This window comes from Zosterops lateralis (genome assembly GCF_965231275.1).
Source record: "Zosterops lateralis genome assembly, chromosome: 3".
Lineage (NCBI taxonomy): Eukaryota > Metazoa > Chordata > Aves > Passeriformes > Zosteropidae > Zosterops > Zosterops lateralis.
Genome location: NC_139764.1, coordinates 13,372,227 through 13,516,405, shown reverse-complemented (window position 1 = coordinate 13,516,405; position 144,179 = coordinate 13,372,227). Strand labels below are relative to the sequence as shown.

The window sequence follows — 144,179 nt, the reverse complement described above, 5'->3', positions numbered from 1 at the left end:
TCTGCAGCTCAGTTATTGAGCTGCACAAAGAACAAAATCCCATTTCCAAAGCTTCCAGTCCTATTTTTTTTTTTTTCATTTTTCACAATTCAGAGTTATTTTTCATTTCTTTTGGTGACCAGCTTCATTAGGTCCCTTGGGTGCTACTTGGGCTCAGAATCTAAAGTTTCTAGCTCAGCTATAAATAGGAAATTTCAATTAAGCATATTTTAGAATTATTTTAATGATGCCAGCAAAGAGGTTTTTGTCTTTTGGAAAGTGTTTTCCCCTCATTCTCGATTTATTTATATGATATCTAAACCTTTGCTTAGTATTCCCACTTCTTTTGTACTGAAGATTTGTTACACTTTTCAAAAGGGTTTCCATCTGCCACAAGGCTCCACTTAATGCCGTAGTGAGTAATGGCACACATTTCACATAACTATTAATTGGTGGAAAGATCATGTAAGCTTGGATTTTCCAAGATTTCTGCAACAGAATCTGCAGTGTAGCTTTAATGTTTTATCCACCCTCTAAATTCACAGAGATTTGTGTGGAATAAAGAAAAACACAAAAGGGCCAATCCACATGACTTTTTCTTTCTCTCCCCCTTTTCTCCCACTGGAGTCATGCATCCACCAGAGGGCAATACTGCCGCTGAGAAGCAGCTGATCCTTAAAAATTCAGAACTTCACTTCATCGAGCACTTAGAGAAATTGCATGAGTAACCAGAGACAGAGAAATCCTGATCTAGCAGTACATTAGACTGATTTTTGAATGGGGCAAAGGGAAATGATGGACAGGATCTTACCCAGAATAAAGGGATAAATCTGTGAGACAGAGTGGAAGTTGGAGAGAAGAAAGCACATCTTACCTTTGTTGAGAATAGAGACTAACATATTTGAGAGAAGAGCTCTAATTATAATTCTGGCAGTTTACCATGATATCAGTGGGATGTGAAGTTTCCCCATCTTGCTCAGCTTTAGTGGTTTCACTCTACTTCCTATCAACAACGTCCAAAAAAGTCATTGCTGCCTGCCAGAGCAGCTACAAATTGGTTGATAGTCTTAATATGGATTTTATTTAGTCAGAGTGATAAAACTTTGCAGCCTCAAGCTGGCACTCCCTTGGCAGCTGTGAATGCACCTGATAAATACAGAAAGCAACTCACCTCCATAAATACAGAAATGGTTCAAGCTTGCAGGAATTGTGGTGAAAGATGAAGCACTCAAGCTACACCAGCTACAGCAGCACGAGAAATCTTTCAGTAAACCCCAGGAAACTCGAAAAAGAATCAGTGGCTCTCATTTAACTTCTCCACACTTCCAGGGCAGCAGCTTTGAAAGGCCAGAGTTAAATCCCAACCTGACAGGCTGACACTGCTTTGTCAGTAGAACAGTATTGACTGCAGTGGTTTGCAATCAGGTGTGAAAGTGCTAATGGCAGTTTTCATCACAGCCCAGCTCCTCAGACTTTAAAAACCTTACAGTTATCTTCTCTTATAAAAAAAGAAGAAACATTCACAGATTTATATTTATTATTTTTCTTTCATGGAGAAGTGGCTGGTTAGCAATGAGGATTCCAAAACAGATTTATGCAAATTTTTGGCTTACTCTCTAATTAGGGTACCTTAGAACCACAAGCATTTTAACTTTTAGCTAACTACAAATTTCCCAGATCCAAACATGCCTCTTTTTATCCTTCAGTTGGTCTAACAGGGCAGGAACCCACTGAAATTTTAGAAGTTTTACAGATTTATTTTAAATTTTTCTATGTGTATCACAGGAAAATTGCTACCAAGCAATAGAACATACCTGTTCCTGTAAAACTAATCAGAAAATCTTTAAATTAGTCTCTGGACAAATACACATTCTGAGGTACAACAGAATGGCCCTGGAAACCAGCCAGCTGAAGGAGAGACCATGGTTTGCTTGTAAGGTTTGTATTCAAGATTTATTAAGCTGAGAGAAGTGTGCTATGAATAAGGAATTGTGGCATTCTCAATACTCACATCCCTGCCACTGTGCAGTGGTTAATCCTGCAACAAACTTTTATCCTTTTCAGATCAGTCTGTCTTCCAGGTGACACAGAAAACTTTGGGGATCAATGCATTGCCCTGGTCTTGGAGGGTAGGCCAGGTCACACAATTCAAAGATTCAGTGCAGTTAGGCTGCTACTTGTTATAGCAGACTTAACATCTCATTTTGGGGCTGCCAAATTATATCCTAGTTAACAGCAAAACAAAACAAAAAACACCCACTCACACCTTCTTTACAGATGCTTGTTTTCCAGCGTCCTAAAAACCTATTTAATTCCACTGAATATGCAGTCTGATGGAAACCTCTCTGGAAAATGTAAGTAAACTCCATGAAAAAGGAAAAAAAAAATAGCTAGCTGTAATTAACGGAACATGAGGGGACCAGTACTTTAACAGAACTGAAGAAGAAAAAACTGGTAAACAAACCCAGCACGTGAAATGCAACTGAAATGAGCCTCTTGGCCTGGAATTTTTTAATTGGTCATTCTAATCCTTCTCTGTTAGAGTACAGCTCTCTTTTCATCAGCACTTTTGTTGGTTTTCTACAGCTAAGCATTTGCAGATAAATAAATCACAAGTCTCCATGAAGTTTTTAGGATTTCAAGTCACTTGGTATGAATCGCGCTTAGTTCCATAAAATTAAAACAATTATTTGGTTACTCCACTCCGTTGCAAAATACCACAACACAACACCCAGTCTTAGTTCCAGTTCATTAGACCTCTTCAGAGCATCACCAGTTTTGAAGTTCAGGGGTTTGATGGCTGGATTAAAGGCTGTGTAATTAATGAAAATAATATCTGAAGTCTGTTTGGTGCCAGAAAGATAAGTTTAATTTACAGTTCTGGTTCCACTCTTTACCTCTTCTCTTTGATTGGCTGTATTTCTCAGGTGAACTTCTCCATATTTATCTGGCCAGCCAAATCATTCACCTTTCATTCATTCATTTCTTCTGTTCTTTTGATTGTCTACTTCAAAATAGAGTGAGATTTTATGTATTAATTGAGGTTGCATGAAAGTGTAGCTTCCTGCTATCACCTAGTGTAGAAGCAGATTAAAAGTCACCTCTCTATGTTTACCACATGTTTAAAACCTTTTAGGACAATCCTGTGCTGGCCGTATTTAAAGAATCTAAGGCTATGGAGTGGAGAAAAGAATACAGGATCTCATTCGATTTTTGCAAAAGTAACAAACACACAGAGAACATCACCTGAAAAATAAACATTGTGGTTAAAATTTACAGTTCTATATAGAGGTACTCGTTTCTTGCCTAATCTCCTGTTGGTCTGATAAGTACCTGCAGTATGTTCCTGAAAAGTGGGGTTAAGTTAGATCAGATGAGGCACCCACAAACAATCAGGAAATGATTCTGAATTGTAGCTCAACGCAGTTATTAAACATAGAATGTGGCCAGCAATAGGTCATTTGTGGTTTAAACTACCTAAGTATGTTTCTGTGGTTAATAAATATACCCTTAGGGCTAAAGGGGTTGAAGCTGCTGATATTTGTTTTACATTCTGTACCTGTGTAGCAGTGTCCAATAGGCCTGTTTTATGGAATAAAACATTGCAACCACTCATCCCATTACGCTGATTTTGTTACCTCCTATATCTGCACTACAGCTGCACCTGCTCTATAAAACTACTGATGCTCATCTGACATACAGCCAGTATAAAGATTTATAAAGTGCAGCACAATTCTGCTATCCTAAAAGCAAACCAATTAAAAAAACCAAGCAAATGTACATATGTATGTAATTTTTTTTATTTGAAATGCAAATTTAACAACACGATTGATGATCAATATTCTCCTATTTTCCCTAGATTAAATTTTTTTTTTAAAAAAGCTACTTATATAGCATTATTCTGCACAGGGGAAACTTATGAACTAAATAGCTGTCATCAGATACTTGTCACGTAATAAAAACTATGAATATTTTGGTATCAAAATCAAAACTGCAATTATACTTTTAACTATGACTCATTGCTGATTTAGATTATTGTGATTAAGGATGTTTCTTTATGCATACAAATTATACATTGAGTTTGCAGACTGTGTGAGAATTAGGAGAGCCCAGCTAGACATCGCTCCTAAGTGCTTGGACTTTGTGAGTGATGTTCCTGGAAAACACAATGGCTCCTTCTTGAAATATTTTCTTATTTCTGAAAGAAATCTGGGGCTTTGGAAGTCTTTATATAAAGAGATGTATAAGCAATGTCTGTATATTCTCATTTACTTTATTTTTTTTTTTTTTTTTTAAGAAAAACTCGGTAATCACAGTGAATTCTTTCCCTGGGCAAAGAGTTCCATTGGTGGTTGAATGAGTGGAAAGCAATTTTTGTTGAGGAAATAAATTGAGAATAAGTGGTTTTACAGCAATATTCCAACTTGTACTATCCATCACACTCAAAGGAAACACCATTGGAATAAACACTGCAAAGCAATGCAAATGTAGTAACTTACATAAACAAATCAATACCAGCAGACTGCTATTGCAAGGCTGAATTCAAACAGCTCTTTTTTATTAAAAAAAAAAAGGTCACTGCTCCCCAGTTGACCACTACCTATATTTAACAAAAATGGACAAAGTTACAAAGATACTCAATACATTTCTATACATTTAGTATTTAGGCACATTGAAAGGAATGATATTTTCTGAAACTTTCCTGTTTGAGAATTCAGGAGCCACTCTGGCTGCCATATTCCCACCACCAGAGATTTTCACTGCTGGGACCAAAGCCCTTTCCCCATGGGCAGCCCCAGAGAAGCCCCAGGTGCCCCACGTTGCTCCCCACACACCCCACTCTCACACTTACGCAAGGTTTCCTATACCAGTCCCACAACAGATCCTGAAAGAACTTTAATCGTGGCACAGTAACACAGAAACAGCGCAAACTGGAGCCTTTTGGGGACACCCCGGGCATTTGTACCCTCACAGTGTGTGTGAGCCATAGTCAGGGCCTTCCTACAGAGCTCCTGCTGTGTCTGAGTGTCCTGTCACCTGGTGGCTGTCACAGGTCCCCGTGCCCTTGCTGTGTGCAAAGGGTCAGTGACAATCCACAGCCCCCTGCCAGGGGCTCCAGCATTGATCACCCATCACCCCACCTGCAGCTCCCCCTGCTCCCACCCAGCTGCCTGCACTAGGTGTGTTCCTCAACACCCAGGAGGATTTAACACCTTAAAAGCCTCCTAGTAAGTCATCAAACTGTCTCACCCCAGGCACACCTTGAGTTCTTGCACATGTAGTAACTGAGCCACATTGTCCTCTCACAACTCTCCTTACAGCCAAAGCCCAAAAATCAGTGACCATTTCCAGTAGTAAAGCAACGCAAGGATACAACTTCATTCCTCACTACAGCACTCTGAGACCAGCAATACCCAGGTATCTTAGCCAGAGAGAGCATTTTTTGTTCAGACTCTCTTCGAGAAGAAATGAAGTGTTTTTCATCCTCACCTCTAACAAAGAGGGCTCAATTATTTTCTTCTTCAAGTTCTTTCTGCCAGGGCTTCAGTTCTCAAGTGCTCATCCATACAAACATGCATCCTAATCTGCATTTGTCACTGTTATTTTTAATACGCAAGCCAATTATAGTTAGCTTTAAATAGAGAAGCCTAATGAGAAAATGTATCCCATAATTAAAAGAAAAATGAATCAAGAACTTCCTGCCAACATTAACTGCTGATTTTACAGCAAGGTTGCCTACTCTTTTCTTCCATCTCTATATTTGATTTTTTGGGTTTTTTTTTTCCCTTCCTAATTAAAAAAAAAGGTTAAAATATTTGCTAAGGATTTCTTGAGATAAAGTTTTCCATGTAGAAACTTTTGCAACTTTTTTTTATTGGTAATTTAACTCATATATTCTTTTCAAAAACCTCAGCCTTGTAAAAAGGGAAAATTCCTTTTTACACTAGCAAGGGCTCAATTACACATTCTAAAAATCTGTACAGAATTAAAGTATAGCAGACCATCTAAAATTCACTGGCTGTCCATTTATTAAGATTATACATATATTTAAAGGAGAAAATTGTTTCTTCTTTGGCTATCTAAGAAGATCTATTTCACACACTTCTCTGTTCCAGACACAAAACTGTAATTAACTTGAGACTTCTATTTTGTATTAATATAGCCCTGTCAGCAAGCTACGATGTTTAATATGCACTGCTCCTCTGTAGGCATATTAATGAAGAATTGCCTGCCACTGCAAAACATGTTAAATTCCAACATTTCCATATGGTCAGATACCACGTCAAAGAAGTTTCAGTGCAGCGATTTTTAAGCTCAATGTCACCCCCATCCCAAGCTCTCTGCACTTAAAAATCGAGGTCAAAAATGTCATTCACAATAATTTTGTAGATATTCAAAATTTCTCACCACATTTTCAGTTGAACTTCTTCTTGATTATTTTAAAGAAAACCAACAAATAAATAAAAAATGAGTGGAGATTAGAATTGGCAAAACCCCAAATTTCAAGTCTCCACCTCAAAGTAGATTTTTAAAATAGAGTTTAGAGTTAAATATATATATATATATATATATAATTCCATATTAATAATGAATGGCTAAGGCATGAAATGGATTTGTAAGCGAAAGTTTATGATGCTCCTTTTCAGAAGTACTGAAATGCACCCAATCAATCCTTCAGCAAAAAGCAGCCACTGGGTTTCCCAGAGGATTGTAAAGTATAGTAGCTCTGATACACACAAGATTTATTCTACACTCTACATGAAGAGGTTGATTTTCAAGTCCCTGGCTTTACTGAGGCACAATGAGAAATTTACCCCAAATCTCAGCTGGCTCCTACTTTCAGAGCTCACAAGTATCAAAAGAATGCCGTAACAATTATTATCTACTTAATAGTGAACAAAACTGTTTTTTTCTTGGACTAGTCAAAGGTTGCCATACAGATTTCAATTATTGACAAATAAATATTGACAAATAGGTGGCTTTTGCACACCTAATGCCTTTAATGCAAAACTGAGGCATTTCACTGTCCCTATGGTTACCAGCTTTAGAGTAATGAATTCTTAACAGTTAAGACCATTCTTAAGAATGGTGATACAATTGTTACCACAGATTTAACGGCTCAAATTATTTTTGTTGAAAAAAAAAAAATGGCTGAGATGGAGGACAGAAAATGGGGAGAGTAAAATGCAAATGTTCACTTTATAGAAAAGCAGTCTGATCTGGATTTTTTAATGGAAGAATTCTAACATGATTTCTCCAGTTCAGAAAACATCTTTTAACACCTTTAAAAACTTTTAGTGCATGTTACATGACTACAAATTTTTGCTGTAGTAAGAAAAGTCACTCAAACTCATGTCAAAGATTATTATTTCAAAATAGCATTTTTCAGTCAAGATAAATCCTCTTTAAAAACAAAAGTGAGAAAAAACTCAAAACAACAACGAATAAATCAAATTATAAACACAGTTTTAGATTAATTTTGCTTTGACACTCATTAAAAATAGATGATTTTGACTGATATAACAACATTGCAAAAAAGAATTGCTTAATTATGTCAGATATGAACTAAAGTTAATAAGATTCAATTACAGAAAGCATGTTTACAGCACTTCCTTGAGCTTGCTACCACACAAGCTGTTCTACTTCTTAACTATTATGAAAAATATAACATCAAGACAGCCACATTAGCAGAAACCATCCTGTTATGGTCTCAACTTTGTGTCTTCCACTGAACTGAATGAACTGGAGTCACAGTTTTGAGTAAAGACAGACAAGGAAAGTCTGTCATTTTAATGAGGCAAAATATTGTATGCCTAATGGCTCTGGCCAGCCCTACAAAGATCTTTCTTCTTCTGAACTTTAGATATCTAAATCACCGCCTCTTATTTTTCAACGCTAGTCTGTTTTTCTGGTTATGTTTTCCCTTAGTTGGAGACACCAACTCTGGAGAAGATTTTTAGGGAAAAAACCCTCAGATCATTAAGGGAACATGCAGGTTTTGTTCTAGATATCACAAAAAATTCCTCCCAGGTCTGAAAAAAATCACACCTGTTTTGAGGACAGCTTGCTTGCACACATGAATCTTGAAGATCATCCTCTGATTTTTACCTATGACAATAATTGACTATAAATCCACAATGCTAATATAGTTATTTGTGACCCAAAATATGAATAAGTACTTAGAGAGACCATCTTAATTTAAGCTTGAAAACCCCATTGGTTGCATTTTCTTAAAAAAACTTCTGGAAATGCATGTTCCTGATGCAATAGTTGTCACTACTGTAAGTTAAACTGCAGTCTACAACTTCTCAGAAAAACATGTATTGGGCAAAGGCTGAATGAGAGAATTAAGAACATATTTTCAGCAGAGTTATGCTGTGCCATCTGTCCTTTAAGTTCTTGTTCTAGCTGGTTTTCAGTCTCCCAGGAGGAGACCAGTAAGATGGATATCAAGATATTGAGAAATAAGCTTTCCTTCCCTCTGTCCTTATATACATCTCTCCCTTACCTTCCTTCACTCTCTCTTACCCCCCCCCCCCCCCCCTCTTTTTCTCCACTCTTCCACAGCTGTACAACCATCATAGCAGCAACTGGAAAGCAATAAAAATACGCCTGAGGTGGCTTTAAGTAAGAGACACCCAGCCTCAGGTGCATCAATACATCACAGAAATCAGTGCAGACACCTGACTCTGTAAAGCTGAGATGCAACACCTGCATTTTCACTGGGAACGGTGCTAGGACACTTGTCATGCCCAGCTGTCCCCTCACCTGATGCACAGAAACCTGTCTGCTGTTGTGGCTCCTTGCAGGCACCTGCCACTCCTCCATGCCTTGTACCAGATGTGTTTTCCCCTGAGAACAGAGGCGAGGGCTTGTCAAGGTCTCTGTTGTTCTGACCCAACTGCTGATTTCTAACCACAGAACTGAGCTTTTTCAGCAAAAACTGTGGTTAATCAGGAGCAGATTTTCCTAACAGTCTGCACCTATTTAAACATTTAATCTGTTTGCAAATTTTTCTAAGACAGCTTATTTGTTCCTAATCTGAGGAGCCTGCTTGCACCCACTAATGGTAATTACACAATGTGAAAAAAGCATGCACCAAATATATGCATGGAGAGGACATTTTTAAATTTTTTAAACATCCTGATCAATTATAGTAATTAGCATTAGCTGGTCAACATCACCTAAATGATAGTGCTTCATTCAGAGAAATAAATGAAACCAACAATTATATCAAGGCTATATTTGCTTCCAGATGATGTGCTGTTACCACGTGAAAAATCTGCCTATTTTCTGTGACTCCTTAAATGCCTTTCTCCAATAGTATGCAATATGTGAACTCTCTTTTAAAAACACAAAACAAACTGAAGATCTCATTGATTTGTTTAGCGAGTGTGTGTATTGAATGCTGGACAGGAATTAAAGTCACTTCTAGCAAAAAGCTGCAAACATGGAGCAGTGTGGAATTCCTCAAAGAGACTGAAAACAAGGAGAAAAAACCAGATTTCTGAAACATCCTGAGCACCTCATTACAGCATAGAAGGAGTAAAAGACAGAAAATAAAAGGCTAAGGAGTTCAGGTAGTACTATCATAGAAACATAAAATTGTTTAGATTGGAAAAATTTAATCACATAGATTGTTTCCTTTCTGCTGTATTGTATTTCCTGCTAAGCTGAAGTCCCCCAGGAGAATGTGGGTTAGGAGTTGTGAAACTCCTCTCAGCTGCTAATGAGAGTATTTCATCTGCCTCTTGAGCCTTGTTGGGTGTTCTGTAACAGGCCAGGATTCTCTGCCTTGTTGACCTTCCGCTGGATTCTTACCCATAAACACTCTTCCTTATCATCGCTGTCATTAAACATCTTGAGACAATTGAGACACTCTCCAACATTCAGCACTACCCCACTGCCTCCCCTTTCCTCCCTGCTGATCCTTTCTGAAGAGTTTACAAGCATCCATTGCAGCTCTCCAGTGGTGTGACCCATCCCACCATGTTTGCACCATGCCCACACATGTCACAGTTTTCCTGCAGCACCGTGGCTTCCAGCTCCCCCTGTTTTCTGCCCACATTGTGAGCATTGGTGGAGACACACTTCACTGGGGCTATTGATTCCACCACCTTTTAGGAGGCAGAAGCCTTAATCCCCATGTCTGTTCTCAGGCATTTCCATGGTTTCTAGCACATCAATGATCCTTGTGTCTTTGCTGCCACTTGGATCTCCATCCCCTCACGTTACTGAGTCAGCAGACCAAGGGACCTCCATAGCACACCAGCACTCAAAGCATGCTGTCCCCGTGCTTATCTCTCTTGATCCTGGCTTTAACCCTTTCCTCCTTCTAATTTCTAGTTCAAAACTCTTACAATGAATCCTGCTAATTCCTGTGCAAAGATCCTTTCTCCCTTTGGGTCAGGTGGGCCAGTCTGTCATGGGAAGACTTGCTCTTGTATAGAGACGTCATTGCATGATAAAAAAATCCAAAATTCTTCTGGTGACACCAGGCTCAAAGCCACATCTTGATCTGTTGGCTCTTGCTGGTTTTTCCATCATCATTCCTTCTAAAAGGAAAAACAGAGGGGAATGCTCCTTGCACTCCTCCTTTTTTAACTACTTCCCCACGGCCCTAATCTCACTATTGATTACTCTTGGACTTTTTGTTGGAACTTCATCACAAAATACCTGAAAAATCAGTAATGGATGATAATCAGGGCTGTACCAGGATAGAAACTATTCCAGGTATGTAGGTGGGTATTATTTTAGCATTAGACTTACCAGTTTGTGGCTATGTCAGCATTAGTTTTAAAAGTGCCATGGTACCTGCTAAATATTTACTTTGTTTCAATCTGTCTGCAGGAGCTGTTCAGTCTTTCTTCCACTAAGCTTCTGTCTGACTCGGTTATTCTGTATGACATCTAAAATAGGAGAACTGACTGACTGCTAAGCATCTAAAATTTGTCTCCAGGTAAAGATACAGGGTATCAGACCATGGTTTGAAACAGGGTTGAAGAAGGCAGTAGGGAAAATTCTGTATTTCCTATGCTGTAATTCTATATTTGCTATTCTGTTTGCCAACATTGTTGTGCTCTTTTTTCAATATATATAATTTACTTACTGTATTATGCTGAAGATGAAATAAAATCAACTGATATCATCATCCTGATGAAATAAAATCAACTACACAGGACAGGAACTATCTGTAATGTTTTATCCTGCTTTTTTCAACAGCTGTTTTCTTATAGTAACAGAAATATTGAAGAAAATTAGTAGTACAACCACAGGATAATCATAAAATCAATCATGACCTTTTTTGTTAATAGCTTCAGCTTTTCTATGTGGTCTCTATAATCTTACCTCCATAAAGTGATGCAATCTGATGCAAACATCACAGGATTTAATTTTCCAGCAGAGGATGCAAACTGACTGTTGATGAGATGTATGTAACTCATGTTCATGTTTCCTCAATTAGGAAAAGCTAATGCACTACTTGCCTTGTACTCAAATATCACCTTAAATCTACACAAAACATTTTTTCAATCAAGAAAATAATTTACCTGATTACAGATGTTAAAACATCACATAATGTTGTTACCTCAACATGTAAATGTTGATTTGCATTTCTGTACAATGACAGAGCAGTGAAAGTCCAAATGTTTCTTAAGCAGCAAAAGGCTTGGGGCATTTAGCACCTCTCTAGAAGGCCTGTTCCAGTGTTTGACCACCCTCTCCACAAAGAAATGTCCACTCTAAACCTACCCTGACACAGCTTTGAACTATTCCCACACACCTGGTCACTGGATACCAGGGAGAAGAGCTCAGCTCCTCCCTCCTCCCTTTCCCACCACAGGAAGATGCAGAGAACTATGAGGTTGTCCCTCAGCCCCCTTTTTTCCAAACTGGGCAAGTCCAAAGTCTTTACCCACTGCTCACAGGACATTACTTGGAGCCCATTAACCTACGTGGCCTTTATTGACCCCCTCTGGATGCATTCAAGGACCTCCAGGTCCTTCTTAAACTGTGGGGTCCAAAACTGCCCACAGTGCTGGGGATGAGTCTGCACCAACACTGAACACCGTGGGATAATCATCTCTTTAGACTCAGAGTCACTTCTTTAGGCTGGTTTGTAATTCTTCATGTTCTGATCAAGAGCAGATGATCAGAGTACAAAAAATCACAAGCAAACTTCAACAACATTTTTACCCAGTATTGAGTATTATTTTTTCACACCTTCAGGTGAGACAGGTAATACCTGCACTGATACCTGTTTAATTTACCTTCAAAAGCATACCAGTATTTATTTCCTTAGTAAGAAATTTAAGGAATTAATTCCTTTAATTTCATCAGTAAGCTGAATCACAAGACAAAAATGCAGTTTTTACTTTGCAGAATTGTCCAATGAGCATGACACTGGAGAGGAATATACATCTCTAGCTAGAAGCTATATCCTCTAACATGAACATCATCTAGTAAAAAAATAGCGTTTTACAAAATACCTTGCTCTACCTAAAATGATTTTCTTGCATTTCTTTCTGGAAAAATCATTTATTACCCATTTTTCTTCAAAAAAAGGAGTTTTCAACCCGCTACTTAATATCTTATTTCAAAATCTCAAATTAAAGATGTTCTGAGAGTATTGTCAAATGTATGAAAAAAGCATAATATCTTGTCTCCAGAGATGAACACAATCAGATTCCTGTCCTATGGGAAATTTTGGTTTCACTCAGAGCCATCCTCAGTTGACATGACAATGTGCATTTATTTGATACATTATGGAAAATAATTTCTAAAAAGCCCAGTTGATGATAATATTTTCTCCAAGATACAGCTTTAAAATTATCTAATACTCAAAATAATAATATACCCATTAAAAAATCCTATTTATTTTCATATTTTATATTGCATTTCAGACTATACAATTTATATAAATAATAATCTAAAGAGAAAAAAAATCAGTTTTTCTACTAAAATTACTAGCATTTCTGGCGTGTTTAGTTTTGCCTTTTTCTATAAAATATTTCCCATGTATGCTTATCAATGTTGATTTTGGTATTTCATGAATTTTAAAAAAAGTCAGTTTTGAAATTTATTGCTTCACACATATTTTTAAATGAACCTTTGTATTTTTATATTTAATTGCACAAAAGACCAACAAATTTATATAAACACTGAATATTAGAGAAAAACTTCTTTTTCTTGACTGGGTAATTTATTGTTTAAGGTTGATGAACGTTAAACTTTCCAACTGCCTGACTCAGGTACACTATAGAGTAACAGTAATTCCCAAAGATATGATGGACAACTGGACAGGTTACAGAAAGGAAAGAACCTCCCTGGATATAGGCATTACCTCCCAGACTTTGTTGATCCAAGTATTATCCTGGAATAATTACTACTTGGATTAAAACCAGTGACATTTCAAAGTGACAATGCAGCAACCTGAGGAGTGTATTTAATTGAGAAATCACATCCCCAGAGTATTCAAGTCACTAAGCCATTATAATAATTAACCACATCCCCTGTAATTTTTTACTATTTATGATACAACTGAGATTTCTTCCGTGCATGGCCATATTGATTGGCAAGTCTGTCCCTGGAACACATCAGTCCTTCCCTAGAGTTTGCTTTGGCAACATCCATTTTATCATGCATCTCTATTCCTCTTAAAAGAAATTATTTCACTTATAAGTATTTTTAATTTGTGTGACATTATTATCATGATACTAACTAAAAGGATGGCATTTAAAGAAAGTGGCATAATGCACACACACCCTTTGAGGATCATTGCAGTACCCCATTATGAAAAATTGTTTATAATGATTACAGAGTTTATTTGTGTATTTTCAAATTCCAGCTTCAAGAACAGATTCAACTCAGTTTTCAGACAGCCTCTAGATATATTATAGGTGGAAATTACTCAGATGAAGAAAGAGAAGATTACAGGCATTTAGATCCTACTCCTTTAAAAACGGATGAAAAAAAGCCTGATGCTGCAATGCTACATCAGTAGGGAAAGGAACAGGTTGCTTTTGTCCTTCCATTGCCTCTTCCGAGCTGTGCTGTTTTCCCAGTGGGACTGTAGAGCAGATTGGCTCAGGTGCTCAGAACATTAAAGAAAATTAATTAAAATTCAGCATGTAGAAATATAATAATGTATTTTTTTGGACCAGCAAGATAGAACGTCTCATGTGACAACACTGTTATCAAGATTTTTTTGCTTTAAAAGAAATTGTTATTTTCCTGATTTTACTAAGTGACCTCTTTGCACTTACTGTTATCTACTCAATTTGGGTGACTTGCTGAGGCCAATTTTGCTAGGTAGTGATGCAAATGTTTTTAACACAGAAAAAAAAATGCACTAGAATAGCCACATTCACATGATAATAACAGTAATAAGAACAACAATAACAATTATAAATACTTTCAGTACTTTGTCTGCTTTATGTGGGAGAATCCAGTAAGGTCCACTTTGACAGAACTCCTCCCTCAGTCAGTGAGTGCACAGGGTGCTCATGGAAATGTCTTTTTGGATGTACATTTCCTCTCATCTTGAAATGCCAATTTTCTTAAGTAAAAATGTGTACTGGGGTTTGCAAAGATGAGCCAGTTTTGCTTGCAGGACTTCAGGTAATCTTGGCATAATATAAAAATATTATTAAATTTCTGATATATTTACCTAATTGGCTAATTAAGGACTTGGGGATTTCCTCATATATGATTATATATATATAAGAAAATTCTTTAGAAATGAGGATCTAGCACAAAAATTAATCAGGTTAGGACAATCTGGTATGTTTTTATCTGTCTCAGTAGGACATTTAACCTATGGTTATTATTCCAGTACTGTAACAGTAAAGAAGTTTTTTATATAAAATTTTGGCACAATTTTATAAAGGTTATAAACAAATCCATCATCCACCAGAGTCAACATAATATAGGTCACCAACTTGCTAAATACCAAATATAAGATTTAAGGCAAATAACGTTGACTAAGACATAAGATTTAACAGACATTTGCACTTTTCATTTGCAGTTTGAAAATTAATTTAATCAACTTTGCCTATTTAAAAGAGTCATTTAATATCTACCTAACAGCTTGTGTAGAGATTTCTAGTTCCCATGTTTTGCAAGAAAAGGTTAAGGTTACATTATTTTCTAAAACACAAATCCTCTTCTTTTTTTTTTTTTCTAACTTGTAATTTTAGACTAAAAGGAAATACAGGAGAGACAGAGAAGAGAATCCCTGAGAGTTTCTGAGGTAGAATGTTGATTAGTAAGAGGGAAAATTTAGTGATGAAATGGTGAAACTTGCTGACAAAAATTTACATGAAGATCTCATTCTAAGGAAAAAAATCCCAACATTATAATCCAATTAAATCTTGTTTTTAGAACCAAGTGAAGCTAGTTATTGATGTTTGTGTACTTTTTACTACAGGTTTTCTTTTGTACATCTAATTAATATCAACAACCAATGAATTGGTCTCTATGAAGACATAATTGACCACTATGGCTTATTTGCTTTCACTTGGGGAAGAGAGAGATACTACATTTTATGAAGGTTGATGTCGCCTGTCAAGAGTCATCTCTAGTTAACATTTCTTTAAACTGAATATTTATTTCCATTTGTGCAGGGAGAGTTTTGAGCTGCTTTTGTTCTAAAAGAAATTAAAAACTTACTTGCAGTGCCACAGACACACATCAAGGGAAAACTGACAAACGTATCTAATTGAAAAGTAGAAAAGAGCCTTCGTCAAAAAAAGGATTTTTTGTTGAGTTAAAGGTCAATGAAGTTGTAATGGAAGCCAACAAAGCTGTAATATATTTATGACTTGGCAGTTTGCTGGAGTGAATTGGTGCAGACCCAGCGACTCCAGCTGAACCCGTAATTATCAAAAAATGGTACCAAGGCTGCTCTGCAGCTGAAGTCTTTGTCCTTACAGTATTTATACTCCTCTCTCAATCTGAATATTACAGCCCTTTCAAGAAACAAAGCAATCTTTTTTTTCTTCCCTAAAGACAACAAGTATAATTCTGTTTAAAAATATATAAAAATTTTCGTTCCCATTGTTGTTTTGTAGCTTTTGCTCAGTTTACAAAAAAAAAAAAAGAGAACATACTTTCATCTTTGTTTTTAAGTAACATGAAGCCTTACTCTTTGACTAATATTTAGCCTTTTCTCAATGAACCATGTCCTCAGAGTTTAAAGAAAGAGACCATCAATAAAAGCCCAAAGCTAGTTATATATTGTCACACCTTCCTGTCCAAAGAAGATAATTTATAATATTTATTTTCTACTCCAAGGTTAAAACCTGAAATTATGGTCTGAGGGATGAAAAAAGAAGACATAGGTAATATCTTATAATAGAGAGAGTAATTTGTGTAATCATTTCTCACACCAACTCAACTAAAAAAACAACATTGATCTACCACATCCGTAAACAAACTTGAGAAAGCACACAATATTTTTATTATACAGAGAGTATTGGAAATAAAAGCTGTTTGATAAACTAATTTTCATTATTGTAATATGGGAATTTAACATCTTTTCAAGCCATTCTGGCCACTGTAAAAAGACAATATGAAGATAATTCCTATTGAAATTGTAATAGACAAATTATTGAAGAGGTTAGCAAGTTGTATGCTGTTCAGGAAAGCTGCATTTCATGAGTTTATGTGGAAACACTGAGGATTTGCTGCAGCTGGAATTTACAATTGGAAGATTTCTGAGGTAGTAAAAATGCATCTCTATGGATGGAGGAAGATATATTATTGTTCAAGAGGTGACCAGGGCATCTGTACAGAATAATTAACTTCAGTAAAGAGATGAAAAACAAGCAGTTTCTATGTTTCATCTCAAAAATGGGGACCAGAACCTTTGCTAAGCTCTGGTTTTGCTATCTGACACCCTACAGCTACTCCCTGACCTCAGCAGAGACGCATGTTAACACTGACTTCAGTAATTGTCTTTTCCCACAGTCAGAACTTCTGAAGATTTTGAAAGCACACATGAAGAGTTTGCATCAATAAATAATTCCAATTCAGCAATAACTTCATAGATGATATACAGATTTTACTGTTAGCAGGCTATGTCCAGTACTGGTAGGATGCCAGATTCAATACTAATTCTGTCCCAGTTTTATACTTTTTTTAATATTTCTTCTTCACTCTCACATCTCAGAGTTATGTGCTGTGAGTCTTGACTAATGATTGATCAGAACAAATTTTGTGCTTTAGAACTGTTGCAGTGGTATAAACATTTCATCTTCATTGTCAATGTGAAATTGTTCACATAAAGCATGGGTGTTTTTTAAGATTTATTTTTGAATTACTTGGTGGATACACAATGCAAACTCAGGAGTTAATAATCAAAATTTATTAACCTGGAGAAAAAAACAGATTTTAAACTACCAGAAAAGTCTGCATGTGACCTGAAAGAGGATTAAAGGTATCAACTTTTGAGCATACATTAAATCCTCACAATGAGAAGTAAAATAAATGGGAATCGGAAATTCTAGTCTTGAAAAATGTAGCTGACAACATCCCAGTATAATTTTTTAAAAAAATCTTTCAAAACTGTGCTACATGTAGGATATATATGTATCTCCCATCTGCTCCTTGAGATGAAAGTGAATTATCTAGTCAAGAATGGGAAGGAACTATCTGCATCAGTGATTCCTTGTGTTTAAACTAGCTAAGCTTTTCTCTAGAAAAGCAGGGGGGATTGGATTTTTTTTCTTTAGTCTGGGCCTGTTGTTTCTGGGAAATGTGCCAGTACCTCTATATGATATTTTGCTTACCATCCTGATATAATAGTTGGGAAGTTTCTGATCTTTTTTTCACAATGTAGAACTACCCAGACAATTTTTAAGCAGAGCCAAATGATCCCTTGCTAAAATCTTCAGGAGGTATTTAGGCATGGATCTCTGTTGGAAATGCCAATGAGCAAAAGGACACTTACAGCTTTGTGTCATGGTTACTTGAACTTACTTTGCAATCCAAATTTCTGTTTAAATGCTTGTATTATAGGTCATTTAATTATATGAGGAAAGGAGATGAATTATTAAAAGTCACTTTATCAGGTAAGTTTTAGAAAGGAATAAATAATCTCCCCAAGAAGCCCTTAAATCAGAGGGGAAAGCCATTCAAAATGAACAGACAGGACTCTTGAAGCAAAGAATTTTTTTTTTTTACATTCCTCTTCCCCAGAAATCCCTTATTTGTTTCTGCTCACAATATTTTCAGTGAAGGATAAAGTATTAGAATTCTATAAAGCCATCATGAGTCAAGTTTACTGTCAGTGATAACAATTTGGATATCTCTCTGAATATTTATAGGAAAAGGCATACAAATGGGAACAGATTTAATTGGTCAACAGTATTAAATCTATCTTTCAGCATTTTATATGACCTTTAACAGTCATTTTATTATTGAAATATAAGCCTATAATTTACATCAACACATTGGACTCACTGGATTTAAGAAATCTTTCTGTAACAGGGAGTAGCAATATCCTAATTTTGGGCATACAATTTCAGTTGCAATCAACAATGGTTTAACTAGTAGTGCTCCCAAGTATTTAATGTCCTGTAGAGGACAATTGTCTTTACATTACAAATTCCATTTGGAAAAATATTTCTTATAAGAAGCTAGATAGTTTCAGGTTTTGTTGTTTTGGTTTTTTTACACGACACCTGTATATTGTAGAAGAGTGGAAAATGAAGCTGAGGAAATAGTTCCCATTTAGGAGATGTGGTGTATAACAATCTCAACTTCCACTACTCTAATGAACAAAGCTGCAAACCCAGACCTCAGAAGACAAAGGACTAAAATGAAGAGCCCAGAAATCATTTTGAAATCTCTTGGGTTTCAGTGTCACCTAGAATCCAAACTGAATTCTATTTTCCAAGCATAGAGACAGGTCTTAGAACTACTGGGGTTAGATAATGAATTTAAAAAAAAAAAAAAATACAACACCCAAATAGAGAGGTCTTTGTGCATTTAATACACTGGTAGGCTTATCTGAAGCAAAAAGCGGTAGGAATAAACTTGGAGAAATTGCAGAAGATGGCCAAATTCACATTTTGGAATGCACTAAGAGAGCTTCCCCAATGTTCTAAAGGCCTAAAAATAAACAGCTCCTTAACTGTATAATCTCAACAATATCTAATTTACACAATGAGCAATTTTCCTTTAATGCATCAACTGTACCGTAGGGGTCATATCTCCTGTGTTGTTTGAATTCTGCTTTTGCACAAGCCAGTCTGTTTGAAGAATACAACACAGTATGTAGTTTTAAATGATTTCCATTTTTTCTCTGCCTCCAGAACTGGACATCAAAGATTTATAACAGGCTATGAAAAAATGATGGTGAACTGGCAGTACTTTTCCTGAAAGACAGTGGCTCTAAATGACCCCAAAGTTTTGCAAAAGAGGTAAATATTAACCCTCACGTACAAGCTTTTCTTCAAAATACACCATTTTCTTTAGTAAAAAAAGGCTGAGGAATGCATTAATTTTCCACAAATCTTTGAAGCAAATAAAGACAATCATACATGCAGTCCTAGAGGGGAAAGCCTTACATTAAGACAGAACCAAATTTGACAGAAACTGCCTGGTTTATGTCTACAGCAGCCATCTTTGCCAAAGGATGACAAATGCAGAGGGGTAGTACTTGACTACACTGTCCTAACAGCTGAACAGGGACAATGACATCCTAAAGAATTTTTTTTTTTACAATCTAATTTTTATTTAGAGTGATCCTGAATGAGATTTCAGCTTTCTGTCTGGCTCTGGAGTTTTCCATACACTTCTGCACTAGAGGCAGGCACATCTACTCCTGCCTCCCCTCTTTAGCCAAATCCTAGTCTGATGTCCTTAGGTATCCTAGCTGAGGGGCCAATAGAGCACTAATGCTTATTTATGTGGTTCCAATAAGCTCCACCCTTCTCCTTTCACAATAATAATAATTGTGATACCAACTCACACTACTGTTCTGGGTACAGTTTTACAGTTAAGATTCAGCCACATAGCGCTGAAATGATTTAGACTGTAATTGACATCTGAATGACTGTGTGAGACAAAAACCTGTAGCTCCAGCTTACCACTGGACCACTCCAGCTTATGCCTGGACCACTGCATTATTTCTAAAATGCTTTTTTAAAATGTAGTTTCATATCTATTGGATGAGATTTGTTGTCATCCTGCTAGCTCACAAAGAAAGAAGATGGACAAATTCTGTGCATGAGGAAGGGTGTGGCCAGCAGGTCAAGGGAAATGATCTTGACCTTACTCTGAGCTGGTAACACCACATCTGGAGCACTGCGTCCAATGCTGGGCTCCCCAGTTCAAGAAAGACAAGGAATTAGTGGGGATGGTCCAGCAGAGGGCTGTGAAATTGGTGAGGTGAGTCAAGGAAAGGATGAGGGATCTGGGTCTGTTTAGGTTGGAGAAGACTGAGACAGGACTTTATCAGTGCTCACAGATCTCTGAAGGGTAGGTGCCAGTAGGATGGGGCCAGAGTATTTTTCAGTGGTTCCCAGTGACAGAAGAGAGGGCAATGGGCACAAACGGAAACACAGAAAGTTCCATCTGACTATGAGGAAAAAATTTCTTTAGTTTGAGGGTGGCAGAGCACTGGAACAGGCTGCCCAGAGAGGTTGTGAAGTCTTCTTTTCAGATATTCCAAACCTGGCTGGGAGTGATCCCAGCAAGCTGCTGCAGGTGAACCGGCTTTGGCAGGGGAGGTTAGACTAGATCTCCACAGATCCCTTTGAGCACCAACTGTGCTGTGATTCTGTGAATTTGGATTTGAAAAGGGTTTTATCACTTGCAGCTTCCCCTGAAACTACTTCATCTTAGTAGAGACCAGATGCTCAGCCCTGCTGATATATGGCTGAAACATATGGCTGTGGATCTTGAAGTTAGGAAAGATATAAATAAAATATGCATGACTTGAAATAATATCATACAACACTATATATAGAGCTGTCTTAGCAAAAGTTCAAATTAGGATGGCTATATATTTATATATATATAAAAAAAGAATATTGTAATATTGAATTGCCACAGGGAAAGAAAGAAGATAGTTTAGTATTGGGTGAAAATCCACACCAACACCTTGTCTGCCTGCAACAGCCTGATCCTAAAAAGACCTCAAAAGATGTAAAATCTTGAGTAGCAGTACACATTTCTTAAGAACTGTCAGTAGGGAATATGCCAAAAATCCCAGCTGTTCTATAAAAGTATTTGTGAATTGCTTCATCAAAATAGTAATTTAGTCCATAGACTAGAAATGAAAAATTATCTTTTAAAATCCAAAATGTACATTAAGAAATAAAGTAAAACCTATGATTTTTTTTCCCCTAAGGTAGATGTTAATGCAAACAGTACTTTAGATATAGTTGAAAATGCACTCAGATGTCATGGTCAATTCAAATCCTTTTTATTAGAAGTCGCTTTGCAGCTGTCTATAACATCTGTTGGCTGTTGGCTCAGGTAACAGGAAGAGTCTGTAATTTGGTTCATCACTTTAAGATATAATGTAAAAGAACTATGATGCCAACACAATTTTTTCAAATCATAGGAATTTTTTTTTAAGAGGAATCAATTAAAATACCTGCCAAGAAGTCCAAGAAAATGCCAAGAAAAAAAAAAAGGTTTAGATTAGAAATTAGGAAGAAATTTTTCACTGTGAGGCTGGCAAGGCACTGGAACAGGTTACCCAGATAAGCTGTGGATACTTGAAGTCTGGAAGCATTCAAGGCCAGGCTGGATGGGCCCCTCAGCAACCTGGTCTAGTGGAATGTGTCCCTGCCCATGGCAGGAGGGCAGAACTAATTCATCTTTAAGTTCCCTTCTAATCCAAACATCCTATGATTCCATGAAATCATCACAATTATCTTCCATGCAGTGAAAGAGTAACATAGACCTTTCCTTGAAAGAATGTTTAGTGACCTCAATGCATTTTCAAAACTAGCAAAAAATAGCACTGAATTACTTTCTATTTTTGTACCGAGACATAATTATGACATACATTAGATTAATTATTTTGGGCCATAAAGATCCTGGAAAACTGGCTGCTTTTTATTAATTTCCTGGCCTTTCATGCTTGAGTTTGATTCAATATGGAGGGAAGGAGCAAGATAAGGCCTTTGCTCTGGTTCTCAGTGTGAACAAGGTGGGAAATAAGGAGAAACTGGAAAACAAGTTCAGTGCATCTGCAATTGCAAGCAGTCAGAGGACACCTGAATACTGGTTGTAGTTATCTAGAAACTCTTCATTATCATAAAATGAGAAGCAGGGTCACATTTACCTACAGCATTTGTCTTTGTTTTCTACCAATACAAACTCAGTCCAACAGTATCCTAAATATATTACAGCACACACATCTATTTAAAGCCTAGAAAGAAGATTTCTTACTCTGGAAATAAGACTGTTCTCACATCATCTCTCACATTTTCAGATAACTGTCAGAAGGTTCATACACTTTTTTTCACTGTGAAAAGGAAGGTATATAGCTTCAAATATTCACAAAGAGAGAGATTAGGTATTTATAATGTTTACATTCTCCTGGTTATTATGAATAGTAATAGAAATAAAAATGCAGTAATATAATTAAGTATTAAAGTTCTTCAAATCACAGAAACATTTAGGCTGGAAAAGACTTTTAAGATCATCCTGTCCAACTGTTAACTCACTACTAAACCCTTCCCTAAGTGCCCCTCCTACATGACTCCTAAATACCTTCAGTGATGGTGACTCAATCCCTCCCTGGGCAGCCTATTCCAGTGCTTCACAATCCGTTCCATAAAGAGGTTTTTCCTCATAGCCAACCTAAAACTCCCCTGGCACAACTTGAGGCCATTTCCTCTTGTCCCATTGCTTTTTTTTTACTTGGGAGAAGGGACCAAACCCCACCTCTCTACAACCTCATTTTAGGTACTTGTAGAGAGCTTAAATAGTTATATAATTATATAAATTGTGTTAATTTTTAAAATTAATAGAAATCATTCAGAAAACAACACAAATAAATTGTCATAACAAAAGTAAATAAATGTATTTTGAGGAGAAGGAATGGATATGGAGTTAGAAAGTTGTGTTTCTTCTCTAGAAGGCTAAATTAATGAAACAGTTTAAGAATCATCTATCCTTTCATTTGTCACTGCCACTGAATGTGGATCAGTGCTAAACTAGGTTAGAGCATAACCCTCTGTTTCCACCTGCACTGGTTTATGATCTCATAAGCTCTCAAAAGAAGCCCAAATTGAGTATGAGTAAGGTTTGCACACACTTTCAAGGACTTCTCAAGAGTCCCTTTTCTTCCTACCCATATTTAGGTGATTCTCTAGAGAACACTTGACTTTCTTCTAAAGTCCAATCAGAGCCTCCAAGAAAAAAAATGCCATACACTTCTGGAAAACGTCTAACATGCACGATACTATACTGCATTTAGAAGTGTGCTAGCAACTTCCTCTGGCCAGGGTGCGTTTTACAAACGCAGAAGCCAATTCTCTAAGGCAGAGGGATGAGGTAAGTCCCTGCAGCACATGTGATGCTCAGGCTGAGCATGTGGCCCAAGAAGGCTCCAGATTGCATCCAGATTTGTAGCCGTGTATCCTTTTTTGATTATGATTCAATGAGTCTCACATCAACACTATTTCGGTAATAGCCAACATCGGCAAAATGTGTCACTTCACAGAAAGTTCTGAAAACCCAGTTTGGACGGGATTGGAAAAAAAAAGTTTTTAAACTCTAGCTTTTCCTATAGAGGAGGAATTATATTTTGATCAGAAAGGCCTAAAGCAAATATAAAGATTTTTAAATTTTATTGCTTTGTTATGGACTTACGATATGCTGATTCATAAAGGTAAAAAAATCACTTCTGAAGTCAATATATTATCTATTAAACAACTTTTCAGTTGCTTTCCTTGGCCTACTTATCACCTTTAAAACAACTCAGAAATTTCCTAATTTAAATAAAGCTCAAGGCTATAACGTTTACAGGGTTCTCCCCAACATTGCTAGAGCATCATATCTTTGTTAAAACACTCATTAACAAGGAATCAAGCAAATAAAAATGCATACTTAGACGACAGAAACTAAAGAAATATCTATGTCTTGTCTACACAAACTTCTGCCTGAGAGTGCTTCTATGAGGTTGTTTGTTCCACTGTAAGTGTTACATTTAAATAAATAAATACAACAACAACAAAAATGACAAAGTTCTTATAATGCAATTTGCAGCAGAAGCTGAGAATGCTCACTCTTAGTCTGGCTGTCCTCAGTGTGGAGTAGAGATGTTAACTATGGAACTGGTGAAAAAAGATCAGATCCTTAACTAGTAGACACTGTTGAGATGGAAAGATTTTCTATAACTAACAGATTTTTTTAAAAAAAAAACCCAAACCATCAATGTAAAAATCTGGTTCATTAAGCTTTTTTAATTACTATTAAGATGACTATTTTTAAAGGGTTGTTATTTTTTACTCCTTTTTGTACAGGATATATAAGTACCCAAAGTACCCGTTCCCATTAAAAAAAATAGAAATACTGTGAGCAGTACCTTATTTGCTTTTCTAATGTATTTATTAAGATAGAATCACAGTTCAGAGCACCTTAACAATATATCTCAAACATAATTTGAAATCAAAACTGAGAAATGTACTATAAAATAAATGTATTTCAGACAAATTTGCTATAAAATAAATACCTCTCCTCTCTAACTCAGCTTGATTGTTTAGGTCCTATTTTAAGGTGAAATGAGAGAGAAGACACAATTCTTTCTCCTGTGAGATGTTGGTTTCCTTTAGTACTGACCCCTGCTCAGACACGTGCAGGCAGATAATATTAATTTATGGAAGAAATTATCCAAATCTTATTCTTGATTCTGGCCTTTTTCCTTCCCTACAAGCTTCAGCCATGATGCGGCTCACATGAGTTTCTGAAGCTACATTGAGGCAAATTGTATTTATTTTATTGCCTCTATTTATTCAAATTGTATTTGAATAAATAAATGCCACAGTAGTACAGAGTTCTTGAAAAGCACTCAAGTTGTCCTACAATTTATTCTTGCTTATGAGAAATATCCAGCAACATCCTACTACATTACTGTAACATGATAGCTGTCATATGTTCAAAGTGAAAAATCCGCTTGTAAAAAAAAAAAATTGTTAGCTTTTTGAAAGAAATTGGTATGCACCTCATCAGGCAGAGGGTGAAGAAATTAATCTTTTTTTGCAGAGTATGACTTCCTTATTACAGGGAGGGATGCAAGAGGGAGGTTGCACAGAAGAAGTGAGTCAGCACAGTAAACATACACAAATGTGAGTGTTATCAGAGTGTTTCACCTTTTGCATACTAGGGGTCATTACATTTTTCTTGCAATGATAATACTGCAGGATGCCTGGATACAGCTTGCATATGAAGTGAAAGTTATTTTTCTACTATTTATGTATGTGAAAAAAAGTGCTTCTGCTAAAACAATCAATTGGGAATAATTTATGACAGTAAGAATTGCTGGTTATTAAAAAGAATTTTTGTCTTCTCTCTCTGTTTTGCAGTACTGTACATTTCCCTATAAAAGATTATTTATCAGAGAGAAGCGAGGTGCTAATAGCAACAGAAGATTTTCTGATCACAATGTATGTCTTGCTATCACAAATATTGCATGAAATATTATGATGGAGACAAAGGCTCAGAATGTTCAGATCTTTTGTCTACTGCAGTAGATTTAAAAAGTTACATGCATTGTGCACATTGAACATATAGAACAGGGGAACATTCCCTCTTTAACAGAAAAACATGTTAACAACATTTTAGGAGATGTCAGAGGGACTAAGATCTCTCTTGAACAGGAATTTGAGAACATGAGGTTCTCTATGGATAATTCTCTACATAGAGTGGGGAAATATCATGATCATCTAGAATGAGCACAGTAATAGGAGTGGTAGAGTTTTCTTGAAGCCTTCCTTACCAGCTTGGTCCCCTACCTACTATTGAGAATGCAGTGATTTTAATTATAGTAATGGAATCTACTATTAATTACACATTTTATAGAAAAATCTACTGAAATCATATTACATTTTTAAAGACAGTGATAGTCTGGAGAAAAATGTTGAAGCTTAAGTTATTTACAAAATATGAAAACAGAAGTATTACTAGTTTCATGCACTCCATAAAAAACACTTCTAAAATTTTAGTTTAAAATTGGTTCCTAAAAATTATGAAGAACAATTCCTATTATTTGTGGAACAGAATAATCATTTGAATCTGTGGTGATCTCAGAGCCCTTCTGACATCTAGTAGCTTTTAAGAAAAAAAACAAAACCAGAAGTTTCACACTCAAGCAAAGAAACATTTTTAAAAGTTCTTGCTCTTCGTAGGCAAATTGTACTCAGTGATAAAAAGATTACACCAAAAAAAAAAAAAAAATAGACTATTGCTGAGCAGCTTTCAGTTCTTCATGTAAGCAACATGATGCAAACATTGGAAATGTAGTTTGAGGGGGAAAGACATCAAGCACAAGAGTTCAAGCAGAAGATGTAAATCTTATCATTGTCAAGTTTAGGAAAATGAGGACAGCATGCAACTTTACAGGGAATAACTGATTTTACTAGCAGCAGAAGTTTGTAGATGGGTTTAAACAGTAATATTGGATGTAAGAGATTTAAAATTTTGGAAGTATGGGAGAAAAAAAGGTCTTTCCTTATTTCATAACATTCCCCCTGAGGCTTCCCTTTTTTGGCCTTTCAAAATCTTTTGTTCCAAGACTGCTTCAAATGGGAGCAAGAGGGAAAGGGAAGCCTGTTTAATTAGCAGAGAGCACGGTGCCATCTTTCCCCACGCAGGAAGAGGCTCACATCTTCCAGCACCCCTTCTCAGTTGGCTCAGTCATTTGTGAGATGTTTGCCAGGCTCTCCCCTAGGTCCTCTGAACAAATGCTGCAGCACTCCAGGGGAACATTCAGTATGAATGGGGCTGGAGAACGTGCAGAACAATTTCTAACACTTTCCTCAGGAAAGCACTTTATTTTATCTGTTTTCATTTGAAAACAGCAAGAGATCCTTCCACTAGAAAAATATTCCTGTTGCATGAATTTCATTAGCTTAGCTAGGGAGCTCCAACTGGGTACCAAATGGCACGACTTATATCCACGTATACATTTTCTGCCATATGTCAAGGAGTTGGCTGTATCTTGAGAACATTATAGTTCTGGCTGATTCAGCACAGTGAACCATACACAGCCAAGCACTCAGAAATAGGGGGTTAGGGCAGGGAATAAGGATTTCTATGTCAGTCATTTTTATTTGTAAAGGTAAAGAAAATGACTGGCTTATGAATGTCAGATCAACTGAAGTTTCCATATGATTTCTTACACATACAGGATGATAAAAATACATCACCTGTTACAGGGAAATATACAATTACTCCCCCCAAAAATGTGGCTTTATTTGCAGACCTTAAAAACCAATTTTGTAACCATTTTCCATATATATAAATTTAAATTCACTTTGCTAACAAAATAATTATAAAAACCACAAAGATAGGGTTTATCTGTCTACAGCATACTATCTGTAATATTTTCCCATGATAGAAATATTTCCAAAGCTAAAGGCCTGAGATCTTTCTTTTTATAGTTCAGAGAAAATGTGGAATTGCAAAACATATCCTAAATATTTATAAAATGGAGCAATGGCATGGAACATAAAACCCCAAAATCTTTTGAGTGTCTACTATGCTCACCATTTGGTAAGTCAACGTTTAGTACTCTACCTATGACAGCATTATAGGAGATATTTTTGAGGAAATAAAGACACAAAAGATGAATTATAAGCCTCTACAAAACAATATCATATTAGAAGTGAGATTTAAGAACAATCTAAAGAAGCAGCTTTGGGTTCAGTATCTAACATTACCAGAAAAGTGAAATTCCCATGAAGCAGTGCTCTGTCACCATGGCAACCTTGCAAGGTAGCACAAAAGGGTTCATCTTTATGCAACGCAGTTTTATAAAATCTATCATCTTAAATGTGACAGCATGTAGGATCTTGTGGGTCTGCTGTGACACCACAATGCATAGGAGTTATTAAATATAACCAATGCCTCATTTATTACCAGTCAAAGGAGCTACCTTTTAAATGCAAATGTTGAAAATTAAAATGAAGGGTTTAATCAGTAAAGCTCCCCAACCTTAAATTACCATGGGGAGAGTAACAATATGGGCTGGCCGACATTGTGTTTTAAAATATTAATACCAAGATCTGTGCTTATTTTTGACAACTGTAACATGACCTTTAGAAGTAAAAGTAAGAAAAACAGTATGACCACCATTTTTTGAAATAAAACCCTGTAATCTCAAAGCATAAAAGATATACTAACGGGTGATTACAAAGGGGATTACAGTGCAACCTAGTGAGTATATCTTTAACAATTCACAAGGTACTGCTTTTTACCACATAAATATAATTTATTATACTTAAAACCTGCTTGAGAGCAAGGTTACCTGGCAAAACTGCAGCAGGTGCTCCAGGTTAATTTGATTCAAGTTATTTTCTGCAGAATGTCTAATTGTGAATGGCTCTGCCTATTGATCTCTTGCTAAGATCAATAAATTTTTGTCATCTCTGTGAACCACACAGGGAGAAGAAAGAAAGAAAGAAAGAAGAAGGTTTAAAACAGATTTCTTTCATAGAGGATGGTATCTCTCTTTTTCCTTTTCCCCAAATGTCATTCTTACTGTAAAAAATCATACAAAACAAAATCTAGAACAGAATTAAACTAAAGTATGCAAACTGCAATGAATCATAAACTTTCAAATACTGTGATGAGGTCTTATTTTTCCTAATGTTTGTTTGCTGGTTTTTTTTAAAACAGTATGTAAAAATCTAAAGAAAGATATTTAAGTGACCTTTAGGATGTTAGAACAAGCACGATATTGGCTTAGTGAATGTAAAGAAAATTCACAAGTAACCTTCTTCTTATGAAATTGTACCACAAAATTAACATTTTTTTCCCTTATTAGGGTATAAGCCCATGAACTCAGGCATGGAGTCAGTTATAGATATATATGCCTAGATGCAGCTTGGTTTCAAAGGTTTTGTTTGTAGATTAGTGTGACTAACAGTCACGTCTCTTAAGCAAATATCTTTGTATGTCACCACTACAATTCATATTCTTCAGAAATAACCGAAGTTCAGAGAATAATTCAACTGTAGAAGACATAAATGTGCTTTTCAAATAGGTATAGAGTAGTATAGCCTTGATAAAGACAGAAACTACAGTTGGGGTTATCTGCAGAACCATCTTCTCATGTAAGTGCTTTTTGAATTCCAAGTGAACTCATAAGGGAGAAAAAAAATGATACAAATGCTTGCCATGTGTCAAAAGGACAAGACAGCACTTTTCCAGCTTTGCCACATATTTTCACCAGAGTCTGATGACAGCAAAGAGACTATTAACACAGGTTAGCCAGCTGTCTGGGACTTACCCCAGGAGGAAAGAAAGCCCTGCATTGCACAGAGTTGGCAAATTGGCTCCCTAGCACCACTTCATGTGACTGTGCTTCCTCAAGAAGCATCTTTTCCCATTTATCTTTGATGGGGTTATGGGACATTTGAAGTCACATCGTTTTTCACAAGTACTTCTGAGGTGGCCCAAAATTCGACAGTGGCTGAATTAGATCCTGGCTGCTAGTAGGATTTATGAAACAGCATAAGTTCTCATAAAATATACCCATTGGCTTTTTTGCCCTTTTCTTGCTCTCTAATTGCTCATATGAACATAGAGTTTTATAAACATGCAGCTAGGACCTCATTCCTCTATGTAATTATGAGCAATGGAAAAAAATCTTCAACAGAATGTAGAGAAAAGTTACATTAAAAAAACCTGTAAGTGACATCCAGAGCCTTCCAGCCTGTCAAAGACAGCACCTTGAAAGGGATATTGCCGCTGACCTGCCATCATAATGCCATGACTAAGATTTCATATTGAAGCAGTTATAAATTAATCAGAGAGTTGCTGGTCCTCCCCAGAGCAAAATTGAATGGGGAGCAGATAAATGTCAAATATAGCAACTTGGCTTCAGATTGCAAGCCCCAAACCATATTTTGCTATTCCTACGCCTTAAGATCAAACTATCCACCAAACCCACAAATTTCTTCTTATAAAGATAATGTCTCTTTAAAAGTAAAAATTATTCTTTCAAAGTAATAGTTAAAGATTTATAGTTTACAGCAATCAAAACCAGCACAATGTTTAAAATCTACTTAGCACATCTATGCCTTTCCTTGCGTCATACAACAGAGTCATGTTTGATTGACTACAACTTTTTTCAGTAAGAGAACATGATGAAAAACAGAATCAATGGTCAGATGGGTCTGAACAGTTTTATCTTACAGCCTATTCCCAGCTCTGAAAGACATTTTTCCTTAGTATTGCTCATATTAAAACTGCATCTTAAGTAACACAGTATACTGTATTCTAATTTTAATCTGTGTTCTAATTTTAATACAATAATTAACATTATCTGCTTACCAGCTTTGATTAAGAAATTATTTATAATACTTGCTGAACTCAATATCTTCACAATACCATCTAATTTATTCTCGGCCATTCATTTATGACCTAGTCTATTTTTGTGACTGGGGTAGTTTCTGCATGCTTGTGCAAATACAGTTGAATATTAAATAGTAATTTCCTTCCTATATATTTCCTATATTAAAAAAAATAGAGAAAATTTAGAATCATTCTTTAAAATTTTCTGTAAGATGTATGGCTTTAAATCGTCAAAAATAGAAAGGCTGAACTGCAAACCTCATTTTATTCAAGAAGAATTTTGCTATAGACTTAGGTAAGAATGAGACATTGCCTTTCCAGAGCTTAACTAATAAACACGTTCACAGCCAAATTATTGATTAAAAGTAGAGTTAAGTTTACTCCTAAAGTTCCGAGTGAAAAAATGTCAATATATTTAAAGTTTTTATATGTGTCTGAGTAATCTGATTTTAAATCGATTAATTCAATTAAAGCTTCAAAGAGGAATTTATATAAACACAGAATTAGTGACTGAATTTTATACTATCCAATCTAGCGCTTTTTCACACATATATATAACAATATATCCATTTATTACAAACATTTAAATCCCCTACGCTTTCATAAATTATGCCACAAATTAAAATGTATTTTAATGACATAATCTGCCATAGCTCAAAGACTTAAAGACTTCCATTAAAGCCCGAAGTTAAAAATATTCCTTCAGCAGCTATTGACTACTTCAGGACATAGATTGAGGGATGTCTATTTTCATTTCTTGGAAGTGGAGAACAAAGAATGTACAAGAGAGATGGATCATCACAAAGCGGTACTGCAAGTAAAAAAAAAAAAAAAAAAAAAAAATTGAATCAATAGTAATATTAGCTATATTGATGACCCTTTTCATTACTATAATTCTGAACACAAAACAAATTTCTACCACATCAGCCTGCCAATAATATCTGTGGGCTGCATGAAGGTGAGCAGGTGGGGCCTTTTACCATTTTCCTCTGAGTAATTCAATTGTAAGAGCAGCACTCTCAATTTACCACATAAGTAAATCAGTAGCTTGTTTCATGGAAGAATATTGGCTTTTCTAGAGTTATATCCAATTTCTTTACAGTAAATAATACTAGTGTCTACTCTCTTATATATTTAGAGCAATTAGTTGTTAATACCAAAGGATGGACTATGAAAACTTTTCTCTCTGTGAAGAAACCACCGCTCGGAATTCGCCACAAAGGAATTCACCACTAATGTTCTCAAGCACCTTCTGCCTATTGAGGTCTCCTTCTTAGCAGAAAGGTGCCTTTTGAAATTTTCATTCTTGAAAGTCTCCTTCATCACTTGACTACATTGGACTTACCTGCCACAATGGACCTATCTTCTCCTGCACTTCCAGCCTCCCCCTCTTGGACTTCAGGCTCGTCCTACTCAGCAACTGGCAGTAGCTACAGAAATATCTGGCTCCATAGTTAATAAAGCATTACATTTAATATCCCTATAAAATTTCATTCTGTGCCATGCTTGCAGGTTGAAACTTTACTTATCAGAGTGGGAGCATTCCCTGCAGCTGAAGAATAAGACTTGGATATAGGGCCTCAAGTGTTTTGTCCTTCCCTCCAAAGAAAACACAGAACAGTTGAACCTCCACAGAAGACTCCAAAGAAGTAAAATTGAGAAGAAAAATATTGGTTTTGAAATCTCTTGTTGCAGCAGCCCTCTTGTTAGAGGGTAGAAATGAGACACAGACTTCTTGTTTATCACAGTATGAAAAGGGTCCTGGTTTATTCCTCTTCACAGCTCAGCCATCCTGACTCCAACCATTCACTGACTCTGGCTGCAGCAGCTTCTACTGTAGGTTTCCCTTGCAGCCTCTGACTGCTGGTTATTTCCTGCTGAACTCTGACTGCATATATTAGTTTGCAGACTATGACTGCAGGCTTTTACCCAGCTAGACTGTGACTGCAGATTCCAACAACAGGCTCTGACTGCACACCCAGACTGACCTCACAGCAGTGATTCTCCCTCCCCAGGATCCTCCTTCTTCGTGATTCTCTCATTCATGTTCCTGAAGGTTCCTCCTCTGTGACATGACAATACTTCCTCACCAGCTAACTCACTCCCTTTTATCACACTTATTGGCTATAGTTATGACTCACTCATCAGGGGCCAAGCTGAATTGGGTAATTATCACAGCTGTTAATCGGAGGCATGGTCACCCATATTCCCTTCTACATCTCTGCCCTTATTTTGATCTATGAAACCCATTGAAAAAACACTGAATTGTTCAGGTTGGAAAAGACTTCTAAGGTCATTGTCCAGCTGTTGACACCATCACACGCATATATCTACATTTGTGCTCTAAGACAACTGAAAACTAGATGATAACACAAATAATTTCATAATAAGTGCTAGAATTATCATACAAAAAAGTAGTTATCAGCTGACATTTCATAATATAATTCCTTAATTCCTATGCAAATTCGCAATGGAGTTGTAAGGCATTTTCCCTCAATCCTATCTTGTAAACTAATATTTGTTTTTATTAAGGAAGTTATTAAATCATTGAAAGTTGATCTGTAAATCTAGAAACTCACCTAACATTTGCAGAAGGCTGCATTTGAGCTAAAAGGGAACCTCAGACTGCATTAGAAGATGATACACCAAGCTCAATGAATTGGATAGCACCTCATTTAGCACACACCAACTTTCACACTTCCACTGACTTTTATAACAGCAGATGAGTCCTGAGCCTCTGAGTTCTGGAAAGGAAATCATTATATCCCCACATAGTCTAGGCTGACCAGAATCTTAAATCTTTTCTGAGTGTGTCTCAGTCAGTAGTAATAAAAGATTTGTGCATGCGAGACTGCACCATCCTGGTGATTCTGCTGTCTGTGCTGGACCAACCTGTTTCATGGGAGTGACTCTGCTCTCTAAGCTTAAGGAAGGCTCCAGACTATAGCTCAGCCCTATTCCCAGCTTTGGGATTAGGTATGATGCAAAGATTCCACATATTGCTGTAATCTTTATCTGTTTATACCTTCTTTCCAGACCTTCAATAGGCATGAAAACAGAGACCAAAAGCCTTATAAAGACCTTGCCCATACTTGCAGACTAATCAAATGGTAATATATCTCACATTTTAATGAGCTACTTAAATTAGGTAAAGAGTCTATAAGTGTCATTACAATTAGAAAAGCTTTTTTTTTTAGCTACTTTAAAATGAAATGGTTTGAGATAATAGAAATCAAAGCACCAAATAAAAGCTACAAGTCGCCAAAAAATGCCATATAAGCTTGGACACACGTGGACATGGGTGTGCCTCCGTAATGTTGTCATGTTGGAACACCAAAACTGAGGCTTAAGCAAAGTCCTAATGTAGATTTTGATAAGCACTGTTTAGATCTCACAACCTGTACTCGGCAACCTCACAGTTTTCACTTTCAGAGTACTAAATTTCCCACAGAACCCAAAGGCACTTCCTATTTTCCCCTCCTACTGCAGAACAAGCCTGTGTGCTGAGGCAAGGGTTGTGCACTCTGGTGGGCAGGATTTCTCCAGCCCTTTGGTCAGATCCCTGTCAGCATTGCAAGGCTTAGGTCCCCTTTGTAGAGCTGGCCTTCAATATGAAAGATTTTTTTTTTCCTGCAAAATTAATGGTAAGAAAGATTGACTGCCTCTGGATGTATAATTCAATTTGAAGTATCTGAAAAATGTTACTGAAAATCACCTCTATTTGCCAAAAGCTGACAAGCTATTTGCACAAAACCATGGAAAGAATTCTGGGAGATGTCAGTAATGAATAGGATAAATGTTCTCAAGCTTGATAACTAAAGGGAGTTTGCTGATAAATTTTAAATGCCTTCAGCATGCTCTAGAGTCACTTTATACTGATATTGCTCCTGGATTTTTAAAAAAACCCCAGTAGTTCTGAAAAAGTGCTAATTTTGATTTGGATCATTTGACATTTTAATGCACATGAGTAAAGACTGATTGTATGTAATGTCTGTTATGTATACAGTGTAATGTATGTAATGTATGTTATTTTCTCATAAAACAGTGAGGGTTTTAGAGCTTCTTTCCTTTTTCCATGTTTAGATTTTAAAAAAACCAAAACCACATTTCTTTAGGGCAAATACAAATGTTTGGGCACCAGATTCAGGCACATTACTAAATAATAACATACATTCTACCTGTCTGATTCTCTTCACTCTATTTTCTTATACATTTATATTTCACATTAGACTTGAAGCATTTTTGCTTCAAGGTCTTTTAAACTATAATAATAATGTGATTATGGAATAGGCATCTAGAATACCTAATAGCACACGTAAGAGGTATTTTTCCTACTTTTAAAAAGCTATAACTAAATGCTCATATTTTGGAGAATCAGAGGTTATTTCATCTATTTAGCTTTATTTAAGGCTTAGAGACACAAAATATAATGGAAATTTTAGTGGAAATGGACAGAAGATCTATTTACATGTCCTTGGTAAAAAAGGTATAAAACAAAACTGGGTTCATTTCCACTTGCTGATTTCAAAGGCAAAATTCTCCTCTCTTATGCCTTCTTTTGCTTATTTCTTTCTTCTATTGCCATCACTTTCACATTCTTGATTATGTGGGAGCACTCTGCTACTTAGTCTTGCCCCTGGACTTAATCTGACTAGGCAAATATTATAGACCTCTGTTAAGACCTCGAGGTCTCAGGGTTTTGTTTTTATTAACCTTCCTCTCAATACAGATTTACTTCATAATATCCTTTTCTTCAACTTGTCTTAAATCATCCATGCTAAAGCATATACAGCTCTTTTTAATTCACTGTATTTGCAAAGATTCTTTGCTGATGTACAGGTAATGATCAAATCAAGTCTATAGCCTAAATATTTAATATTACTTTCAGAGATAGGAATTAAAATACAGTAATGAGGGGAGGAGAATGGTTGAAGGAAGCCTTTCTCTCTTGAAAAATATTGTCATGAACTTAATATTAAGTAATTTTGTTATCAAATCAATTATGAAAATTGAAGATATGGAAGCGTTGGAGTTGAAGAGCCTTTGACAGAAATGTAGCATTGTTGAATTCTGATCACACATCAAAAGTGACAGAAATGCCTAAGCAGAGTTCTTATTTTTAAAGAATAAATGAACAACCAGAGAGCTTGAACAAGGCACATATTTTAGGTTTCTCAGGCAGTTTTCTGTAGACTATCAGCCCAAACCAAGACCAAGGGCTGCCAGGTCTGGGTTTTCCACTTCTAAACTGCGATCCACTCCCACAGCAACATCTCTTTCACTGTCCCATTCTAAACTTCTCCCTTTCCTGACCCTTGGAATATAAGAAAAAAAGTGGATGAGTGGTTTGCTTTATTAAAGGGGTTTTCTGGGGCCTACTGAGTATTGGAACACTCAGTCCTAGGAGAAAACACTTGGCAGGAAATAGCCACGGTGTCTTAAAAATTTGGGAGCAGTTACCTTACCTTTCTCCTAGCAACAGGGAGACACAGTCAGTAGGAGAAAAGAATAGAATAATAAAATCTTTTTATGCCTGTACTTCTATGGCTCTTCAGAACCTTCCTGCCTTCTTTGAGACTTCACAGACACAGATAGTTTTCAAATCTATCTAGAACCAGGTTTAAATGTCAAGACACTGAAGTTTCCCTATGTAGTTTTCTATTTAATACTTAGTTTTTCTGGGAAAAATTTTGAATACAATAACCCAGAACAGGATGCTCTGACTAGCTTGTGCCAGAAGTCATTGTCCTCCCACGCTGCAAGCATTTCAGAGGTGCTACAGGTATTTAATTAGCAAAGTACTTCACAAAAGAATGCTAAATGTTCACACTCTAAGGCAAAACACTGTCCTTCAGGAAAAAAGGAGAGACAAGAGACGCATAAAGTTTTAGTAAAGTTCCTGTCAGCTTTACTCACCCTTTTTGTATTCTCTCAGCTTTCTACTCAGCATAAGAAAAAAACCCTCTTTCTTGCAGTGCATACTCACACTACTGCCTTGATCATAGGAAAACTGAACACCTTCAGTGCACGATAATTAAGAGCACCTGTAATCCAATTAGTATTTCACTGCTCTCCACACATGCAGTGGCTTTGTTCTTAGACCACAGAAACCCTGTTTTTTACTCAGTTTGAAAAAAATCAAAACAACAAACAGCAACAAAAGCTAAAAAACAACCCCAAAACCAAAACAAAGCAAGAAAAAACAGCTCAAATGCCACTTGCACACCTTATTTTTAAAAAGTATACACCATTCAAAGTTTCTCCTCCTTCTTTCTTGCTCTGTGTTACTGCTGATAAATTTCTCTTCCCAAACCATCCCAGACTGGTACTAATATCTGCTTGGTTTCGTTCCTAATGCCTGTTTACAGACAAACTCACTACAATAAGCTCAAATACTGAAACAGTCCAAATGTGTTCCATGTAGAGTTACTAAAACCAAATTAATTCAGATTTTGAATCAGACACATTCTGGAGTATTGGAAAGATGTTTTTTCAAATGACATCCCTGACTGCATCAACATCAACAATAACTTCACAGATACTCAAACATCTGCTGAAACTGTCAGCAGATGCACCACAGGCAAAATAGGTATTGAGAACCATATTTTGAGGTACAGAAAGTTCATGTTTTAACTGCCAATTAGGTTTTCCTCAGTCCTTCATAATGACAGACACTGTGAAACCATGAACACATCAGGGCATCATCAGTTTTCCTGCTAAACAATGTCTCTTGTAAACAGACTCAACACAAGATAAGAAAGAATATAAAATGTATTGTAAATGTAAATGAAAAAGAGATTGTCTTCTCTCCAATGCATTAATTTATGTGAATTTGAATATTATAATCCAATATAAATTATACAAAATGACCTAATTATAACTGCTGGAGGGTATAGGGTTGTTTCTTGAATGGATTTTTTTTTTTTAATGTTTTGTTTTGCTTTTTGCTGTCAATTCCTCTGTATCAGCCCTCAAACATACAATAGCATCCTCAAAGTGACAGTTTAATATGCCCTGTTCTCAAACACTTGCCAGAAATTAATTCTCTGAGAATACCAGATGCTGCCAGTTCTGAGAGATGACACTGAGACCAAGCAGGAAGCGGCTCAGAGAATTTCTGAAGCGCCCACACTCACCGTGCAGCAGCCCAGGAGGAACCAGGGGCAGGGATTTGCCACATTATTGAAGCCTGTTCCTCTGTAACACACCAGTACAGCTTGAACACAATCCAAAGACATGGAAAAATAGCATTCAGCTTTTCCTTATCTGAATGCCATTTCTCAATCTGAATCAGAATTCCTTATCCCACTTCCCTATGGCTTTTCCCCAGAGTAAGTTCACTGATGGCTGTATTAAATTTCATTAAGGTTAGAAAGGTAGATTAGAAAACAAGGACAGATGTTCCAAAATAGAGGTCTTCTCTGAGCTACACATAGAGATATTTCCATAATATATTAATAATTAGTGCATTAAAGAATGAGGAAAAAATAGTAGGAGAAATATTTTTTTCCATCCAAGTGAATATGATTTTTTATTTTTCCCAATGACACATATTCATATATTTGGCCCATTGTACTAATTATCAAGCAATAGGATGTAATAATCCAGAGGCTGTTAAGTCTACAAGGTGTGAAACTGAACAGCAGTAAGGAGGTATAGAAGATATACTTCAAAAATTGGCTTTCCCCCTCCTCCCTGATAGTCAACATGTATTACCAGGGAAAGGTCTGGAATTTCTTTAAACTAAAAATATCCAAATTCCATGGAATTAAATAACTCCTTATTTTTTTTTCATATGTTCTGAGAGAAACTACATTGTCCCATTTGTCTTTTTCAATTTTAGCAAATAACAGGATCTTTTCCTGGCTACAGTAAAAGTGAACATTAAGAAAGTGTTCGAAGTCTTCACGAATAAAGATAATTCTGATGTAGAATAATAAGTCCTTCAATAAAGTAGCCTATGATTCCATCCTCTTCTTTTGTGTAAGCATATTGCAACTAAAGAAGACTATTTAACTCTCAGTGAATATACATTTGAATGGTGAGGTTCAAAGAGAAAATAAATATTAGAATGCTGGCTTGTCTTTAAATTAAAAGACTCTGGTTTTTATAAGTTTGAATCCTTCTTCTCTCTAATTCAGAGCACTCCATGGTTGCACACTTATAGTTGCCCTTGATTTATAGCACTTCCTAGATTAGATCACAATTTCTATTCCTCATTTAATTTGCCAGTTATGTTTAAGCATTTTTCCCTATGTAAAAGAGCAGATATGAACAGCTCCAGCTTTGCTGCACAAATAATCCACAAGGATGTTTTCCCCAGGGTTTATCTGGTCAGTCACTGCATGACAAGGTAAGCTCATTTCTTATAGTATAACTTGAAGACCTCCAAAACCTGTTGCAAATGTGTTTTGAGAACCTGTATAAAATAAAAATACTGACTAGGATAACACTATTGAATATGAGATTAACTGCAGTATTCAATTCAAAGTATTCAAAATAAATAACCACCCCAAAATACTGAAGTTTGAGGAGGATTAACCTCCCTTTGATTCACACTTCCATACATGTTTGAGGTTTTCCAAAGAAGATGTTTCAGTTTTCATGTTACATCCTGGCTTAAGGGGAATGCTTTGAATGTTTTTTCCAGTTAGTCCATAAAGGCTTGACTTGGGGGAGCTCATTGACACATAATTAGATCTACACAAGAAACATGATAAAAGTGTCACTAATAAAGCAAAACTGGTGTTACTCTTTTAATGTCTGACAATTTTCTTACATGTTACCACAGTAATTTTTCTGTTCTGTGTGATTCATAAGCTTCAAGGCCAGGAAGGTTGTTTTTTGATTATCTAGTCTCATTTCCCACATAATACAAATTACAGGCTGTCAGCTAGTACATGAGAGACCTCCTCTTCAAGCAGTTTAATGGGTAAGAACCTAGTAAATGTATTTTTAGACTTTCTGAAGCCTGCTCTTCTGACTTGGGTCTCAAGAGTATGCCAACTAGGTAGAGGAGTATAGGCGCATTCTTGTCTCCCAAGGTGAATAATTAGCATGACCTAGATATATGTACATTTCTGAGAGTTATATGTACTTATTAAAAGCTATAGGGCTGATATACAGATCTTTTAGGTGGTTTGAAAAGGAAAATATTAATTAAACTTTCATTTTGCTTTTATAACAGCTTGATAAATGCAGAACTCTCAAAAACCTGTTTCTTTAACAAGCCTATTCATTTCAGGGACAACTAAAATGAATAGTCTTGTTAGCAAGGTGTAACTATCAGCTATTTTAGAACACTGGATAAATATCAAATGCATGTGTTTTCCTGGAAGAGAGAATAAATGACACATAATGACACATGAGTAATTTTTATTATATATTTGTCATTATATAAAGTATTATAAAACCTGAGACAGAGTCATTCCTGAGAGGTAAAGTGATGAAGTACACCAGGTTCTATTTACCTGCTAATGTGACTATATCCTGAATGTGTCTCCATGTGTGTATGGTAAATGAGTATCTGTTAATAGAAACTGTTCAGGAATTTGTCCTTTAGAATTGTCAATGACTTACTGTGTTTTTTGCTCCAGATGTTCAGCGCTTCCCAATATTTTCAAAAGGAACACAGGAATTTATCCTATTCACAGCAGCCTGAAAAGCCTCATCTTTGCTCTGGAGAAGTATGTGGCAGTAGACTAACAGTGACACTCAGGAAGCTTTGTGTAATGCTCAGAATATAGATTTGCCATAGATATTTTCCTGTCTCATATAGGTTGTATAAAAGTTCCATAAATATGTTGCATGAGAGTCGTTGGTCAAATCTTGCTCTTAGATACTTCTACATTATTCTTTTCTGAAATATAAATTTTCTTCCAGTATTATAACACAATAACAGTCATAGACAGTATTCTTATTTGAATAATTCACTGCAGAGAAGTATAGAGAAAAAAACGTCTGCTAAGGACATTAAAAAATATCAGTGCATGACTGACACAGTCGCAGCTGCAATTTTGTGTTTGAAGGTGCATAATGATGTAAGAACTTAAGAACTTAGAGAGATAACTCCAAATTTATGGTTTCCATAGGCATTTGCATGAAATGAAAGCACCAGTTCACTACTTGCACCCCAATGATGTAGGGGTGTTTGAGTAAATGAAGATTAAATTAAAATAAAACACTTTGACTCCTAATACTTTTGTGATGATGTACACATACAGTAGTGCTACAGTTCAATATAACTACAGCCAAATTACTCTTCTAAAATTGAAAATTTTGTAACTAGTCAGTGGTTGCAGTTCATACAAATAATAATATCAAATATCCATTTAAATAAACATCCACTGATAGCGCAAATAGCATTGTCAAACAGGCATTTGGCTTTAAAACTAATTTATGTGTTTTATTGCACAGCTTCAATAGTAAAATCACAGCTTGCAAACATAGTTTTCAATGGCGATTTGCAGGTAAAATACTTTGGTGAGGTTTTTAAAAATATTTCTTAGGGACTTGCGGAAATACTAAATACATCTTGTAAGTACCTTGTAAGACCAAGTGGTTAAGCAGAGATATTAGCTGAAAAAATCAAAAGACCAGCTTATATTACAAAGTATTGCAAAATACCTGCAATATCCTTTTCCTGAGATCAAAAGATAGTGCCACCTTTTGATATAACTCAGGTTCTTCCTAACAGAGACACTTAAGTTCAACAAAGTAGGAAATCAAGTAAATTCTGCCTGACTTCTAGTCTTAGAGAGAGATGTTGCTGTTGGTTGCGAGTGGGGTCATTTAAGTACCAATGCAGCTATTATCAGGAACCTCTCAGGTTTTTGTCAGCTAAAAGATGCTTCAGAAGCAGAGTATTAATGGTCACAGAAAGATATTTAGCTTCCTTTCATTTGGGTGAATACTCCTGAAAATGGAACAAACATGGCTCATGATACTGAATTCAGGACAGACCTGTTAGCTAAGGGTAACCCCAATGAACACTTTCCAGACTTATACTCACTTAATGCTGAATTTTGCTTTCCTGGCAGACTCCCCTCTGTCTGAAGAATATGCAAAGGCAGATGAAAGGAATTAGACTCAACTGCTTTTTTTTCCCTCCCACCCCCAATACAGAGAAGCTACTGAAGTCAATGCTGTGATGCCAGCAGCGCCAGGTGTTCTGTGGTAGCCTCTTGTTATCCAAGGTTGCTTCTATACAGCTTTATTAGTTGCCAGTGAATCAGTCCAGATGCTTCCTTTCTTTAAAGAATAAATGTCTACTTTGAGTGGGGGAAAAAAAATGTACCAGAACCTCTAAGTCATAGCAGCAAATTACAAAAACTGCCTTCAAATGAAAAGCAGTGTTGATCAGAAAATTGTTCTAAGTGGGTGCCAACAGAAAAAAAACTCTCGCCCTGAATATAGATTTAATGAGGAAGAAAGGACTCCTTTCACTAGAATAAATTCATTCAATAATAAGATTCAGTCACTTTTGTTTCTCCCAAGTCTGAAAAAATCCATATCTGGATAACAGGTTGGTATCTACGAAAACCATTAAAAGAATGATAAGGACAGAATTTCATAGCAAAATCCACATTCTGTGCTCCATGCTCATTTCCTATGAGAATTGTCCTTTATGTTCCTGAACTTCCCAGTTCATTGCACTGTTTCACTGTTCTGCTTAATTGCTCTAGGTGGACCCTGAAGTAAATACAGAACGCTGCCTTCGAGCAATTAAGAACATCAGGGTTATAGAAGTCTTTGAAAATCAGAAAAGAGGGGTATTAGTAGCATCAGTTCAAATTATATTGTTTAATTAAAAGCATTTAAAGATGACTTAGTAATTCAAATTTCTGTCTTTTCTAAGTACCATAGCATGTTATTACCACCAAAGAAAATTCCTGTAAAGACCAGGTTAAGAAATTTGTATGCAACATTCTTATTTCTACAAGAACAATCGATTCTGAGCTGACTATTTAAATATGGTTTGATTCCTTTGCAGGGAGTTCTTCTTGGTAGGAAAATATCATTATAATGTGCATTTAAAGAGCATAGAGCATAGTCCCCATTTTTTGTTAAACCAGTACAATTTGATAAAGTTTAGCTCAGAATTTTGTAATCCTGAATGTAGACAGATCTTAGAGATGTTTGAAAATACTCTTCCTTGGGGCCCTAATTTCTTTCCACTTAGCTGGTGAAACTCCACTGAGCGTGATTGATTGGATTAATGTTAAAATCAGCTGAGACTTCTGCTCCGAGTGAGATGTACAATAATTTCCAATTACTTTTGATTTTCACTGAAATAATAGAAATTAGATTCTGTTGGGCTCATTTGTTTAGTTGCTATTGACTATTTCAAGGACTGAATTTTATCCTAGGAAGATACAGTGCAATCTTAGGGTGAAACTGAAATCTTTAGTGTCACTCTGCTGATGCATTTGGCTCACAAGGAGGTTCAAGGATATTCCAATACACCTCTCTCAAATACCTGTTTCATTGGAAATGTTTGTGAAATGTGTATAAAACTCTCATGGAGTTCCACTGTGTAAAAAAGATACAGCCTGCTGCAGCTTTAAATTCTCATTTTCTATGTAGATTTACACATACACTAAATGAAAAGTTTGCTTTAAGGAAGAAATTCTAAGTTTACCTATTTCTTTATTGCTTACCTGCTGATTTTAATTTTATTTTTTACCTCTTCAGAGTGACAGCTTAACTGCTTTCCAGCCTCAATAAATTCTCTCATACTTTTTGGCCTGAAATACACATCCTTCATCTTGAAAGAGCTTTAATATTATTTTGAAAGGTTCTCTGTCAGCATGCCCATTCTGGATAAACCTATGCTCAAAGTGGAACCTTATGCTGAGGAAGCCAAAGTCTTACATATGTACTATCTCCTACCACAATGTTTATTGGACCCAGCAGAAATCTACACATTTGCAAATATAACATATTTTTACATTAAATCCTTCAGAGTTACCCATTTATTGTCTTTCCTCTGAATCCATAGGAAGTCTATGAAAAACACACACGTTACATGATAATTTTGAGTGACATCAGAATAATTCAGAACATGATGAATTCTTTATTTTCATGGTGGTAAGGCACTAAAACTCTTGGTGTGGATTGGACATTACCATGTGGTGGGTTTTTTTTAAAGATAAATGTGTTCCCCTTTTGTCAGAAAGTTTTCTTGGTATTTGTGACAGGTCCTTACAATTTCTTTTCATATTGCTGATGAGGAATCAGCCATCTCAGACAGAATTTTGAGCATGTGTGTCTCAAGGAAGAATTCGCATTTCTGTTTCTGATGTTGGTTGGTTTCTTCTGAGCCATGTACTTCAGATAGAAAACATCTTCAGTAGCCATGTTCTGCTGCAATATTTTTCTCCTTGAGGACCATTAATTGATCATATTTCAACATAAATTTGAATTTGCAGCTTCAAATGTCAATAGTCCAGGGTTGCAGGGTATCACTCACTGAAGTATTACTTGCTTCAATGCCTTATAATAAACAGTTAGTGTTCAGTTCATTATGACATTCAACCAAAATTTGAACATATTGATCATAAAAATATAAGGATAAGTACAAATATTTATTGAAATATATATTTGTAGGTATGGGGATATGGGTTAAACACAAAATCTTAACGGTAATAGTTTAGGTGAACAGCAGCCTCTCTAACTATACTGACGAGATTCTTTAGAAAAAAAAATAAGTCATTCTAGAAGAGATATGATGCGTACTTTGAAGTACTTTGAGGAATTTTAAAGATAAAGTTCATTAATTTATTAAAAATATTAATGCTCATTATAAATAATGGCAATTTTACAGAGAATGTTTTTAAATTATTATGCTATTTAATTTTGTTAGTTTTCCAAGACTTTCAAAATCTTTGGGACTTGTTAAATGGAGATTAAATTTACAAACCCTGTTGATTTGTTCCTTTTTATCAGTAGAAGCAACTACAAGATTGAGTGGGGAAGATCAAGTTACCCATTCTTCTCCTGTTACCCAGAAACAATTTCAGTTACCAGACCCTGGCAACCCCATTGGGTGTCAAACCCCTACACTACCCTCAGTTCAGTTCTAGCAGGGAGTCTTTCCAACCAGCTGCTATCACAGAGGATATATAACTATGTGAACAAGTCCAGAGAGTCAGGAATGCCCTCCATCCATGTTTTGTGCTTGCCAAGCAAAAGCCAGCTGCAGTTGAGAAGGCATAAACTGAATCCATGTCAACAGGGCACTGAGACAAAAATAAGGAGCTGAGCTTGAGTCCAGGGCTGTACCAAAATATTTACAAGGTTTCTGGACTGTTGGGGGCTTGGATCAGGAAGGCTGGGCTATGGGTGTCTCTCAGCCCCATTCTGAAGCAGCACACACAAAAGCAGATGAGGAGAGGACAGGCATTTCAACAATCCACAAGAGATCTGAGAGTGCAAGAAGCCAAGACCTTTTTAGTTCTTCGAAACCAGAGCAAAGATGAAAGTCATTACAGTAAGACGAACTTGTGGTTGCAGGAAGGTTAATGACAGAATTCCACAGAGATTGATGTTAGGGGAGATTATTGGCACAAGGTGAGATTTGTGTGGCATGACACAAGCACTATATAATTACTTAGCTATAACATACCACTTTTATGCCTATGATTGTTTAAGGATTTATTTAAATTGCTTTTATTTTTCAGTGCTCTATTTTTCCAGCTGTCAAATGAATTGAGTGATTGATAATTAAAAAATTAGTGGTTTCACTTTGGTGTTACAGATATTGTACGAGTGTGTGCAACAAAATCTTGCCCTCCCTTTTCAAGGATGTTGACACATACATAAATTGCCATTCTAAAGTCTTTCTTCAGCATTTATACACAGCATAATAAAATACCAGCACACCAAAAGTCTGCAATCTAATACCATAAATTGTAGTTGTACTATCAATCTTTTGGTAGAAACACTTATTGCTCAGCTAGCCAGCATTTTATAGTTTTTTACGAACTTGAGTGACTCGTATAATTTAAAGCTGCACATAATCTCTAAAATAATAGAACACGAGTATGAACATAGTATTTAGGTACAGAACGAGTAATATATATAGTCAAAAGTATGATAATTACATATAAATAAACTATAGGTAAAAAATATATAGGCTTAAGAGAACTGCAGTATAAAAAGGAAGTAATACATGTCGCTCTTAGAGTTTCTGAATTATAAATTCCTTTCATTACTCACCAAAAGAATATGAAAAGGACAGGATGGGATTTTTTTTTTTTTTTTTCTTTTTTTTTTTTTTTTTTTTTTAATTTAATAAAGAAATTGAGTGTTTTGAATTAGTTGCCATGTAGGTTTAGTTTTCTTACTATTCACCAAAAAATAATCCTGCATGACTTTGATGAGGTAAGGTCTATAGGTGGAAATGGTTTTTAGACCACTTCCACTGGTTGGAGAAAACAGAAAAAAATCTGTTTGGGCACAAATTTGTTTGTGGCAAACAAATCTACCTGTTATGAACAGCAGATTTAAGGTTTGCTTCAAATTTAAACAATTCCTCTGAATAGCATTTTCAAGTGGTCTAATGAAAACATCAACACCATTTACAAGCCTTACCTTGCCTATGTGTTTTCACAATCAGAGCTGTGACAACCCTGCTGCTAAAGTTCTATTCAGGTAGGTTTTTTCCAGGGGATGAAAAAGGAATTTCTAAATATTTCTTAATATATGGTACTTGTCAGAAAAAATACAAACGCCAGTATAATTAAAAGAGTGGAGATCTTCCTAGAATTAGACATAGCATCTACAAGGAGTAATTTGTGGAGAGATTATCCAGAGTATCCTAATTTAGATTTACTACTAAATGACAAACATCAGGGGCCATATGAGATGGCATTGAACTTAGTTTTGCTTGCCCAGTTGGAGAGGCTGCCTCATCTTCTCCTTCCCTTTGTCAGTACCAGGTCCATACCTTGTTAACAACCTGCCCTAATTCGGAAGATTCACTGATTATTTTTTTTCCTTCTCCAGTATCCCAGCGAATATCTACACAATTAAAGGAGATGATGATACTTCAGCCATTTATACTCTTCAGGACAAATCACATTGTAAAGCTTCTTAAAAGTGTTTTATTGCTTATATTTCCAAAATAAGATTAATTCATGATATAATTACCCATAACTTCACAATTACTGCCCTTGCATATCCCTCGCCAAATGGAACTTATAACAAAGGTGTTTCCTCTTTTTTCTGTTCATTCCTTTCCATCACCCTCCTAATTTTTTGTATTGTCATGTGTTACAAATATGTGTTATCTCAACTGTTCCAAGGCCACATGTTTCAATACCTGATATTAGTAAAGTTTCAGGAGAGTTAATGAAATGAGGTTGTTTTTCACTGGTTGAGGACATGGCTCAATGCTGAGGAATATTTTCTGTTACAAGCAACTTTTTATACATGTTGGTACACATATAAACCCTTTCCATCAATTTGAACAAATAAACACCATTATATGTGCAGCAGTATTGGGATTTGCAAAACACAGTAATGATTATTTTTATATTAACTGGATCAATCTAACAAAAAGCAAAATATGAATGGAAAAATGTAGTCAAATGTTTAGATGATTGGTGACTGGTGTTTATGTTACATAGCACATTACTGAACATTAAGTGTAGCTAATACATACAAGTATTTTTTTAAATAGAGTTAAACATTTTTAAAAATACAGAAGTCTAAATGTTGCAAAATACTTGAAAAATTTGCTAAAAATCTGCTCTCCAGATCAGCTACTATTCATAATAAACATTCATAATATTTTTATTTTAATCCTTTCATACAAAAAACCCTTCAGTGTTGTGCAGAATACATAATTTATTCTATGTACAGAACAATCTAGAAAAATAATTCTGCATTACTAATAAAAATTATCTATAGTGTCAAGGTTCACTTAATGAAAAATGTCATTTTAAGGTAACTGCAACCAGGATATCTACGGATTAGGAATATGACAGCAATAAGTAATAATGAATTCATGCATACTAGGTACTGTTAAGAAACAAAAGGATCTGTCATACAGCAAACAAGACAAAATGATCCCATAAAACAAAGAAATCAGCAGATTGTTTTTCGTATTGCTTAAAATTTTTCTTAAGTAAGAAGACTTAGAGCTCCAGAACACACACAACCCTTTAAATTGTATCCCACCTATACAGGTACAGAGTCTTTCAATGGGGGTCTGACATGAAGAGGAATGGGACACTACAGATTTGTATTTACAGTCTTTGCATCACATGGACTTTCTAGGTATGGAAACACTAGATCAGCCAAGACACCAACAAACCTGGAAGTTTGTTTCTAATTTAATTAGTTAGGAAAGTACGACCATGCAGACTGGATTTCTGTTTTCTACAAATAGGCACTCCCTGACAAATGCTTAAAATTAATAGAAGTGTATTATTCATCATATGTAACAGAGCTTAAATGGCTTTTAATGATCAGCTTATCATAAAAATATATTTACACAATGCCTGTTAACAAGTGCCCTTGTAGCAAAACCTCATGTTTAGTTATGGAGGAAAAAACATCTTGCCCTACTGCACTGTTTCCTCTGGGAGAAGGGAAGTAAACATGGCTGGCATTCTTTACATAAAGAAACAAAAAGAATAAAGAAATCTGAAAGAAACCCCACACTTCTCTTTGCCTTTTATTTTTCCTCATTCCTTTGTCCAATTCTTATCTCAGATATGCTCCAAGTGATTAATATGAAAGGCAACTCTCAGGGCAAAGACTTGCTAAAGTTAGTGCTATTCCCATGTAAAACGTACATCAAGCTGTGGACTGACCCTGCACAGATTATCTCCAGAGAGCCTCTACTGAACAACATCACACTTTTTTTTCCTGTGTCTGGTGGTTTAGACTACAGCTCTTTGAGAACAGAAAAAGGCATACCTCAAAATGTGGCTGTTATTTCATCCTGAACACATCCTACAGCTGTAGCCTCTTTTATCACTGCCAAATCTTTACATCTCTCACAAAACCAGGAAAGAAACTTAGAAAATGGTCAGCCTGTACTTTAGGATAATTCTCCTTACCTTGATATCCATGAAATATTTACTGTAAAATATACCTACCTTATGTTATCAGTGAAAAAAATATTTACATTTACTTGCATTATTTATACATACATTAAAGTATACTGATGGCATTCAAAATAAAGAAAATCATGTAATACCTTTACTTTTACCTATGGATTTGGTGAAATGGTTCCATGAAGAAAGCATTTCCAGACAAAAAGAGAATAAAGAAGAGGAGAGAAACAACAGTAAGAGTCATGAGTACATGTAAATGCAATAGTACCTGAACATGAAGAGACAAAGTATAAGGTAAGTGTCTGAAGACAAATGGAGATGCAATCAGTGTCATATTAGGGATTTAGTTTATTTCTTCCCAATCATGTACATGCAGAGAAACACAGAAATAACTCATGCTAAGATAAGAAAGACTGTCACAAAGGTAACATGGACAATGGTTAGGAGGAAAAAAAATCACTAGTTTTGTTAGGTAGCAAAATTGTACTCTCAGCATTCCAGAAGCCAGGAGCAGGTGCTTTCTGCACATTTCCAATCAGCCATGCATTAATGCAAATGGACTCTTCAACGTGTACAATGTTACAAGAGGAGCATCTTCTTTCAGGAACTATCTGTAGAGTGGTCTTGCACTTTGTTTATCTTTAATAGGAACACCCATGATTGTATTTTTTGATAAATACACAAAATTTTCTTAATCACTTCTTATTTCTCTCATCTCTTTTTAGTTATTGCATTACAAGAGGGGGAGTTGAGGAAGCAGGAAGGACAAAAAGCTTACAGAGCAAACAAAAAAAAAAAAACCCAAAAAAACCCAAAAAATGAAATAAGAAAAGATGTGACCAAAACCATGTGTTTCTTTGCAGCCAAAGACAGCTTTCAAGCATTTGCCCATCGGTTGCAGTGATGGATTCAAAGCAGCTACAGAACAAGAAGAAACAATGAAAGCAGAGTGGAAAAGGAACAGAGCCCATACCTTGGTCGCCCATCATCAGGTGCGCCAGACCTTGAAGGGAAACAAGAGCACAGTCAGCAATGAACAAGGGAGCACGGGAAGGTGGTGTTGTCACACTGACAAAAATGTTTTGTGACAGGCATCTGTTTCCTACAAGATGTCTGTATCACAGAGGGAAATCAAAGAGCATTTTTCAACCACTGGTTGGAATGCTTTGGGCTACGAGTAACAGAACTGAAATTCAAACACTGGGTGCTGTTTTATTGTGTATTTTTTTCTGTGCAGTATTTGCAATGACAGAAAATAATAAAATGCTTTCAAATCAAACAAATTCCTTAAATAATCCATCTGTCTTTATCATATTTTGATTATATTTCTTTGAACACTTTGCTGAGAGGACTTCCTGTCCTCTACATGTGAAATGATTTTTAAACCCTGGAGAAGTTTAAACCTGAAAAATGGGCTGGGTCTGATCTTTTTCCCCTCATAAAAATGAGCATTTCAGGTAATTAAATAAAATTTCTTCATCACATTGAAATGATAATGCAAAGAATGTCTCCTTATTTGTGTGAAATGTGACAGTAGAATGATTCTTTTCCAGAGAAGGCAATTTATTACATATGCAATATAAAATACATAGTAATAAAGAAAATTTAAGTGACAGCTTCTTCAACTGCTTCATAAATCAGTGAGAAATAGATTTTGCTTTATACTTGTATTGTGAGATGAAATCCCATCACACCAGAATTGGTCTGGTGACATTTCAAAGCAGATGTCCATAATGATAATCACTCATCCAGAGCCAAATTTTGTTACTCTTCAAGGAAAAATATTCATCTTTTTTAATTCATGATAATAAAATGATACTTAAATCTCACTAAATAGAATGTGATGTTGAGAGAATATTTTTCTTAGATATATGATGGGTTTTCATTTTATATGTCTGTTTTAAAAAACAGGCTTATTCTTTTTTAATTTAGCTGGTTTAGGATCCATTTCAGAAGTTATTGGTTGTCATATGCTAAATGTGCTCCTCTTCTCAAAAAGCCATACATTATTTTCTTAATTGCAATTAATTGAAATTAATTCACACAAAGAAGGTGAGCAATAAAATAATCTGCTCTTTATTGGAAAGCAGACTTCCTAGAGAGAAAGTTTCTGTGATTTCTAATTCACAAGGAAAATTAGGTGCACAAATGACTCACACTACTTGGGGTTAGTGCAAAGAAGATACTCCTGCAATCAGTCTAAACGATTCGTCTCTTATCAATTCCAAATCTCAAGTGATGTTCCAAGTAGATGAACAATGGTTCTGTTGAGTTATTGCTTTTTAATGTCACCAATTTTAGATGAGTAGTTAAAGTGAAAGGTCTGATGTGCCTCATCTCTTGTGCAATAAATTCTGTTTCCAAATACAGAGCTCTGCAGCTGGTGGGATTACCTGGGGCTCACAGCAATGTAAACGAAAGCTGACTGCAATCCTGAAGGGATGCCTGCATCAGCATTGCTTGGGAAACATCACACAGCTGTACTGGCAGTTTACAGCTTGTGAAAGAGGATAGAAATGTTTTCATGGGTGTTCTTGTTCTGTAAGTGTTGCTGCAAGAGAGGCTTGCTGAATACATAGAGTATAAACAGCAAATGATATTTTCGAATTAATTTTTTTACTGCTGGGTGTCCTTGCTTGGATCTCCCACCACGCGGCCTTTTGGAAGTATCAGTTTCTTCTTGTGATTGATTAATTTGTCTTTTGGATTTTAACTCTTAGTGTTGGCAACTAGAGTAAGAAATCTCAGACTTTTGACTTGATTCTAACTGTATTTGATAAAGGAAAATTGAAACCAGTTGAACACTGCAACATATTTTTCTCTAATGAAGCAGTGACTTTTGAGCCACTACTTTATATAGATCTTTTTTAAAAAAATCACTGTCTTGTCTCCTAGGGACATGCAAAGAAGGCGATCTCTTACTAGCTCACATTAACATATGAACTTCATAGCTATACGAATCTAAACAAAAGTCTAGCTTCAGATTATCACTGCTTGATAGCTGGTATTTTTTGTTGAAATGATATGTGAAAATGGTCAGTTTCAAGTAGATGACTCTTATATAATTAAAAAAAATAAAAAGTAAATACCAGAAGTACCTCTTGAAAACATCATAAAAACTACTTGAATTTTAAGAGTCACTCGCTCAAACCAATCATCTACCAATTCAAAAATTCAGTACTACTCAAGACACTGTACTTTGTTTCACTCTGTGTTACTTTATTTGCAAGCAGTAAGGTAATCTATACTTCCTTGCTAAAGGCACATGATGATACTTACCTTATTTTATATTTTTGCAATCTATGGATGAAGGATATTGAAGAGTGAAGAATTACTAGCACTGTACCTGTTCATTCCTCAGAGTGGTTTAAAATTATACAGCTAAATTTGCCACGATAGCAATCACTGCTAGATTTGTAAAATAAAAGTCTGCTTATAATAGACCTGGGAAATTTTATCCTTAAGTAGCCACATATAGGCATCCCATACATTGAAAATACTCATTTGTGCACCATTACTTCAATTTCTTTGTGAATTAGGAATTCAAGATTTAGAAGGAATCCCTCATGTGTGATCTACTCCAACTCTCTCCTGAACTTTGCTTTGAGAGGAGAGAGTTAAGGAGCACAGGGTGGGATAGAGGAAGGTGATATGAAGATAGGATATTGTCATAGTTTGGTGTGTGAGTTCCATGCAGAGCACAGGCCAAAACAAAATTTAAATGTGATAAACCTGCAGTGAAGGTATTAAAGTGTAGTACAACCTCAGTAAAATGAAAACACAGTAGCCTTTCTTACCAGCAGCATATACAAAATTGAAAAGTACATATTTCTGTTTGCTTATGTTGCCTAATTTACAGAGATGCTCAGATAACCACAGAGATCAAAGATGAAAAATTTTAGCTCAGATTTCAAGGTGTGCTTTGGATACACAATTCTATGCTTCCATTTTTTACATATTCATGCTTCGTAACTTTAATGTATGCCTAAGTATCCAGACCTGCATTGGAATAAATTTAAGGTTGCAGTTTTAAGAAGTAGGTTCAGGTAAAGTCTGGATTAACTGTTATCCAGGTTTCATCTTGTACTGCTGTGCATAAATGAATATGTGAAATGCAATTGAACCTCCTTATCTAGTCATACTGAACCTAATTCAAATTTTGAGACTCACGTTGACACCAGTAAGAGTTTTATGCACAGATCAAATACAAGATTAGGTAGTTATTTCTAGGCTTTTACATTTTTCAGCTAGAATTTCTATCCCAGTGTTGTTGAATACATTTTTATCTTACATGAAAATGAAATTTTATTGACTTGTATGAACATGACGGTGCCCACAAGTAAAGCACAAGAATTGTTTGAATTTTTCTTCTCCTTGGGAAAAAACATATATATTAATAAAATTGCAGAGCATCATCTGTGTGCTAAATCTGAGCACCTGTCTTCACCCTTGAATGCAGCAGCACAGAGAAATGAAGCACCAGAGCTTCAAGGGTTCTTGAGAAAACCACCCCTGATCAGGCCCCAGAGTGGCTCACATGAGCACCCTGGGTCAGAGTCATTCCAGGATAGTCAATTTGCATATGAGTCAGTTTACAATATCTTTGCTTTTAAAATAGCTTTTAAAATATTTGAATTAAATAAAATGAAAGCAATTTCTCAGTTCAGATAGGTAAACTAATTTTTTCAAATAGATAATGGTTTATTCGGTATGCGAAGATTCAACCCCAGAGAGACTCTTCAAGATATTTGCACATAAAAAGCACCTGCACTTTTTGGCTTATACGCAAAACAACGTTAAAACTATCATATATTTGCATGTTTTACCAGCTAGTAAACTTACTTACCAATATTCAGGATAGATGGCATTGTGCCTTAGTTTCCACTGCCCTATGCCATACTTTCTTTAAAGGCTCTTAATTACATACCAACAAAATTATTAAAATCACATGCTGCTTCTTTCACAATGTCCAAAAGGCAAGTGCATTATGCTGAAAAGTTAGAGAAAAAACCTTTTTTCCTAAAGCATTGTGCTGCAATGGATATTAGAATAAGCAAGGTTTGTGGTATTAGAGAGAAAAGCGCTTTCCATTTTCCTAAGCAATTAAAAGATGGGAATTTAACATGCATTACTATCTTATTGGGAGGGTTTAGGCTCCACATTGATGAGACAAATAGTTTATTGAAGGGTTTTTCATACAGAACATGAGAAGAAATCGGTCCTGTAAATATCCAGAAAGATTTTGGATATGGTGTCAGTCAAACAAGTACAAATCCTGTTGTTTCAGTGGGGATATTCTGGAATTACAGCAATAAAGCCAAGGAGCTTTGCTTGCGTTCTGTATGAAAAAAATAAATCACGCTTATTTAATAATCTTTTATGCCTTTATGGGGGAAAAAATACAACTTACCGTACTGAATGATATGTGTACTTTTATAACATTAAGCAGAAGGAAAATAAACCCCACTGAACAGAGGGGAAAAACAAGAGCTTAGGAAAATAAGGTAGAAAGCACCCACCTTCCACATAGTTGTCTTCTGTAAGCACATAACAGGGAAGGAGAGAAAAGGAAAACATTCATTAAGCAGCATGCAGACTGGAACTTGCCATTGCATGTCTTTATCATGCAAGGCATCAAACACAACATGCAAGTGCTCCATTGCTATAATCCAGAGGGAAAAACAAAAGCACCAGGGAAGCAGTGTTTCCTCTACTTAACAAAAATGTATGTGATATAAAACAAAATACTCTCGCCAAAGTGCAAATATTATACAAGATTTAGTGCAGCTCTTTGTACATGCATCTATTATTAGTTAGTTATTGATCAGTTATTAATCTTCCTGTAAGACTTTTATAATCATATATTTTAAAACCACCAGTCATTTGTGATAGGAATTCCAAATTCATTTGGTTCTACTTTCCCATTCTGAATTTTCCTAGATGATGAAGCAGATGATTTTAAACTTCAGATAACTTAAATTCTTGAATATGCTGTGAATATGTTACCACAGGCAGCATGGCTGATCCTGCGGTCATTAAAGAGGCACTCTGGTCAAATCTCCAAATCCAGCAGGGAAAAATTGGAACTTAAACGGGGTGGAATAACTCAGAATTGTTGGATCACGTCCTACAGAATTAGTCAGCATCAGAATTTTGCACATTGTAAAAAAATCAATCAATTCTCTGCCTGGTACAACCAGCAAAGGCCACAGCAGTGCCAAGGATGGGTTCTGCCCCCTGATTAGATCAAAGGGCATTTTGGCTAAGGAAAGGCTGCTATCAACAAGCAATGACGTTTAACATTGTTTATACCCAGCCCAACATCAATATAGGGCACAAGAAAGGAGGTTCTCCCAAAGCTTACAAAGCAAAAGGGTACTAAGAACTGAGCCTCAGTTAATAAAGTGGACAGAATTGAAACCTGAGAAACAGGCTCAGTGTCCTAAAACTCATTTTAGTATTTATAGCCCTCTGCTACTCCACTGGGGAGGTGAATTTGAGGGAGTATTTCTGTGCTACCCATTACGATCATGACTGAGGAGGGGATAGGATAGAGAAAATGGGAAAGGTAAAATAACGAAGGAAAACCATCACAGAAGTTAAGGAGATGGATGGTGTGGAACCAACAAAGAGACAGGGAAGGGTGACAACACAGCAGTCTGACTGTCTGGGAGATTTCTTGCTGCAGTTTATGTCTCCACCAGCTCATCCTGGGGAGGGAGCACGCAGAAGCCGGTGCAAATTGAAGGCCAGTTATGCCCCTATTGGTGATATCTCATACATAGTAATTTCATAGGAACAATGCCTTTTTATGTGACCATGAAACTAAACTAATTTTGACATATTGTAACCCAATAAAAAAATAAGAAAACAAGTTACACAGAACTGGGCTTAATGATATTTTTTAAGCACAGCCATTTCCTCCCAGAATTTGTCACTTATCATCGTGAAAAGCCTTTATATGTTAATGTCAGAAAGCAATGAAAAATGTCATCAAAACTTGACACTTTTCCAACAAATAATTGAAAAGTTTACTTTAAAATAATAACTTCTATGAAAGATGATTAATAAGGGTTTAAGGTTTAGTTATACAGTTAGATATTACTATTCGCCTTTTTCATTCACACACACTAAATCAAGAAATAGAATAAAATTCAGTGAGATGATCAGGAACACCCAGTTTCACAAGATAAAGATATTATGTTCTATACACAATGTAAATGGGAGTGATACTTGGAGTGGCTCTTAGCAAAACTTTTCTGTAGAGACTTCTACCTTTACCGGCATACAGTAATTTTCTCTCTTTAAGTAAAAAAAACCCATCCAAACTCAATGAAAAATAAATTAGTTATTTTAATTGTTGTATAACTTCAGGCTCTTTCATCTAATTCTGGTTATCACAGTGTTGGTATATTGCAATACCAACAGTGCTATGGAGTTCTTTTTGATTTTCGTGTTTAGCTTAACACAATCTTTAAAAACCAGCATATGAACTTGCTGACAGGCCAGTTCAGTTCCTCATGATGCCAGTCTCAAAAAAAAGGGTTCTGAAAATGACATCATAGGCAGGATCAGATGGTTAAACTCATCTGGCTACAGGGTTTTAACATATTTCATTTGATATCATGAGTCCTCCTCTTAGCAATAATCAGTATGCCTTTTTTGATGACTTTCACCAGAAAGATTTATACTAGCTGAGCAGCTTCTCCTAAATGTCTGATTGATTAAACTTTTAGTGATAACAAGTTAAGCTGTCAAAACATTTTGAATTAAATAAAATGGAAAAAGTCAAATTCCCACTCTGTGAATTAAACAGTGTATACTGCCAACCCCCTATGCGCTAATAAACAGCAATGAAAATTCATTCCTCCACAGGCTTTTGTCATGGTAAGTTAAGCCATCTTAAACAGTTTTGCAATCTAAGAAAAAAATTAGTTCAGCTTCTTTACGGTACTTTACAAGGCTTTTACGTTAGATTAGCATTGAGCACTTTAATTAAGGTAGTTTGGTTTTGATGGCTGATATATTTCCGTATCACTAACACTTCACCTTGGCTTTCCTGGTTCCCATTTTCTAGGCATGGCCTATTCTTCTAAGCAGAATCTAAGAAGCAAGAAGGCCCAAATTCTAGCCTTGCTTTTTATTAATTTTGCTTACTCCAGCCATTCTTAAAACAAAATAAAACAAAGGAAAAAAAAAAAAGAAAAAAAAAGGAAGATCATTGAAAGCCATGTATACAACCAAGTTGCAGTTTAAAGGGAGCAATTTTTTCCTCATTTAAATCAGGAGTAACTGCATTTAGGTCATTAGATTTGCATTGGTGTAAAATATCTGTACCTGGAGGAGAGTGGAGCCATACTACACATTTCTGTGGCTGCTGATGATTCAGCCATGCACAGAATTTATCCACATTTCTATCCATCCACTCTGAGGGACCTCATTGTCTGTTGAGTAGCTCTATTGACAGCAGTGCAACCCAAGGTTTTCAGGACCAAAAATGCCAACTCCAAATGCTGCAGGCAGTGGCACAGAGCAGCTCTTTCCTTTTTTGCACCACCTGATTGTACCAAGGACTTTTCACCCTGAAAACAGGTGACCTTCTCTTCAGCATTCTGACTTCAAAGAGAAGTGGGGATTTTTCTATTTTTCACATTGCACCAAGCTCCTCACTTGAAGAACTAGAGAGTTCTTATCCACTGAAAATGCTTATTTCCAAGATCTTTCCCTATGCCCACCACCAAAAAAATTAATTGCCCTGCTACTTTTTGTGTTTGTAACCTAATTCCTCCAGCCAAAGTCTGCTCTCAGCGCTATGTGTATAATCTGTTGACTGTGCATATCGAGCCAAATACCAAGTTGATTTAAATCTGGTGTGACACAGTTGAAATCAGAGGAACTGTACAACTTACCCAGGCTGTGAATCTGGCTTATTATCTCCAGATGAATTGTCTCAGGCTGTCCCTACTGAACTGAGAGCAGATTCTGCTCCATATTTTTTTTTTTCAGCAAAAGCACAACCAATTCTAATTATTTTAGTGTATCACTGTGATTTAGTGATGTGAAAATGGGAATCACATTTTCACTAATTAAAGAATTGTTTTAATATTTGATGATTTTTCACAGAAAAGTTGATTTAAAAAAACAAACAACAAAACACAAAACCTGACTCCTTCTTTGTTTAGTGGTTATTTCTGCTATTACATTTTTTTCATATGCTAGAGAATTTACATCTTAGCCACACAATTATATAAGAACTGTATTTTCATGACAAACAGAAGAAACAGTAATTAGTATTTTGAAATTACAAAACCAGAAACAACACTATAAAAAGTAGCATATTAGCAGAGGCATTCTTTATAGCACTTTTTCTTTTTCTCATGACAATTTAGGTCACAATCACATTCCAGCAAGGAAGGATATAACATAGTGAAGACATCTTTTATGACATTTCAAAAGGGAATCAAAAGTATGGCAAGTGGTGAAATAGCACGAAATAAATCTATATTATAAGATGTCTTGCAACAAAATTGATTGCTAGAAGTTTAAGATAAAATATTTTGTTTTTCTCAAATAATAAAGCATAATTTTACATCTCTCTAAATTTATCTACGGAACAAAACTGTACCCAGAAGTATCATTTCAGGAGGCAGCTTTATCTGTCCAACATTTCTTGGACAATGTAATTTAGCCTGTCCTATCTGTTTCTCAGATTGGTAGGGAAATTGTTTTTATTGACATGGGGTTTGAAACAAAATATTTGGGAAGTATATGAAAATAAGGAGTATGTTATAAAGCACGAACAGTCATATAGCCAATAATGATGGACTAAAGCAATATCTTGAATATCCATGGTCATTAGCATTGATCTTCTCGAGTGCAGTGTATCTCACAAATTCCATTAGGATTATCTGCATTTTTTAGAAATGTATTTTTGAGAACTGTACTGCACCTATTGATTGCCATTATTGACTGTAATTATGAATAATCAGAAATGGATTATAAAGATAACTACAGTATCTATTATAGTACTCTGATTTTGTTGCAGCCTTCTTGAGTATTGAGTAAACAGGGAAACAGAATTTCCCAATCCTGTTGGGATTCTTACACAAAATCTAGAAATCTACCAGAATCTAGTCAAGAGGGCTCAGGAGTTCCTACACTTCCACATGGCTCCATGAGGTCTGAAATCAATGTGCAGCCTCTCTTCATCTCCACACAGCTTTAGATATACCCATTCAGAGGACTTTCCAGTGCAGTTGGTAGAAATATGACAGGGACTTCATTGATCTTTTTGGGGGTGTAAAGGAGAAATTTCAGAATAACAGTAGTATGGCCCCATTTTAGTTTCTTTTCCTATCTACATCACTTTGAGGATGTCTTCTTTTCTGGATTACCCTGTTCAGGACGTGGGATGAAGGGGAGATCCTGTCAGGAGAACTAATGGACTGCCTTGACTGAGAATAAGGACAAGGCTTTCTGCCAAATGAAGATCATTAGGGCACAGTTAGATGTTTTCACCAGCTTTTTACAAGACAAAGCCATCAGCACAAATTCAGCACATTTCTGTAAATCCTAGTAACATCCATGAATTTATTCTAAGTGAGGTCATCTTTTTTGGACAGTATCCCAAGTGTTTTGAAAATGAAATAATGACAAGATCATTTAAGTTAAGCTACTGTAGATGAGCTCCTAGTGTGAAGCAGCAAGTAAGGGTCACATGCAAGTTCTGAGTGCACAAGCAAAGAAATAATGAACAGAAACAGAAAATGGCATTAATTTTGTGGCATAACTAAAACCATTGCCATGTTTTGTTTCAGTGGTCGTATATTTAAAATGAAGTAAAAAATGAGGGAGGTTTCAGAAAAAAACGTTTCCCCACAGTCACTCATGTCATTAAAGCCCTAAGAAAACCCAGCAATCATGTCTTACAAAGGAAGCCCTTGGATGCTCAATCTGTTGAATATATTCAAGATAAAGACGTGTCTGAACCCAGTCTATGACTATCAAAAGTTCTTGATAGCTTAAGATAGAAGTCCTTTCAACCAGACAAAGAGAGTCATCAAGAGTCAGAAAAGATCAAACTGAAAAGAAGATGAAAATATTCAATAAAGATAAAATAAGCATTGGCGATTCTAGGAAATTCTTCCCTGAAGTCTTAAGACAAAGCTTTTCTCTAACAGAGACTATATATCAATCATTGCTTTTGGGCTGCCTTGTAGGAATCACTGGAAGACATTCTGCCTTTTACCATTTAGGAGGTCAGGCTAATATTTTCATAGTGGTACATTCTGGACAGAACTCCTATAAATCTATGAATTTTCTCTAGTTAAATGAGAACAGAAACCAAGCATAAGCAGCACCAAATACTTTGACACCCTGTTAAAGAGAAAAGTCTTCCAATAAATTGTTTTCTCAGAATCAATCTCTGCATCATTTACAAAAAGATTTCACTGAGAAATATTTCCCATGAAGAATTCAAATATAATGGGTGAGAAAAACCACATTCAGACAAATACCTGTTTTCCCTATGGTTCCCAAAAGGACAATATGTCCAACCACAATTTACTTCTATCACCTCTTTTATTTTTTAATACCTTCTCCAAGTATCTGAGCAACAGAATCAAAATCAAGACATAATTAAATCACTACTCTTTCTGAGGCAACACTTTTTTTGTGCTGTTTCATTCCTGTGCAGATTTATCACTTTTCTAACACTTATTATCACAAGTGTATCAAACATGAAGACATTCAACATTGCTTTATTTTTATGCTATTAGTCCTTGATTTTATTGTTACATGTTTTCAGATACTGCACATCTGAATGGGATTTTGCGTCCTTGGAGCCACAGGAGTGGACAAATAAGCACATATTTGATATTTTCATCTCCTTTTTTTCAACTGCTTGCTGAAACTGACAGTTTTGGAGTGTTACATGTTCTCTTCTGTTAGTAGTTTTTACCATACAAACTTCTACACTCTCAGTGAAGAGATCACATCTATGTAAAAATGCCTGCTTTTTAATTGTATTACAATCCCAAGCAATTTTACTTTGGCCATATGTCCTCACCTCGTTATTTTTTTTTTTTTTTTTCCCCTCCAAAATGGGTTTTGGTATTCTCATATTTACTATACTTCTGACCTGCCTTCAATACATCAATTCTTTTAAGAAATTTTTATCAGTCACTGGGACAAGCAGTCCTGAATCTCTGTCCTGGCTGTAGTAACCACAACCAGGAAGCATTTTTTTTTAATGACTGAATTTAGTAATAGCAATAAAAGTAATCAAAAAAAAGAAATAAATCATTTGCATATATGAGGTTGAATAAAATAACCACATTCCCTCCTCAGTATTTTAACTTTCATGTATAAGTAGGAAATTAAACACAACATAAATCAATGTATTTTACTCAGTAATCAGAGATTCTTTAAGAACTGCTGCTCTTTTTCCATTTATCTTCTCGGACTATCTCTCTGGATTTGAAAAATTCAATTTCCACTGAAAATCTCTGGGATTTACACATTTTACCTTGCTTTTTGCATTAGGACCTTCTCCCTTGGTCTTATTTCTTGTCATGGAGAATGGATAGAATGACTAGAACTACAATTGACTGTATATGGTTCACTTTACCACTCCTCTTTTCTTCCTGGCATTATTTTTATTCCTTTGGATTTTCCTCAGTTTCGCCCTGCTGGGTACATGGCATGAAAATATATTTTCAGGCTATTCCTATCAAAACCTTTCATACAGAATTAACTCTTCTGGTTGGCAGAGAGCAATGTCAAGTACAGATTATATTCTGTGAAAGTGATGTGGGCTGACACAGATATTCCTATTGCAAGAATTCTCATTTTAAAATTAATTTGAGAATTCATAATGCAACTTATTTCAACACATTATTTAATAAACTGTTGTGAAATGAGGACTAAAGATTTTTTTGGGATTACTCATGCTTGTTTTGATGTATGTGAGAGTAGAAACATGTCCAACATTTCCTTCTTGCACTGCGCTTTGTCAATTTGCAGACTCTTGGATAGTCAATTATGGCTATCCAAGAGGCTGCAAATTCAGGTCCAGTTACTATCAGAAGAAATCAAATCCCTCTCCAATCATCCTTTCAGGAAAACTGGTCTCTTAGACCCATTAATAGAATAGGATTAGCTGAGCTGACAGAGAGTAAAAATGCTGCTCAGTGATTGAATGGCAGAAGCAATTTTCCAACTGGATGGCAGCTTTACGGAGGCGATGATCCAGTGGATAACATGAGCAGGACACTCAAAGGAGGAGAGGTCGTGGGTTTTGTCCATGAAAAGGATATTATTTTTACACAATACTTTCTAAAACTTTTCTACTTTTTTTTTTCCTATTGTATGCTGTACTAGAAGCTAACTATGCTTACACAATCTCAACTGTGCAAATATAGCATTTGCCCTTTATAGAACTAACTAAAGAGTGGAGACATATGACTGCACATTTTGCCTGAGATATTCACTCAGGCCCTGACTTTGTAGTTGGATATTTGTGCCTTCCCAGACTGGTACAACACCAAAATTAACAGGACAGCATGCAAAACCAGCCATATTTTTGTATTCACACACTGTCTTTAGAAAAAAAAGAGAGGAATGTTTATGTGCTATCCTGAAGCCATGACTTTGACACAGGCGGCTGAAGACGATTTTGTATGAAGTGTTCTTGAGAGTTAGCAGCTAAAAATGTAGAAGACACACTGTACATAATTAAAAATAGAGTACCAATATTCAAAATCATTTTGCTGTATAGCTCTTTAGCTTGCCACCATGAAATTTTCTTGGCTACTACTGAGATTCATTTTGTGAATGTGAACTGAGCTGAAGCTGCTTTTGGAAGATATTAAAATGATATACAATGAACCTTCTCCTCACTGAAATGGGAGTTTCCTCTGAAGTGAGTAGAGCTGTACTCTGGAAATCAGCATACTGTAACCAAATTCTTAATTTGACATCAAATTAAAAATTAATCATAGCTATCTGCGACTGCAAGTGAACAAAATAGATATCTTTATTTTTTTTTTAAATGAACTTAATTTTCTCCTTTACTGGTCTACAACCATTTCAATCCTAATGCTGAATGTTATTCTGATTAATTAGTTGTTACAGATAATGACAATCTAATTACAAGAAATTTTACAATTAGAAGAAAAAAAAAATCAACATTTCTTCACTTAAAACCTGGTCATCATTAGCTAAAATAAGAACTTGTATATTTCCTCTTTCCTCCACAGATTTTACAGAAACTGCAAAAGAATTTTTTTTTGGTAGCCATGTGAATGCCTGGATTGAGCTTCCCTGCGTCCCGAGTACTTACATACATTGCAAGCAATGAAGTGTTTTAGAGCTATTCTTGATTTTCTTAAATCACTCTGATATGAATTGGTCAAGCTATCATTTTCTTGTCATGAGGTTATATATTGTAACTTTTATAACACTCCTAAAGTGATGCAGCAAACATTCAGGCATTAGTTTAGTATAGGTGAAAAAGGTGGCTCTGAGAAGGAAAAACTACCAGATGTGCTTTTGCAAACCCATGGCGTTAGGGTGAGCTACACTGGTTTATCATCTATGACTATTCCAATCTCAGAACTGCACAAAAAAAAAATTCTATGGGTAGTAGATAGTAGTAAATATTTCAAATTTCAATAGTCCCATATTTGGGGTTTACAGAAATTAACGTAAGACAGATAGTTCTTCTCTTCCTAAGAGTTAATCAGCAGCACAGAATTATGGAATGATTAAGGTAGAAAAGGCCTCTGGAGGTCATGCAGCCCAATCTCCATGTGCTGGGTCACCTAGAGCTGATAGCCCAGGAACATATCCTGTTTTGGAAATTCCACCACCTCTCTGGGTAAGCTATGCTGTTCGTAAGGGAATCTTATGGCAGACAGTGTTGAAGTCTTTGCTGAAGTCCAGGTAGACAACACTCAGTGTTCTGCTCTCATCTACCACCATCAGTCAACTTTTCACAGAAGTTTATGAAGGTGGTCAAGCATGACTTACCCTTGGTGAAGCCATGCTGACTACTCCTGATGATCTCTCATCCTTAGTGCACCTGGAAATGGTTTCCAGGATTAGCTGCTCCATCTTGTTCCCAGAGAATGCAGTGATTCTTATCAGCATGTAGCTCCCTGGTCCTTCTTCTTGCCCTTCTTGAAGATGGAAATGACAATTGCACTCTTCCATCTTTGGGAACTTCTCCCAGTTGCCATGATTAATCAAAGACTATCTTGAGTGGCCTCACAACAACAGGTTACCATTCCCTCAGCATAGATGGTTGTATCCCATCAGGTGCCATGGACTTACATATGGGCAGTTTGCATAAGTATTCTCTGACATGCACCAAGGGTACATCTCTCTTGGTCTACGCTTTCCTCTTTTGCTCAGGGCCATGGGATTCCTGAAGGTTAATTCTGCTAGTAAAGGCTGAGGCAAAAAAGGCATTCAAAACTTCATTCTTTTTTGTGTCCTGTATCACCATGTCCCCTATCTTGTGGCCAATGGGTCCACATTTTCCCTGTTTTGTCAGTAATGTTCTTATAGTAGCCCTTCTTGTTGTCTTTGATATCCCTGGACATCTGAAATGCAGTTTGGGCTTTGGCTTTCCTCACTTCACTCTTGAATGCTCAGAGTGCTTCTGTATTCCTCCCAGCCCTACCTGTCCTTGCTTCCACCCTTTGTAGGCTTTTTTTTTTTTTTTTTCTTTTTTTCCCTCTTTTGGATTGTGTGTGGAGGTGATCCATAACTTGTTTTCTTGGAACATTTTTTCTCTGGGGCCTTGTCCCATGGGACTCTTCTGAGCAAATCTTTGAAGAGGCCAAGGTCAGCTCTTCTGAAGGCAACGGAGCTTTCTTCTCACTCTTCTCTGTGTCTTCAGAATCCTGAACTACCCCACAGTCACTGCAGATAAAGTTACCTAATATTGCCTAATTTTGAATGAGCCTCTCCTTTTCGGCATATGCAGTCCAGGAGATTATCCCTCCTTATTGGCTCTGCTCTTATTTGGAGGTGGAAGTTACCATCAATACACTCCAGAAGCCTCCCTGACTGCTTATATCCTGTCGTGTTGGCCCCCCAGCAGACATCACGGTGGCTGATGTTCCCCATCAGGACCAGGGCCTGTGAGTGTGAAGCTCCTTCTATCTGTCCACAGGCCTCATCTACTTGTTCTTCCTGGTCAAGTGGAATATAGCTGTCACCTTCCATAATGCCATTTTTGCCAGATCTTGAAGGCATTCTTATTACTTTTGTTCCTTTCTGAAAAAAATTGCTCAGATCTATATCCTGATGCTCATCTTCTATCACGTCACATTTTTTCCTAAGCCCACATTCCCTTTGGTATAGGCCACGTGAAGTTATCTTTTGTTTAGTCACGCTGCAATGTAATTCATGTATCATAGTACATCAGCATGTAGCACGCTGCCAATGAAAATGTGGGAAAGCATCTTTTCCACTTTTAGCTCCCTCACAGGTGGGAAATTGGTTGCAACAATAAAGACGGCATCAAGAAAAATAAATATAGGATTCTTTAGTGAAGAACTGTTTCTGGTATAAAACTTTATCAGAACCAATTCTAATAACTTCCCATGAAAACTCTTCCGCACAAAAAGTTGTCTTTGTGTTGTGCTGCAGGGGACAGTAGGAAACACTGTAATGACCTTTCTTGGGACTGAGTCGAAAAGGATCTTAGAAATTAATGAGAACATCTAAATGTGGAGCTATAGGGGAGAGATAAATATTACTGGTTCAGTAATATGAATAAATATATCTATTAAAATATGTTCTGAATTTATTTCTTAGATCGCATTCTTCTGAGGTTGCTTCTCAAGCATGATACAAAATGGTATTTCTTCTATATTTAAAGCAAAATAATAAAGGAATTAAGCAAACTTCCAACAAGAAAAATCCTGCTCTGTAAGGTAAATGCTGGCAAATAATAGAAATCTTGTTTGATTGTTAGCCCATCATTGAAATGAACACAAAAATCATCTGCTTCCTAGTTTTAATTCATGAAGGGGAGGAATAATTCTGAGGTTCCCAAAGTGGAAAAACTCCTACATCTAAACCAAAATTAAAATTTCTTTCCAGCAGAGTATTTATGCCATTAGGCAACTCACAGAATTACAATGATGAAAGCAAGTATCCTGTATCATATAACTTACGTACTTAATCAAGTTAACAAACCTCCCAAACAAATCACAAACATTTCTTGGATATTTTTTTAAATCACGTTTTCAGAACAAAGAATCTTTCCATATACTAAGAGAGAAAGTCATATTAGAAGAAGGTAGAATTTTTAGGAGTATATCCTAAATATGTAGATCATATCAGAAAACGAACATTCATGTAATAATAATACCTTATGCAATGTAAAGGATGTATAGATGTAATGAACGTAGCCAACAGAGTGAAGAATAAATTATGTGGTATAGTCCAATTATTCATACCAAAACAGAAAAAAACTTCACATTGAACACAGGAAAATGATTTTACTCCACTAACACAAAACTCCAAAATGTCACATCGAGCCAAGGGACAGAAATAGATCACACTAAACTGCAGGACAAATCTCTTTAAAATTCAACAAAACAAAAACTAATGCATATGAAGGTGTGGAATTTGAGAATGGAGTATCAATAAATACAATTTTGATTTTTTTTTTTTGTAGGTTCTTTTGTTTAAAGGAAGTAGTTCAAGGAACTGTGATTCTATAATTATAGCTTGCTCCAAAATAAAACTATAAAAACTGTACAAAAGCCACTAACAAAATTTAAATTACTTTCAACTGTAAAGCCTCTATATATAGCAGGTTAAAAAGTGCAGGATCTATTTTCTTATTCTGCTTTCTGCAGCTTACAGCAAGTGCCTTCTTGCTTTATGAAATGCATACTTATTCCGAAAGTGTCTACTGTGAAGAACATCTAATGCTTGTAAATAAATTGTTTCTTAAAAAGCAAAGAATTAAAAAATAAAAAATAAATTTAAGAATCAAAGCACATTTCCCAAAACATGCTTATAATATATGGAGAGCAGTCACTTCATTTTACTTTCATCAAAACAAACCAACTCACCCTCCCCAAGACCTCATTCCTCTCCAAAAAGTACTTCAGAATATAAGGGTCTCAAGTGTTTTTCTTTTACCACTTTGAATGTGCTTCAATATCCAGTATTGACAACTATAATTTTTTATTTGTAGTTGTCAATTCATTTTTAGTGAGTTCCCACTGTTTTCTGTAGTGGGTGAAATTCTTAAAATACATGACCTTCTGGTTAGGACATTGGCACAACCCTTAAACAACACTGATGTTATTGCTCTCTCACATCCTGCATCAAATTACACTGGTATGGATTTAAGAGACATGAAAAAGAGGTGTCCTAACAAACACTACAAATAAATGATATAAAAAGGACACATAATTTATATTATGTTCTACATTACATAGCTTTCCTGTCCTCAGTAACAAGTAGTCTGATGAAAAGTGCAAAATTGAAATACTCAAAACATGTAAAGAACTAGTGAAAAATAAATGGAATAGAAAAATTGGGCAGGAATCATTCTTATGACATACAATGGGGTCCTCTTTAGAATCCATTCAGGTGGACAGAAATGTTTTCATTAATTTACACAGCTGGGCTAAGACCTGAATTGCTCCATGAATTTCATAGTTTACCTGCTGTGCTGCTACTCATCATCTGCAACTCCCATTGAGACCTCACGGTGAATCACTGGAACACAATGAGTTCACCAGTCCCCTCTCTCTGCCAGGGAAGCATTTCTAATCAATAGCTTTTAGTGCAATGGAAGTTACCACAAAGCTTTCAAGATCTGGGTTTATGTTGTAGTTAAAATGAGCTTAGTGCCATCTCTAGTGTGTAGTTACTTCACCAAGCTGCACATTATAAGTTAGGTCAAGGCTGTTTGTGCAAACTGGTATTTTAGAAGATGAAACAAAAGCAACACAGAAGGTGTTGATACTATCACAGGGAAACCATCTTCATATATTTTATTTGTGGGTGCCTACATACACACATATTCAGATACATATTTAGATGTGATTGGAGACAGTAAAAATAGGTCAAATAAATTTTTCATCTAAATTGATTTCAGTGAGTATGCAATGGGAAAGTGTAGATTCTGATGGAAGATACGGTTATGTAAATCTCCACTGAGACAAGAGAGCTACTTCAAATATATAGAGGCTGGTTTAAGTCCCTTATAACACAAGTTCAAATCTCTGGTTGAAACCCCCCTAAACTCATTTAAAATTTGAATTCTTCTCTTAGAGCGGCATCATTCAACTGCATAAACTTTGGAGTTTAAGAAGAGGACAAAGGCATTTAGAAAACAAGATCACATGCAACTGTTAATTGTTTTTTTCTTATTTGTCAAACCTTTTTTAAAAATAGCTAGAGTAACAAACAAATAATGCGAGCTAAATCCAGTGAAGAGTGAAGTACCGATTTGATTTGTGTAGGAACAACACACATCTTCTAAGTCCCAATTTCTCTAGGACTGAAGGGTAGTGTTTCACATGTGCTGGAAAAACACAGTGGTACAAAGCAAAACAGAAGTTCACTCTGTAGCACTAACAGCAGCCATTCTTCTCTGCAGTGAGATAAATGCCTCACTGGAAATTGGGTATTCCCTCCTAGAATTTTGCAGTTTTCTTAGCATATAGAAAGATGACATGCACATTATAAAGAGGAACAACAATAACAACAATAGGAGAAAAATCAAAAACAAAAAAGGGGGGAAATAAGGAAAATAATAGCAATTTCTTTTGGGGAAACAAAATGTGTAAGAATTAGTGTAACTTACTCAGCGCAAAATCCCATGAATCTCACTGTCCTTGGGAGGCTTCTCAGGAATCAGTCCTTACACAAATATTTTCTGAACAATTATTAAGCATTGAAGACACCTCTTCTCATTTTCCTCCTCATAAGCAGTGACTTTTTCCTTTTTGTATTATTTTTTTCTTTAACATATATGTTTATTGAGGCCAATTAAATAGAAACAGTACTGATATTTCAGATCTGTTTCTGTATATCTCTCTGAGAAATTCCCATGGTCATGTGAAATAAACTACACTAAGGTTGGTTGTTTTGTGCTTGGGGTTATTTTTAAATATTTTATTTTAAAAAATGAGCTGTAATTCCAGGCTTAGCTAGGAAAAAATATATAAAGATAACTGCTTTTTTCCACCTTTAAAGAATAGGTTAAATATAATCATGACAAACTATGAATATGATTGTGATTCCCTAGACCATTTGAAGACTTTGCCCATTGTGCAATGCATGGGAAATTATTGATAGCTGTAAGATGAAGCTGAAGGTGAGTCTACCACTCAGGGCTAGACTAAGACTAGTTGAGTTTGATATCCAGGGATTAAAACCAAAAATTACACTCATTCATCAGTGTGAAATACCACCCCATATGCAATTGTTCAGAAAGCATTTGGCTGAACATTCTTAAGTTATAGAGTCTCACTAGCAATACCTCAAACAAAAGAATTCCTAGGCAATAGATTTTCTGGCAGCCTTCTCTGGCATGGAGAGCAAAGTAAAAAGTGTGTATCATTGTCCCCAGTCTCTACCAGCATCTCCCACTGACTTTGAGAGATGTTCACATGAATCAAGGCTGATGTAAAACAGCAGCTTAGGCAAGTAGACAGTTTTTCAGTAAGAAATTTGCAAACTTATACACCCAAACTTGACTTCTAGTGCAGTATCAACAAATCCCATCACTGTTATATATTGGTTTGTGAAGAAAACATTACAGGGCTAATATAAAGGTGATTTGAATGGAAAACAAAATATTTGTAAAGAAACCAAACAACAGAAATGTGTGAACTGTGGGGTAAAACAGGACACATTACCTTGCTGAACAGCACCCTCTCTAGAAGAGATAATGTGAATATCAATTTACATACAATACGCAATATCATATATTGTGCTACAGAGATCCAAAATATAATTCAGTAGACTCTGAAACTCCAGCACACTCACTCTTCACATGTATGGAAAACCCCTTCCCCATACAGCCCTCAAAAAAACCCATGCAGGAGTTACACAGTACCTTGAAAAATCAGATTCTGAGAAAGCATTTTCATCCCTTAGGACATGAGCATCGCTCCTCATAGAAAATAAACACATAGCTCTGACATTATGAAAAAGATGGAAATGACAGTTCACAAGACTACTAGTAAATAAATATCAAGAGAAAAAATGGAACTTGGTCTCTACAGGCAGCTACAGATATACTGTGACTCCAGTGTGGAATCAAACCAAAGCATTTAATCTTGTTCTAAGGCTATATTTTATAGGTAAACCTACTACTTTGGTTTTGGGGCAAAAAAACTCTCCTAAATTGGTTCTTAGAGTTAATTTTTGCTCAATCTACATTTTTTTTTTTTTAAATTTTTGAAGCTTGATGCCTAAAAATATCTCTCCATTTTCAGGTGATTCTATACACTTGGACTTTGGGCACTGAGCTCATAACTTTGAAGGGAGAAATCTTTTTAGTGCACTGATGAAGTATTCACACTTCATTAAGCAATGAAACCTCTCCATGGTTCTACAGCATGTTTCATGAAAGGATCTCAGCAGTTCATGCTTATAAATGTCTCCACGCATCAGACAGAAAATTTGGTAGTTAATATTTCTGTGCAAGCAGAAGTGGTGCTTGAGACGTGTGTGAGAGGCATTCAATTGAAGGGAATGTGTGCATCTAAGACTTCTTCCTCTCACAGCTGAGCAGAAGAAAACACAATAGGGGAATTTTAAACTGATTCAGGAAAAATGAAGAATAAAAACCATGGTAGAGGAGGCTAGGCTTAAATATATAGCTCAGGTAGGTGTTGTCCAGATCTAGGAAAGATCAGGTAGGAATCATACAAGACATACTATATTTTATTGAAACAGGAGAATTGTTTAAATTGTGTTTAGTAGTGCTTCTTTAGTCTACAATATCTGTGAAAGTTATTGCTATCTTTTATGTGGTGGATTTAATTCTAAAACTCTCTTTTGCTAAGTAGGTGACAATATGATGCATGTAAATGTGATGAGAATTTGTGACCTCCTCATTTTATTCAGCTAGGAAAATACGGAGGGAAAGTTCCCATGGAAGCTGGTTATTGTCTAAAATTACGGAATATTCTGAGTTGGAAGGTCACAAAGATCGTTGACTCTTAAATGAATGGCCCTTATGAGGATTGAACCTTGACCTTATTAGCACCATGCTCTAAATGTTTGTTTTTCCTAAGGATCCTGGTTGTTCCTCCATTTAGACTACCTCTGTTTTTAGCTATAGTACTATTTGAACTACGATTTTTGCAATTATTATCATAAAATAAAGCAGTTCTCCTACTATTAGTAAGTGGGCAAGAAACAGATCAGAGTCTTCTGCACCCCAGATACATATACTTATTTTTACCAAATACCTCCCAAGTTCAAATTTAATTTCTTGTAGACTTTCCCTTTTAGCTTTATGTCTCCTGTAGAAAGAATTGTAGATTTAATATGAAGAACAAAATGTCAAACAGAAGAAAATAAAGAAGACTTACTTTTTTTTCCACCAAGAGGAAAGTTAAAAAATCTCTTCTTATCAAGCGTAATAGAGAAGGAATGTTGTTATATATGCAGAAAAACTTTCTCAGGAGAGAAATATGGAAGAGAAATATTCAGTTCAGTTGGGTCCAAAACTACAGGGTCTTCAAAAAGCAACCAGAACAACAAAAGCACCACATATTATTCATTGCAATAACATTACGTGCCAAAACATCAAGCCACTTCAGGAAAGAGGTAAATACAAACAATTCTCTTAGACTTCCTCATCTACCTCTACACTACAGGATCGAAAAACACAGAGACATGAGAAGCACCAAGTTTCACCAAAGGTTTATGTTCTTCCAGACTTAATTCTGTCATTTCTTGGGCTACTCATGACCCTGTAAATTTCAAACCAAGCAAACTGAAATAATGTTTGTGTTGCTAGATCCTTTTCCTATTTTCTAATCATTCTAGAAAAAAAGTTTTCTACCACCATCCTCCTCTGTCTTGCCCCTTCTCTTTTTCCAGTAACAAACTCCTGCTGAAACCATCTTCTAGTCAACATAGTAACAAATAGGATTTCTCCAAAACTTGACTACTGGGAGTAAGTAAGGGGAAAAAAACAAAATCAGAATTTCTAACCTAAAGGCAAAAATATTTCATTTTAAAATCAAATAATCACATACTGAATTATTACAGCTACTAGCAGTTTTTGTCTTTGGCCTCTAGTGTATTGGAATATTTCATTTTCTGGCCACCAGCTGTTAAGCACAATATTTTACCAAGGATGTATCGATGTAATTAACTGTGATAAAATCCAGAACCATCCAGCATGTTTTTCTGTCTTAGTGTAGGATAAACTCTATGTATGTCAGTCCTTTATAATATTTATCTAACATCTTCTCATCTCCCAGTTCCATTACATGTATTTTAGTGTATCACTATTTGCATCATTAAAAAAAGAACTTCCTACAGTTTAAATGTATAAATAGTTGCTGCAATTTACCCCATTACTCCTTCTCCTATTCACCACTGATAAAAACCCAAGGTTATTTATTTCCTTTTTATACCACCCTTTGTAAACCTGATCTTTGCCATCAGGTCCTCCCTCAGTCATTTCTTCTTTACAGCACATAACTCAGACTCTAGTTTTTTATTTCATAGTTCCGCTTTGTTTCTGACATGCAATGGTTAAAACTGTATGCAGAATTCCAGCCTCGAGTACTGCCCTGAGCAGAATTGGATAATTACTTCACCATGTCTTACAAGCTGTATTTCCATTTACAAGAGATAAAATGTTCCCTAGATTTTTTTACAACTTCATGGCTTTGCTAACCCCTGTACAGAATGTGATACATGCAGACTCACAGATTCTTTTCCAAAGAAACAGTATTTCACCAACTTTTTTCTACACCATATTTTTGCTGTCCATAATTTCTTCCTACGCCTAGCACCTTCCACTTGCTTCCACAGAGTTTTAACATATCTTTTGGTCCTTTTCTCTAATTTGTCAAAGCTGATTTTGAATTCAAAGCTTGCTCTTGAATATGCGGTTTCTCTTCCCCAGCTCTGCATTATCACGGATTTAATAAACTTGATCTGTGCTCTACCATCCAGGCTGATTAAAGGAAAATAGCAAAGAATTAATTCCAGGAGGAACGCCTTGTGGTTGGTTTGTCCTTTCATTTTGACAGGCAATTACTGGCAACTCACACAGTTATCCAGTCAACTTTGAATGCAATTTACTACTAATTTAGAGACTTAATCTAGCCCAAGATTCCCTAGCTTGCTTAAGAGAGTCATGCTAGACAGTGCCTAAAAACTTGTTTAGGATTACATGACATCTGCTACTTCTTGACAATGTCTAACAATTGTTGAAAAATGGTTTATTGTAAATTGTTGCTGACCTACTGATACTCATCTCTTTCTTGCCTCACTAACAAATAGTTTTCTGGATTATTTGTTCCAAAGTCTTCCAGGAACTGAAGTCAGCCTGGCAAGCTAGACTCCATTGCAAATTTAAAATTTGGCACTGACATCCCTCTCTTACAGTCTTTGAAAACATTATATGCCTTTAGGAACATTCTTACAGGAAACCTCCAACAGAGGTTAGATTGCTCCTGGCCAGTATTCCATTAAAAATCAAGGTGCATTTCAACACACCATGCTCATTCATGTACTGCATGGGCATCAAGGTCTTGGACAAGCTGAAATGCAAAGAATTGACCCTTTTCACAATGAATGCTTCTGAAGGTACTTATGAAGGATGCTCATGCACCTGATAAAGAAGCTAAGAACAAAGTAGCAATAAAGAGCGAGTATATTTTGCTATTTATTTCAGAAGTATTTTAATCTGCATTGAGACATTAAAGTTTGTAGCAGTCAAAGCACATATTTTATGTCACGCAATTGCTCTGAATACCTGCAAAAATAAATATGTACCTGACCCACCAAAGAATAACCACAGTTGTGTGTTGGGTCTGGCTGACATGGAATTAACTTCCTTAGCAGCAGCCTATGGTGCTAAGTGCTGTGGTTTGAATTTGTGACTAAAACAGCAGCAAATCTTTGTCTGGTCCTTATTCTGCCAACCAGTGAGAAGGCTGGTAGTGGAGAAGAAGCTGGGACTAGACATGGTCAGGACAGCTGATCTGAGCTTGCCAAAATGATGCTCTGTACCACATAATACCATACTAAGCAATAAACTGGGAGGTTTTTCCTTCAAATGTAGCCTTTGTTGGCGTCTGGCTGGGTATCAGTCTCCTGAATGAGAAAGTGGCTACCTCTCCATTACTTGGTTTTTGTTTTGTTTGGTTGGTTTTTTTTTTCATCTTTTCTTCACTTATTGAACTGTCCTTATCTTGACCCATAAGATTTTACCTTTCATATTTTGTTTTTCCTATTCTGTTTCTTCCCTGCTGATGAAAAGTGAGGGAGTAGGTGGATGAGTGCGTAGCTTCTGGGTGAGGTGAACAGACAACAGGTGTGCTAGATGAAACACAATCATCCCCAAAAAACTCAGGTCATGTTTTTACTACATGTAAAAACATTCAGAGAAATATCTCTAGCAAAGTTAGTAACACAGGCAGCTTAGCCAGCTGGAAAAGATTGTTTAGCTATTCAAAAAGATACTGAATCCTATTCAGACAATAATCACTATATTGCATGCAGCAAGGATAATTTTCTTTGCACAAAGTAATTATACTGTAATTTTTGATTGATTCAGGACCATTAAAATAATTTAACAATATATAAGAAGCACAGTATGGATTTCACTTTGTCTACAGATTTCTATAGACTTTCTAAAATACAGTGTTTTGATTAAAATTATAGGTGTGACTGAAGCACCCACTTAGCTTTCATATCTATATTTTAGTTCTTTACTTCATCCTGTAAAAAACTATTTTCTAGCTTTCCATGGGAAAAAATGGAAGCTCACCAGACAAACCAACTCTTTGTTCATGTTCACTGTAGAAGTGAGAACTAGCAAATGTTGCTGGAGTTAGTGTTGCTTTTACAATCCAAGCTCTAGTTTGAGGAGCTCATACTTTCCCTGCAGAGTGCACTTCGAGAAGCCACAGTTTTTGTGCATGGCAGTGACAAGAGTTCATATATATTCTATATCAAAAACCTACTTATTTCTCAAAAGAAAATGTGAATACTGAAAGCTTTTCTCATGCATTTAATGCTGGCAATATTTGTGGCTTATGGCACTTTTACAGGCTTTGAACCAAGAATTTTACTCATAATTATAAGTTCAGACAAAAGGAATTCATCATCTATAGTCGAAGCTTTACATATTTTGCCAAAGTTAGGTCTGAAATCCTACTGTTTTTAGTACTTAGGTTGCAATGCAATCTCTGCCACAGGTTTGCATGAATGTACAGATCAGCATTTGCTAAATGATGTGTGAAAATAGTTACACACCTAGGCTGTTTAGATTTTGAAGTTTTATGCTACTTTAAATAAGTACCAGACTACTGCTGATGTTTTCGTAACTTTTGTGGTGCACTGAATCCAGTACTGACAGGCATGCATTACCCTGCAAAAACAGTGTAGGAGGAGAAAAATGACAGATCTCAGCTTCTCAGCCATCCTAAGTGGATAGTATACCTTGGGACTCTATAGAGAAGCAAGTTAGCCAGCTGTTGTTACTGATGAATTTTTTTAATATGTTGCTGTTTAAATTGTCATTACTTATTTCCTTTAATATCGATTTTATTGACAGTATCCTGGGTGTCATGTGGAACAGTTAAGTTGATGACCCCATAAAATATTTTTTTCTGAGTTTAGGAATAAAAAACAAAAACAACTTGTAATTTTGACTATTTTTCTTGCTATTTTCTTCAGAGCTCAGCAATCAAATTCACCTGGGCCTAATGCTTTGCAGACTTGCACTGCAGTAGCTTCTTTATTGTCTTTTCCAGCATAACAGCAAGGTTTTTAACATTTTTCTTTCCCTCAGGAAAATCTACCTGTCTGAGATGATATCTTCTCTATTATCTATCAGTAACAAGACAAACACCTCTTTTAGTCCCTTGGCAGAATCAAACTCATTAGTTGCTATCTTTTTGTGGTTTATTTTTTTCCCCTCAATGATCCTAGTTCTTGCTTTTTCTCTTCTATTGTAAATTTAAGTTACCTCAAACACCATTAAATTTAGTACAGGTCCCAAAGTGTACTCTGAAAATTACACTTTAAAAAAAAGTAATGTGTTTACTACATTTACCTCTCACATCCTCCTTTATCTGTATCATGATATTTCTCCCTATGAATCAGGCATCCCATTCTACACCATTGACCACTAATCATTTATAGATTGCAACCAAGGAAGGCCCAGCATTAGTCAGGTCAGCTCCTCCGCAGTGGATGAAGCTATATGAACTTACACCATTTCAGGACATGGTGTGTATTTTTCTGATCTGATCCATAGGAGTGGCACTGTTGTGTATTATTCATCTGCCACTGCATCACAAAATAACTTTCTATTTACAAAAAGCATTTCCCCTATTAGCTGAGCTAATGGAGACTCACATGTCTGGAGGTTTGAATTCAGCAATTAATACATAATGCCTGTGACTGTAAGAAGCATCAGAAAGTCCAGGAATACACCCCAGAGCAAGCAAAAAAGTGTGACAGCCTTCATTCTAACAATGTTCACATTGACGTGCATCCAGACAAAGCAATCATCAGAATATATTAGAGAAAAAAAAAAAAAAAAAAAAAAAAATCTGATATTGTCTTTAAGTAATGAAATGGTCAACAGTGAAGGAATTAAATGGTCAACAGTGAAAAGGAGGGGAAGATGAGGGGATTTTTTCATCACCATCCGCATCTTTCAGAAGTGGCCTTCTTGCTTTATGGGAGCATTTTTTAATTTAAAATATTAAATGTAGACACATTAAGCACTTAGAAGACAATAGGATTTATGGCTTGAGCGAATATACTAAATTTCATGGTCTTCTAAAACCACTCTGTATACAGCCATGGATTACCTAATACTTCAAGCCACATATTGTTTCTCTAAATCTGAATTCTCTAAGTTTTATTTGTCATATATACACTGGCAGCAGTACAAACAGTAAAATACTTTTTTTGTTATTAATACAATTTTTCAACCATCTGCACTCTAAACAACAAAGATTAAACGCCTTTCATTTCTTAGCCTAAGTAAAATGTCAAAGGCTAATTTTGTTCTGTGAACATCTGAAAAGTATTAGCAAAAGCTTTTACGCTCTTTTCAACATATTTATGGTTTCAGAACAAAATTGGTAGAGAAATAAATAAGGTTTCTGGCCTCTAGCTTGAGACACAGTTTCTACAAAACAAAAACAACAATCCTTTAGAAGTAGTACAAAGGAAAATGTGTTTTTTCTCATCAGGTCAAAGCTGGAGTTTCAAATGTTTGCAGGCATATATTTTCCTGATTGCAATTTTTAACTAGAACAGTTGCTTTATTGTCTTTTTCATCATAACAGAAAGACCTTTATGATTTTCCATGAGTGAAAACAACTTTTGCTTAGGGTTCGTTATAGGTTGGGCATTAAAATATCTTTCAGGAGCGATACCAAGCAGAAATCCATCCACATATCTGGCCCACTTTACAAAAGAAGGAATTAAGACCCAAAGGGTAAGATAATTTCCCATAATGAAAAGAAAACAAGGAAAACCTGTAGTTTCAACTAGTTCTTTACCAATTTTTTAACAGATTTATGTGAATAAGAACTGCAGGGTTAATTTGAATTACTTATTTGAATAGTATTATAGATAGTTAGACCTAATTTCAGAGGATATGGATTGATACAAAGCTGTCGTATAACCAAAATAAAGTGAAATTTTAATATTTCCTAAACATACCTAACCCTATCCAATAGATAAATGATTCTGATGTTGTGAGCCACTTCTAGATTGCTTTCTTTAAATCTTTTTGGGTTTTTTGTGATTTTGTTCAGTAACACTACAAAAAAGATAATTATCGCAAAACCTTTTCCACCATTAAAATATATTGAGAGATGGAAAGAGATTTTGAACAAATTTAAAATATGAACAACCACTAAAAAGAGCTGCAGTCTATGATCATATGGGTGAACAGTGAGAAAAGTAGCTTTTATCTTTCCTGTCTCTCTCAGATGACTGAATTTGGGGAGTAATTAATTCAGAGAGGAGGCTGGATTGAAAGTGAGTCTCAGATAATCGTTGTTCCCATGAAACAGTGTTTTCCGTAGACACAAAACCTGCTGAGTCTCAGAAGCATTTGCTGTTTTATAAAACTACTACTCCTTCCCATCAGCTTCCAATTATGAGTGACAGAACCTGGAGTTCCTCACAAAGCCCAGAAGTTTCACTTCTGCTTCCATTCAAATCTGATCTAGCTACAGCTGTAGCTAAATTTCCAGGAACACACAGAAGATTAGCAAAGCTTAGCTGAGGTGATGGCATTTTATACCATGTGAAAGAACATACAGTGTTGCATTGTAAAGGAAATTCACACTGCACAGTATTCCTTTATATATACATCTATTTATCTCTATATATATGTATGACATCTCTCTTATTCTGTTACATAAGGTACTATGAAAAACCTAGGAATAATAAACCAAAGAAAAACAAATTGCGTCTTATGGACTTACTAATTTATTATTAATTTTTTGCGCTTAATAATAGATTTTTAACAACAAATAATTACTTTTAAATATGATCAGAATTATTTAGTGCTCACAGTAATATGAATATAGAAATTCTATAAGCTGCAATAGGATCATTTCACATTTAGATGGCTACTTAAGCTTATACATCAAAACCTAGAAGCAAAGGGAGATTTCCTCCATTTTTCTCTTTTTTTTTTTTTATCTTTTAAAACATACATCTTGAACCATATATTTAAAAATAATAAAAAGTTTCCATTTCATCTGTGCAAACTCATTAAGGAACTATGGACTCTCGCTGCCTTCCTTGATTACTTCCAACATGATTTTTACTTCTGGTTATATAGAAGTACAGAATCCATATCTCTCCTGCTGGCTTAAACCCAAAATACTTACCACTTACTGCCATTACTAAGGAGAATAAAGATAACTGAAAATACTTATAAACAAATAAACTTTAGGTATTATTTGACAAAAATACATTTCAAGGCACGAATAATCTCACATAAGGAGCACTGAATTCAAAGGGCATTTTTCATTGACCTTAGTGGGGGTTGCACCTGGCTTTAAATATGAAACTTGAAGCATTGACAGCAATGGAAATGACTCCTTAAAGTGTGCCACTGCATATCATAAGGAAAAGTTAAAGCTGGTAATGGAAAAAGATGATGCCAGACAAAGCTTCCTATGATGCAGAGAGAGTTCACAGCTCCCTATTGAGATGCATCACACAGACAGGAATCATGTGAAGGCCATTATGTTAATTCCTGAACTGTTGCTCAGTAGTGGTTATTTTGAGAATCTCAGCACAGAATAAACAAAACAAAACAAACAAAATCCACAAAACAAACAAACAAAAGTAGTGAACACAGAGGAAACACTGAAGTGTGGATAAAATGTTCACTTGCCAGTAAATGGCTACAGGTTACCAGAGAGAACATGATATCATGAATATCTAAGGAAATACAGTAACTCAGATCATGACCCTTGAAAGGCTTTTTATAATATTCACTTTCTGAAAAATAAAGGAAAAAAAAGAAAATGTAATATAAATCCCCACAATTAGAAAAGTAGTTTAAATATTTCATTTTTACCTGCACAAAAGAATTAAACTTTTTCTAGCCTGGTTTCTTGAAAGCAGATCCCCGAATTTTAAGATGAATCTCTGACATCCACTTCCACTTAACCCAGTGACCTTATTAATGAAAAATGCCTTGTTAAAAAGTAACTAATAAGCTCGGCCCCTTTCAAGTCAATGAAACTACACCAAGAGGATCAAGTCTTCTACAAATGCCACATTTAGCTGTACACAGGTTTACTTTTTTGCCATGGTAATTCATCAGTCCAATTAGTACAAGCATTTTCCAAATAAATAACGCTTGCTTCCCTAAAGACCTGTTGAAAACATTCTTATACTGGAGAGATTTTGAAGTGTGTACACCAGAATTGCCAAGTGTAGCCTCTTCCATTTACTTATGAAGAAAATTTATCTTTTTCCAGGCTTCTATACTTTAATATTATCCAAAGATTCGAGGAGAGAACTGAGATCAACAAAGAAAGTTGATGAACTGGAGTATACTTTCATACATCATCTTAAATATAATTTTGCATTTTTCAGGCAACTCACTGTATCCTGTTTACTTCTTATATCACCATTTATATAATGTAGGTCATCTTTTAAAATTAAAACCCCCACCAAGTAACTGCTGCTATATTCTAATGTTATCTGAAGGTAATTTTTTTTTTTGTTTGTAGTTTTTTTGTCTGTGAAAGTGCTCTCAAAGATGAGCTAAAGATTCTTTTGAATGGATGACATCCACCATAGATATTTTGACTTGTAAAATAATAGAAGAAAGAAAATAAAATATAAGAGTGCAAAGAAATATCATTTAGCTAGTTACTAGAAATTCCCAAAAATAAATTCGGTAACTAAAATACAGGACTTTCTTTTTCTGTTCAAGTTTCTACAGTTTGGGAATCCTGAGTCATTCACTTATTAACATGCTCACATGAAAATAAGAATTAAAAATTGGTGCACTTTGTGCTTGATAAAAGAAATGGAGACGTTTAGCTGCAGAAGTAATTAAGATGTAGGCATTCACCTGCCTACATTTCCTCTGGATTTATATTCAGCATACACCAAAGACACTATTTTTTGCTTAAATCATCACAATACAACTGTGCCCCCACAGGAAATACACAAATATAACACAGATATCAAAGACTAATGCAAGAAGGTTTGCCTGCACAACTCAGATTACTGTCTATGCTGCTGTGCAGTTGGGAACAGTCTAGATAACATCAGAAAATTTGCCAGACTACACTGACAGGTGTCAGAATTGCTATTTTTACTCTTTTTAAAAACCTAGCAGACCCTTTTGTGACAATAAAACAGAACAGTAAATATTACTTTTTTTTAAACTTAATGGTTAAATAATAAAACATTTTGGATTTTACTATATTATGTGATCATACCAGACATTAGTAGTGAAAAGGATCTTATCCCTTCAACTGGCCTATAATTCACAACAAGGCATCATCATCTCCCTATTTCAACATCCATGATGTGCTTTGTTTTCCGCTTTGTCCTCCTGGTTTAATTGCTGAGGTAATTTCACAGTTCATAATTAAATTATTATTTCAATATTGACAGATCCAACTCTTATAAATTATTATATATTATATAAATATTTCAACTACTCTCCAAGAGACCAGGCCACTTTTTTTGGTGAGAAAACTAAGAATGTTTTAGTCCAGTTACAGCATAATAGAGGCATTTCCATACCACAAGAAGATATGTTGCATTATTTTTTCAAAAAAAAAAAAAATCATAAAGTGCCTTTATTTCTATCACTAATTTATGAACGGGTGTGGTATTTAAGAAAAGCTCCTTCACACAGAGCATTTCCAATAGAATAAGCCTTCTACTTTTGAACCAGTGCTTAAGAAATTTCAGTGACTTTCCTAAACAGATCAGATTTAAAAATTAGATAATTGATTAATTTTCTTTTCTTGAAGAATGAACAGAACTCTGTCAATTTAGTAGGAAACAAAACAAAACAACTTTCAATTGCTTTTGCCGATTAATGCTGGTCATGTCATACGTCTATCAATTGTTATGCTTTCAGCTTTCCCTTTTTTACAGAGAATCTCTTATTTGATCACAGTGTCACCTTGGAATACAGCTAGTATGCAGCAGAAGTTAAGGGGTTTATTTTTATTCCATCCCATGATTTTCTAAAAACCCACGCTAATAGATTCTAATGCAACTCTCCTCATACTCACTTGTGAAAAGCAATTTTACCAGGAGGCACAACTGCCAGACTCTCCTGAGATATAGAGCATTCCCTTCCTAACAGCTGTTCCACATGTTGATCAACAATCTTTCTGCTTGAACACTGGTGGATGTGTCCAACCAATTTTTGATTTCACATTACACTGTGCAATGTGTCTGTATTGACAGCTGATTGCTCCACTTCACTGAGGGCAAAATGTGACTCAGCAGCCTTTAAAAATCACAAGTTTCTCTTTATATAACTCTATTAGCATTGTAAACACTTCTGGAAGGTGTGCTGTAAAACTGACAAACTTGTCACCCTTGAATAATTTCAAGCTCAGTAGGACTGCATTTATTTCTGCTTCTATTGCCACTTCTGCACTCCCAGGTTTCATACCAGTGAAGAAATGTGATTGAAATGCATAAATTTGGGTCCTCATTTCCTGCTGAGGTATATCACAGTCTTAACTTAAACCTTCTTTCATAGACTTCTAGGTCAGAAATATTATTCCATGGTACCTTCTGACACGGAATTATCTGTAATGGCTAAAATCTGATCAAGCTCATCTATAGCTTTTCTTAGCCAAGTGATTATAAATCTGCCTTAGGTAATTTACCATGCTTAACAGCCTGTATTCTCAGGCTTTTCCTGTGACTGCTTGGGCAGTAAGATAAACAAAAATCAGACCTCCTTCAGCTACCTCACTAATATAGCAGAGAAACAGTCTGGCAATGGCCTAATTTGACTTTTTTTCCATCAGCAAACAATTGCAGATACCCTAATAAAGCTTCATATATACCATTCTTGAGTTTCCATATGCCAGAGAACATTCTACCTGGCCAGTTACTCCTTAATCCTCCAGCCTCCAAAACTTTCGTTAGTCAAATAGTGTAACCAAGACTTTCCATACATCTTCAACAAAGTAAAATCCAACAATGGAAAAGTGTTTTTCCAGCTATTCAAATACTGTATCTCATTTATAATATCCAGTCTTTCTCAAAACTTTACCTCCTCAAACACATTGTACCTCTGCAGCATGCATTGAGATTTTCAAAATTCTGATAAAGACATAAAAAGGCTATTTCACTCTTCACAGTATTCCCCTAAAAGTACAGGTTCTATCACTATTTCATTTACAATTCTTAATTACACAAATTATTATTTTAGGTATATCTTTACATACAAAGAAGAAATTACCACATTTCATAACCTGCTTCAATATTCAGCCCATTTTGCCTACAATAACAAATCTATGAGGTTTAACATTTTTAAACATTTCTGTTTGTTCTGTGTGATTTTATTACTAAATTGATAGTGCATGAAGTAAAATCTACGTGCAACAGTGAAGGCATTGTAAATATGGAACAAAAAAGAAGAAGAGATGGGTATGGTCTACCTGTTACATGTGTTATATGGCTGTAAAAATTAGGGGCTTGGACCTTTCTATGGTTTTGGCTCCTTCTCATGCCAGGTTTCTGCCAGCATGAATGTATTGGCTCAGGGAAATGTTGGTGTTCAGTTGAAGGCAGCTCTGCAATTCACAAAGTAATATAACCAGATAGTCAAGCCAGATAAACACTTAAACTTTTTGAAGACACTGGAAAGGCTGAATGAAGTTGGATTTTACAGCCTGGAGAAGAGGAGGTTGTAAGGTAATTCTACTGAAACCTAGCAGTACCTAAAGGGGTACTACAAGAGGGATTTTCTATAAGGGGGAAAGGCTTTAAACTGAGTAGGTTTAGATTAGATATTAGGAAGAAATTCTTTACCATGAGGGTGGTGAGGCAATGGAACTGGTTTCCCAGATAAGTCATGGCTGCCCCATCCCTGGAAGTGTTCTGGGCCAGGCTGGATGGGGCTCTGACCAAGCCACATGAGTGGAAGTTGTCCACAGCAGGGGTGGTTGGACCTGGGTGATTTTAAGGTCTCTTCTGACTCAAACCAGTCTATAATTCTATGACTTTTTCACCTATAGAACCAAGTGCCACCATAAAAGGAGGATATAAAGCTCTTGGAGAGCATCTAAAGGAGGGCCATGGAGCTAGTGAAGGGCCTTGAGGGGAAACTGCATGAGGATCAGCTGAGATCACTTGGTCTGTTCAGCCTGGAGAGGAGGAGCCTGAGGGAAAAAACCTTATCATAGTCCTAAAGCTTTTCTCATGAGAGGAAGCAGAGGGGCAGATACGGATCTCTTCTCTGTGGTGACCAGTGACAGGACCTGAGGGAATGGCCTGAAGTTGTGTCAGGGGAAGTTTAGGTTGGAGATTAGCAAATTTTTTTCACCCAGAGGGTGGTTGGGCACTGGAATGGGCTCCCCAGGGCAGTGTCACAGCACCAAGCCTGACAGAGTCCAATAACTGTTTGGACAGTGCCCTCAGGCACACAGTGGGACTTCTGGGTTGTCCTGTGCAAGGCCAGGAGCTGGACTCAATGATCCTTGTGCATCTCCTCCAGCTTAGGCTATTCTATGATTCTATGATATACATGATAACTAACATGATGCATCTGGGAAAAACTCCATCTTCCTGTAGACATGGCATTTATCAGAACTCATTTAAAAGGAATTGTATCACCATCTGTTAAAGACAGTGTTTTGTTGTTAATTTTAAACTAGCACAATAACTGTATTAAACAGTTGAGATTTTCTTGTAGTCAAAGACCATATCTCATTTAATATTGCATTGCTTCACTAAAATCAATGATTTTAGATCCATGAAAATTGATATGAGATGCATTAAGGATGCATTCATTTTAATTTATATTATACTGGAGAGATATAAATTTATTGGGTTTTAAGTATTATTTCAAGTATGTAAGTATATAAAATTATTTTGAGACCAGAATCAGGATCCTTCTATATTTTGGGTTATTCTGTGGAGAGGATATTTATTTTTTTGAAAACCTATAGCAAGTACCATCAGAAGTTCTATTACAAATTCATTCCACTTATTTGGTTAAAAAAGTCCAAATTTGACTTGCAGTGAACAAAATGTGAATATTTACATCAGATTTACTGTTAGGTTAACATCAGACAAACTTTGGTCTTATGCATGTTATTGTGAAATAATTAATATTGTCTGGTAAAAATTAATTATGTCAATTTTATGAGGTTTTCAATGAGCTATACAACTGAAATAAAGAGTTAGATTCATCATCATTATGATACCTGTGTCAGCTTCCCAATTGTGCCTTTTTCACTTTTAATGTTAGCTAGCAAAACTATATTTTCTTCAAAAATAATCCATACAATTCTTGAACTTACATCACAGAAGTTAAAATTTTTGTGAGTAAATCCATACCTGACAACTCAGGGTATCTTAAAAGCAATGATTCACAGACCTTATAATCCTCAGTGATTTGGACATAAAGTTAGAGACAACCTTAATAGCCAAGAGTCTCTATGATCAAGAGCGAACATTTATTTGTACATGTTCCAGCTCTCGTTGCTAGGAAGATGTTAACATTTTTATTTAATAGTCTAGATCATCCCAGGATGTAATTAAAATAGTCTATTTTATTACATGCAGTAATACCAGTCAGCATGACATTCACAAATTAATTTCTTTCAAAACTTTCTTGTTCTACAGCAGAAGAAGAACATTCTGACCAATTTAATGTTTGTAGAAAGCCACTGGGGATCTGATAAGACACAACACAAGTTGCGGAAATGACATCCACTTCACCTTTTTGCCACTTGACAACTGCACCATTCCCACTGCTCTGTTTCCAAGAGCAGCCTGTGCATAGATATCAATTGGCTAAAGCTTGGTAAAACACAGAAGGAAAGATGGATGCATAATTAAGATTTTTTCCTCTTAAGCGTTTCATCCGTTCACCAATACATGATGGTGGCATTCACCAATTAAAACCAGAATTAAACCAATTTAACCAAAATTAAAAACTACTTAACATAACCATGCCTCATTTTTCAGTTAAGGTGAAAGCAGCATTCTATGAGAAACCAGAAAAGTAAAATGCAAACCTTCAACATTTTCCTGATTTTGACATAGTTTGGTAAGTTCATAAAACTCTTTGGACATTGTCTTAACCATTAAGGTACAGCTGGGGTTTGGGTCTTTTTCTTGCTTTCTATGCGTTTTTTTTAATACCATCACTGCAAATAAAAGAATAAGCTTCAAAATTCAGTGATAAAAACTGAATAAGAGAGGTGGACCTGCAGTTGCAACAATTATCTCTGTTCTTTGTCTATGGCAATAATGAGACGAGATCATAGGGTAATCAATGAAAACTTAAACATAGCTTATGAACTACAGGGGAGAAAAAAAATTCAAATTATGCAGTAGAACATCCACAGTAGTCTAGGATATACAATTAAATATACAATTGCAAAAACCACAATACTGAAAACTTTTAGAATTTGTGACATATGGTAAAAACTCTTTTTAATGACTCCAAACTTTAAATGGAGACTAAGAAGACAGAAAAGAGGTGCAAGTGTAGTATATTCAGAACACTTGAAAGTTTTGCTTTACTATTTGTCATACAAAGTAATACCAAGGATCCATTAAATGATATAAAATGAGCAGTAAAGTGCTACATATAATATGTATGTTTTTAGTTTATATATAAGAGTTGTTCACATTTTTACCTTCACATAAGGTAAGCATGAATTTATGACCCAGTTATACACACTATTTAACACCTACAAAGTTATAGGGTTAGTTACCACTCTATCTGGTACATAGGGAAGTAGTCTGATCCAGCTGTTACCTTTAAAAATCAAGTCCCACAGATGAAAAAAAAATAATAATTTTAAGTGTTTTTACCTGATATTCAAGAAGTCTTATAAAAATGGTAAGTAGTTACTAAATCTTTGATTATCAGTCATGCATTTTTGGAAATTTTCAAAAATGCCTTGTCCCTGTATTTGTAGAAAAAATTGCTAGATCTCCAATCAATTAAACTGCCACATTGCATTTTGACAATTCATCTGCATGAGGCAGCAAAATGCATGCCCACAGTCTTTGGATCCACTTCCAAAAAACCTAACCCATGGATAGAAAAAAGGCCTGTGCTATTTCTATATTTTACGTGTCTGAGCTTAAGCCACAGTTTTTATCTTATGCTTTTATTTTTCCCTTTGTTTTCTAGCAAATTTATTCGCATTTGATTTGTAGGAAAATGCAGGAAAAAAGTCTGTCTCAGTTCTTCCATGATGTTATAGCCAGATGTCCTTTAAGCTATTTTGGATAAGAACTTTTGTACATTTAATATTACTTTATGATTATAGAAACAATTTTTAGATAGGCAAAGACTTATTTTCTCCATTGGTGTAATGACTCCACAGTGCTGACCTAGTATGCAATGTTGCAATGGAACAAGAAGAATTTAGAAAGAGAAAAGAAAAAATTGCCTCTACTTTCAAGTGCCATTCAAGTATACGATTTCCTAAAAAGCAGACTAAATTGCAGAAGTTGTTATAACTTCAAGAAATATCACAACACTGATGAAGTGAAAGAGAATAACTGACAGATGCTTTGTGTGAAGTTAATCTGAATGAGAAGCAAGGCTGATCTGACAGAAGCAACAAATGCAAAGCAGAAAATACACCATTCATCCTTAATATTCTCCTTGAAGGATGGATACATAAAGAATGGTTGCCTGACCAGAAATGCAGATCTTTTTCTGTGCTTTTTCCTTTTTTGCAAAAAAAAAGGAAACCAAAACTAAAAATGAATCTTAAACCACCTTTCTGCAAAATGTTAGCTGTGTAGCTACAGACAAAAGTATTGACGAAATACTGTATTGATCAGCTGCACTCTATGCTTGTACAAATATTCACTTACTTACAGTGAGTTGATAGTTGTAATTTTAACAAAATTGGACAGTAGTTTTTTTTTTCACCCCCTGAACTCTGCTTTAGAAGGTATTATGTTTGAATGTGAGAACTATATACATTTCTGAACACAAAAAAAAAAAAAAAAGCCCCAGGCATAGAAATAGTATAACTGGACATGGGAAAATTTTTCTATGTGTCATGATAACAACCCCATTTCCACCAATTCATTTACACAATATATTGAAAATATGAAAAATTATGTAGAACCTTGTTGCAGTTTGTGCATCTTCAGAGAGGAAAGTATCTATGTTCTGATGAAAATGTTTGAACTGCTCTGCAAAACCATGCAGAGCTCCTTAAATGTCATTTCACCAAACTACAGATATATTGTAAACATACAAATATAAGCTAAATACCAAATTCATATGTAAGAGAGATGCTGCTAAGATCATCTTCCACTTTTGGCTTCTACAAACCCCAAACCAAAATGGCATCAAGGTGATATCTAAATTCTATTGCAACACTGAGACTAAGACTTACAAATATATATATTTTAAAGACATTGACATTCTGTGAATTTAAATTTTTGATATCTGACAGAACAAAGAATCTAACAGTACTGCTCTGAAAATTTAGCAATTGCTAAAGCAGAAATAAGATTCTCTTCAATACTCTGTGCAGACAACAAGCTGAAACAACATGATTAGGAGACAATTCACCACAGCTGCAAACTGACTTAAGTAAACCATTATCTATTTGCTCAGCTGCATCTATATTCCCTTACTAAATAGGCCCATATTACTTACTAATTAGGTGTGTATTTATGCACATATACATCACTTCACTATCTTAAAGATAATATATTTATTTTCTTTATATGACTTGAAAACCTGCAGGTAGTGTCACCAAGGCCAGGGGACCTATTTAACTAACAAAGCTTCTCCAGTCTCTATAGCACAATTTATTCAGTTACAAAAAAGATAGCACAGCAGTTCACACAGAGATCGGAGAAGAGATGATTTTGTCTATCATGTGAACCCCATTTAAGGCTGCAAATCTATTTAAGATTCTAGAACTTTGCTTCTAACTGCAAAAGAGTTTTGCTTAGAGACACAAACCAGAAAACTAACAAGCACGAGCACATAATAACCATAAATTTCTGCTCTACTGACAAGATTATCTTTCTGCATCTAATTGTTGTTTTAATACCAGCTGTTCATTTCTTCTGCATTTCAAGCTCCTGTCTTGACTACATTAATGTAGTCAAGGAGAATTGCAGAGAAGGCATTGTATTGCTAGTTGCTCTTTCCATGAGTGCTTACAAGACAAAATTCTCTGAATGGAACATTACTCTTTTGAATGGATACTGGCACTGTTTGCCAAGTATTTAAAGGAAACACTTATTCCCATGGCATTCATAGAGTATGGTAAATTATGAAAGCATTTTTGTCACATATTCTCCTGTAAATGCTACAGGGTTTCATTATCTTATAAGTTTCTCTAATGTTTGTTGGTCTGGACCAAAACTAGATATCTGTCTCCTCAGCTCTGAGATGAATTTGATTTTGCTAGCTTTCTTTTTAAGTTAGCACAAGTTTTATCTAGGCTTAAGAATAGGCTCAGTTTTTAGTAACATTTATATTGAGTATTTTTGGTAGTTCTTTAGTTAAAGTAAACAAAACTTTTTTAAACCTGTAAATAAGTAGATAAGTCAAAGCAAAACAGATTTTGAAAGCCAATTAGCAATACAAGTCCCCAAGTTCAACTTAGCTGAATATCTTATCCACAGTTTGAACTAAAACAAATTATGCACAGCTATTAAATGGCTCAGTACATGCTTAGGGCAACACTTGCTCCCACTTTAGGAGACACGGTTTTTCTATTACTACCATGCAGGAATAAAGCTGGACAAACATATAATATCTCTATGTATTTAAAATTTCCAGAAACTCACAAAATCCAGTAGTGCAGCTAAAATGAGCTTGTTAAGATTTCTATTTGTTCTGCTCCCATTTTTTTCAGCTACTACAAGCAGATGGGCATTGGCACTAGTGTCTGTGGATTAGATCAGTCGGACTTTCAATGGTATTACAGAGTAAAGTAGAACAGCTGAGCTGCCATTTGACAAGTCAAAAAAATGTGTGAAAAATTATTACAGAAACAGGACTCAAACTCTACATATGCTGAGCCATCCATATTATGGAGTTTCTCCAGCTGTAACCCAACTAATCTAATTTTCTCTTTGAAAAGAGCATCCATAACTATTATATTTGCAAAATTATCTGTATGAATCTCAGCCCTTGTGTGTTACTGGACCAATTTCCATTGACTTCAATAGTCTGAGTTATACTGATGATGAACACTTACTATAAGTAGTTTTAGACAAAAAACCAAACTAGTCAAGGTCATATTTGTAGAATGTTCCCTACTCTTTCACATGGAAAAGTATCAAATGAGTTGCAATTTTACCTCCAAGGAACATGAAATTTTTAGAAAATGAAAACTGACATATTAACAAAACATTCATATTTGTATTCTACATTCAACAAATAAATAATTTCTCTATTTTTCTATCAATTCCATTGCAAGGATGCAAGTCTACTTTCAAGTTTTAAAAGTTCCTTTGTCAGTGTGCTGTGTTATCTCTACATTATATTCCAGAGGTGTGGAAATTCTGGAACTCCAGGAGTGTGCAACACTCCAGTGTGGGGTAAGTACTACACATGCACTCAGAAGAGTTAATTACTGTTACAAGGGATCACAATCAAAATATGCAATTTGAAAGTAGGCAAAGGATGGGAAAAGAAAACAAAGCACAAAGAGGAGAAGTGAACGGCCAAGGGTGCAGAGAACAGATTCTCATGACCCAGGAATTAAGCAAAAATGCATGTTAATGGTGTAGGAATGTGCTCTGGGTTTGTTTTTGTGCATTCACATAGACTGCAGTGATTAAAGCCATGGCTAACCACTGACAGGCTGGAAATATAATGGCAGCATTGATTAGAAGTGTGGAACACTAAACTTTGTGAGGAATAAGGCAAACACAGACTTTCTCCTTTTAAATTTTAGGCTACTGGTTAGTCACTGATTTAAACTAATGCCATCTCAGAAATCTAAGCAAACACATTTGTCAACCATCATAACAGCAGAATGCTATTTTAGTGGCATAACCCATGTTATTTGAGTATATATATGAACTTCCCATGCTTTGTTTCACTTGCACCATATCTGCCTATGGCATAGCTCAAACGTTCAGAGAAAATGACTGTTGCTGTGTACATTGCTATTTCAGGTCATATGGCACTTGCTTCGATAGAAGAGGTTGCTAATTAAGCAATAACAATTAAGGCACAGAGCATTTCCTGCAGACTAATGACCAGCTAGGAGGAGCTGTGCCAAGGGCCATTAACCCCAGCCAGTCACTCACTGTGATCGGACAGATTTCTTTGAAGAATACTAATGCTTGAAAATAACAAGGACGATTCAGGATCTAATATAAATGTAAACAGGAACGACTCAAATTAAATACATTATGATGGCTTGTGTAGTGAATTCCAGGCCTCTTCTGTATTCTGGGTAAGAGAGGAAAATGGATAGCAAGAAAGTGGTACATCAAAGAATGTTAAATGCCATTAAAAGCTCAAGCTTCTGTAAACTGCTCTCTTCACAGCTGCCTCCTTGTATGTTTCTCTTTTGATGACAATTTGTAACTTTGGTCAACATCAAAAATTTTGATAATTTAGCAAAAGCAGGTATTTACCAGTGCTCTTGGTAAAAGGTCTACACTCAGGAGAATACAAGGACACACTTCACGGCTTTCTTTGTACTCTATGGTCCATGGTGGGCAGATCTGTGAGACCTGACTGAATTTCTTTCCAGAGATACAGAAGAGGGTTCAGGCCTGGACTGTGTGGCTTGTCACCTTTTTTTCATAACATTGACAGTGAAATATTTCTGATAGGGCCTTTCTGAAAACAGTGCTAGCGAACACCAGCCTCCTTGCCAATTATTGTTTTCTCAAATTAGAACAGTTTACCTTTTTATTTTCTCTGCAAGAGATTCTTTGCTTTTCTCCACACAGCCAATTCTTCTCTGCAACAACCATCAACATCTCCTAATTTAAATTTTATCCACAAATAACGTTCAGTGACATAAGAGGGAGAAACCCAGACGGCAAGGAGGAAACAAGCAGACAGGTCTAAATCATCAATTACTTTCTCCCTTCACAAGTAACTTCTTGATAAGGCTTTTATTCACAGCCACCTTTTTCTCGACCCTGCTTCCCTCATCCGCTGGTGGTTTTCACCTCTTTAAATACATTGATTCAAAGAACTGGGTTAGCTATGAAGCAACCATTGCACTTTTCTGTCTCCAAGGTGAAATAAGCAGCTGTATTAAGACTATTTTTAACTAAACACATTTCTCTAAGGAAAGAGAATATGACTGCAGAAACCCTTTTTGAAACTTTTATGACTGTTCAAGATTCCTTTTCTCTATTACATTTCTCCCAATAGCTCAAAAACCTGATTATCACCTACATTTTACTCACAGTAAAGGAGCATACATAAAAACTTCAGGAAAAAAAGTAAAAGATATTAATCAGCTATAATACATGAAGAAACAGTGTTTATTGGAAAAAATATCTGGAAATGCATTCTTTATTTCTGATTTTCTACATTTTCTGTCCTTTTGCTTTAATAATGTGTCAGAAAATTCCTACAATTATTCTAAAGCTTCTGAATTTGCTTATAGAAGTGAAACACTCCCATGTCAGCATGAATCCCCATAACATGGGTGTACGGCAAAACCCCAAATTTTGGTTTCATAGGCACACCTGCATTACACTTGTACTGCCTAAATTATTACATAACAGGTTTAGGCCCATCTGAAATTACTAAGAGCAATCAAAGCAATAAAGAATAAATGTTACATAATTTCAAGGAATTTCATCAGAAGGAACTAGCACCCAGAGAGCTCTCCTTGTCTTTCTCTTGTTTTTTCTTTGTAATGCCTCTTTTTTTTTCATTGGTTTTCCATTAGTCTTTTGCATCATTTAAAATGATGGGAACAACATTTAAGCCCAACATCTTGAGCTTAAAGACAGATCATATTTTCTCTCTAAGATGATATTTGTCTGCTGTCCTAGGACTTCTCTTTATCACTGTTGTTCATCAAATGTGTTTTTCAACGTGGTGAGAATAGAGAAAGTGACTACAGAAATTCTAGAGTCCACTTTTAAATACTGTAGAACAGCAGTTGAGGTTTCCACAGAGATCAGGGCTTTATCATGCTTGGTAAAACTAGTTAGAAAAGTGCTTTTCCAAACCTAAAGATATTTTTTTTTTTAAGGCCATGGGAAACAAGCAAAACTGAAAATAAAATAAGAATTTTAAAAAAGAATACTATGGAAAATTGGAAATTACTGCAAGAATAACGAAAACCTGTATTAAGCTCCCAGGAACTTCTGTAAAGCATTACAGAAGAAAAGGGGAATTATGTTTGAGTTATTACTGGGTGCTAAATATTCAGATCCTTCTGTCTAGAGGATTAAAGAGGAAGAAAATGAAATAACTAGAAAAAAGTTTCTGAACAAGGCAATAGAGCTTCTGACATCTATTTTGGACAGGAACATTTGTGAAAAATCCACTGACAGCACATTAAGTATGCTATATGATATCCCAGTTGAATAAAATGAGGAACTATTTAAATAGCTCTTGCTGATTCACCTGAATTTTTCAAGCTCTTCTCAGAAAGAGACAGTTGAGGACTTTTGTTTTATTGTTTAAACTCCTCTGTCATTTTAACCATGTAACACAGGCAAAAACCAGGAAAAGAAAGAAGGAAGAAAATGGAAGAATAGACAAGATGAAGCCCTGCTTGAAGAGCAGTCTCCAAACTAGGTATTCACCACTGCACAAACACAAAACTACACCACACACCAACTCTTTGGGCCTGATCCTACAGTCTTATGCGCCAGCAAAAATCCTAGAAAACTACACCAGGAAAGAGACTCTTTTAGAGCCAAACAAATTCTCATCTCCTTTGGATGAATTTTGTTTTGCCAATTATAGTTGTGTCGGTGAGAAGAAAACAGCCACTGAATTTCCTGTGTACAATTTCACTGTTATTTATGGCTGATTATTCAACCTAGCTCTGTCAGTTTTCTAAAATCTTTCCACAATCACACTAAAGACAAGAAACTAACCAGCTGAATGCTAATTATTTTTGGGGAAAAGAAGGTTCAGAATAATTTTTTTTTTTTCCTCAGAAAGTACTGGTTCACCTAGATGAAAATTTCCAAGAAAACCGAAATAGTTTTAAAATAGTGTCTTAATCTAAACTTGGTTTTCCTTTATTTTATATTGCTTTGCATGACATTTTAGATTCTTGAGAATTTTAAGGTTATTGAGAGGAATCAATTTGCTACTGTCAAAATCAAGTATTTCAATGTTTCTACCTCTGAATTGTATTTCTACAGAGTATTTTCCTCCAGACACAGATACTAAATACCACAGAGAAACTGAAATCAATTTACCACTGATACTGAGCTATCAGTTAATCCAATATCAAACATTCAAATACCCAGGCCACAGATACTAAGGAAACTACATCAATTTCTTCAAGCTTAGTTATATTTGGCTGCCCTGAGGTTCACGGTTGTATTAAAGTCTTTCTTTTCTTACTTTCAGCTCCATATTCTCTAAATCAAGAGGTAGTTTCTGGCTGGTATTTTAGGCTCCTTTACAACATAAGTTATATAAGAAGCCTCACAGACCTTGCTCATCTTTACATTTTCAATTTTGGGGATTACTTTGTTTAGCCACTTATGCTGCAGTGATCTGTGGCAGCTCTGTGGATTTTCAGAGTTGGCCATAGAGCACTGATGGTACTGGTCTCAATATTTTTCAAAGAAATAATAAAAAAAAATAAGAATTTTACTGTCACACACTGTTTCAAGCAGTATTTCCAGACCCTCATTTAGAGAGAAGGATGGTGACTTGGCACATAACTATTTCAATTTAACACTGGTTAGATAGAAGAAGTTACTAATTATACAGTAGCAATTAAGACATAGGGCTTTTCCTGGAGATTAATGACCAGCTAGCAGGAATTGCATGCAAGGCTTTTAACCCCAGCCAGTCACTGCATTGCAGCAGAATCAGATAGCATTTTCTGAAGGATTTTGCTTTTCAGAATAGCAAACACAGGTCGGTATGTAAGTGCAGTGCTTTTTTGTTTACTTACAGAGTACATCTAGTAGCAGATAATGAAGCCATAAAGTAATTAAAGGCAGATGCACACAGAAAAAAAACAACACAAACCATAACACTCCCCCCCCCCTCAAAACAGCTAAGTAGAGATAAACAGTTGAATGTTCCATCACGCACTTTAACTTTTCATTCCTTTTAGAGATAGGATCAAATATTTCACTGATTTAAATCAGGCAACACTGACACCTAAATTAGCATTTTAAATCAGAACTAGCTTGAGTATTTGCAGGGAGTCCCCCACACTAACCATTCATTATGTGCTGGCTTAGCTCTTGAATACATCATGACGTAAGAAACTATTTCATCCTTTCTGGATGAAGTTGAAGCAGAAACCTCTCATTAGTTCATATCCCACCTCACTGGATTGCTTTTTTCTTTATATTCAAAATAGATATCTCTCTTCCCAGCAGCATTTCTATGGCAGTTTGACCTGTGTCTCCAAAATAAATAATCTACACTTGTTGCAGCAGCCCTCTTATTAGAGGGTAGAGATGAGACTGAGACACAGACTCCTTGTTTATCACAGTATGAAAAGGGTCCTGGTTTGTTCCTCTTTACAGCTCAGCCATCCTGACTCCAACCGTTCACTGACTCTGGCTGCAGCAGCTCCTACTGTAGGTTTTCCCTTGCAGCCCCTGACTGCTGGTTATTTCCTGCTAAACTCTGACTGCAGGCTTTTACCTGGCTAGAATGTGACTGCAGGTTCAAACACCAGGGTCTAACTGCAGTCCCAGACTGACCTCACAGCAGTGATTCTCTCTCTCCCCAGGATCCTGCTTCGTCACCATTCCTCCTTCATAATCCTCAAGGTTCCTCCTCCATGATAATCCTCCCTCACCAGCTAACTCACTCCCTTTTATCACACTTATCTTTATTGGATATAATTGTGACTCATCAGGGATAAGGCTGAATTGGTTAATTAACACAGCTGTTACTTATCAGGGGCAAGGTTACCTGTATTCCCTTCTACATAAACTCATCTGGCTGTGGAGGGAAGAGTTTTGGGTTTTAGTGGCAGATGGACTACATTGAGGGAGTACTAAGGAATTGTCCAGGTGATTTGCTGCTGTTAGACATGAGAGGAAAATGGAGTGGTGCTTCTTCAACATTAAAATAGATATGTGTATATATATGTGTATATATATATATATGATGAAGTTTCTGAAGGTCTGAGGTATTAACTGCTAGACCAGTCCAGACACCTTTATTTGTATTTTGATGTCACTTTTGGAAGCGGGGACCTGAGTGAGCTGCCAGCCAGGGAGAACTCCTGGTTCCTTCATCCCAGGGTGTGCCTGGGGCAGCAGAGGAAGGACAGAAGCTGTGCAAGGCTGCTGCCATCATCAGAGCTTCTGTTAGGACGTCCCTGAACACAGAGGTACAGTTCTCTCACCCAGCCAGTACCCTGATCACACCATCCTTTTTCACAGCTTATGCTGGTAAAATAACATGACATGGCTCTCTAGGTAAACAAGTGAGTCAGAAATAGAGACTGATCCTTTAAATGTCAACTTGGTCATGGGAGCTGCTGGAAGTCCATTCTGCAAGGCACCCCTCTCACAGTCCAGTCCCGTGGCCTGTAATGAGCAGTTTGCTTAGAGACAGAATGTTAAAGCATCCACACCTGTGCACACACATCCACTCCACTCTCCACCCACCATAGGCATCCCAGCAGCACAGGCAGCTGCTGCAAGCCTCCTTCCTGCCCAAAACTAGGACAGCAATTTGTGTTTCCCACGTCTCCATTTATACACCGTGAGAAGGTCCTGCCTGGTGAGGAACAATTGCAGGGAGCCCTGACTTATCCCACAGCTGTCCTGGCTGCTCTTTTCACCGTGCAGGCACTGTGCCTCTGTTTCTACTGATCCCAAGGGTCAGGGTGCCCACAGCATATTAGGGATTTTCTTGTGGGTTTCACAGGTCTCCCCTTCAGCAGCACTTCCTACATTCCTACATGGCCCATGTTGTCCCTCTGCTCACCATCCAGTGTGATGAAGTGTAATGTGAGGAATTCAGTCAACACCAAGTCCCAGCTCCAGCACTCCGGCTGGCAGCACCAGAAAGGAAAGGTGGGGAGAGAGGCCAGGAGCTGGAGCTGGAGAAAGGGAACAACAACAGCTGCTGCGGTCTCAGAGAGGGGGAACAGGGCTCAGAGCGGCGCCGGGCAGGTGCCTGGGAACAGCTGCTGAAAGCTGGCTGGGAAAGCTGCTGGGGTTTGGGAACGGGGATGAGGACCCAGCAGGGGCTGGCCAGGGTGGGGAGAGGGTCTGGAGCCAAACTCATAGAGGAGTGAAGGCAACAGCTGGTGAGGATGAGGCGAGACCAGGGAAGGAGCCGAAGGCAGAGGGGGAGCGGCAAAGGAGGAAGCATCCCGGCTACGAGCCAGGGATCTGCTGCGGCCGAAGGAGAGGCACCAGGAACCATAACAGAGCCCTGGGAACACGGGCAAACAGCTGCAGTGGGGTGGACAGGATGGCAAAGCTGCAAACAGGCTTTGGTGGATGAAGAAGGGCACAGCTGCTGAGGGACAGACGGGGAGAGGAGCAGAACAATCAAAAGCCATAACCAAAGGGGAAAGGAGATAAGTGTTCATCCCAGTAGAAGAGAAAAAGGACTGAGAAACAAAGACTTGAGAACATTCCTATTTTAAGAATAAAATACATTTTTTCTTTGTATAAAGCAGTTAAATATTTTTATCTTCTTAAGCACTACCCAAACATCCCGCCTTGGGGAGCAGCACACGCTGAGAGCATCCCGGACAGGCTGCGGGTGCTGGAGGGCCCCGCGATGTGCAGCGGCTGCAGCACCCAGCCCTCCTGGCTGCTCTCCAGATGAAAAGGCTCCCGTGTGCTCCTGGAAAGGCTCTGAAATGTACTGCAGCCTCAGTCAGCCATCTTCTGGTGCAGGACTGGTCAAAATGCACCTGGAGATTGCATCCCCACCCTGCAGTGCAGTTGCATCCCCAAAACGCCGCTGTTGGCCGTGGTAAAGATGGTGCACTGTCACTCCTGACTTTCTTATTTTCAAGTGTTTAAACTTTGCAGCAGCTTTCTCACGCTGCTTCATGTAAACAATATTGTATTCTTAGAATTTATCTGTATGTTTTGCATACTTGTTCTCTGAGAGAGAACTTGACTGATGGTCATATTGACCAATGGAGTCAGGAGGTTGTAATGTCCTTGGGCCAATCTTGGCCCTCTGTACAAAATGTATATAAGTTGTTGGAGTCAGATAATAAAGAGCCTTCCATGTTTGAACCTGCTGCTGCATGCTGAGCTCTGTGAGGGTCCACACCATGTCAGAATGTGTTGCCCCTCTAAGGGCAGGGGTAACAAAGGGGTTCTTCCCCTTCGACAGCACTGCACCCAGGTTAATCCACATTCAGGCTATAATGTGATGTTGCCATTTGGTCCCCGAGAACTTCAGCTGGGGGCAGTGAGCTCTGTGCCTGCCACCAAGCCCTTCCCAGGGCTGACCTGAGAACCCTGAGGGACCCTTCGCAGAGGGAAGCGCCGCCGTCAGACCGTCTCTTCTGTGCGTCTGTCCCTGCCCCGACTGCAGCTTGTGAATGAGGCTGATGGCAGGCGGCGTGATCGTAGTGACATAAAAAACTGTGAAAGGGAGAAGAGCTTCCACATTTAGACTCGTACGTGGTAGATACTGCCGTGGATACCAGTGTTGCTAAGCATGCTGCTTCCTAGGGAAGTCTGTGCTCGTGGAAGCACAGGCTTGTGGGACTACTTTAATTTAGGAATTATATTAATGCATCTTGTGGGGAGACGTACAGCATGGAGCCAGGCCCGTCCTAGATACTGCAGAGATGCAAAGAGCTCAGTTATAACTACTTCAGGTCAACGATTTTTGTTTTAATTACCACAGGGAAATTGCTACTGTAGACCAGGCTGTCAGTAATAAGTGTAGCTGAAACTGAACTTAATAGAGGAAGTTCTATTCATTCAGGAGATAATCTTGTATCTGTAATGTTATTTATTACTTTCCCCTATTTTACATGGTTTTGCTTTAGTACTCTTCTATTACATTCTTTTTGTAGTTTCTTTAGCACACAAGTACATACCTTTTTTTTTTCATCATCTTACAATTCTCTTTTCACGCTCTTGCTCTCTGGGCATATGGAACTCCTTTTTTTCCTCTTTCCTGGTATTACTTTTTTGAATATTTCTGCTGTGTTCTTAAACTCATTCTGTTCTCCCACTTTTGTTCTCAGCCACATTTGCATCCTTATGCCTCTTTTTCCACATACAGTATGAAACCACGATGAAATAAGATAAACAGAAATATGCTTGTGCTCAAAGTGAAGGGCATAGAATTTTCATGTGAATAGTGGAGCTATTCTCTTCTCTTGCTTTGGGTGCCATTTAACATCACTGAAAAAAATAACTTTATTAAGTGAACTTTTTTTTTCCCCTTACAGATGTCAGGGAATTTATTTTCTCATAAAATAGTTCTCCATGAGAATGACATCCCTAATCTCTCCATAAATAATTCATTATTTTGTTCAGTTTTCAAAGGATATTATCAGTAATAAAAAGGAGGTGTTGAAATTAGCGGTTGCTTTATAAAGAAATGCCATTTTGTCTGCCTTTCTGTTAAGGCACTGTAGCCACTTGCCCCTCTCCTTCTAATACTTCTGGGCTGTCAAAGTATTAAGGTGTGAGAATATGCCTTGGCACTTATTCCTTTATTGGTTATACAACTTCTGCTGGCATCTAGAAAAATTAATATTGAGGACAGAGTGCTTGAATCATTTCTCATCCTTGCATTTATTAATTCACTTAGCACCATTTAGGAGGTCTAGACAGAGAACTAAAGATAACCATTAACATTAGAATATGGAGATTTCACATGCTTATTGATATGCTGTTGATGTTTTTTGACCAAGAAACAATTTAATATCAATTCCTTCAGTAGACCCCTACAACCTTATTATTTTCCTAAGTGGCATCTTCATTCAAGGCATGCTGATATTGAATATATGCATTAATATTTCTGTAGCATAACAATAGCAGTGATCATTCACTATACTCTCCTTTTTATTACTTTGGCATCTTTTCAGGTATTTGTCTAAACAAAATTATCTCAATAAATGTTCCGCTACAACAGAAAGAATTCTGTATTAATTTAAAGGAAAATTAACCGAGTATATGACATATCCTTTTTGGGGAGACTTCTTTCTCAAGTTCTTCAGTTGGAAAATGTTATAGAACAAAAATTGTTAGAACCTAAGCCAATGTGGCTATAAAAATATATATTAAAATGCCATAAATATACCAAATTCTTTTTAACATAACAAGATTAACCATTAACTTATTCAGGTGCTGTAGACATCTGAGTGTCCCTTTAACTATACTACATAAATCAAAAATGAAAACCTGCCTATGTAATACTTTTGAAAGCAGGGAATAACCAGTTCTCCTTTGCAGGTGACTAAGCAGCAGTCCCAAAGTGGTCAGAAAAACTAATGAATGCAATGATATACTAATGGCTGTGTCATCTTTAGGTAATATAAGTTAGAGCTCCAGGCTTTTGTTAAATGGTCAGTAAGGTTCTTATTTCTTTAACACCTGCTGGCTCCCAGAGCAATTGTGAAGGACCAAGTCATTTGGGCACTATATCCCAAATTCAAGTAACTCAACTGAAACAAGGCAGCCATTTCATATCTTAGTATCAGTATAGGTGTCCTGAAGAAGGGAAGGAAGTTCCTTTTCTGCTTTCTGACAGATACATGAAGAAGGTTACCCTTTTACTTGCAAGAAGCTTTCATACATTTCAATTAAAAATGATGTGGCCAGGATTTGGCTACAGACGTCATATAATTTTAAAAAAAACCCCAAAACTGGCACAAAGATCTATTTAGGATCAATTGATTTTGAAACTTTAGTAATTTCATGTCAAAATGTTCACAAATTTATGTCTGATTTCTTCAAATCTTGCCTTTCAGTGTGAATCAAAAAGGGTAAATGACAATCACTATTTGATAGTTAATAGGACTTAGGCCATATCCCTTGTGGAACTTTCCCATCAACACAAGTGATCTGTAAAACATCCTGACATTAATTTATAAAGACATTGGCTTAAGCATACTTATTGCATAAGGCTAAGACATATGTAAACTATTTTCAAAACAAACTTATACATGAGGCTACCAATTCTTTGATGTTTGTTTTCTTTTTGGGTTTGTTTGCTTGTTTTCTTTTTCTTTCTTTATGACTACTTGGAAAAAGGGAATTAAAGCATTACTGTGAATTAATCTGTAAGGACTTCTAGGAATGGAGACATGGCTTTGCAGCCAATATACACATGATCTGGTGTTGTCTGCTCATTGAAAAATCATCATCTTTGAGAGAGGCAGGTCACCTCAGGCACCTTGATAGGTCTAGTTCTGGAAAAAGACATCCTCACAAATACCAATAATAGGGTTATTATAGGGTTCTTTGTCAGAACATGTCCAATAATATACTGTTTTAAAGGATCTTGTCTCCAATATTCTGTAACTGAAGCTAAAGCTTCAACTTGACTTCAAGCAAAAAAACATAGAGGCTTTTACAGCCTGCTTTCACCCAGAAGAAAAATAGATCCTTTTCATTTTTGTACATGTTTATGTTTTTATGTGTTGATAGGAGATGCACTTGCCCACTTAGGTAAAATTTATCCTAAAGAGAATTTATATGTATATACACATATATATTTCATTTATTAAAAAAAAAAAAAAAAAAAAAAAAAAAACCAACAACAAACAGGCATTGGAGATAAATTCCCTAGCCACTAAACTATTGATGATGCAGGGATACAGCTCTCCATTTCCAAACTAAGATGTAGATTATCTTTGATGACATATTTCTTGCAACTGACACGTTTCTGTGGGAGTACTTCATTAAAATTCTTAATAATATTCTAATGATGAATCACTTCATTAAAAAAAAGTTCAGCTTAGCTATATGTAAGCATATTTTAATCAGTAGGCATATTGTAATAAGTTTGTGCTTCAAAATTAAAGAAAACCTAATGCTATTTGAAGTGGATTTTTTATTAGTATAGTACAGTTGTAGGGACCATCTAGAGATAGTGTAAAAGATGTGAATGGTAAAAATGGTTTTCTGCATCTCCAGTTCACATTTTCCTGCAGCTGATTCCTGTTTCACTTTTAATCTCTTGGACTTATATGTTAGTTAATTTCCTTTGAATTTCCTTTCCTTAAGAAATTATTATATAAAATGGTTTGGCCTGTATTTTATAGGATCCAGCATTAGATAAACACAGACTAAACAAATTGTTGGTGGCTCCAGACTTTCATAGCAGTCCAACAGTAATTTAACTACTCTGAAGACAATCATCACAGCATTACCATTTTTTAAAATTCAAGTGAGATCTCAGAAGCTGCACACAACTTCTGCCTGTTTTCACCCCAGATATTTTTTTTACTGAATAGCTCTGCAGTCGCTGAGAAGAGCTACAAATTTGTTTTCATGCATAAGGGCTCATTAAATTGCTGGATTGCAAGAATGTATAAATTATTTATCCCTATAGAGAAACAGGTTTTAGAATTCACAGCTCAGAATAGATTCCAATTCCCCTCTCATATAGAGAGCCACTGATGTAATTAAAGGTTAAAATCAAGGAGATCAAATGTTAAAAGGATAAACGTGTTCCCTCTCTCCTGAGCTCAGGCATGCAATGCACTGCCATGCTTCCTCTCTTCCTCAGCTGATGCTGGAAGACCCTGACTACCTCCCTCCGTAATTATCTCAGGTTAGGAACAGAGTTTAGCCCATGTTTTCATGATGTTTTCAGTGCTAGGGGACAGATCATTCTCTTCATTCTTTCTTTGGCAATGATAAAAGTGAAAACAAAAGGAAATACTCTGCTTCCATGGGAAATATCAGGTGAAGTGCTGCTACAGGCAATGGAAGTTCTGCCAGTAGAAGCTCCTCAGCTTCCTTGAGCTCCACCTCATGTTGAAATTGCTTACAGGCTGAGCTAAGCTACCTGGCCTCCACATTGTCAAATGGTGAGCATAAAATCTTTACTGAGGGAAAGGCTAATATATCCCCTCATGAATTCTAATGACAGACAGTGTTTCCAAACCTTCAGTGAGACCATTACAATCTTTATAGACTATAATCGATTTTTATGTCTCACAAACAGGCCATCTGCAATTTATATGCTGCATCATTAGACATTTTCTCATTGCTTCTATTTTGTTCTTGGTGATGCATAATGTGTTATTAGTCAGGAAAATTGATTAATTCCTTACTTTTGGCCCTTGGTTTTTTGACTAATTTTGCTTGACTTCCTCAGATATTTTGATTCTAAAGAGGGAAAAAAATCACCTCAGATGAAGCCTTAGCTTCTTATTTATTTATTTATTGTATTTTTTTTTTTTTATTAATAGCTTACTTGGACCTCTCTATGACTGACAGAGTGTAAGACAAAAGCAATGTTAGCTTTTTAACCACAGGTCCGACATGAATGGCCTTCAGAATCAGTGGGAATGAAATTGCATTCTCTGTATCTGCTGATCGTCCCAGACAATTGCATTTCACAGAAATCCCAAGCAGCTGTCTTTCTTGGAGCATTTTCTCTCCTCTGCAAGGCTGGTGAGGCCTCTCTGCCTGCACATTGGAACCCAGGGGAGAAGAAACAACAACAGCTGCATTACAGAGCCTGCACTGAAAAACACACAAGTGCTGCTCCAGCTGTATCAAACCCAAACGTGGGCACCCAAAGGAACTTCTGTAGGCAGTTTGATTTAAACTCATCCAGTATAACAAGTGTTCAGTTTCGTTTTCAGCATGATTTTCAAGGCATGAGAGCTCTGTAGTACTGCATATGGATTTCTTTTATGAACGGTATTAACAACTTTGAGCAGGAGGTCCTGGTGCTCTGCTGTTCCATTTGTGTCACTTTCTAGGTACAGTCATAAGAAAATGTATCATATATATTTAATAAAGTGTATTATGTATTACAATAGACAGCATTATAACACACCACTGTGTTAAAGTTCTCTAAATCCCACCTTTGGAGGCAGCAGTAAAAAGAAGTTGAATGAAATTACACCTTAAGGTAGAAAGAGTTTACTTTTCCACACACAACTTCAAAGGTTTCACTGTGGGTGAGAAAAAAGTCATTACAGGGAATGACCAAATAGTAGAGAGAGTGGTTCAACGGAGAGAAATATGCAAAAGAATAAATATACTGAATAAAGAACTGTGAGCCCCTTGAGAACAGTTAGCCCCTTAGCCAGGTCTTTATAGAAAAAGGGGCTGGGGGTAGAACAGGGAAGGTTGAAAGAGGCCAGCATCACTGAAAATTGGAAAAGATCACCACACAGGAAATAGAGAAATGGTAAAGGAACAGATTTTAAGGAAAAGAAATGGGAAGACATAGCAATAAGGGGTACTCAAGGAGATTGTAAAGGAATAAAATATTTCCTGTGAGCCCTTCAAACCTGCAGAGGCCATTTGCAGTAACACAGGCCATCTAAAACCAATTATGATTGCTACATGCATTTCCTTATCTTTATTACTGTATTTAATATCATTCAGTAAGGAATATGAGTAATTCTGACTTGGTATAAGAATCAAATATGTGAAGGAGGAAATTTTAGTGGAATGTGGTTCAACATCAAGGAAGAATCAGCAATGCAAATTAGGAGATGTGAAAACTGGGGAATGCTAAAAGGAAAGTTCATGAGAATGTCAGACAACCTGTCATTTCAGCGAAATGTGATCAACACAAGATGAGTATTATATTCATTAAAAAAAAGAAAACAAAAAGAAGAATGGATAGTAACAGGTGTATCTTCTTAAATTGAAATGGCATGTGAAGTAAAAAAGGAGCATGGCAATGAAATGAGTGCAGCTGACAGAGATACCAACAGCAGATTGCAGGAGTGCTGAACCGAAGATTATATGGCATTTTTTGGCACACAATCATGAGCAGAATCAATAGGAAGCACATAGTCACAGTCAAGTAGCAAAGTTAGCATGAAATTCCAACAGATGTTTACACTGACCTGAAGGCTCTTGGTGATATTCTAAAGGAACCTGGGCCAATTCAACTGGTATCTTCCTAGAGCAGGAGATTTGCAGCAGATAAAATCCAAGTTGTATCATTAGATTAACACAAGGTGGAATGTTTAGAGACTCTGGTCTTGTAGTATGTGTACACACTACTGGCTTAAAAAATGTTCAATTCAGGCCAAATAATCATCTTTACAATCTATTTGACAGAAGTTTAGATGAAAATGAGGACAAATCCATTCTATTATGATGGACTTCTATCCTGATAGAAGACTGGTCACTCTGATCAACAAATTCAGAATCTGAACCAGCCTGGTTGGAAAAGCAAGGCACAAAACCATGGAATGTTATGGGACTTGTCCCTTTTTGGTTGATTTATTTAATACCTAAAGCCAAAGAGACTCCAAAACTAAGGAAAAAGAGCACAAACAAGAGGAAAGAGAAAATAAACAGAATGGTAGAATAGGGGAGTGAAAAGAGGAATGTAAATTGGGGAGAGGGGTTTTTTGGTTGAGAGAGAGATAATTAAACACAAAGTAGAACAATCTTCACATAATCAGAGATTAAGCTCCAGGATATCCTCTAGGAAAATGTCACCCTATGGGCTTGGCTTTCTAAGATAAGACACGTTCAGTGCTACTATCAAATTCTGAGCTTAGCACTGCTGTTCAATTATTAGTTCTTGGACAGGTCCTGAATCTAATGTGAAAGCATCTGCTCTGGGTCAAACAATATATAGTCCAACTGCATCCTGCTGCTTTACTACTATTTTTTCCCATGGCCCAGACTGGCCATATGGTTAGTTCCTTGGATAATTTCCTCAGGAATGGCTACTCTTTGAAATGGCCAGCGTGAAGGTCTTATCCCTTGGAGAGCCCTTGTACTGCATTTACAGCAATCTCATCTCTTACAAAAGCAAGAATCCTACTTTGCTGCTTTCAAGAGCACACCTGAGTGGTAGATTTCCTTCATTTTCCTTAGCTTCTACACTGGCCTTTAATCAATGAGCTTAAAATACCTCCTTCACTTTGTCACTTAGTTCTTTTTATGGAGCTGGACCAGACTTCTAAGTACTTCGTTCTTTTTTTATATACAACTGGTTATATCAGTTTATAGCTTTTCTATCCTATCACATTAGTTAAGAAATGTTCCACAATTAAACATCCTGTTTCAATTTCAGATATATTGTGTATGAATTCTCCTTTCAGTATATCTTTATTATCTATAATTTGGAATTCTTTCATATGTCATTATACTTCTGAATACACCTTTTTCTCTATAAGTGGCACATAAATTCAAATTAAAATATTCTGTCTTGTCAAAAAGGGAAGTGCAGGAAAATAATGATTCTTCATGAAAGAGCCAAATCAACAAGGTCCTTGAGGAAATAATCTAAAAAAAAAAAAAAAAAAATTGATCTTATCTCTAAATCTAAGTTGGATATTAAATAAAAAATACGTCTACATTCCCTCAGCAAACTAGGTAACTCCTTTGTTATCTCTTTCTTTCACAGGCACATATCAGAAGGAGTAATGCAAATGCAAAGAACATCTAAGACAATTTTCAAGCATTTGAGATCACGAGGGGCACAAATGTTACCAAATTGTTTTTGTCATTCTTGGACCTTAGAGAACTCTCCTGCAGCAGAACTGGTGCAACCATGCCCCTAATTCCACAAACAAACTATGGGAATGGCAAAACTCTCATGGATTTAAGTGCAATGAAAATTTTATACTAAAAAGGCATTTAGCAAGAATCCACTAACCCATTAAGTCTTATGTTTTGAAAGCACTGCAAACACAGTATAGACCACTGGCTGAAAGTCCTTCAGGTTCACTTCAGGCACAGAGAGAATGCAATCTCTCAAGAGGACTTACATATATTAAAAAAACCTGTTCCTGAGCATACTTAGAAAATTTTAAGTCATGCTGTTTAAATCAGGTAGCTCATTAAAGATTTTATATAATAAAATTTCTAAAAATACAAAAAAATAATATTTCACCCAAGAATAACCTAATCCTCCTCAACATCTTTGCATAGAGATTAGAGGAAATAAAGCCAAGTCTTTTAGTATTTTTATAAGAGAAAATAGTTCCAGGCAGTATCACACTCATATCCACTGACATTTAAAGAAGGCTGAATTTAAAAAATCACAGTCCCCAAACATAAGCACTACTGATATATCTGAAACTTAGCACGCTATCATCAACTACTAGGTGATTATAAAACCTTTTGTATTTTATTCTCTCTCTAGTTGGTTCTTGAATGAAATTGCAATGTGCAATTTATTACTCAGTGGATCTGAGTAGAGGATACAGAGTTTTTGCAAGAAAAAACAGAGATTTATGTCTTTCATTGCTGACATGTATGACTTAAACACCACTCAACAATTTGGTATTATCCTTAAAGAAATTTTAAAAACCCACTATATCAGAATTCAAAGTCCCAAATCTAATGACCATGCAACTCTCTTTCTCACACCTTGAAATCTATGTATGTTTTAAGGGCTTTTTAAAGGAGGCACATGGGAATCCAAAATAAACATATAATCTTATCTTTCTCACTGCCATTTTTTCCTTAAACATCTCCAAATTTCTTCTGATTAATAGTGGGTGCTAAAAACTGGTTTATGAAAAGGGTACAGAGACAACTTGATATATTCCTCCAAACTCCCGACATTTTCAGTGCAAGTAAGCAATTTCAGTAGGATAAAAATGCATGTCTTTCCCTACCCCCCACAAATAAAAAGTGCTCTGTCATCATTTGCTGAAATAGAATTGTCCTATAGTGTACCTTGATGAATAGATTAAACAGAGAGGAAAAAATTACTTTCATATATTTCCACTAAAGGAAATATAAATTTTATACTAAGGAAATAGAACATGCAATTTCTTGTCCAAAACCATCAGCAAAAACAGCTGATCAAAAGTAGCAACTGGTTTTGGGCACATCCAAATCTTACCAGCAATTGAAAAAATATATTATTCAGATTTTTGGAATGCAACAATTTGCCAGAGATTAGTAGATGGTTCAAAGAGTAGTTTATTTTTTTTTTCCTAGGAATGGTGTATTAGATACATTCCATGGAGTGTGTGTGCTACTTCCAACAATCCCATAGTGGCAGCATCCACAGCTATGACAAGGAAAGAGAAAGGAATGAGATGCACTCATTATTTGTCAGCAAACTCCTACAGACATCATGGGAGGTGAGTAAGTTCCCTCTATGCCTAGAAAAACTCATAAAATCTTGTTATGGTTATGGCTACTTCCATTTAAAAGGATGTTTGAGTACATCTGTAAATTACTACAAAGATTTATTTCTTCCAAAGGAGGGAATAAAGCAATATTATGATCTTCAAAGGTACAGATTCTGTATTACCTCACTACTTAGTGAAATTAAAATATCAGACTAAAAAGATTTTGAAGATAAAATAAACATATCAATATTATTCTACTCAATATCATATTATTTCAAACCCCAGTAATCTGTTCAGCAGTACAGAGTAACTGGCTCTTTTATTATTGTTTTTCTTTTTGTATTCCATTGATAATTAAACGCATAAGACATAGATAATGCTTTAGTTCTCCTTTGATTAGGAGTTTACATGTTCAGTACACTTGCTCACAGATTTCAGGGACTGAATTCTCCATGCTCCCTTCTGCAATCACAGACTTGCTGACTTTTCATTCAGCCAAAGTGCTTTGCTTTTTCCAACCCCCTTGTCAATCTGCTTAAAATCAAACTGAAATTGAGAACATTGGGTCAGCACTGTGGATTGCTCACTCTGGGATTCTGTCTCTGTCACTAGACAGAGCTTCTCCTATCACCATTTCCTTGTGATCCCGTTTACAAGCCTTGCCTGGCTGTTCAGTTCAGCTGAATGTATCATGCAGATGTCCCCATGGAAAGGAGCTGGCACATCAGTGGCTCTTCAAGGCTCTCTAATACCCGATGTTATCTAACAATACAGGAAGTGGAATGCAACCTAGGATTCCCTTTTTCATATGTTTAACCAGTTGAGTTTTTTCTCTAGATTTTGCATTCTTCAGTAGGTGAACCTCTGCTATGACGCAGGTGTCATTCCCTCTCTGTCTGATCATTTCATCCAATTGGCAAACAGTGTGCAGCTGGACTGTCTGGTCAGTCCCACTTAAATATTTTCACATGGCCATTTGGACAGTCTAGCCATCCTTTTAAAAGTAACTACTCATTGTGTATGAAAAATAAGTGAATGACTTGTCAATCTACTGTCCAATTGCTATCTCGAGATACCCTCATGAGACCTCCATGACTCCAAACGTTATAGCTAAAGTCATTTAAGATACATATCCCTGAAACCCTCATAACATTATTTCCTCATAGAAAGATCAGATTGGAATTAATTCTGCATAACCTGTTCTATAAATTGTTACTAAAAGCACACATTTGGATGCATTTTTCATGAAAAACAATATAACTAAACTCCATGACAGAGAGCTAAAGCAGTCTGAGGTAGAACCAAACCCCTTGATCCGAAAATTTCTGAAATCAGAAAGAATATTCCCTTACTTTCAAAGACTGCCTGAGGAGAATCATTCCACTGTTACATTGATGAAAATCAGATCTTCATTTCAATTCAAATACAGATGAATGAATTCATCTTATGCTTGTAGGCAAATTCTTAGTAGAAGAAACAAAATCTGGAAGCTTACAGAAGTGGGTTTTTTCCTCTTTACTAACTAATCAGTCTGTATTGCTCAGAATAACCTTTACCTAAACAGGTATTAAGAAAAATCACTGTTTCTCCCTCTAGACCTTTTTGCCACCACAAAGCTTTACATTCTTTGACATTTTGTAAATTATTTCTGCTGGAAAGTTCAAAAATTCTTCATACAACACCATCAGCAAGAACCATTAGAGTGCAGTACACCTAAGAAAATTCTTATCTGCTGACATTTATCCCAATAACATATAATTCTTCTTCCTGTATTCTAGGAAGTTTTCAGTTCATTTCCAAAAAGCATCTTTGCAAAATTAAGACTAGTTTGAGTCTACATTTTTAAGGACCTCTTTATAAATAAACAGTTATTACTGTACAGATCTTGTTGAGAAATAAGCCACAAACCAGGCCCAAAATGGTTACTCCAAAGAAGAACATCTGCTTATAAAGAATATGTATAAATACATCAGGAATTTTAGTTGCCCCTAAAGCAATCTGGAATACCCTATGTTACAAAAATTGATTCATAATTTTTGCTCCAATGTTTGTGTCTCAACTACAGCTCAATATTGTGCATAATATGTCACATCTAAAACTGTAAGCAGGATCCATTTGTCTTGGGGTAGGTATTGGTAAAAATACAATGAAATTTGTTCTTAAACCTTAAACATCACTAAACAAAAAAGACAGGGAATGGTACAGGAGACAGTGAATATTATTAACCTTATTTTAGGGATGAAAAACTGCGAGGAAGATTAAATACTTGAGATATATAAAGAACTTGTAATAGAATAGTGAAAATAAAATAGCAATTCCAAATCCCATTTCCAGTACTTAATTACTTCTCAGTTCTTAATTTCTCCTTTTTTTTTTTTCCCATTTTGTGCTTCCAGATGTCTACCCTTCATCTGATGTAATCATTTATGAAGGATCCAGTTTCTAAAGAAGAAATAATATCTGGGTCCAAAGCTGAAAAGGCTTGTTTCATAATAAATTTTTCTCATTTCTAGCCAATCCTGCAAAAACAAAACCCAACTGCAAACCGTAGGAGCAAAGGTCACTATCACAATTTAAATGATTTTCTGAAGGAACCCAGAAAAGTCCTACTTTTGGAGTAGGACTTGAAGCTGGTTTTATCTTAAGTGTCACACAGTTCTTATCAAGACAAGAAAAAAGCATTGATGAGACTCATGCTGAGACTTTTGCTCTCTCTTTAGAGACAGGCAGTGCACAACAAAATCAGGGATCAATGATTTGCTAAACTTGATGTACTACTATAATATCTAATAAAATTTCAGGTATTTTTCTTACATTGTTTTCCTGATACAATTTATTTGGCTCTCAAATGTTTGCTTCAACAATATTGCCAGTCTTTTGTCAACAGTTTTCCAGGCTGTCTTTTGCATAAAGTCAAACACCAAGTCATATTGATAATTAGCTGAAAAACTTAGAAAATTTAATACATTCGGTAACCTCTTTTGAATGCAGAGAAAAGGAAAGCAGCTCTCAGAAGTATTTTTGAAAGTTACAAAAATTTAGTTATAAAGAGGTTTGCCAAGATTTGATTTAAAAGTGATGCTACTGACTCATAGAAAATGAAGGTCCAGGTCCCAACCTCAGTGGAAAAACTTCATGATTTTCATTAAGATACAGTACAAGGAGGCTACCAGGCTTACTGAGACAAATTTTACCTTAAATACTTTGAAAACTCCTTTAAAAGGAGAAAATAATATCTTCCAAATCATTGGAAGCTTTCCTAATATCTCTAATAAATTCCTTATATAATTTTTGTTCTGGCCAGAACATTGATAATAATTAATGCTTGCAGGAATAAATCACGTTGATATAGACAGAAATTCAGAGAGGTTCAATCCCAGAGATGGCACATTAACAATTGTAAAATAGATATGACTGTGGTTAATAAGGAAAGCATTGCCTTTAATTATTTAATTTCAAGTTTGTTTGGGGTTTTGGTTTGGTTTTTTTTCTTTAATTTAAGAGTCTTTGTAAAGTCACATTTAGGACAATTTGCTTCCTGTAAATTTATTAAACTGAGCAGAGTTTTTAACCAGTTTATGAAGTGTATGAATGCTGTAAACAATCACATAGGTCTGAGAAGTCGGAGAAGTGTAGGTAGGAGATTTAATGATGATGGAGTGTCAATATATTTTTGTTGATATCCTGTGGTCCCCTTAGTCTACTAAACTTTTCTTCTTTCACTCTTGGTATATATCTTCTATGTTTCAAAAGGAAAAAAAATGAAGTTTGCAGAGCAGTACTGCTGAACTGGGGACATATTTTAAATGACAGTAAAATCACAGTGTATTAAATTATACTCCCTTCACTGCTTAGCAAAAAACAGCCTTTAGGGATGTTACATAGGACTCGGATTTCTGACTGGTACTATTTTGCTGTAGAATTTAAGCTTTCCTGAAGAAACAGCACTGGAATTCTTTTACAGAAAATGCAACAGAAAGGTGGTAAATGACACATACACTGAGCTTGAAGAAAAATTTATATGTATGCAGACAACTGAGCTTAAGGTCATTATTATTCATTTATAAAGCATTTCTAAAGATGGATTTAATTAGACTACATACTAGGCATGACATTTATAATACATAAAAACATGGACAGTTTTCTCTAAAACTATCAATACTTTCATTGGTCATCTATGATTCTGCACTTTAGCTTATATCTGATTCTGCCTAAACCACAATTTTTATTTTTTGACTATTGAACTTTTTTATTTTAACAACTTTTCTATTCATTCTAACACACACAGTCCCATTTAGATCGTTTAACATTCCTGAAAATGTCACTGGATGATTGAAATACCATGAGGTAACATAAAAGATAATCATATGCTTGTAAACAGCCATATTGTATTATTAAAATAAGTCTGGTTATCTGCAGCATAATAATACATACATTCAATTATACAGGGGATCAAGGGGATAAAATTATTCATATAAATAATCCAACCAAATACAGTGGGACCATCTGTGAATTAAGTGATAAGAAAGAAATTTAGTGAGAATTTGACTGTGACTTTATTCTGTCTTCACCTCCTGCCCTAAAAGCTTCTTATTTGTATTCTTGCCAGGCAACTACTACATTGTGTTACAGTGGATACAAGATAAATCATGGAAAGGAAAAGGGAAAATAAACATTTCTAATCTTTATGGTTGTTTTAACACACAGGGAAAGAAAGAGCATCTAGTTCTCCAAGTAGAGAAAGTAACAACCTCTAAATAAGGAGGAAAAATACCAAAGGTGTGTTCAAAGGTCCTGTAACACAAATAAATGTGGCTCTTTTAAGACACAGAAGTGTCTTTTAAAAATTGTCTGGTCATGTCAAAGATTAACACTGCATTTTTGGCTCTTGTGTAAAGAATATTTTATTACGGCTATACTACTCCTTATATAAAACTTCTACAGGGAGAGTTTAAAAATATTTTTAGGCCATTTTTTAATGGCAACACTGATAGGCAGACATGCAAATATTATGTCTATATTTTATTTTTAAAAAATAATTTCCTTGGAAAAATGGTTCTGTGTAGGACTTTCATGTGGCTTTTTAAATTTTTTTGTTGAAAAGACACACTTACTACAGATGAACGTTGATTACAGTAATTAATGAAAATCCAGTGACCCAGTCTAGTAAGGAAATCTTTTTTCAGCCTTAAAAAAACTGTATTTGATTTAGGGAAAAAAAAAATTCTCAGCTGAAAACCTGACATTTATGTTAGCAGTAGTATATCCCCAAGGGAACTCTGAGTAAGTTTCATTTCCATTCTGATTCCTTTTGACTTAAGTCTTATTTCAAAGCAGACATATAAAAACCATTTGGGCAGGAGTAACTTGACTTTTGGGTTTAAGCCTCGTGCCAACCCTTGAAAAACAATCAGAATTTGCTCAAATTGAAAATGTTTTCCAAAATGTGTATGCACAGCATTAGTGGAGATGTCTTGGGTTTTACCAGTAAACTCCTGAAAGACCTTCAACTTCAGCCTCAGCAGGTCTTCCCTGTCATTCAGAGCTCTGTAACCTGTGCTAAGTCCAGCCACTCAGTTTTGGAGCAGGGAAAGTGTCAGTCCCTCAGTAAATTCCCTGCTGGAATGGGCCCTGCAGAAAGGCAGCTTCCTCATTCAAGTGCAGAAAACACAATTGCTGGGATGTCTGCGTGGGAGAAAAGTCTTAAAAACTAAAAAAAAAAAATCATACACACTGACTATTTTACTATCTTAGAAGAATGTTCTTTATGTTGCAAAGTCCAAAATAGCAGCACTGAGACATAAGGCTTCTTACGTAACTGAGATCCATCTACTTTATTCATATAGGGTAAGATATAGCTTTTAATTACACAGTTTAATGCAATTCTCTCCAGAGCTTCCCTCACTTGATCTGCACACAGAGGAGGGCTATTCTTAGCCAGAAGTAATGACTGAGTACCACAGAAAGCTGCTGTGCCAGTGAGCAGTGCATCTGCCCTCGCTGAAAAGGAGTGGGGTGTGCCTCAGAACAAGGAGAGCTGAATGAAGAAATATACTCTATCCCCTTCTGTCCTAAAAATCCAACATGATGTTGGTCAGGTTTTTAAAGACAGGCATTTTCTGGGTGATCACTCCTAACGCTGCTCCAAATATTTGTTTTGAGAGAGTACTGTGATGGATACCCCAGAACACAGAGTAAGCTGTACCTTGAAGTGTTAGTGGAGGCTTAGAGTGTGTGGTGTTATCTGTGAAGTACTCACAAGAACTTCAAATGGGCACTCAGGGAATGTTTTTACCTGCAGTCTCTCTTGCCTCAGTTTTCCACTATGAACAAGAGCATTTGTCATCTTACATGGGCATTGTGCAATTTTCAATATTTGCATAGCAGCTCAGGTGTTGTAACTATGAAAACCTTAGAAAAGCCCAGGAAATATTACTGATTTCTCTTCAGATAAATGATTTTAATATGGACAACGAATAAGGAAGGCTCAGGGCTACAAACTGAACAGCAAGTAGAAAACAAAATATTGAAGAACTTATTATCCAGGCTATGCACTGAAGGAGGCAGAAAGCTCAAGGATAATGTGGTACATGATCATGTAATTAAAGACTATTTCATACTGGATACTCAAAACCAGATGAAACTAAAAGTGCATGGTATATTTTGGCCTGGCAGTTCATAGCTTCTAAGTGCTTTAGTGCTTTATTTTATAAAATTCTCTGACCATAACTTCTGAGTGCAGTATGTTCATACCTGTTAGACTGACACTGAGGACTTAGGCTGATTGGAGAAGATGCAAAGTGCCCATACTGAGCTGTGCTTTAACAGCCTGTGCACGGAATGTGTGCCTAAGAGTAACCAATAGAGTGCAAAGATTGATTCAAACACGTAGATGACAAAAATACTTGAGAGTCTATTTTCCAAGGGCAAGCATTTTAATACAGAATAGGTCATCTGATCAATGGGGGTCAGAGGGGGGGTAAAAATATTAAACTTTTTAGCCATTAATTAATAATTTTGTAAGAGAAAATGGCATTGCAAGTTCTTACCATGCCTCTATAAAAGAGAGAAGCTGAAGAGTGGAAAAAGTAGTTGTTGCAACCTACAGGTGGGAGAGACAAGCAGGCAAAGCTTCCCACCAGTCATTTTTGTGCTGGCAAGATGTTTCTATACATCTGAATGGAAAGGGGAACTTCTATAAAGATTGCAAAGTAGCATTACATAGTAGTGGGCAAAGATTAACCCTGTTTATTACTTGACTTGTTGAAGTGTTTTAATATTAATACAGTTTAATTTCCCCCCCCCCCCCCAATCAGAGAACCTGATTCTGACTTTACTCTTATTTTACAATGGCTTAACATATGAGCTTCAAGAGACATCATTTCTGATCTACACAGTCAAGAAAGGAGGACTGCAACAAATTATTTTATTACATCAAATGAGAGCTACTACTAAATGTGAAAAATCTACGAAAGGAAAATATTTTAGAAATATTGTACATATTTCTAAAACATATATGATTTTTAAGAACATTTATCTCTTCCAATTCTTTTGGTTAATCAACTTCCTTAGTATCTCTTTCTGCATTCTCTAATGACTGAAAGCTTAATTTGTCACTGAGAACTCAGACTGGGCAAGGACAAGTTTTCAAGACATACTCATGTACTGTTTTTCAGATTTCTGATGAGGAAGCTATGGAAGAGCAAAGCTGAGCAACATCAAAACCTGTACCCATCTCACTTTATGTATTTAGGCTATGCAAGCAGCAATGAGCCCAAATTAAAGTGCAAAATCAAAATAACTAAATATTTCTGAGCCCTTAGAGGTATGCTTTTGAATTTGATGTACTTCTATCACAATAGATACAGCATCACTAACTGCTTTTTATTATTTTTAACGCAAATGTGAATAAAATGGAGAGAAAAATTCCATGCTTAAACACAAGAAAGAAAAAAGATGAAAGCACTCACTGAAGGCAGCTTTGCTTCTGAATTCCTGTGGTGCCATTAACTTAGACTGCAATGAATGTTTCTGTTTGTATTTTTTTTTAATGGGAAGAAACTGGAAAGAAATTTTTTCCCTTGCATCACTGTGGACGCTTTCATGGCTTAAGATTTACAAAATCTACCAGCATGACTCATGGTATCACAGTGGGTAATATGTGCCTGAATAGCAAACTTGGATGATGTAGGTATTTATAATGTGTAAGAAAGACTTTACTTATTTAAAGACCCAAATGATACTTAAAAAAGGAGAATGGGATCCACCCAATGCTAAAACAAAAGGTAGAACCTCTGGATGTCAACAAGAATTGTGGTTGCCAGTGGATTTGAAGAAATTGCAGGTCAAAACTTCTATCACTTCAACTTTTTTCTGTCATAGGAATTTCCTTTGTTATAAAAACTTGAATAGAAAACAGTGAAAAATACAGAAAAAAATAGAAAAGAGTGTGAAAACATTTCTCTCAGAATTTCATATCTGATGCATTATTTGTTACATTCTGAGTTTCAAAATTTGAGATGTGGAAGACAAAAACAAAACCTGAGCTGTACTGCTTATTATTACTGCCCAACTTCCTGTACTTCCAGATTCAGTTGTTTAAATGCAGCAGACAAAAAAAAAAAAAAAAAAAAAAAAAAAGTAAGAAAGAATAAGTTCAAGGCTAACTTCAACCCTAGCTGCTCCTTCAAGTACTTTGGACCAAGAACAGGGACAAAAAACCCCAAAGAAATTTCTGCAAACTACTACAACAGATGCATTGTTCACAGAAAAGTAGCGGAGATTTGGGCCAACAAAGAACATGTGATTTGAATATATTTTCTTCTGGTGAATTACTGGGAAAATGCTGATGTTTTCCTCGTAACACTTAAGCCAGGAATGTTTTATGTAAGAATGTGAGCTCTATATTCAGAATTCTTCAAGTAAATGTTTAACTAAACCAGACAAATCTTTTGTTAATGCTAAATGACAGTCCATAGGTTGTAAAAAGAATCCTCCCAGGTTCTTTACAATGTGATAATGTTAGAGAAATTGTTTTTATGCAATATCACAGAAAAAAAAAGTCACAGAGAATCAGCTCCTGAGAAGTTGAGCAAAATTCATCTGAGAAGGATGTAGAAGAAGGGCTTGGATCTGTTCTTAAAAAAATCTGTTTACAAATCTTTCCTATATCACTCCACAATAGTCTTAAGAATTAAGTGACTTAAAGCTATGGGTTTCTAAATTCCATTTTCACCTGTCTCTCCTCTGATGAGGAAAAATGGGAAAAAAAGCAAATTCAAAATGAACAACACTAGTAATCTCTCTGTCAGACCCACCATTCCTGGAAATTCTTGTAGAAATTCCATTGCTTTTCTAAGAAAGGATACCGTGTGAAGCACCAGCCCACCCCAGTAAACTGAGATCACTGAGGATCACCTGAAGATCACTCTGCTTAAACACAGCAGTGTGTGCAGTCTGGGAAGGAGCTGCTGTGTCTCACCTGCCTCTCTGACTCCTGTCCCTGGACATTCTAGGTCAAGGGTCTGTTTTTATGAATGCAAAATGTACAAATAATTTTTCAAATGTAAAATGTAAGCCTGTTGCTGTGCAACAACCAGTAAAATCTAAATTTTTTTATATCACTTTTATCACACTGGCACAATTCAGAATCAGGAAAGATAATATCTTTAAGGCTGAAGAGCACTTTTTTCCTAGCATTAGGGCCCTATTCTCCCACTTCTATTAACAATGGATATAATCTTTACCTCACGAGACCATAATTCATTCTAAAGCTATTCATAGTGGCTGTGCCTTAGACACCCATTGTACAAATGCTGATATGTGTGTGAAGATTCCTGTCGTCACCCTCGGAAACAAAAAGGAATCAGGATGAGCCTCTAAAGAAAAAGACAGCACTGAGATATAGATCTTCATGTCTAGTCACTAATTCTGTGATTTTCTATACACTTATTCAAAAGAAAGTACATATAATTTATATTACATACATGCAATCTTTCTCAAGGAATCTTTTCTTAATGGAAATACCTCCTTTGACAAAAATGTCATTTTAAAATCTTTTTTGTTAAAGCTAAAAAGCATGAAAGAGAAAGAAGATGAACAAGAAGGTCATTCTGCATCGGAAATTAAGACGTAAACTTTGGAACTGTGATATATATCTCCAGGTGCACAGAGTAATGCCAGTGAGCTCCTTAATGGCTGTACACATTCACTTAATTACAAAAAGACAGCATTGTGGGAAGAATCAAACAACTTTCTCTGCCTTTAAGCAATGCAAAGCCCTTTCTCTAGACAAAATCAAAAAGTCAAATGTTCTCACTTCAAGACCTTGTGCACAGTCTGAAAGGAATCTGTGACTTGCACACCTGTGTAGCATTGTTGGGATGTAACACTTGCATAGGCAAAATCCACTGTTTCACAGTTTGTAGTGGCAGCAACTGCAAATGTGACTTCAGTGAATGCACCATCCATTTGTTTGGCAAACCAGGTTTTCCCTCAAACTACAGTCTTCAATGTGAGACAAAATTAGTCATATAACCTCACTCTTCAAGCATGGTTCATAAGGCACATATTAAATTAATGAATAATTATAGTGATGATGATCATGGTAATAAATATCAGAATTTATGAAAAGTATTTTCTCTATAGACGTTCCCAGATGACTACTACAGGCAGAATCAGCAGGTTGTTTAATTTGCCCTAGTTCTCTCTGTTTTCGTATTCCTACTTGGATAATAAGTTCAAAATCAGCAGGTTATTAGGTTTGCCCTAATTCCAAACTTCAATCAATGGAACTTCAAACTGACTCCAGTAGAAAATGAAAACAGAAGACATTTTTTTCAGATATCTAAAAGGTCTAAAAGCCAAATCTGCTGCTTATTAGGACATAACTAAGTAATCGTAGGTTCCTAATACACTCCATAGCATGAAAGAAATCTAAAATCCCATCACAAAATCCTGTTCTTACAGACAGCTGCCAGCTACCTCTGTCTCATTTCTTGACAAGCTCAAACGAGGCATAACTGAGTCCACCTCTCATTTTCATCCTCAGATTTTTCATTGAAAATGGAAGAGAATGAAACTAAACAATTACGTGGTCATTGACTAGAAGCAAGAGTTCTTCATGCTCTTCAGACATTAAATCCTAGATCCTTCTACAGTAATAAGGATCATTTTAGAGTAATAAGGATGACTTTTATACAGGTGTAAAGGTGCAAAGGATGAGAACTGTTGTGACCATGAGAAGAGCTGAACTGTCAAAGGAGAAGTGGCTGGCAGGTGACAAATTACATCATTTCCAGTGTCTAGTCAGAACAATGGCAGAGAGTGGCAGACAAAAAAGCAAGAAAAACCCCACTATTCTGAACATTCAGCTATGGATAGGCAGTAGGAAGGCCAGCAACTCCAAAGTTCAAAACTTCAACTAACAATTATCAGTTCTGTAGACTAAAGTGGTTGCACAGTAGTAAAGGGAGCATTAGGTCTTGACTTCCTCTCCTACATCCCTAATAGCAATTCTGATCTTTCAAGTATCTGATGTTCAGGAAAAAGATCCTACCAAAAGCTCCTGTGTGCAGTAGTTTAACTTTACAGATTAGAAGGCAAGCTGAAAATGGGGTGTGAACTGGCCAGGGTCACTGAGATAGCAATGTCCTATCAAAACCATGTGGGTTTTCCGGCTTCATTACTTCATTAGTTACTGCAGATATTTTGTTCATTGAAGCACACATTGATCCTACTGATTCTACTCCAAACTCCAGGAGAATGCATTTGCATGCATTCACCACATACCAATATTTTTTAGCTTGGCAGAAGAGCACCTGAGCTGAAAAATTGAGTTCTGCATACACGACAACACAATCCAGGCTGGTGAAGTGCTTGTGATACACTCAGATACCATCACCACAGCACAGAAGGAGAAACTGCCGTTCAAGAAAGTGCACATCTTTTGTAAAAGATTAAATTATGATCCCAGCTCAGTGTAGAACTATATAAAGGCAGGCAAGTATTATCCACTCTGACTTTGTTAGTCATTTCTATATATAACAACATAATTAAAGAAATGTCTGTAACACCCTAATCAATCATTCCCTGTAATAAGTATATTTGGTTTCTAAGTTTGACAAAGGTAAAATTTAGTCCTAAGTTTCACAAAGGTATTCAACACCTCAGAATACCCTTCACTATTCTGGAAAATCATGTGTTTATGAAGGTACACAAGTTTCAACTACAGCACAACAAACCGGACAGAACATTTTTCCAGAAACTGGTATGGGTTCATGTTTTCTAAAAGGAACACTAAGCTTTCTGGTAGATAAAACATATTAAATTCACCAAGACAGATGGATGAAGCTTTCTCTTTTAAGTTACCAATCAATTTTAATATGTTTATTAAAATAAGCATGAACCCTCCAAGCCACATATGATAATGTTAGCTTCTACATAAAGCTATTTCTATCAGGAATTCATTTTTAATTGCCAGCCTGTTTCCCCATTCCTGTCCATCAGGTCAGTAAAGATGATGGAGTAAAATCCCACAAATCCATGCCTAGCATCTGCTGTTAAAAGACTCCCAGGGAGCCAACCTTCAGTTGAGACAAAAGATCAAGTACATTTGGTCCAAAATGCCTGCAAGCCTTGAAGTGCAATTACATCAAAACATGGACAGTTTTAACATATATTATTTTGAAATTCTGAAAGAATATGATCAATCTGATACAAGGTCCTATGGTGCCAGATATAAATTCTTCTAGCATATTAGCCGTCTATAATTCACAACATAGACTTAAATTTAACAAGGACCCAGTAAACTAGGACCCCTCAACTAGGCCCAAAGGGAAACAACAACCTCACTATCTAAAATATTATTTACCTGCAGTAACAAGATCTAGGCTATAAGTATTTCAAGATCAGCATTTTGAAAGAATTAATAATGCTCGACAAGAAACCTCCTTAGAAGATAATATAAAACAGACTGCCAACTCCTAATTACTGGTGAAACAGTATTTAAATTCCTGTGATTTTACATGAGGCAGAATTGAAATCAATATCCTATAATACTGAATCCTGGCAAACATAATACTATATCAAATTTCGTTAGGAAAATTATGCAAAATTGTGCTTCAAATTGACATAAGGATTGGGTTTTCATATAACTAAATGTGAATATAACAGATGTAACACAGTAATGAACAACCTTTTGATTGCTTGACTATCTGCTCTCAAGATTCTACTCTGACAACAAAGTCACCATTTAAAAATATTAAATAAAGTGAAATAATAATTGTTAAATTATTGACATAATTTGTACATATACAGAACCTCAGTACAATCTCTGGTGCATTTCTAGCCCTTCTTCTTAACCAACATCACTCCAGTGGCCACTGGCACTGACAAGAAATTCAGAATGCAGAAGAAATGCAGATCATATAGTAAAGATTCTGATGTATAAATCAAAAAGGCAAGTTTTGTTCACAGTATTTACTAGTCCAAAGTACGTTTAGCTAGGATTCAAGAGGGATAAAGACCACGGTGACTACTCTGTTAAGACTGACTATAGGCAATGAGTTCAAAAACATCTCACTCAAACATGCAACTTGCGATAGATAATTAATACCAAAAGAAGTTCAAATGTTTCATTCAAGGCATAAAGAGAACAAAATGGATTAAAATACAAAAAAATTCAAAGAGATATAAACATTGGATGGCTTTTTAAAAAGCTAACATGCAAAAGGAAATACAACAAAACTGATGTAGTATACTCAGAACCCAAACAAACAAATCTAAATGCTGGCTAGGCTGAGACATCTGGAACTGACTCCCTCAAAAATCACTTTCACAGTTCAAACCGTAGCTGGCATCAACTTTTGAATATTTGACAAGGAAGAGTATCTCTTACAGTGAACAGCTGCCTGAACGGTCCTCATTTTTCTCACAAACCAGAAACTCAGTGGGACAGCTAAAATACATCATGTTATAAACAGGAATAGTTTGAATTCACCGAGCAATTGTCTGCATAGATGCTAATATTGAGGGAAGCTATATTTTAAAAAGATAAAAGATCCTGTCTGCAACTTTTCCAAGCCATTAGAGATATAGAAAAGCAGATGGGCATGGAGTGACAAGAAGTTAGCATCAGTGAGAAACTTCCCCCAACTCAATGCATCACCTGTAGTTTACTACCTTTTTTTAGAGCTACCTGCTTACTTTCTCAGACAGGATACTGGACAAAGCTGTTTTTATATAAATGAGGATGAAAAGAAAATGATACCTTCTTTTTCATTTTTTTTTTGGTCTAAAGTCAGAAGGTCACTATTTTAGTCATTTAATAAACAAAATAGTTTTTTTATTTTGAAATTTTAACCTAAGGAGCACAATTACAAGAAGAATATGGAGGTTCACTGACATGAATGTATTCTTTACCTTCTAGGACCTTGACTTAATGCACTAAAAATCTGACTTTAAAGTTGGTCTTTTTAACCAAAATTTCTCCTTCTCATAGAATTAAGTCTTACCAATTTGAGTAATTTCAGGAAATACTGGAATTTTCACTGAATAGAAAATTGAAATGTATGTCAAAAACTTATCAGAAAATTGATATGGCAATCAGGGTTTATTTCAATGCTAGTCTTATTCCTAATAAAATTCATTATAATTTTGTGTATTTTTCCTTCTACTAAGTCACTATTATTATGTGGAATAATATACCCTTGCCTTCTTCAATGCAAAGCAGAGATTTTATTTTCTCTTTTAGAAGGTTCTTGTACTGTTTTTACTCATGGGCCTCTCAACCAGAGAGCTGCTAGAGATCATATTTTTATTTGCTATGGACTGCACAACCTTGACACTTAAGGAGAATTCCAATCCTTTTTCTGTGATTTATGCCAGTGCTCCCATGAAGAGAACTTAGATCCTCCTGGAACAAAAGGAATGACTGAATGGTTCTTTCCTAGCTTGCACTGCACTCATACTGCTGTAGTTCAGAAAACATAAATGAAGCTACTCCTGATTTAGATAGGTATAAAACCAGTTAAGTCTTCTGGAAATAATTTATACTACCATGGGTTTAAAAACAAAATGAAAAAAAAAAAAAAAACACAAAACAAAAAAAAAAAACAACCCAAAACTTGGTTGGACTTAATTTTTACAAGAAAAAAAAATAATTCAGGGATCATTAATAAGCTTTTCAAAGATGAAAAACAGGAAAAAAAACCCACCAGACTTTTCTCCTGAAAATAACTGAACTTGTATTAAAAATGGCATTTTGAGACTTGAAACATTGACTCTAAATCTTTTACTTTTTAATTCTTAAACGTGCCAGTCAGAGTAGAAAATCTTGAAAAGGTTTTCTTTGTTGTTGCTGATATTAATTCCTACACTCCTCATAACACTGAGGAACTCTGTTTTACCAGACTGCTGCAGAGATATAGAACAACAACAACAAATCCAAGACAAGAAAAAAAAAAAAAAAAGAAAAAGAAAAAGAAAAAAAAAATCAAGGAGAATAGAATTTCATGACCATCTTTAAAGAAATGGTATCAACTAGGACACGTGGCTACAATTTTAGATAAAAATGGAAAGTTGGGAGGGTTTTCCTATCTAAAACCATTTTTAAACAAAAACCAAAACAAGGCTAGGAATGAAAACTCAAAAGACCCCTTCAGATAATTGCAGCCTGAGATGATCCTCTGGCAATGGCCATGTCTTTCTAAGGCTTGTGGGAAATTTACACATTCTGGGAACAAAAGATCAAAGTTCAACAGCTTAATGTCTATGTTGGCTACAAAAAACTAAAGAGAAGAAGCCAAGATTTCTTTCTTGGCAGATATAAAGGCTTTACTTGTCCTTCTGCCTTTTCAGTTTCTTAGAATATTAAATAATTTATAATAGTTCAATATCTTTGCTGGCACATATGAGTAACTTCTAATCCCTTCATCAAAATTTGACTGATGGAAGTGTCAGTTGCTACATTTTCTCAATTAACAGGTATAAACTGCAATGTAGTTCCATTTATGTTGCTGTCAGGGCAAATGCTGCCTCCTGTTTCAAATGAAATCAGAATCCGAATACTTTCTGCTAAAATTGTAAGTCTTGCTATTATTTTATAAGGCTTCTCAGTAGTCAAGGGACAAGTGAGAAGAATCTTGATCCCACTGATGTCAACTGCAGAACCACTAGCACTTAAATTAAATCAGCATTTTACCTTAATTTGGGGGGGGGGGGTTTCTAAATGTTGAGTGTCATCTTCTTAAAAGTTCCATACAATTTCCACTAAATATAAATATAGATATGTATTTCACTAACATTCGATCTAAACATAAAAATATGCCTTAAAAATAGCCACTGAATCTATTATTATGTAAAGGTCATAATTTACCTGACTGATATTACATGCAATTATGTGAACTCTTTCACGTAAGTATTATATGTCCAAAATAACTTCAAATAAATAAACTATGTTTTAGTGTAAAGGGCATATAAATTTATAATAGTATTAATAGTATTTAAATTACCATTATTGCTTTAACAAAGCAGCTACACCTCATAATTTTCTTTTTCTTTATAATCGGTCCTAACTCAGAGGTGCTAAGAGAATTCACTATTGTACATACACCTATATATTATGTAGTATCATATATTAAAAATTGATACCCAAATACTAGATCAATTGAGATGGTTTACCTAATATAAAGAAGTTTCATTTTACTGTTTCTGGGAATTGAAATTTCTGCAATTGAAAGTACAAACAACTAATTTTCTGAAACTATTATTTGCTCCTATAAAAAATGATTCAAAGTGCTAATAGGGTTTGAATTTTTCACGAATGGCAGATGAGAGATAAACAGCTGATAAACAGGATGCAGAATGACTGTAGCATTTTGAGTATTGACACTAAGGATAGAAGGTGTTACATAATAAAGCACAGTCACAAATGATGTTTTCTTTCCTATAATGAGTGAAATCTGATAGAAATGCTAAAGGCAAATTATTCAGCCATAAATGTCATGCAGACACTCAGTGAAGATTTTAATTTGGCCTTGATAATATCTTGTTCATATTTACCTTTTACATTTTAAGCTTAGGTCTTTCCTCTCCAATTTTGACATGACAATCATATTTTCCCTTGATATATTTGTTCTTATTTCATTTATACACCTTCACGTCCTGCTCTAAGTACACAACACAGGTAATTTCTATGCCTAAGGAGCTGCAAGCAATGGTACGTTTACTAACAAAATAATAAAAACAAGAGTCCTGCATGCATCTGCAAAGTAAACGTTCACATTCTTTTCATTTGCCAAAAACAATGGGCATTGAATATGAATCATATTTCACCCAGTGATTTATTTGTAGATGAGATTAAGGAAACTGCTGTTTTTTTCTAGGTTCCCTCTTCCTTGGTAAAACTACTCAGTCATTTTGTGGTCTTGGAGTACGTACTTCCCCCTTGCCCTTTTGTGTTCTCCCTGCCTAACTGGCATGGTGAATTGCTAAATATGTTGCAAAGCAGTACCATTCACATTCATGTAAAAACATAATCCTCTGTTTAATCCCCTTCCTCCTCGGCAACAATTTAAGGAATTCACAAATAAATCACTGATTTTATTTCAATGACATAGCAGAGGCAAATACAAAGTGGACTCTGGGTCTCCTCTACCCTATAAAACCAAACCCAGGTCATCTTTGCACTTAATCCAGTTAAATGATTCCCAGCATCACTTTCCCTGTTCCCCGAATCAATTACGATCAGCTACTTGTGATAAGCATGCACATCCCCTCCCTCAGCTCCCACCAAGCGTGGTTCCAGCCACCCCCTGCCATCTGGGTGACACCTGGGACCCAGCACCCATCTCTCATTTAACCAGAACAACCCGAAATCCCACCCTGCCTCCGGAAGATGCTCAGATAACATCCTCTTCCTCCTCTCACCCAGCCTCGCAGAGAACAGAAGAGTGATGGCACCATGGTTGGCCACAGAGACACGTGGAAGACAGGGAGGAGAGAAGGTGGGGAAGAGGGGAGCTGGGGACATGGTGGGAAGGAAGGGGAGGGAGGAAGATCCACTCATACAGATGAAACTTCATGCAGGCCTGGCCTCCGACCCGTCCCTTCCACAGAGCGATGGGGAGGGGGGCGATGGGGCGAGCTGGAATGGCCCCTTACCTTCACTGCAGTCCTTCCCTCGGAAGCCTGTTTGGGAGCAGTCACAGACGGCCTGGTCGTTGAGCACCGAGCAGACGCCCCCGTTGAGGCAGACGTCGTCCCTGGCGCACAGCCGGCTCTGCTCGTCATCCAGCCGCACCTCCTGGCTCTCCACCGGCGACGTCTGCGTGTAGTTCACCCGCACGTCCGTTATCCAGCCCTTGAAGGGCTCCCGGTCCTTGACGGAGGAGAGCGTCAGCTTTAGCGTCGCCGACCGCAGCTCCGGCGGGAGCCCTCCTAGGAAGAGCCCGCTGAAGACAGTCATGTCCCGCCGTTTGGACTTCACCTCCACCCACTTGGCCTCGGTTCGGTCAATGATCAGCGTCGTGTTCTTGAAGTGGCGGCGGATGACAACAGCGTGCCAGAGGTTGTCGTTGACCGCCGTGTCCGAGAGCAGGGTGGCAGGCTCGGCGCAGAAGATGGAAAAGCTGAGCTGTAGCCGCCCTCCCTGGGTGAGGATGAGCTCCAGGAAGTCACAGAAACCCTCATCATCGAAGTAGAGCACCAGCCCGCTGGAGCTGCGCGTCTTCATGTTGAAGCTCATTTCGCTCTCGCAGCAGGCGTTCCACTTGGGGAAGCGGGTCCACTGGCCCTCCGCACCCGGGAACTCCAGCCCACTGCCCAGCTCAGCCCAGCAGCCCAGCAGTAGGGCCAGCCAGAGCAGCAGGCAGCCCCCCCGCCGCACCAGCACCGCCCCCATCCTGCGCGGCCTGGGGCGGGCGAGCGGGGCGGCAGGGCTGGCGGGGGGCGGCACTGGGGCCCCGGCGGCAGACAGGGTAAAATCTTGCCGGGCGCCGGCCGCGCTGGAAGCTTCGGGCACGCTCACCCCCGCCCCGGGTGCGGGGGTCACTGTGGGAGACTCCCCGGGGCGGGGGGCTGCAGCTGCCCCACGGGATGGGGTTGGGCACAAGATGGTGCCAGGGGCCACCAGAGGGGACCCGCAGTGGGGGTAAGGCGCCGTTGGATCTCTTCACTGGCCGGCCACGCTCCGCAAAAGGTGTCCAGGGGTGGGTGAGTCAGCAGAAATTTTACCCAAAGCCAACATTACCAAACCGAGAAAAAACCCAAGATCAGTGGCAAAACTCTCCTCCAAGTGGATCCACCAGCTCGGCAAGGCTGTAGCAATATCCTGGCACATGCGCACCTCTTTTTACATCCTCTCCACCATCTGTAGTTTCCCAGGAAGCCAATTATGGATCCCAATGCTGCCTCCCTAGGATGGATCCTCTTGTCATATCACAGCCTGTCTGCCATGGTGCTAGAGCAGTGTCAGCAGACGACAGGACTCATCGCTCGTGGTTGCTTGAGCTGCCTCAATCCCAACGGGGTTGAAACCCAGAAGCTGTCAAACAGCTGAGTGGCCACTTGACATGCGAAGCCTGGCAGCTCCTCTTCTCTTTGCTTGAAAAAGGCCAAGGCTAAGATCCAGGGGAGTAATTTTCTTCTATTTTTTTTTTTTCTAATCTGCAAGGAATTGAAACAGAATAATAAGAAATGACAGCTAATAACATGTTGAATTAGAAAGTTGACCAATAGTGAATGTTTGTGATTATTTTTTTCATTTCTATTGGTGTTGGAGATGAAGAAAATGCTGCTGTAATTTTAGAGTTACTGAGAAATTGTAATAGGTTGCAGTGCTAAACACAAATCTTGATGTATATGTTTATACTACGATACATTTTTATGGCATAATCTAAACAAACTACTTACCTTTCCAAAACTTTCAAGTATTTCAGTACATTTAGTACATTTCGTACATTTTACTGGTACAAGAACAATGTTAAACAGAAAAGATGGTGTTTATTCTGTAATTTATTTTAATTTATTTGTGAAAACATCATCACTTGCGAAGCTACAGGGTCCTAGTCATACAGACGATGCTACCAAGCCCAATTATGGTTGTTTCTAATACAGGTCAAAAAAATAAAGTGGCCAGAGCTCCCAGTAGGAACTGACAAGCTTCACCATGCATGGCACACCTACTGGCTTATTTTTCCTGGGGTGAGGAAGAATTGCAATAGTTTCTTGGAAGGCTTTTTGAAAATTTCAAACCACATTTTTTTGTCTGCCACCTGGTTTCTTCTGGGGCTGATATTTTCTGCTATGGCAGGGAAAATCCAATTCAAGCCAGCTCTGATGTTGACATTATTCACAATGCAGATCAGCTAATCCCAGGTGCTAGTCCTCTGAAATGGGTTGCAGTATTTTATGTATATTTACTCAGCTGCCCTTATTTAAGAGAACAAGGAGAGAACAACTCTTCTGTTTTCAAAATTATATATATGACACAGTTCCCCCTTATCCTCTGAAGAGGTCTCTACATCCAAAACGTTTCAGCGAAGAGGATATTTTTCTCTCCCAGAGCTGCTGTATCTTTTCTGAAAGCTGTGTATTAGCAGACCTCTCCTGATGGAGGATAGGATCTCCAACACCTCCCTCACTCATCGCTTCCCCTTCCCCTCCCTTACATTTCTTTGCCAGCAGCACTTAGGCACAAGAGCATGGCCAGAGCTGCTGCCAAGCCCTCTTCTGGGCTGGGGTGTGTGTGTGTGTGTGTGTGCCTATGCATGCGTGTGTGGGGAGAGGGGGCAGAGATGACCCTGCCAGGGAGAAACGTTTTAAAAACAGGCAAACACCTCAGCTGCCTGCACCTGACACGTTCAGAGCTGCTAAGTCACCTCCTACTCTCTCTATATTTAATTTCATTCCTCTAAATGTCAACACGATTATTTTTATTATTTGTCACACGTGAGGTGGGCAAGAGCAGCAAAAGGGAGGAGAGGAGAACCCCCAAACTTGGCGGGCAGAGGCCAGGCAGCAGGCAGACCCCAGGTTTCCTCCCCGCCCTCCCTGCCCCGCGGCAGGAGCCACCTCTGGCAACGCCGCTACCAGCCCAGGGATTTTCCGGCATCTCCCGGGAGGACCCGCGGCAGGAGCCCCCGCAACCCGCTCCTCAAAGGGCCTTTCCCGGGTTCGGCGGCGGCCGCGGGCTGGGGCGCCTCTGGCTTGCGGCACCGCTTCAGCACCAGGGACAGCTCCGCCCTGCGCGGCCCGACGGGGCGGCGGCGCCCGCTGCTCGCTGCCCGCCCGAGCCGGAGCGGCCCCGCCGCGGCCCCTGCGCCGCCCTGGGGATGCGCTCCGAGGAGCCCGCGGGGCGCGCCCAGGGCGGGGAAAGGACGTGCCGAGCGGCCGAGGGGAAGGAGGCGGTGATGGAGAGGATTTGGGGCGCGGACAGCCGGGTGTTGGCCGGCGGTGTGAGGCACGGCGTGCCCGCCCGGGGACAATGACACGGAGGGAGGGGGCTGTGCGTGAGGGGGGCCTGGGGTGAGGGGTGGGGGAAGGGGGAGGTTTGTGGGGATGGGGTGTGTGGGGATGGGGCGCGGGCTGTGCCTCTGTGTGTGTGTGTGTGTGTGTGTGTGTGTGCTCACGGGGGTCACCGGGCAGCTGCTGGGGCTGGGCTGGGCTGGCCCTCGGGGGAAGGGGGCGCAAGGTGCGCGGGGCGGGGGCGGCGGCTGCGGGAAGGAAGGGAAGGGGTTTGCGCCTCTGCGCGCCCGGCGCAGGAGCGGGAGGGAGCCGGGAGCCCGTGGTGTCTGCCAGGGGTGGGGAGGAGGGTGGCAAGGACGCGGTGTGAGTGTGTGTGAGTGTGTGTGTGTGTATAAATGTGTGCGCGGCCGCCGTGCGCGCCAGAGCGATCCCTACAGGTGTCCGCGGAGAGCCGCCGCGCGGGGATCCCACCTCACGAGCATCCATCCCTGCCCGCTGCCTGCAGCGCCCGCCTGCCCCCTCACTCACACACACACAGCAGCGGCAGCGAGAGGGAGGAAGAGAAAGGGAAAAGAAGAAAAAAAAAAGAAAAAAAAAAAAAAAAAAAAAAAAAAAAAAAAAAAGAGGAAAAAAAAATACAAAAAGACAGAGAGATGGAAAAGACTGTAAAAGAAAGGAGAAAGACCCAAGGAAAAAAATAGCCCGACAAATAATTGCTTATTTATTACCGCCGGTATAATTCACACATTGCCAATAAACAGCACAGTCTTGTCTAGTTATTGCCAAAGCAGAGGGGCACTTTCATTCTCGAAAGAGGACAATTTATTAACATATATCTATGTATCTATCTATCTATCTATCTATCTATCTATCTATCTCAAATGGCTCTTAAGTACAAGGCATCCCTCCCAGCAATGTATCCATGAACACACACATATGTAGCGAGAAATATGCACAAACCAATATAAATGTAGCTATTGCATTCAGCGCCTCGCCAGTGAATTCGTATGCTTCCCCCACCCCTTTACAACCATTTTTTTTTTTTTCTTCAAAAATTATGATTTAGTCACAGGTGCCCCGATTGAGCCTTTTCAAATTAGAAAGAGAGAGAGAGAGACACCCATAGGTCAATAAATCCCTAATAAATGCCAGGTCGGTTGGCATGCACAATCCTTGGCAGAATCCTTATTGTATGAAATACAGAGCATTGTCTCTGGCTGCGGGGAAGACCAGAGTTCACGAATTACCGGATGAAATAAAAGGATCTGAAAAACAACCTTGCTGCAGCCAAAGGGAGAAGCGCTCTAATTCAAAAGCAGACTTAGCAGCATCATTAATCTTTTCCCTTCATTTCTACGTAATTTCTAGAATCAAATTCTTTCCAAAGCGGCTGGAATGATCGATTTTGCTCCCCTTCCAGCCTGCAGATGTCTTTATTTTAATATGCTTATGATATAATTTCTACCCCTTCAAAAATGCACACCATCAGCAGGAACCTGAACAGTTTCAAACACATATCGAAGAAGCCGAGTGCCCTCTTTCTTCTGGCACACAATAGAAAATGTCCCAAATTATCAATGCACTTCCCGCACGAGCCCCTCGTCTCTTTCACACCGCCGCCGATAAATAACAATAATATTGCGATATCCCACCGCTGCCCCGGCTTCGCCTTTCACCACGGCGGCTCACGCCAGGGAGAACATGCAGCAGATTGATTTTTATCGCTCGAGTCTCGCAGACCCCTCGCTCTCTCTCTCTCCCCTCCTCCTCCCCCCGCCTCGGCGAGGGGCAATAAATCACCGCATCCAACCTTTAACTTACACCTCCACTAGCTACACCATCCCCTCTCCTCGCCATCCACAACGCCGCACGCAAACCCACCAGCCTCTCGCGTCGCCGCCACCACCACCAGCATCACCACACCAGCACCAGCAGCATCACCAGCGGCTCCTCCGCGGCGGAGCGGGGCTGGTCCTTTCCGCGGCGCCGCTCCTCCCGCGCTGCGCTGCGGGCGCGCCTTACCTGCCATGGGGCTGGGGCTGGGGCTGGGGCCGGGGCAGGCGCGGCTGCCGGGGCTGCCTCTGCCGCTCGCCGGCGGAGCGGAGCGGAGCGGAGCGGATGGGAGCGGGCGCTGCTGCGGGTGCGCGGCGGCGGCGGCGGCGGCGGCGGCGGGCGGGGGCGGCCGCCGGGAGCGGGGGGCGGCGCCGCCGCGTGACGCCGCCGCGCCCGTCTGCCCGCCGGGGGCGGTGCCCTGCGCGCCGCGGACCCGCCCCGGCACTGCCCGGCACCGGCACCGGCACCGGCACCGGCACCGGCATCGCTGATGGGGATGCGGCGCGGCACGGGATGGAGGGACCGAGAAGCGAGGATGGGGCGGGGGGCGCGCACGCTGCTGCCCAGTGATGGCTGGGGAGGGTCCCCGGGGTGGAATGGGCACAGGGACAGGTGGTGCAACACGGCCGAGGGCCCAGAGGGAGATGCCGGCTTCCCGGGCAAAGCTCTTCTTTCTTTGCATGGGATTTTTTTGTTGGGAGTTTGTTTTAATTTGGAGATTTTTTTTTGTTTTGTTTTGGTTTTTTTTGTTTTGTTTTTTGTTTATTTTTTGTTTTGGTTGGTGGTGAGAGTGTTTTAGTGGTACTACTACTACTAATTATCATCATCATCATCATTATTATCGTTATCATTATGTCATCTTTTTTTACACGCTGGAGCTGAGGTTTGCCGAGTTCTGCACAGCCCGTGGGAAAATGGAGGTATAATGTCATGAGCAGAGCAAACCCAAGGACCAGGTCTACTACAACTACAGAAGAAGTGCTTGGGAAAGGCATTTTCCGGTGTCAAACCTGCCTGACTCTGTTGTCTCCAAATGGTGGTGAACATTTAGAGAAAATCCAGTCTTCCCAAGATTATTGGGTTTAATGGCATGGAAAGAATTTGATTGTGCCAAACCTTTTCTCTATCACTTGGCCTTCTAACTTCTCTACTTGTGGCCTACAAAAAGGTGATGAATTGATAGTAAGAGATTTGCATGAAGCCTAAGCCAAGGTCCTGGCAACTTTTGAACACACAGAGTGGTGTTTGTCACACCAAGGGTCAGAAGATCACTCCACTGTGGGGCATGACACAACTTTTTTGAGAATAGTCTGCGCAATTATATTTTTTCATATCTGGGGTGCGAACGTAGCAACTTAGTGTTGAACTGAAACTTCAGAAATAAGTGTAAATAAAAAGCCTTTTTCCCATTTCAGTCCCGGAGGAGTTAGCTTTATGATTTATTTTTTTCTTAATGAAATGGATTTCCTCACAGATGACAAGTTTGATGAGGTAACCAAGCAACACATTAAGTAATGAGAAGAAAAGCTTCCTAGATATGCAATGTATCTTCAGTGCTTACAGCATAATCAGACATCCCTTTTATTCAGCCAACTGATACCCACATCCAGTTAATTTCAAACAGAGTGAGGATTTCTCTTGACAATTCTAGTAACTTGACCCCTTCAAGCAGAGCAAGGAGCAAATATCTCTTCTATGAAAAGCAGATAAATTGTGGGCTGCAGCATAAGTAATACACATTTTTAAAGAAGCAAAGTTGTAACTTGGTAATAGTCTTTAGTGTATATACTTTTTTTTTAACTGTGGCTTTATTTTTATTAGGCTCACACTGAGCACAAGTTAAAACTTCTTATGCCCTTAGATGGGGAATGTCAAAGCCCAAGGCTAATCCACCCTCAGTGTGCTGGCACGGTGGAGGTCCTGGCACAGGTGGAGAATTCTTCCACCTTTAAAGTGAAGGACATCTCAGTTATTTCAGCAGTAGCCAGAGGATGCTCATGTTTCTCTAGAAAGAAACTTACCACACTGAGAGGAGAGCTGGCAAGAGCCTACATGGAAAATAAACAAGGAGATATTAACTGAGCCAGGAAGATACAGGAAGATTTAAGGGAAATACAATTTCCTTAATTTAATGGTGCTTTTTTGTTGAGTTTTAGAAAAATATATTACTTTTGTCATTTTCAGCAATTGTTGCAGCATACGGTGTCATAGTTGTTTAATTTTGAAACAAAACAAAAAACCCAAAAAAAAAAAACCCAAGAAAAAGGAAGAAAAAAAAGAAATGTGATTTCCATACCATCTTTGTAGGTTTTTCAGCTTGACAAATATATATCTTGTAAGAAGCACATGGCCTTACAGAAACCTGACTGTCTTCTGCATAAATTAACATTCTCTGTTATACCAAAATATTTATAGATTTGGGAAACTAAAGAGATAAAAGCAGCAATGATCTTCTTGAAAACAAACCAATGGTATTTTCTGTCAGGAAGAGCACAGTACATTATCCAACTCGCGAGTTCGAGACCTTTTGGAGGGATGTGTATTGTCAGAACAAAGTGCCTTTGAAGTACATATGTGAAATTGTCCAACAGTTGTAATTTTAAATAAGAGATCTTTTGGCAAGCTGCAGTGAGTGCTGGAGCTGTCTCTGAGGCATGCACATGCAATTGCCATGGCTGTCAGAGCTAATAAGAAAGGAAGGAACCAGTCGAGGCGCTGCAGAAGAAATAAGAATGATTCTGCTGAGAAATAAAACACAAAAACCCAGCAACAACAACAAAACCCCACAAACCCGGCAAAATCCACAATTAAAATCAAACTAAAGGTGTTCCAGAGAAAACTGGCTATCTGGGCAGGCATTTGAAGGATATGAAAAGGGAGAAAGTTATTTGAGACTGAAAACAGCAGGAATCGTTTTAAAGATTTGGAAGAGAGAAAACCTGATTCTTTACTGAAATAGTCCAGGGTAATGCTTGGGAATGAAGTGGTTGGATTTTGGGGGCACATCAAAGCTCTGTTCTGGTTATAATCATGCGACATATGCCTGACATATTTCCCTGCTTTGAAACTATCATCAGTAATCCTTCTATACCAAATCAAATCTTTGACAAGAGCTTCAGACCCACTAGAAATTTGACCCTTTGCGTGTATGAATAAAAGTTGTTTTTTGGAGGACAGTCAGTAACAGTTTTTGAACAATTCAGTAACATCTTTTGAACTTGGTCCAGAAGGAGGAACAAATGGGACGAGGTAGATGTGCAGGAGAATTGAGGAAGCTATATGCAATTTTCTGTGTCTGCATACAGGCAATGATGTTCGAAGAGATGTGGAAGAAAAAAGAAATTATTTCTGCCTGTTAACTGCCATATTAATCAGTTGTAGATGAATCAAGTATGAGCAAATCTAAAAAAAGAAGAAATTAGAAGATACCTGCCTTGGAAAAATTCAGGGTGTTACATAGGTCCTTGGTTGCTCAATTCAAACTAATTAAATAAAATTTTGAAGCATTTTAAGGACTTGAAATAAAAGAGAGAACCAAATCTGAATAGTTCAACAAAATTAATTGCAGCAAATAATGAAATACTGTACTGGAGGTATTTGACTGAGACATGTTTGAAATCAGAAAATGGAACAGAGAGGCAGTTCTCTGGATTTGATAGTTTCTCTAGATAATGAGGTTTTGGAGATAGCTTATACCTAACTTTGGAGGATTAAGGTGTTAAAAACTTGCCTAATACCAATTCTGAATGGATAAATAATAAAGTAAAGGAGCATACTTATGAGGATTTAAAATATTTATTGACCTTATACTCACTACTGGAATTTAATCATATTTCCCAGTCATCTGCTATTGCAGAAGGTATCAGCTGTATTTAGCAATATAATGTTCTAGTCATGAAGAAAAGATTGGAAACTTACGCAGTTATAAGTGGGTTTGTGGGTCCAAAAGTAGTTTTATCCAAGGAAAGCAAACATGGTAAGAAAATTCATAAACATATCTGAGGATCAGAAGGTACTTGTGGACTCTTGGTCAATAAAATAATCTCAGCTGACCACAAACCATTTCAAAGCTTATATGTTTCTCTATGGAAATAACTGCTTTCTTGTATTTACTCTAGTAGTGAAAACTTAACATGTTCAAGAAAATCACCAGTAATCCCAAGTTGATCCCCAAGATGAAAATCTTGGGATGATTCAGAGATTAATTTGGTTGCCTTTTTTTTTTCTTCTTTTTTTTTTCTTTCTTTTTTTTTCCTCTTTATTTATTTATTTATTCTCTTTCTCTCTCTCTCTCTTTTCTTTTCTTTTTTTTTCCCTTTTTTTTGTTTTTGTTTTTTTTTTTTTTGTTTTTGTTTTTGTTTTTTTTTGTTTTGTTTTGGTTTTTTTGGGTTTTTTTGGTTTTGTTTTTGTTTTTGTTTTTGTTTTTCCCTTGGCTTTGGAGTTTCATTGCAGGAAATTGCTTACAACACTAAGAAAAAACAGACCGGTTTAATAGTTCAAAGCATTAAAATGGTATTTACATATATACGAAACATTTATGAAACTTTGAATTAAATTTCTATTACTGATCCAGAATTGCATATCCAACTTGTGGGTTTGGGGTTGTTTTTTGTCATTAAATGAGAAATTTAATGAGTGTTAAGATAAATTCCTGGAATATAATGATCATAAATTGGTGTGTGAAGAATATAGGAGCTACCAAAACCTCAATTTTCCTTAAAGTGCATTTGCAAAGACATCATTAATGGCAAAATCCAATAGTTTGCTGGCTCTGACTCTCAAAGCTGAAGGTGCAGTACACTTTCCCACACAAGGCTTGGCTGATGGGCACAGCAGTACACGTTGCCAGGAGAAATCTGTAATGAAATACCCCATATTAGGTCTTCTGAGCTGTCCAAAATTCATTTATCAGCCAGTCCTCTTGATGAATCTTCAATAGCCTTCAGAGTGGATATGGTATGACACATGTAGCAATGGTTTTCTCACTGAAGCTCCATAAAGAAAGTCAAAGTGATGCAAAATGTTCTTCTTAATATTAATGTTTGAATTTGACAAATGGTATTGATTTGCTGAACAAAGCATGGTAAAACAGAGAATTGATAAATCAACGGGCTTCCAAAGAACAATTGGTTTGATAATAATTCTTAACAAGGAAGTTATTGCCTTTTTTCTTTATAAAGGAATTCGTAAGGGTTGATACGGACATCACTACTGTGATTTTAAAAAAATGCAAATTTCATATTAATAAACTTATTAATTTCAAAAGAAGCCCCCATGTTCATATCTCAAAAAAGTGGTCATTTTTCTCTGAATCTCTCTGCAGTAATACAGCATAACATATATAAAATATTTATGCAAACAGCAGATACATCTCAAAGCTATGCCTGTAGATTTCCATTTAAGAATAATACATGTAAACACTGCAAATAATGCCTTTGACTGCAAAAATACAAGGAAATAATGAATTTAGAATACATAGGTCTTCTTTAGTTCAAATATTTGCTTTTTGATGCTTTATAGCAGTTTCTAAGAAGGAAAGCACAGGCAATCTCTAGATAAGAAGAAGAACTGAACAACAAACTGTTGCATGCTGTCATTGAGTGAACAACAGTCACCAAAGCAACTTGGAAGCTCATTTCATCCCAGAACTGCCTGTGAAATCACTTCCTTGAAAGAAATGTGTAAGAAATCCCACCATAGGAAGACGTGGGATGAATATTTTGTAGCAGCCCTCAAGAGAGTTTATTTTACACCCTAAAATATTTTGCTTCATATTTCTTTCAAAGTTCTTAACATTTACCAGACTTTTATAAATGCTGGTCATAAAATTTCCCATAATTCCTTTTTTAAATCCCACTAAATTCATACTCCTAAGTAATTGGGGTAATTTATATGGAATTTATGTGAATGCCGTTTGTGTGTAATTTGTATAAATTTCCATGAAACACATTAATCATCATCACTCTCCACATTCCTCTTTGCTGGGATCACAGAGCTGCCTGGATACATCAGTGTGTTCATGACCCCCCAAGTTTTACGAGAGTTCCTCGGTAGTCTCTGTAGTGTGGGCTCCGAGTGAAAAACAAACTGCTTTCCAAAGCCCCCAAAATTTGAAAAATAATGAATAGCAGGGCTAGCAGAACAACTTGATGTTCTTGTGTCATTTATCAGCATGCTCGAATCATAGCTGTAGTATGCAAATGAGCAGAAGCAATCAAGGAAGTTTTATTTTGCCACAGCTGCAGGGTTGGGGTTTAGCCGGGAACTTCCCTCGAAGGTGCTGAATCCCCTCAACTCCCACTCTCTGCTAATGTGGGCGTAGGGTAATGGGAGAAACTTGTCCCATTTTGAATCAAGCTCTTTGAGAACTTCCAGAAAATCTCTGATTATAATAATTTGTTTTATAATGTGTCACTCTACACTTACGAAAAATGAGTATACTTGCTGTAATTCAAGTATTCTACAAATACTTAGCTGTACTAAAAGTGTGCCAAGTATACTAAAAATATATTACTTTCCACAAGGATATAATTTCCTAGTAATCAGAAGATATACTCTGATTCAAAAAATTGCTGTAATTTTTAATGTTGGTGAGAATTCCTAAGGCATCAAAGCAGAGGGATATTTGTGGTGTGAGTCTGCAGACAGGTAGTTGAGATCATCAGTGTTTAAACCATAAATGATGCACCTGTTGGAGAGACTCACCGAGGGAATGCTGCAGTGTGCCAGATTGATGGAATTTTAACACTTCAGGGCAGCTCTATTGTTGGGCTGCCGAGTTCAAAGAAACCTTTCACTAGGGGAAGTGAGAGTTGCCCTTTCCAGGAATTGTAGTATTAATTGCTATTAGCTTAAAAGCTTGATTCAGTTTATTTTTATTTAGTCCCCACAATGTATCTTGAGAGTCCTTAGTGCTTGTCATCACTTATTACTGGTTCAGGAGTTTGTAATGCATTCTAAAATTACAAGAGGAGGAAAGTAAGAAAGGAGATTTAAATGAAAGACAGATTGGAAGGCAGCAAAGGAGACAGGTAGGGGACGAAGGATAAAGCATTAAATGCTAAAAATAAATAAATAAATAAGAGAAGCAACCAAAAATACAAAAGCAAGAGTTGTTGTGGTAAAAAGAGTTGTTGTGGAAGAGAGGAGTGAACAAAAAAAAAAGAAATACCTAATGAAAAATACCAAAATTTGAGTACTCAAGGTGTTTGGTAGAGACAGAAGCAAACCCTATCCAAAAGCAGAACAAGCTGTGTTTAGTGATGTTGGGATCATGCCAAGGTCAGGAATGCTGTGAGAGTAGGTCTGAGCTATTGGAAGAACTCTATGTGGCTCCTGTGCCTGTCTGACACATATGATCTTTATCACAGCAGGATTTTTCAGGATTGATCCTGTGGTGCTTCCAGGGCAAATTTGACTTCCCCTTGCTTTGAAGTGATGTAGTTCTTGTGGCCCTGTCAGAGGAGAAAAGTCACAAAAGTTTTTATAATATTATTTCCCTCCTGTTCAGCACCAAACCTGCTCACTTTAAGATTCAAACAAACAAAAAACCCCTCCAGAATCCAGGGAAGCCTATACTTTCAACCCAGGAAAATACTTTTTCTACTCAAAATAAATTTATTCAAACTTTTTTGTAGTATCTGGAAGGTTTGTGTATCCTTCTAAGAAATACTTGTCTGATGTCAGAGCGGGTTTTGCATTTGTGTTTTTAAAACTGCCAAATCACTGTTTGTTTTGTGTAATCTTTCTGGTTTTCCTGTTGTTGTTTCAACGTTTTGCCTTCCTCTGACGTCTTCAATATATAGTTACATTTACTCTTGTTCTTTCTCATGATTCTCTCTAACCATTTTGTGACTGCAGCCTCTGCTGACTACTGCTTTTGATTTAGCTGTACATTTGTGCAAAAAAATACCATGGCTACCAAACAGTAGAAAAAACAGAGATTTCACAGAGACTTACATAGTGGCAGGAGAAAAGGTCAAGATACTGAATATTTTTAACAACAGACTCAAGTTCTCTCTCACATATTTGGTAAACTCGTTTCTTGCTGAGTGCATTGCAAGGCAAAATTTTTATTCCGTAGACAGGTAACACCATACTTATCAACCCAAAACAATCTGAAGATTGTTTTAAAGATCCAGATTGAACTGTTAGTTGTTAATAGTTGTTCCCTACTAGTAATCCTTCGTTTTCATGGATTTAATGTGCTGTTTCAATAATGCATATTCATGTTTTCTCCAAATTATTTTATATTGCATTCTTTATACATCCTCTCACCAACAAACTTCTCTGGCTGTAGTGACCACTGGAAAGATGTCTTCATCTTCTACTGATTATGTTTATCTCAAGTTATTTCAACACACATAGAAGGATTTAATATGACAACAGATGAAGTGATGAAGTAATACAAATATCGCACCTTTAATTTTGAGATGTAGATACAGGCTGAATTATGTTCAATTATGGCTGAAGCAAATTGGAAGATATAAATTTCTCCCCAACCATCGTACAAGAGATAATATCTAGCTTTAGTTCTTTGTTTATCAGCTAAGCTTATAACAATGTCTCCAAGTAGATGGATCACAAGTATTTGACAATTCCAAAATATTGCTGAGTGACAAAAAGTAGTTCTGGCCCTGCAGACAGTGATATTTCCATGGTTATGTTGGTATAGACAAGGGACCTGGACTGGAGTACCTCAAGGCTTTGATCCTATAATTTAGCAAATGCAGGACTCCAGCAGGGCTTCCCTCTGGTTCTGAGAGCTTATATTGATTCTTAGATATTCAATGACTTAATGCTACAGGCAGAGAAACACACAGATTTTCCTGATGTTTGCAGGTTTCAGGATGTTAAAATTATGCAAATTGAACACAGTTTGCCCAAAAAGCAAATTAGCATTGTGCACCTGTAGCAAGCATAATATGTGTATCCCCATGAAAGTATGAACATTCAGCACATTTTTACCTCATTAGCACTCCAGGGGTAGCAGTGACTTAATTCTTTGCTGTAGCAAGCTCTGTAGATGTTACCCACAGACGTTTTACAGTTGTCCATAAAACACGTTCAGCAAAAACAAACATAAATTTTATGAAAAGTATTGAGAAGCCAGGGTAATGGTTCTTTTACAGAGTGAATGACTCCGCTCGGGCATAAAACTTTTGGCATCCTAATACTGGGAGGCATAAAAAGAAATGCCACTCCCAGAACTGGCTTTTCAACACTTCACATTTGGAAGTAGATCTCTCTTATCAGAGATGGAGAATCATAGTGCACCTGTTCAGACCACATGAGACTTTTAGAAGGGAAGACAGGGATGAAAAAGGCCTGGGAAGAACATGAGCCAAACCCCTCAAGAATGGACTTCACCGTGACATGGTGCAGAATGATGGATGGGAATGTAAAATCCCACCTTTTTATGGGGTTCTCTTGGTTAATGACTGATTTGTTGTTGGACAAAGTGTTGGACAAGTCTCCACAAAGAGTTAATCACTGATATAAGGAATAAAAACCATGGAGTTATCCAATCTTTTCTCATATGATTGAATCAAACAAGACTGAAAATTTTGCAGTTCCCTGTTAGATTTTGAAAAGTCTTGTTTTGAAATCTCTTTTAATTGCCCTTTGTCTTATTATATGAGTAATAATCCTTCAAGACAGCTTAGTTTTTCTTTCCTGTTAATCACTAAAAATGTTCACTTGTTATTGAGAATGCCTTTTTTGTTCCCTGAGTTTCCTCCTCCTGTTCTTGTCTAGCTTTATTTTTGTTTCATTCATGTGTATTTTAAGAAATTTACACTTGTAATGAGTTATTTTATATGGTAACTTTTATACAGTATGCTGTGCTAAACATTTCTCTCAGTCCATAAATGTCCATGTAGATGGAATAGATACTTCTGAGTAACATCAGAACTTTTCATTCTTATACACAAATATATTGTTAAAACATTTCAAAATTCAGATATAGAGACAACGTACAACCACATTAAGCACATCAACTGAGTGTGTCATGAAGCTGCATCGACATTTTCCTCCTTTACTTTTGAAGGGTTAATTAAATGACAATCGACACAAATCTGAAGGTACATTCTCAACCCACTATTCAGAAAATCCACCAGTTTTTGAGGGGCTGGACAGAGGATTTAAAGGAGTGAAATACTGGGAAATGACATAATGCCAATATTATGGTGCTCTATGACCTCATCTAAGATATTTGCTGAAGTGTCTCATTTCAGGACAGGTTCAGGACTAGGAGAGGAAGATCAATGACAGTACTGGGACAGCACAAGATTTCTTATTAAAACTGAGAAGAAGCTTTCTTTATGAAGAAGGGTCATGTGAACAAGTACTTCAACACGTAAGCAACAAAACACCTCTGTCAATGAGCCTCAAACCTGCAGAATAGTCAAAAAGATAATAGATCATCAGAAGTTAGTGTTTCTTCTCACATATAATGAGAAAGGTACTCTGTGAAACTGAAAAGAAGCTGATTCAAATCTTTGTTGGAAAATTCTCTTTCACCCAGAATATTGCTGAACTATGAAACACATTTGTACATATGTTGCTACTGATGTCAAAGACTAAGCAAAATCCCACAAAGATTTGACTTTCTGAAATTTTCATTATGATAATTGCCAACATATTTTTGAGGATTGGTAATTTCGAGATCCAGCATTATATCCTTAGGAATTTTATTGGGATGTCATAGTTGTAGTGTGCAATCCTTCTGCTTCCTTTGATGCATCTCAACCTGACCATTGTGAGAGGTAGTCTGCCAAATTAAAAGAACCTTAATTCTCTTCCAGTAGGGAGCTCAGAAAGACGTTTTCCACACAAAACTAGATGTGAGAGTGAGTCTTCTTCCTTCCACAAGTTTTCTTTCATTCCAGTGTAGTTATGTTGCTGCACCACTTTGTAGCTAGAGGTACATCTGTTCTGCCCATGCCAAAGTTAGCCAGCTGTGTGCCAGCTGTTTGCATAGCACTATGTGTGAGTTAATGAACCTTGCTGGGGATTTTTTTTTTTTCCTTGATAAGTGTTCCAACAGCTCTTAATCAGCAGCAGATTGTCCACAAAGTGATGTATGACATTGTTCTCTGTGCTTTCTCCTCCTTGTGTGGCTGTAGTGCAGCCCTTACACAGACCTTCAGTGACTTGCTCAGTAACCAAGTGTAGCCTACTTAAATTTATAAAGTGTCCACAAGCAGGTGTGGATTTGAACACCTTATATTTGTTATTTTACTTGTCCAAACAGGTGTCTGCATCCTCATTGCCTTTTTTCTTTCAAGCCTATGGGATTTTTATCTCTCTGATCACATTAATATTTTCACAAAAATATTTGGTGTTACTGTTCAACAGGTGATAGGTGTGAACATCAATAAGACTTATTCAGGAATGATGTTTCAAAAGGATGCATTCGTAGTTCCAAATATTGCCTGTAGTATTCATCCTGCTCAGCTCACAGCAGACAACTGATTTAGGGATTTGGGGAAAAGACTTCTGATGTGGCATGTTTTTTACTTACATAATTAGGAACAGGCAGCTACTGTTTGCAGTAACAGAGCTTAAAGATTATTAGTACATCCATTCTCCCTTCTTTGCATTTGAAAGAATTTATCACTCATTAGTACATTGTCAAAGACAGGATTATGCCTTGGTCCTATGTGCACTCACAGGGAAATCCCTGCCAACTCTCTTAGTTGCTGCCAGGAAGCCAGTGAATAGAAAATAATTTGGGTTTTTTAGGAGCATAGAAAAATAACAGGGGTTTTCTTTAAAAGCAGAGTCCTTAATCATAGGACCTGAAGTTATGATCCTAGGTAGTACAAGGCCTGTGCACACCTGCCAAGGCTGTTGGTTGGAGAGTCTCATTGTCCCTCCCAAGAGACTCACGACTTTTTTCCATGGTCTCCTTACTGTGACCTCATATAATTCGTGCTGCAAGTTGAATAGTTAACATAAATAACTTTTACTGGAGTTTAGATATTGAACCTCTGTTAGGACAGGATGTACTGACAGCATCTTCAAGAGTGTGAACCAAAGGTCCCGAAGCTGTTTCAGGGGCATTTCTATTGCTTTACAGTAGTCAGTGAATACATGACAGATTCCCTTGGACAATTTTTCAGCATACATTTATTATGTACCCTTTCATTTTCCTCCCAAAATTATTCTCAATACCTTGGCATCACTAAGCCATATAGCAATTTAATAGTACAGCACCAGTAACAAGGTAAATCAGTCTAACAAAAATTTCTTTATGGCTTAAATTATACAACACAGGGTCTCCATGGAATGTAAGTGAAGCTGTGTCAAGGAATTTCTTTTGCATGAATACGGATATTTTTCCCCATTTATCTGATTTGCTTAAGTGCTGGGTTACAAACTAAACCTCACATTATGTGATGGTTGTGGAGTGAGCACAAATGACCACTTGTAGGAGAGTAAAATATTCTCCATTGGCATGTTTTGTTGAAATAGGTGAGAAAAACTTAAAAGCCAGAATTAGTAGTAGGACTTTAGGACAATTACTTAGCATGATGCATAGGTTAATGGCAGTTACATGGTCACTTCCTTGCACATCACATTGAATTATTACCCTTTTTTTGGGTCTGGAAACATAATTAGTCTGTGATGGATGGGAGGCTAAATTCAGCAGTTGGGGTCAAGCCACACCTTATAATGGAATAGCCTGCAGAGACTTTCTGCATTTTGAAACATTAATTTTCATCCCGTCTATATCATATCTTTCCAGCCTTCCAGGCCATGTAAACTTAGAAGCCATGAGAACTAATACTACTCCTAGATTCTTCTCTTCTCCTGCCCCTTTCACCCACCTGTTTTGCCACTGAGTGTTGTGATGTAATCCAGGATAGAAACAATGTCCCTTCTACTTTTTATTAAATAACACTTTCTATTTTTAGGACCTTGACATTGAACTAGTGGTAATCAATATATCTCTCTAGCAGAGATAAGGGAATAATGAAAA

General features: G+C 36.9%; 1 protein-coding gene across 1 annotated transcript; it reads right to left on the bottom strand.

Annotated features, from left to right (window-relative positions):
- Window positions 1-49,243: 49,243 nt before the first annotated feature.
- LOC310906738 (neurexin-1-like) lies at window positions 49,244-126,797 on the bottom strand (the record flags this gene model as incomplete). The annotated part of the gene is made up of 3 exons (XM_083856194.1): window positions 49,244-49,593; window positions 54,110-54,127; window positions 126,059-126,797. The coding sequence occupies 3 exons, from the start codon at window positions 126,795-126,797 to the stop codon at window positions 49,316-49,318; spliced, it is 1,035 nt and encodes a 344-aa protein (XP_083712320.1). The 3' UTR covers window positions 49,244-49,315.
- Window positions 126,798-144,179: the final 17,382 nt, after the last annotated feature.